Source organism: Salvelinus fontinalis, chromosome 18 (genome assembly GCF_029448725.1).
Source record: "Salvelinus fontinalis isolate EN_2023a chromosome 18, ASM2944872v1, whole genome shotgun sequence".
NCBI classification, from domain to species: Eukaryota; Metazoa; Chordata; class Actinopteri; order Salmoniformes; family Salmonidae; genus Salvelinus; species Salvelinus fontinalis.
Genome location: NC_074682.1, coordinates 16,880,271 through 17,024,449, shown reverse-complemented (window position 1 = coordinate 17,024,449; position 144,179 = coordinate 16,880,271). Strand labels below are relative to the sequence as shown.

At 43.3% G+C, this 144,179-nt stretch overlaps 7 protein-coding genes and 2 non-coding genes across 23 annotated transcripts; 2 read left to right on the top strand and 7 right to left on the bottom strand.

Annotated features, from left to right (window-relative positions):
* The first annotated feature begins 12,706 nt into the window (after nt 1–12,706).
* Nucleotides 12,707–18,983, top strand: LOC129815078 (netrin-4-like). 2 transcript variants are annotated; one of them, XM_055868429.1, is made up of 10 exons: nt 12,707–13,374; nt 15,339–15,808; nt 15,909–16,244; nt 16,362–16,488; nt 16,787–16,975; nt 17,240–17,456; nt 17,559–17,686; nt 17,807–17,875; nt 18,117–18,287; nt 18,455–18,983. In XM_055868429.1, exons 1-10 carry the CDS (start codon nt 13,323–13,325, stop codon nt 18,589–18,591), a joined length of 1,896 nt encoding a protein of 631 aa, XP_055724404.1. In that variant the 5' UTR covers nt 12,707–13,322; the 3' UTR covers nt 18,592–18,983. The 2 variants fall into 2 exon arrangements, with proteins under 2 accessions (XP_055724404.1, XP_055724403.1); XM_055868428.1 differs by having other exon boundaries at nt 17,556–17,686.
* Nucleotides 18,984–21,041: 2,058 nt separating this feature from the next.
* On the bottom strand, nt 21,042–30,892 carry LOC129815080 (mitochondrial intermembrane space import and assembly protein 40-like). Its single transcript, XM_055868431.1, has 3 exons — nt 30,624–30,892; nt 27,373–27,471; nt 21,042–23,859 (listed from the first exon to the last, which is right to left on the bottom strand). The coding sequence occupies exons 1-3, from the start codon at nt 30,643–30,645 to the stop codon at nt 23,441–23,443; spliced, it is 540 nt and encodes a 179-aa protein (XP_055724406.1). The 5' UTR covers nt 30,646–30,892; the 3' UTR covers nt 21,042–23,440.
* Nucleotides 30,893–31,081: 189 nt separating this feature from the next.
* On the bottom strand, nt 31,082–46,267 carry LOC129815079 (protein transport protein Sec61 subunit alpha-like). The gene is made up of 12 exons (XM_055868430.1): nt 45,922–46,267; nt 43,316–43,383; nt 43,170–43,235; nt 42,885–42,963; nt 39,827–39,958; nt 39,461–39,570; nt 38,925–39,078; nt 37,509–37,669; nt 37,067–37,264; nt 32,439–32,630; nt 32,264–32,340; nt 31,082–32,167 (listed from the first exon to the last, which is right to left on the bottom strand). Exons 1-12 carry the CDS (start codon nt 45,926–45,928, stop codon nt 31,981–31,983), a joined length of 1,431 nt encoding a protein of 476 aa, XP_055724405.1. The 5' UTR covers nt 45,929–46,267; the 3' UTR covers nt 31,082–31,980.
* Nucleotides 46,268–58,739: 12,472 nt separating this feature from the next.
* On the top strand, nt 58,740–59,807 carry LOC129815869 (uncharacterized protein in mobD 3'region-like). Its single transcript, XM_055870023.1, has one exon. The coding sequence runs from the start codon at nt 58,740–58,742 to the stop codon at nt 59,805–59,807; it is 1,068 nt and encodes a 355-aa protein (XP_055725998.1).
* Nucleotides 59,808–63,077: 3,270 nt separating this feature from the next.
* On the bottom strand, nt 63,078–100,340 carry LOC129815076 (inositol hexakisphosphate kinase 2-like). Of its 13 annotated transcripts, none has more exons than XM_055868417.1 (8): nt 100,081–100,340; nt 96,313–96,876; nt 95,503–96,182; nt 95,271–95,357; nt 67,441–67,645; nt 66,763–66,917; nt 66,204–66,379; nt 63,078–66,053 (listed from the first exon to the last, which is right to left on the bottom strand). In XM_055868417.1, exons 3-8 carry the CDS (start codon nt 95,597–95,599, stop codon nt 65,490–65,492), a joined length of 1,284 nt encoding a protein of 427 aa, XP_055724392.1. In that variant the 5' UTR covers nt 95,600–96,182; nt 96,313–96,876; nt 100,081–100,340; the 3' UTR covers nt 63,078–65,489. The 13 variants fall into 13 exon arrangements, with proteins under 13 accessions (XP_055724392.1, XP_055724396.1, XP_055724398.1 ...); XM_055868421.1 differs by having other exon boundaries at nt 96,824–96,876; XM_055868423.1 differs by having other exon boundaries at nt 95,503–96,169; nt 96,824–96,876.
* On the bottom strand, nt 98,190–98,262 carry trnaf-gaa (transfer RNA phenylalanine (anticodon GAA)). The gene has a single exon. It is a non-coding gene; the product is annotated as a tRNA-Phe (tRNA).
* On the bottom strand, nt 98,554–98,626 carry trnaf-gaa (transfer RNA phenylalanine (anticodon GAA)). The gene has a single exon. It is a non-coding gene; the product is annotated as a tRNA-Phe (tRNA).
* Nucleotides 100,341–101,241: 901 nt separating the features above from the next.
* On the bottom strand, nt 101,242–126,462 carry LOC129815074 (G-protein coupled receptor 22-like). The gene is made up of 2 exons (XM_055868411.1): nt 125,699–126,462; nt 101,242–108,295 (listed from the first exon to the last, which is right to left on the bottom strand). The coding sequence occupies exon 2, from the start codon at nt 108,211–108,213 to the stop codon at nt 106,726–106,728; it is 1,488 nt and encodes a 495-aa protein (XP_055724386.1). The 5' UTR covers nt 108,214–108,295; nt 125,699–126,462; the 3' UTR covers nt 101,242–106,725.
* A 1,227-nt stretch (nt 126,463–127,689) lies between these two features.
* Nucleotides 127,690–137,493, bottom strand: cidec (cell death inducing DFFA like effector c). Of its 2 annotated transcripts, none has more exons than XM_055868412.1 (6): nt 137,414–137,493; nt 134,259–134,336; nt 133,908–134,058; nt 132,705–132,854; nt 131,643–131,830; nt 127,690–128,441 (listed from the first exon to the last, which is right to left on the bottom strand). In XM_055868412.1, exons 1-6 carry the CDS (start codon nt 137,479–137,481, stop codon nt 128,240–128,242), a joined length of 837 nt encoding a protein of 278 aa, XP_055724387.1. In that variant the 5' UTR covers nt 137,482–137,493; the 3' UTR covers nt 127,690–128,239. The 2 variants fall into 2 exon arrangements, with proteins under 2 accessions (XP_055724387.1, XP_055724388.1); XM_055868413.1 differs by lacking the exon at nt 137,414–137,493 and adding an exon at nt 134,837–134,980.
* Nucleotides 137,494–144,179: the final 6,686 nt, after the last annotated feature.

The following is a 144,179-nucleotide window of genomic DNA, read 5'->3' as shown; positions in this document are numbered from 1 at the left end:
TGTTGTGTGACAAAACTGCACATTTTAGAGTGGACTTTTATTGCCCCCAGCACAAGGTGCACCTGTGTAATGATCATGCTGTTGAATCAACTTGTTGATATGCCACACCTGCCAGGTGGATGGAGTATCTTGGCAAAGGAGAAATGCACACTAACAGGGACGTAAACAAATTTGTGCACAAAATTTGAGAGAAATACATTTCTTGTGCATATGGAACATTTATGGGATCTTGTATTTCAGCTCATGAAACCAACACTTTACATGTTTCGTTTATATTTTTGTTCAGTATATGTTTGTTAACGTGGCTGGGAAGATCAGCAGTGCGTCAGCTGCATTTGTAAAATAAGTCTGCCAATCAACACAAACCTCTTCAATCAAAACCGCTCTTTTTAAATTACCGTCATTCTTTCTTCTTATGAATTCACACACACACACACACACACACACACACACACACACACACACACACACACACACACACACACACACACACACACACACACACACACACACACACACACACAGAGTGCAGTATTACTTTGGTAGTATGCCTAAGTGTTCCACAGTGGCCCTAGTCTGTCATCCTGCCTCATCTGGCCTCAATCAGTCACTGGCCTGACAGCTTAATCTGTGTCATTGATTCTCTCAGATCAAAGAACCTCACTGCAATTTCCATCCATTACACCCACGAGGAAAGACAAACATACATGTAGAGTACACACACAGGTAGATACAAACAGACACACACAAATGTGGACATAGGTAAGCGAGCAAACACTGAATTCAGATATGTGATGCAGGCATCCCCAGGGAAAAGCATTTCATTCACGGAACAGAGGAAGCACTTGCAAGAGGAGACAATTGACCACTATAAAACAAACCTGACCCACTGGGCACACACTGGTCGAGTCAATGTTGTTTCCACGCCATTTCAATAAAATTACATTCAACCAATGTGGAATAGACATTGAACTGACATCTGTGCCCAATGGGTAAGAATGACAATTCCCTCTTTTATTGGACCTGAACTAGAACTTTGGAAATGAAACCAAACTTAACAAATCTACTTCAAACCAGGCCCGACTGACACTATGTTAGGGTTAGATATGCAGAGAAACCCTATCTCTAGTTGTTGGTAAAGCCCACCTCAGTGAACTACCTCCCTGCCTGCCCTGACGTACACTGTTTCAGGGTTTCACTATAGTGCAGTGTTTAAAGTATCATAAACTAGATGATAATGAATGCACAAGAACCTTTGTGACCTACCTAGGCTCTTAGTGACACCCCAGATAGAACTGTATTGACACCCCAAGAAAATATGACTCTAAGACCAAAGACAATATAGTATGAAGATATGCCAAAACTGCTTCTCCAATAGAAATCCCTGATCACACTTGTAGTTGTAGGTGATGCCATGGAAACGTTAGCTAGCATAGCTCATGCGCAGAAACAGTAATGTACAGGCCATCAAATGAAACCCAGCTAACAACAAATGCTGCCACTTTATATAATGTTTACATACCCTACACTACTCATCTCATATGTATATACTGTACTCTATACCATTGGATCTTGCCTATGCCGTTCGGCCATCGCTCATCCATATATTTTTTTTTTTACATATTCTTATTCATTCCTTTACACTTGTGTGTATAAGGTAGTTGTTGTGAAATTGTTAGATTACTTGTTAGATATTACTGCATGGTCGGAACTAGAAGCACAAGCATTTCGCTACACTCGCATTAACATCTGCTAACCATGTGTATGTGACAAATAAAATTTGATTTGAAATGTTGCCACAACCTTCGAGACAGTTCCCTTAAGAGTATCATTAGGCCATTAACTAACGTTTTCATAGGAATGTTCCCATGTTGTGCAAGGAATGTTTCCAAGAGACAATTCCTTAATATAAAATAGAACATGGTTTGCATGTTCTCAGAATATAAGATATTAATGTTCTAGACACGTCTCATGATAATGTTGCAATAACATTCCTGTGTCCAGTTTTATGAAAGCTAGGAGAATATTCCATCAATGTCCCACCAAACATACACAGAACATGGTTTCCATGTACTTAGAACATAAGATAATGTTCTAGACACATTTCATGTGAAAATTGCAAGAACATTTACTCATACACAGTGCTTTAAACATTGTGTTTTCAATTGACATACTTGACACATGATTACATTGTGCATGTTAACTTACTGAGTAATTATTATGTCCTCTTCTGGGATTTGAACTCACAACTGCTTGGTTCAAGATACTCTGATTCTCCAGCTATGCCACCATGTCTGTGTTCGGTATCAGTTACTCTGACTATTCTCTCATCATTGATTTGATTTACTTATCATTGATTTTATTTCAGCAATTGAAGGTCTTTCTGTATAGTTGTGTAAAGTTGGTGGGACATACAGTGCCTTGAGAAAGTACTTACCCACCTTGGCGTTTTACCTATTTTGTTGTATTACAACCTGTAATTTAAATTGATTTTTATTTGGATTTCATGTAATGAACAAAATAGTCCAAATTGGTGAAGTGAAATGAAAAAAACTGAAAAGTGGTGGGTTCTCATATGTATTCACCTCCTTTGCTATGAAGCCCTTAAATAAGATCTGATGCAACCAATTACCTTCAGAAGTCACATAATTAGTTAAATAAAGTCCACCTGTGTGCAATCTAAGTGTCACATGATCTCAGTATATATACACCTGTTCTGAAAGGCCCCAGAGTCTGCAACACCACTAAGCAAGCGGAACTATGAAGACCAAGGAGCTCTCCAAATAGGTCAGGGACAAAGTTGTGGAGAAGTACAGATCAGGGTTGGATTACAAAAAAATATCAGAAACTTTGAACATCCCACGGAGCACCATTAAATCCATTATTAAAAAATTGAAAGAATATGGCACCACAACAAAACTGCCAAGAGAGGGCCACCCACCAAAACTCACGGACCAGGCAAGGAGGGCATTAATCAGAGAGGCAACAAAGAGACCAAAGATAACCCTGAAGGAGCTGCAAAGCTCCACAGCGGAGATTGGAGTATTTGTCCATAGGACCACTTTAAGCGATACAGAGCTGGGCTTTATGGAAGAGTGGCCAGAAAAAAGCAATTTCTTAAAGAAAAAAATAAGCAAACGCGTTTGGTGTTTGCCAAAAGGCATGTGGGAGACTCCCCAAACATTTGGAAGAAGGTACTTTGGTAAAATGAGACTAAAAAAATTAGCTTTATGGCTATCAAGGAAAACACTATGTCTGGCACAAACCCAACACCTCTCATCACCCCGAGAACACCATCCATTTTTCATCGGCAGGGACTGGGAAACTGGTCAGATTTGAAGGAATGATGGATGGTGCTAAATATAGGGAAATTCTTGAGGGAAACCTGTTTCAGTCTTCCAGAGATTTGAGACTGGGACGGAGGTTCACCTTCCAGCAGGACAATGACCCTAAGCATACTGCTAAAAAAACACTTGAGTGGTTTAAGGGGAAAGTTTTAAAAGTCTTGGAATGGCCTAGTCAAAGCCCAGACCTCAATCCAATTGAGAATATGTGGTATGACTTAAAGATTGCTGTATACCAGCGGAACCCATCCAACTTGGAGAAACTGGAGCAGTTTTGCCTTGAAGAATGGGCAAAAATCCCAGTGGCTAGCTGTGCCATGCTTATAGAGACATACCCCAAGAGACTTGCAGCTGTAATTGCTGCAAAAGGTGGCTCTACAAAGTATTGACTTGGGGGGGGGGTGAATAGTTATGTACGCTCAAGTTTTCTGTTTCTTTTTTGTCTTATTTCTTCTTCAAAGTGGTAGGCATGTTGTGTAAATCAAATGATACAAACCCTCCAAAAAATCTATTTTAATTCCAGGTTGTAAGGCAACAAAATAGGAAAAATGCCAAAGGGGTGAATACTTTCGCAAGCCACTGTATTAACCTGCTGTAATGGTATTCCTGAATCACTGTGATCAATTAATTATTTTCTTAGAACATACTTTTAACAGAGCTGAGATGTACTTATTTAAGTTCATTCACCCTATTGCTTACACCTATCAAGTTGTTTCAGATTTACACAAGTGCCTAGGGAGGGGGGGTTATGGTTGCTTCTAGACAGGGCCTAACTATACTCGCCCAGTAAGCATATGCCCCCAGAGACACCCCTTATTGGGAACGTGTTTAGAGACTTTGTCATTGGTGCTGGTGACCTGGGTTTGTGACCTGCCAGGGGAGTCACCCTACTGTCACATTCTTAGCAGTTAATGTCATTATTGCTGTTTTTAATTGCATTTATCAGACATTTCAAAGGTTTATATGGAAATGTCGTGAGAACACTTGGAAATATTATTTATGAATCTTCAGTTACTTAAGACATTCACTGGAATCTTGGTTTTGCCTTTAGAATTTGAGAAAATTAACAACTAAGGATGAATTTTTTACTTTTCCCATTGACTTGCTCAACCCCCAAATCCGGTCTGGTAACACAGGAGTCTGCTTCGCAGCACGTTGCTGGTTTGAAAACTCTGTGTTATGACCCTCTGCAGCACATATCTACTATGTTTCGAAGGTTACCCATACCCACACAGAACTAAAACATTTCAACAGGATGATTGAACTCTGACCTCAGTGCTCACCCGAGCACAGCCCACAAAAACCATGGTCTTCACATGTCTCCGTTAGGCCAGGAGACATTATGTGGCCACCCACCCAGTCAGCTCAAGCCTATAGGCCTTACCACATTTTACTCTATGGATAGTCAACAGTAAAAATAATAATAAATAAGATGTTTTTGTAGCGTACACCAGATAGGTGCAGTGAGATGTGTTGTACAGTAGAGATGAAAAAATGGGCACAGAGTGAACAGACAGAGCCATTTCCCCTCTTATCTTTATACTGAATATAGTATAGGGAAATGCAGTAACAAAGACCGACTGTTGAGTAATAGATGAATGAATGTACAAACAAGGGGGACAGACAAAAAAAATAAAGTCTTTGATAGTGCCACTGACAGGACAGGTAAAGAAAACAGCAGAGAAATTGATCCTTAGAAAGAGACAAATGAGGAGACAGAAAGCGAGATGGAGACTGACACCCACTCCCCCGACACATGAATGTATGACCTGCCTGCACAAACATTGATGATTATAGGGGCAGGGAGATCTCTGATTCTCTGACCCTGCGTTGGTGACCCCAGTCTCCAAATAAGAGAATGAGCTGCAATTAGAGGTAGGGGCATTGGTCAGGTAGCTGACCTCTGGGACCCAGCGGTATTTGACTCCTCATAGCTGGGGGATGTGATGAACTGAGAGACATAGGACAAAATGTATCCCAGGAACAAAAGGGACAAAAGAGCATCTACTCCATGTACCTTTTCCCCGTTGACTGCTGTCAGAATGCTGTGTTTGCCGGTGAATTTTCTTTTTTGCTTTCTCTATCTTTTCACATTGTAAACAACAGTTTTATTGCCTGTGGGCTGGCACCACACTAGTCTCCTTTTTCATAGTAAATTACTGACAAGTCAATTAACATTTCAATGTGTTCTGCATTTCAAGCTTAAATGAGCAGCCAAATATAGATGGCTATACGTGCAGCTTTAAACATAGTTTATAGCTCTCCCTCCCATCCAGTTAAACTCTTTCAGCTGTCACCTCTGTGAGCTGAAATGAACGTAAATACAACACCATTCTGAGATCCAAACCATCATTGGATTTACAACAAAACTAGCAGAATTCTGAAGTAATTACTAAACCATCCACATTTGCCATGCAAAACACATCCCAAAATATGACTGGTGTCAAAATGTTTGTTAACATTGCAGTAACATCATCGCAACACCATCAATTCCATTTGCAATGCATCCACTCTCCGTTCTCATTCAATTACTTGATCTGAATCTTGGTTCTGTTAAAGAATTGCCACCAAACTTACTCAGTACGTAAGAAAATATAAATATGGAAATGATTAGAGGATATGTGAACATAACACAAATCATCAAATTTGCGCACAAAAAAACTATTAAAGATAACACACACAATCTTACACTCTGTGAGAGAATCTGAATCTCTTTTTATTTCATTTTTTTACAACATAAGCCATTCTAATAGTCTGTCAAAAAGATGACAGTCATCCCGATTCTACATCTGTATGTCACAAACATTACCAGCTAACAGCTAATTCCTCATAAACAGGATTAACACAATCTCTCATAAAGACATTTTTGACACACTGCAGCTTTGGAGAGGGAACAAAGGAGAAACAATGAGATGTTGAGGATGGAGAGAAATACGCTTTTTGCTGCCTGGCGGGCTGCCAGACTCTATAGTGGGTATTAGAGTGGAGGAGGATGAGAATGAAGTGAGATATTACAAGTTGGGTAGATGAAGAGAACACAAACTGAAAACAAATATTTGAAATGGGGAGATATAGTTAGATGGTAACCACTGAGAAATGTATTGGATGGGTACTTGGAATAAATAAGTTGGGGGAAATGAGCTGCGTTTGAAAACTCAAACTCATAATGAACCCACTGCACAACCACTTTGTCCACAGCTGCCACATAAAGACTTGCTTCCCATTTTATTACTTGATTGCTCTCCAATTATGTCTGAATTACATAACTCAATGATATGTCAGATATTGAAAATCTTAGAGGCCTTCATGCACAGCCATTCTGTTTAATATAAATGTCCTTATTATGCCATGTTGGTTCCCATTTGTGGTCACTGCCTGGAAATGCCATCAGTCTGGTCTGTACATAGTTTGGATGGTATTAAAGGCATTTAGAGGAATCAATTCCAATTTTGTGGGTCTATTCAACATCTACAATGAGCCATACACCTGGAGACATTATGTTTGTTTGATTTACAGTACTGAGCGTGTGTGCCACAGTGCCAGGAGCTAGGAATGTATCAATAAGTTCAGCAGTGGACTGTTCATTTCCTCACATGCATGTGGTTTAAAGGGAATTGTGTATACTTAACAAAAATATAAAATGCAACATGCAACAATTTTTATGATTTTACTGAGTTAGAGTTCATATAAGAAAATCAGTCAATTGAAATAAATTCATTAGGCCCTATGTATGGACGTACTGCCAAATTCTCTCAAACGACATTGAGGCGACTTATGTTATGGTAGAGAAATTAACATTGCATTTTCTGGCAACAGCTCTGGTGGACATTCCTGCCGCCAGCATGCCAATTGCACGCTCCCTCAAAACTTAAGACATCTGTGTGCATTGTGTTCTGCACATTTAAGAGTGGCCTTTTATTGTCCCCCAGCACAAGGTGCACTTGCTAGCTAATTTGTCCTATTTAGCTAGCTTGCTGTTGCTAGCTAATTTGTCCTGGGATATAAACATTGAGTTGTAATTTTTATTTTTATTTTTATTTTTATTTTTTTTAAATTTTTTTATCCCCTTTTCTCCCCAATTTTCGTGGTATCCAATCGCTAGTAATTACTATCTTGTCTCATCGCTACAACTCCCGTACGGGCTCGGGAGAGACGAAGGTCGAAAGTCATGCGTCCTCCGAAGCACAACCCAACCAAGCCGCACTGCTTCTTTAACACAGCGCGCCTCCAACCCGGAAGCCAGCCGCACCAATGTGTCGGAGGAAACACCGTGCACCTGGCCCCCTTGGTTAGCACGCACTGCGCCCAGCCCGCCACAGGAGTCGCTGGAGCGCGATGAGACAAGGAAATCCCTACCGGCCAAACCCTCCCTTACCCGGACGACGCTAGCCCAATTGTGCGTCGCCCCACGGACCTCCCGGTCGCGGCCGGCTGCGACAGAGCCTGGGGGCGAACCCAGAGACTCTGGTGGCGCAGTTAGCACTGCGATGCAGTGCTCTAGACCACTGCGCCACCCGGGAGGCCTGAGTTGTAATTTTAACTGAAATGCACAAGGTCCTCTACTCCGACAATTAATCCACACATAAAACGGTCAACCGAATCGCTTCTAGTCATCTCTCCTCCCAGGCTTTTTCATCTTTGAACTTACATGGTGATTGGCATCTAAACTTTCATAGTATTACCACGACAACCGGCAAAACAGTTTGTCTTTCAATCACCCACGTGGGTATAACCAATGAGGAGATGGCACGTGGGTACCTGCTTCTATAAACCAATGAGGAGATGGGCGAGGCAGGACTTGCAGCGCAATCTGCATCAGAAATAGGAATGACTTCTATTTTAGCCCTTGGCAACGCAGACGCTTGTTAGCGCGCGGGAGCAGTGTGGGTGCAATAATTGAATAACATATATTCCTACATTTATTTTACAACGCGATGCGAGCGGTGTAGTCAGGGTATTAGGCTAATACAAAGTCAGAGAAGCATGTGGTAGAGTGGATAGAGGGTATATTCAACCATGCATAAAGTCCTGATAAGTTATTGTAGTAGGCTATCAAGCCCATCCCTCAAACTTGTCTGGTTCATAGTTATACGTTTTATTAGTCGTATGTACAGGACACATACTGTACACACCGTCTAATGAAATGCTTAAGAAATAATTAAATATTGAATACGAACATAAAGTTAATGGCTCAGTGGAATAGAATAAACATTTAAGCATAAGTATAATACAGAAAGGGACAACTTATAGTCCAATATTTACACATGTTTTGGGGAAGGGGTGTTTAAATTGTGCAGTATTTAGCAATAATAATAAGTCTGGTAGCAACAGTTGTGATGTGTGTAGCATGAATGTATGTTGTGTGTGTGTGTGTGTGTGTGTGTGTGTGTGTGTGTGTGTGTGTGTGTGTGTGTGTGTGTGTGTGTGTGTGTGTGTGTGTGTGTGTGTGTGTGTGTGTGTGTGTGTGTGTGCGTGCGTGCGTGTGCGTGTGCGAGTGCGAGTGTGTGTGTGTGTGTGGACGAGTGAATGTCTGTGTGGGTGCATGTGAGTGAGTGCATGTGTGCTAAGGAGAAGAGACTCAGAGCAGGTGGTCAGTCCAGTTCAAGTCTGAAGCAGTCTAATGGCTTGTACATAAAAACTGTTCCTGAGCCTGTTGGTATCCGACCTCATGCTCCGATACGGTCTGTCCGACGGTAAGGGAGTGAACGGCTCGTGGCTGGGGTGCGTGGGGTCCTTGATGCTGCGGGCCTTCCTCAGGCACTGTTTTGAGTACATTTCCTGGATGGGTGGGAGTGTGAATAGCGATGGAAATGGTATCTTCCGTGGATATGTTGGAGCGGTAGGAAAATTTGAGAAGATCCTGTGTGCCTGGCATACTGGCCTTGATGTGTGCCACCACCAGCCTCTCGAAGCACTTCATGATGTCTGTGGTGAGCGCGACGGGGCAATAGTCATTTGGGCATGTCACCTGGTTTTTCTTGGGCACTTTGACGATGGTGGTCTCCTTGAAACAAGTGGGGACAAACCCTTGGACAGGGACAGATTGAAGATATCTGAGAAGACGCCCACCAGCTGGTCAGCATATGCTCTAATGACACGGACAGGGATGCCATCTGGGATGGCGCCTTTGTGAGTATTCACTCTTTTGAGGGTTTTCCTCATGTCAGCCTCGGAGAGCGAAAGCACCTGGTCGTCCGGAGCAGCGAGAAGCTTCTGAGATGGCTCTGTATTGTCTTCCTCGGAGCAAGCATAGAATATGTTAAGCTCATCTGGGAGGGAGGTTTCAGTGGCCATCACAGAGCTGGATGTGCCTTTGTTGTCTGTGATAGTCTGAAGTCCTTCCCACATGTGTTGCGAGTCTGAGTTGTCAAACGCTAATGTTTTGCGGAGTATGTACCTGCTTGCCTTGTACGCGTCGCATGCCACTGAGTAATCGGGGTTTGTTCTGCTCACATAGAATGGTGCAGCATATCATAGTGTGACAATGAGCTATCAAGCCATAAGAATTGAGTGCCCTTGGGTTATTTTCGCCAGTGGTTCAGGTTTCTTCAAACTGGGCATCAAAGAGAACTGTAATAAGGAATTACTGTGGCTGAAAAAAACAGGAGGAAAAAGTAGATAAACTAATTTCCTTCCCTGCCATTAAGGAGGCCCTGGTTTGTGTGCTGTAAGGCTGCTAGCTGGTATGCGCTCTGCGGCTGGTTCACATTAACCATGTTCATGAGCCCTTGCAAATAAGCCAACCTCACACACTCTACTCACGCTCATTTACGGAATCCTCGTGGATGAGTCTGGAATTCAGTCTGTGTGCCGCCAGACAAAAAAAAAAGCCTATCCCATGCAGGGCAATTTTGGTCGATTTTAAATGTTATTGCACAGCCTGGTCTCACAGACTAGACGTAACATTGTAAACATACATTTGAGACACTAATTAGTATTATATGGTACGTTTGGTATAGTTACATGAGACAGAAGGTTACTTAAGGCAAAAGCAAATGTAGGGTGGATGGTCAAGGTGGATGGGTGGGCGTATAACGCAAACGTCTAGGAATCCAAAGGTTGCTTGTTCGAATCTCATCACAGACAACTTTAGCATTTTTGCAACTACTTGCAACTTTTTAGCTACTTTGCAATGACTTAGCATGTTAGCTAACCTTTCCCTAATTAACCCTGATCTTAACACTAACTAAACCCTAACCTTAACCCCTAGCCTAGATAACGTTAGCCACCTAGCTAACATTAGCCACAACAAATGGGAATTCGTAACATATCATAAGCTTTGCAAATTCATAACATATCGTACGAATTGCAATTCGTAACGTATTGTACAAATTGCAATTCATAACATATCATGCGAAAGGAAGATGGACATCCACAAATTAATACAATATGAAACGTAACATAGCATACTAAATGGAGGGCAATAGATTTACATTTACTGTGTTACATCAAACTCTGAATCCAGGTTGTCATGTTCTGTTAGATGAAGAGAACAGGGTCACTACATGTGTGTAAAAGGGGTTGGGTAAATTACGATTATTCTGCCAGCAGCACAAATTATGATGTCATATTCGTATGGTAATGAGGAAACCTTCAAAATAAATGCCCGCATTTCAAAACATTGCAATCTGGATAACTCATTCAAAATCATTTTAATCAATGACCACTTTAATTGTGCCAACAATAAAAAGCAATACGTTTTTTTATGAACACAAATAAAAAACATGCTTAAAAAACTCAAATTAAGACCAATAATAGAATGCCATGTTTACACTGGTATGCTGAGAATATTGGGCTGTAGAGAGAAACTTTTCTACCCGTCTCAGCTAAGGTGGGGCGGGAAATATTCAGTAGGGTCTATACTAACCAAACATGTTTTGTTTTGGAGGGGGACTATGTAATGCATATTCAGCAGCACTTTGTTCTCCACTCCCCCCCTAGCCCCAATGCAATAAACTGTAATAGATTGTACATGGGATATATATTGACTTTTAGAGAGAACTGTTCTACATGTCTCAATTAAAGTGGGGTGGAAAATACGCATTAGAGTCTTTACTAACCACATATGGTTCGTTTTGGAGGAGGACTGTGTCGCAAGGCCTGCGGAAGGCTTTTTACTCTGCCTCTTCCATATCTCCCAATACAATGCACTGTAATAGACTGAACATGGGATACATATTATCTTGTAGAGAGAACTTTGCTACCTGTCTGAAATATGACTTGGTACAACTATTCATTTTTGTACCCCCGGCTATACATTTCTTCCTTGCACTGACTGCAATTTGGAGAGCATAAACATTGAATGTGGAGGAGATCATTGGCAAAAAAAATGTGCAGGTAGCATTTCATTGACAAAGATTCTATAATTTCACACATATTGCTGTTTTGAACCAATGGTTTGTGTAGTCTGTCCTGTTTTCACTGCCTTTCTTTACATATGGAAAAGTGATGATTCTTAGAAAGAATTGCACAATATGGATTTGATTCCTTTACTTTTGCTGCAAATAAGCCCTTCCAGCTATATGCTTGAAGATTCCTGACACCTCCTTGTGAATGGACCTGACCCATTCATAAAGGGTCAGTGTAAACACTGACTTGGAGTTTCTCGCCTAAATTCATCAATAGCTGCTTAAGCTGACAAAAACACACGGGAGTGTGTCCTTGCTTATTTGGATCATTGGCTGTTTATCTACTTCATCCTCAGAATCATTTGACTCAAGTGTTTCCTTGCTTATCAGTGGTTCTACATCTGTATTTTGGAGTCATCTTCACAATAATTTAGTGTGTACATGTTCCTTATCGGTTAAACTACTAACTGACAAGTGCTGCTGGATGTGTACTACACAGTCCCACTCAAAAACGAACCATATTTGGTTAGTAGAGAACCTACTGAGTATGATCCACCCCACTTTAGCCGAGACAGCTAAAAACATTCTCTCTGCAAGCCAATATGTATCCCATGTACAGTGTATTGCATTGCAGTGAACGGAGTGTGTGGAGTAAGGGGTCACTAGCACTTTGTATTAAAAGCATTACTAAGCACAAGAGACCAATTTAAGTTTTGCAGACTCTATTGAGTAATTCCAATAACATATATTTTGTATTTGACGTACACAATAGCTTTCAACATTTCAGTATTTGTGTAAACTTTCAATATAAATTGTACGAAAAATACAATATTAAAAATAAAATGTCAAATTATCCATTTATTTTTTTAAGTTGTTAGCATGCCGTGAAAAACAATTGTACTGCACTAATGTTAAAAAAATATTCACAAAGTTTAGCATGTCTTTGCAGGGGACTCTTACTATGAAAAAATACAAATAAATCCTCGATCGTGCTGCCAGCATAATATCCGGCTGCTATGAGAACGGTCATGGGTAAATGCTTACCAATCTCAGGGCGTGTGTGAGCCCATTTAAACTCTCACTCAAGACAACACTTGACCGTAGGTGGCTTCGGCATAGGCTACACACACAGGGTCCTGCATAGAGTGTAGAGGTGTAGCAATAACATGACATTGTCTTGTGCGAGGAAACATGAGCTGGTATCGTTGTTGACATGAGGGCATGCCTGACTTGTCCCTAGGTGAGATCTGTGCGACAAGGACCAACCGCGCACGGAACACTTCGTCATTGATTAATGATAATTGTTAATTCTCTGAATGCGAATACAATCATTTCCCCCATCATTATTAATGACAAGATGTAAAACAAAACATTCGGATGACTCGAACTGCGCCTCGATAGGATTTCAAATAACAGGGTATTGGGCAGGTATGCGCTATTTTGATGTTCTCATTGGAATGCGCTCATTTTTCGTATAAACAAAAACATGTGATGCTGAAGCGCATCTGCACTACCGGCGAGAATAATTCGACTATTTGACTGTGCAGTTTTGTTGTCATTGGATTGGTGATAACTCATCCAGCGGGATTCTGAGCCTGTGAAACCACTTACAGGTCGTCTTCGATTTGAGATGCTGGCGATTAACTGCGCTTTAATTTTAGCGCTCATGCAAAGCGGGACAGGTGAGTGGCCATCATCTTGATATGAATTTGATATAACGGGATGCAGCAATAGGCTATCAGCCAACTAGCCATTTTATAGGCTATATCTGGAATTCAAGATCACCATACATAGGCCATTTTGACTCTTATGAATAATATCATAATAGGCCTATGGTATTTCCCCATTTTAGATTCGTTTTTCCCCATAATATAGGCCTAATGCTTATGTTGGCTACACCTATATTCGGCGCTATTATGGTGACGACGCAGTGGATAGGAATGTATCATAATACATTCCATTGTCGGATGAATTGGGCACACAGTGCTGTGCCACCAGCTGAAGGTTCCGTAATCTGCCGTGTTCTCTTTACAGTTATGAATGGCACATTTTATCGATAACTGGAAGCCTATCACCCTGCCCCGATCCTTGCTGATATGCTGCCATAGGCGAAGCGCCCAAAAATACCAGAACAGTTTTCCCTCACGCAGAAAAACAGCTGTCTGTCTAGAACTCACGTGCACTGGAAACTGAGGCCCCGGAATAGGCTACAATGTTGCAAGTTTGCTATAGCTACAGCTTCCGGCCTGACCCAGTTGATTGATTTGGTACAAGGTTGCAATTCACTAGATAGTTAAAGTCAAGACAAATAGAAAGGAAGGCAGAGGGGCGAAGTAGAGGGATAAATACAATTGCAAGAACCTGCATTTTCATCAGGATATTTTCTGTTTTTATTTGTCGGCTTTATATATTTTTACTTAGTTGACAATGGCTTACTTATAGGTTATAGGCTTACTGAATTGGCCTACGCTATCTCTGAGTTCCATGCGCTCATTTCTTTAGCCACCAATGGCCCACAGTGTATCAGTCCATATGGCAGAGAGCACTGCATCAGTGCGTCTATATGGCCGAGGCTGGTGCTCTTGCATTCGTTTAATTTCAACTTGATAGATTTATCATTTTAATTCAGATTTGTATCAATAACCACGTGACAAGGATTTTGAGAAACTAAACTTTATTATTGAAATGCGCATATGAACATTCTAACTGGCACGCAGATCGATATAAATGGTAGGATCAAATGTAAGCTTCCTCAAACATGAAACTCAGTATGTTAGCTACCCAGGTTTTCAGGCATGGCATTATCTTGTAAAATGCTGTTCATATTTTATTCTTAGCAATCAACAGCTCATAAAATGACGAATAGGCCTAAATTTGAAATTGCTAATTCTCATGACAATTTAACCCACTGCGCAAACTCTATGATAGTAGTCTTGAGTAGCATAATTACATTAAATTGGCTATTGTCCATTTTACTTTTACCTGTCATGTTTTTAGAATATGGTGTGTCTGTTAACATGTTAATTCATATTCACATCGAAGCGTATTTTTATTTAATGGTGCGCCATTTAGGCTATTTGATCGAAAACACGCATTATGTAAAAAGTGTCTGTTTCATGACATTGTCATAAATCTTGTCGCCCTGTAGTCTACAGAAAGCCCAAAGAGACCATATACTCTTTCTATTGTATAGGCTATATGATTTATGTTCGATGACGTTGACAAAGCATTGGTGGAGCGCCACAGTGCTGCGTCTCTCCAGCAGCACCATGGAGAGGCACGCTGAGCAAAGACGAGCTATATATTGTGCGCACCAGAGTTTGGCAAAGTGGGCCGATTATCATGGGGCGGCATCTGCGCTCACCTTAATAGCCCATATGCCACTGGGTGAGAGAAGTTTTCATTGTTTTGGGGCAAAGTATGTGAGGTGTTATGTGTTGTTGTGGGTGTTGTTGAGAAAATGCCGCACTCATCAATCTGCTGTCACCTGATTTACTCTGATATTATTGGGTTACCGTGGATGACGCAACCTGAGATGCACCTCTTGCACATTGCCTCCTTTCCTGCTGGACTCTGAGTGCATTGACACAGATCTCTTATTTTAAATTTCTTCTGCATTAACTCTCTCCATCCACCCCATCTTCAGCCTCCAGGTGTGTAGACCATGCCTGCAGTCCTCCCGTGGGCAACCTGGCCAGTGGCAGGACCCTCACATCCCTCTCAGGCTGCTGTGGGAATGGGTCCCAACACTCCCCATGCCCCACTCCCCTCCACCCCTGTCCAGTTGACCTTCACCCGCCTGCCAACATGGTGGATGATCCCTTCCAGCACCCAGCCACCTGGTGGGCCTCGGGCATGGGCACTGACCAGGAGGAGGAGGTCCGTCTGGACCTGGAGACTCGTTTCTGTCTGACCCACGTGGTGCTGCTGTTCCACTCACCCAGGCCCGCTGCCATGGCCATGGAGCGCTCGCAGGACTTTGGTCGGACGTGGGAGACGCTCAAGCTGTTTGCACAGAACTGCAGTCTTGCGTTTGGTCTTCCTGATGACACCGGTCAGCCTGGCTCGCTGTGTACGTCCCGGTACTCCAGTGCCAAGCCGTGCAGCAGGGGAGAGGTAAGGCGACAGAATGTCTAATTTCCTTTGTGGTGTAAGACACAATTTTAGATGCACAGTAGACAAACAGTATACAGTAGACCCTTATCTTTCTCAAAAGGTAATATTCCGGATTCTGGGCCCTGGTGGATTAGTTGACCCCTACAGTCCAGAGGGCCTTTCCCAGCTGACCCTCACCAACCTCCGCCTCAGACTTCTCAAGGCCCAGACCTGCCCATTATCTGTCGCACCTTCCACCTCTTCTTCCTCCATTGGACTCTCCTACCCTCCTACGGACCTGAATCTCCCCATCCTCCCTTCCCCCCAGCCCAGCTCAGAGCCCCCTGCCTCAGCTCCCTTTGCCATTTACACTCTCCTGGCTCGAGGGACCTGTCTCTGTCATGGCCATTCAGAACACTGTTTACACAGTGGTGAACAGGACAAACTGAAGGACATGGTGAGTGTGGCCTGCTCAGCCTGTGTGTGTGTGTGTGTGTGTGTGTGTGTGTGTCTGTTAAAAATGCTCCATTATCTAAGCTTGTCCTTTGTGTTAAATAGCCCTGTTTTGTTTCAGGTGCCTGGCAGGTGTGTGTGCACTCACCACACAGCAGGAGAACACTGTGAGAGGTGTGCTCCTCTATACAATGACCGTCCCTGGAGGGCAGCCAACGGCAGCAGTGGGGAGCCACACCCGTGCCACAGTGAGTGCCCTACTAAGATGGGTCAATGGCCAGGCAGTGTTGGGTTGCCAACTCAAATCAAGCTCATGTTGAGAGATCATAGAAATACTTCAACACTGTTTATATGTCAGTTATTACGTTTCATTCAAACATGAATAAAATCTCCTGGAAAAGTTTTGCTTGCAGGGAGGTCAAGACTCCAAGCCAAACCGGGAGTGTTGGCAAACCTACCATTGGGTGTCATCTCATAATCTATCCTTCCAGTTGACTAACCCCTCCGTCCTCTCTCCCATCCCATCGTTGTCTCCCTGTGCTCCAGAGTGTGAGTGTTACGGCCACGCGACGAGCTGTCACTTCTCCCAGAGGGTGTGGCTGTCCTCAGGCGCCACCAGTGGGGGCGTCTGTGACGAATGCCGACACAACACAGCAGGGCGCAGGTGCCAGCGCTGTCGCCACGGTTACCACCGCCACCCGGCCATGCCCCTTGGCTCCTCCCACATCTGCACACGTAAGTCGGTACAACCTATGGACAAGTGAAAGAAATTTAGAATAACGTGTGAATGCTACATTTCATCTGTTGTACATTAATTGTTGTCCCACATGTCGGTGAATTCCAGTTATACATCATGTATAACAGTACTTGAAATTGCAGGCATGGGTGTATATTACAACATCTGTCTCACTCTAATGGTGTGGATTTGTCACAGTAGAGCGAGACGAGGGAGAAATATGTGTGTGTGTGTGGTCTTAAGTATTTTTCTCTCTTTCACAGGTTGTTGGTGTGACCCACTGGGCTCATTACCAGCCAGCTCTGGGGAGGAGGGCCCATGGTGCCACCCAAGGAGTGGACAGTGCCACTGCAGACCTGGTGTGGGGGGAACAGGCTGTAGCCACTGTCTCCCTGGATACTGGGGCTTTGGGGAAGAGGGGTGCAAACCCTGTGCTTGTCCCCAAAACTGTGACCCCCACACTGGGCTTTGCCTTGACAGGTAAGACATTTTTTTCTCTACTAAATCCAACATTTCTTATGTGGCTTTCTTTCCTATTACCAGTTTCATCTGACCTCCGTATTCTCGCTGTCACATCAGCAGCTATGCAAATAACCAGGTTTTCAATGTCCCAATGGGGGGCAAGATTCCTGACATGGACCATGCCTTGACCAGTGAGGGTGAGGCAGTGTGGTCAAAGGAACTGGCAGTCTCTGCCATGCACTACACAGGTGAATGATGATGCACACTAGCATTAGAGTTATGCACCTCACTACTTAAAGCTTGCTGTCATGGGTTTGAGTAAACATATTCATGTACTGCTGACACTGTCTGTCTATGGCTCCTTCCAGGGAAATGCAGCTGTAAGGAGAGAAAGTTGAGGAGTGTCTCGGATCTCTGTAAGACCAAACATGCCTATGGTAAAATATTTTCCAAGGCTCTCACATACTGTACATCTTACAGTATTTTCATTTTTCGCCTCACTCTGTAATGGCCTCTTGACCATTGGTCTAGTCAAGTGATATAAGCAGTGCATATAGTACATGGCATTTAAATTGCGGTGAGGATTTTTGCTGCATTAGGCATACATTCCACAATTCTTTGATTTAGCTGGGTGTAACTGTTTTCAGTGATGAATGTCTCCATGTGTGTCTGTGGCAGTGATCAAAGCCAGTGTGTTGTCTGCTCATGACAAGGGGAGCCACGCAGAGGTACAGGTCAAAGTTCGCAAGGTCCTGCGGTCAGGACAGGTGCCTCTCTCCCATGGCACACACAGTCTCTACCCCATATCCTGGACTATCCGGGGTTGCACCTGCCCCATCCTTAATCCAGGTAGCCCAACATATACATCACCAAACAGAACAGAGTAGTGTGCTACTATATTCAGTATGTTCTAAATATTGTCCTTATTTTTCCACAAGATTGGGAGCTACTCTGTTCACTCTGATATAAGTTCTAATTAACAGGATTGAGGCTGAACCCTCTCCCTCTTCTTCCAGGGGTGGAGTACATGCTGGCGGGTCCAGAGGAGGCAGGGACGGGACGGCTGCTGGTCACCATGCAGAGTGTGGTGGTTCCCTGGACCACCCAACTGGGGGCCCACATATCAGAGGGCCTAAGGCAGGGCTGCCCCTGAACACCCTCTCCAAACCCATAACAGAGCACCCTGAATGGAAATGGACCAGGGGAAATCACTGGTTCACTAGATCATTCAGGAAAGGTACAAACTCAGTGGATAAGGCTTGACCAAGTGTCTTGACCAATAATTGCTGTGGAAAATTGTGCCCATATAAGACTACAACCCTGCCATATGATGCAAAGAGGATGGACTGGATACTGGAATCTTTAGAGCCATTCTTATGAAGATGATTTAACTTGAGCCATCCCACATACAGACAAACATCCCCCTGGAATCTACTAGACACAACAAACCCTAGTATACCAGCTTTTCAGACTGTGTATATCCAAAGCCATGCCTTTAAATGCCTACCAGGTTCTCAGTACATTACAGGGCTGCTTTTGACTGCTTTCAGTGTACTGTATTTTTTTCAGTGTCCAGTTCCAATCATTTATTTTTCATGTGAAGTGTGCTAATGAAAAATGCAACAAATACTTATTTAAATATTGAGGCACATAAGGCATCCACAGGAGAGTGCATTGCTTCCAGTCTGCAGCCTTCTTGGTGAGGGTTCCCCCCAGGTCAAAACACACTCCATCTTATTTTCTATTGTTCTTCTCCATGTCTCTTTTGGGCGTCCTGTCTTTCTCTTCAGCGTAGTGCAATCGCAGGGTGCACGTCTGAAGGTAGTCTACACACGTCCCAGCCATCGCCATCTTTTCTGCAACAAATAGGGCCTACAGAGTACATAAAAAGATACACCTGGGAAATGTAAGTGTTAGGAACATGTAGCTAATATCTTAATCTGAAAAGATACAAGATACAAGGTTCAATGTATGTGGTGCAGTTTTACCGAAGAATGAACAAGATCCCAGAGGAAGAATCACTTTTAAAGCATCATGGTCCAGTCGTATGTATGAAGCTCTAGTTTCATTTGTGTTTGAACAGTATTTAAACATATGGTTTGAAAGAAGTAATAAGACATTGTTCAGTAATAACTTTAATCAGGACAGGTAAAAGAGAGTACCAGTGCATTAAGGCTTGAAATTACATGTTTCAAAAGCAGGTGAAGGAAGCACCTTCACTGTGCTATGACTAGAGGCCGCTCTATGTACTCAGTCTTTCTTCATAAGAACATGAGTTATGGATAATAGCGGCCAGCACCAAACATATTTGGCCTTCCAGGACCTGTGGCACCTAACCAGAAGAGTCATATCTCAAAGGCTCAAATCCTGAGATTTAAACACACTGTATCTCACATTTTCACATGAATCCTGTATTGATGTCACTGCATTACAAACACGCTAGGGCTGTCCCTGACTAAAACAGAATATTGGTCAAAATGTTAAAAGGTGTCTTTTTTTGACACCTTGTTTCAAGTTCCTTGCAGACAGGCCACGTATGGCCAATGTGATTTATAGGATATTTATTTGTATCAAAATACGTTCTAACTGCAGGCTGCAATGTTTTTATTTGTCGGCTTTATGTATGTTATTTTTAGTCTACATAGTTGGCAATGGCAATATAAGTTACTTTTAGAATTTTGATTAACCATATGATAAATGATTTTGAGATACGAAGACTTTATTATAAATGAAACGAAACTGTTCCACGACAACTGAGACTTCTGAAAATAATAACTGGCAGGCAGATCGGTAGAAATGGTAAGATAAATTGACACTCCAAATTGAAAAGGTTGCTGACCCGTGGTGTAGACTCTTACAGGCAACTTTATGAGCGACGGTCATCAGCAAGGGGAGGAGGGTTGGGAACAGGTTTTTTAAGACAATCACAAATACTATCAGGTCCTCATATGGGCACATTTATAGGTCTACATTTGTGCGCAAGCCAGGTAGCCTAGGCCTACTTCTATGCATAATCAGGCGCGCATCATTAATGAACACTGACAGGAGCGCTACAAACAAAAGACAATCCAAACATTGATAACTCCGTAAATTGAATAAAATAAACCAAAACACGTTCCTCACAAGTGTAGCTTATGTTGTGCGGTCCGCAAATAACGTATCCACTCCGACAATGAGAACTGTAAAATACCTCAATATATTGAATGCATTAACAGAAATTACCTTAACCAAACAAATATTGTAGATTAAAATGGTAAATGTACTATTGGTGAGCCCTCCCCGTGGCCTTCGCAATGGATTAGTCCACTAAGGCCAGCGTGAATCAGACGGGTTTCTCGTGTGCCATAACAAAATGTATATTTGCGACTGCTCGACCAACAGCCTCTCGACCAGTTGACTAAATGGGGTCAGCCCTAAAACACACATCTCAAGTTAGGATTTAGCCCCAATGTTCCAAAGCTCCCCCTCTGAGTATTATTGTCACTGTCAATGACCAATACATTTCCAACAGCTCCCTCTTTCATGAGACTATTATGCAACCCATAACCAAATCCCAGTTGGCACGCAGTGTTAAATTCTCTCCTTCGAGGAAATTATTGCATAGATAATGGACTTCCACTTTATTCAGGTATATGGGTTAAGAAGGGTGGTCATTGGATGGAAAAATCTATTAAGTAATAGTGAGGTAAAAATCAAAACACAGGTTGGTGGAAAAACCTCATGCCAACAGCAACATTCAGGACTTTTGACAAAACTTAAAATTGAAAAACAGACATGTCACATGATCTTTGGGAAGCAATTTAGTACACAAGAGTAATCAAGCTTTAATCCTATCTCTGTCTCTTACCATGATCTGTCAAACACAAACATGTAGGGTTGGGAGGTATCCAGATCTTCATATCATACCATCCTTCTCTCATACCGGGATAGGTTTCGTACACAAGGAGGCACAAAAACAAAGCAAAAAATTTAAAAACATGGGAATCTAACAAAATTAGCACACGTAATAGCGAATTTCAAATGGGGGCTGCTGACAAAATCTGCTAACGGGCGCCAACGAAAATAAAGGAATTGAAAAGACAGGCAATTCAGCTCATAAAGTTATACATATATAGGTAGGAGCTACCAAATGTTATTTTTTGTGAGTTTTGACATTTACAAGTGAATGTGAGGCACAGTGCAAGTTAACAAAGTTTTGATGCATGCTTGTCTGAAGGAAGAACAGTACTGTCTCTGAAGCAGCATGTGTAGACTGCACATTGTGTGTGTGGAATCTGGAGTCGCTAGGGCAACTGGCCTGCCTGCTCTGAGAAGAGGGGAGAACACGGCAGAAAGCTAACACAATATGATGCCCCATCACTTTATTAATTCAGCCACTTACTTAGATTAACTAGCAAGCTAAATTTAGGGGTCACTTTAATTTTTTTACCTTTATTTAACTAGGCACGTCAGTTTAAGAACAAATTCTTATTTAAGGCCTACCCCGGCCAAACCCGGACGACGCTGGGCCAATTATGCGCTGCCCTATGGTACACCCAATCACGGCCGGATGTGATGCAGCCTGGATTCGAACCAAGGACTCCAATAATGCCTCTTGCACTGAGATGCCGTGCTTAAACCGCTGCACCGCTCGGGAGCCAATTTAATGCAGAATTTAAATTTTAAAAAGAAATATCTTGCAGCATTTTGTAAACGCAGACGTAAAATGCTACTTAATGTAATTTCTGCTCGGCATCAGACTCATTTTGTGCTTCAATTGCACTTCTCCACTCGGATGATAATTCACGAATGGGCATTATATCAGCAGACAGTGCTCTGACTGATGTGTAGCTACTTTTCTCAGTGTAGCCAGCCTACTTTTCTTCGGTAAAAGATTAACTACAATATTAACTTTAAGCAAAACATTAGGAAATGTAGCTGGCTACATTCTTTCTATGATAAACAGGCACATGATGGCTATGCATAATTTTTGCAAAAAATACCTTGCTTTTTCATTGCAAGCTCATTTACTTGTGTGGCTGCCAGCCAAATAGCGTTGCACTACTTTTATCATCTGATTACAATGAAGCTTTTATTCTGCCTAATGTGTTGCACTAATGTATTTTTTCTGAAGGAAAACTATAGTTGCACTTCCCTGATCACTCTATTGAAGCAAAAAAACACGACTTTCAATATAAAACGCGGCCCGTCAATACACAGCTGGACTCACCTACTCCCGGTTTCTCCAGTTGTGCTATTTACAAACAAACAACCACGTGATTGGCTCAACTGTTCTGGGGAACTATGGTAAGCTTCATAATGTGACCGGTGAAATGAAGAACGTAATCTGATTTATCTCCAAATGTATTGCACAAGTTGACTGTGGGTATTTACTTACAAAGGTAGCAACAAATATTAAAATGTATTGAAAATCGTCAAATAAATAGTTTAAATGTTCAATGCTATTTAACAGTATTGAATAAAACATCAAGACTATTTCCAAATACCCTGGTATATGGTATACCGCCCAAGCCTAACATTAAGTCAAGTGATCACAAACTAGTCTGACCAGTAACATTGATAGTAGGTTACACACCTCCAGTGTAGAATTAACATAGAATGGCACAAATTATCTGATTTGAAGCTTGATAATAAGCAGCTAAATTGTTTTGGATGAGAATCCTTTAACTAAAGTCCCCTTCAGCGAACAAGTCCTCCTCTACAAACTCAGCACTGTAGGAACCTCAGGAGCTCAACAACCACTGGATAAAAAAGCATAATAAAAAGATGTGTATTTCTTTTGTATTGTCGTCCTCCTCTCACAGCATATTCCCTGTAGGAGACTTAACTCCTCTGCAGTTCTAGGCTAGGCCCCCTTTAAAAGTAATTCTCCCTCGTGATGAATGTTGAACCAAGAGAACAGGTCTGAGGCATCAGTTGACAGAGCTGATCTCCCCAGAGAGTGGTCTGTGCACGGCAGTGGTTTCAGGGAGAGACTGGGGGATGGTGGAGGGTGGGTGATTTTAGCTGGCAGCCTGGCTGTCTGTGGGTGGTGTATTGTCGAATGACGGGGCAGACTCAGGTGTTGGGGAGGACAGGGTAGAGTCACTAGACGCCACTGGTGCTGGGGACGAGTCCTCTGCGGGCTCAGGTGCAGTAGAATCAACGGGGGCAGAGTCCTCAGCAGGCGCAGGGGCTGTAGCATCAGCCCCTCCCGCGGCGACTCCCTCGTTCTCGTCCTCCTGTGGGTAGAGCTCGGGGTACTTCTGCATACACTCCTGCATAGCGCGGAAGTTGTCGATACACTCTGAACCTTTCACCTCCTCATTGCTGTAGTGGAAGCAGGAGAAGGCCTCCTTGAACTGTGTGCCACAGGGCCCGCTAGCCATCCCTCCCAGGCATGGACAGTTCCAGTTGATCTCCCCACTAGGCAGAATCAGGCCTAGAGGAATTGGGATATAAGAGGAAAGGGCAGGGGGATACCTAGTCAGTTGCACAACTGAATGCATTCAAACAAAATGTGTCTTCCGCATTTAACCCAACCCCTCTGAATCAGAGAGGTGCAGGGGGCTGCCTTAATCGACGTCATCGGCGCCCGGAAAGCAATTGCTGTTGAGGGTTAATTGCCTTACTCAATGGCAGAACGGCAGGTTTTTTCCCCTTGCTGGCATGTACAGTGCATTTGAAAAGTATTCAGACCCCTTGACTTTTTCCACATTTTGCTAAGTTACAGTTTAATTCTAAAATTGATTAAATAGATTTTTCCCCCTCATCAATCTACACACAATACCCCATAATGATTAAACAAAAACAGGTTTTTAGACATGTTTGCAAACTTATACAATTTTAAATAAATAAATATTACATTTACATAAGCATTCAGACCCTTTACTCAGTACTTTGTTGAAGCACCCTTTGGCAGCAATTACAGCCTCGAGTCTTCTTGGGTATGACGCTACAACTTGGCACAGCTGTATTTGGGGAGTTTCTCCCATTCTTCTCTGCAGATCCTCTCAAGCTCTGTCAGATTGGATGAGGAGCATCGCTACACAGCTATTTTCAGGTCTCTACAGAGATGTTTGATCGGGTTCAAGTTGGGGCTCTGGCTGGGCCACTCAAGGATATTCAGCATTTCTCTACGGCTGGCCATGCTTTCCTCCTGGCTACCCCAACCCCGGCCAACAGCTCCGCACCCACCGCAGCTACTTGCCCAAGCCTCCCCAGCTTTTCCTTCACCCAAATCCAGATAGCAGATGTTCTGAAAGAGCTGCAAAACCTGGACCCGTACAAATCAGCTGGGCTAGACAATCCGGACCCTCTCTTTCTAAAATTATCTGCAGCCATTGTTTCAACCCCTATTACCAGTCTGTTCAACCTCTCTTTCGTACCGTCCGAGATCCCTAAAGATTGGAAAGCTGCCGCGGTCATCCCGCACCGGCCCGCCCGACTGGCATCACTACTCTGGACGGTTCTGACCTAGAATATGTGGACAACTACAAATATCTAGGTGTCTGGCTAGACTGTAAACTCTCCTTCCAGACTCATATTAAACATCTCCATTCCAAAATTAAATCCAAAATCAGCTTCCTATTTTGCAACAGAGTCTCCTTCACTCACGCCGCCAAACATACCCTAGTAAAACTGACTATCCTACCGATCCTCGACGATGTCATTTACAAAATAGCCTCCAACACTCTACTCAGCAAACTGGATGCAGTCTATCACAGTGCCATCCGTTTTGTCACCAAAGCCCCATATACCACCCACCACTGCGACCTGTATGCTCTAATCGGCTGGCCCTCGCTACATATTCGTCGCCAGACCAACTGGCTCCAGGTTATCTATAAGTCTTTGCTAGGTAAAGCTCCACCTTATCTCAGCTCACTGGTCACGATAACAACACCCACCCGTAGCACGCGCTCCAGCAGGTATATCTCACTGGTCATCCCCAAAGCCAATGATGATGCCTCAGACCTGTTCTCTTGGTTCAACATTGGCCGCTTTTCCTTCCAGTTCTCTGCTGCCAATGACTGGAACGAATTGAAAAAACTTGCGGAAGCTGGAGACTTATATTTCCCTCACTAACTTTAAACATCAGCTATCCGAGCAGCTAACCGATCGCTGCAGCTGTACATAGCCTATCTGTATATAGCCCATCCAATCTACCTACCTCATCCCCATATTGTTTTTATTTACTTTCTGCTCTTTTGCACACCAGTATTTCTACTTGCACATCATCATCTGCACATCTATCACTCCAGTGTTAATTTGCTAAATTGTAATTACTTGCTACTATGGCCTATTTATTGCCTTACCTCCTCACGCCATTTGCACACACTGCATATAGACTTTTTTCTCTATTGTGTTATTGACTGTACGCTTGTTTATTCCATGTGTAACTGTGTTGTTGTTTGTCGCACTGGTTTGCCTTATCTTGGCCAGGTCGCAGTTGTAAATGAGAACTTGTTCTCAACTAGCCTACCTGGTTAAATAAAGGTGAAATTAAAAAATAAAATTCAGACTTGTCCCAAAGATACTTCTGCGTTGTCTTGGCTGTATGCTTAGGGTCGTTGTCCTGTTGGAAGGTGAACCTTCGCCCCAGTCTGAGGTCTTGAGTGCTTTGGAGTAGGTTTTCATCAAGGATCTCTCTGTACTTTGCTCCGTTCATCTGTCTCTCAATCCTGAGACTCACAGTCCCTGCCGCTGAAAAACATCCCCACAGCATTATGCTACCACCACAACGCCTCTCCCCTATTTGACCTAGATAGTTTGTCTGCATTGATATGTAGGCTACGTGTGCCTTTTTAAAAATGTATATAGTTCTGTCCTTGAGCTGTTGTTGTCGAATGATGTTCTGTATTATGCCATTCTGTATTATGTTTTATGTTTTGTGTGGACCCCAGGAAGAGTAGCTGCTGCTTTTGCAACAGCTAATGGGGATCCTAATAAAATACCAAAATACCACCAGGCTTCACTTTAGGGATGGTTTTGGCCAGCTGATGAGCGGAGCCTGGTTTCCTCCAGATGTGACGCTTGGCATTCAGGCCAAAGAGTTCAATCTTGGTTCCATCAGACCAGAGTATCTTCTTTCTCATGGTCTGAGAGTCTGGCCACTCTACCATAAAGGCCTGATTGGTGGAGTGATGCAGAGATGGTTGTCCTTCTGGAAGGTTCTCCCATCTCGACAGACGAACTCTGGAGCTCTGTCAGAGTGACCATCGGGTTCTTGGTCACCTCCCTGACCAAGGCCCTTCTCCCCCGATTGCTCAGTTTGGCCAGGCGGCCAGCTTTAGGAAGAGTCTAGGTGGTTCTAAACTTCATCATTTAAGAATGATGGAGGCCACTGTGTTCTTGGGGACCTTCAACGCTGTAGACATTTTTTGGTACCCTTCCCCAGATCTGTGCCTAGATACAATCCTTTCTCGGAACTCTAAGGACAATTAGAGAGTCTGACTTCAACCTCATGGATTGGCTTTAGCTCTGACATGCACTGTCAACTGTGGGACCTTATATAGACAAACGTGTGCCTTTCCAAATCATGTGCAATCAACTGAATTTACCACAGGTGGACTCCAATCAAGTTGTAGAAACATCTCAAGGAGGATCAATGGAAACAGGATACCCCTGAGCTCAATTTCAGGGTGTGAATACTTATGTAAATAAGGTATTTCTGTTTAAATGTGTAATATCTCTCTCTCTATACACACACACACACACAGTGCCTTCGGAAAGTATTCAGACCCCTTGACTTTTTCCACATTTCCATATTAGATTAAGGCTGTAACGTAACAAAATATGGAAAAAGTGAAGGGGGTCTGAATACTTTCCGAATGCACTGAATTAACATGGTTGTAAATTCAGAATTCACCTCTTTAGTATCTTTGTAATGACTACACTACTGTTGAGTGTTTTATAATCCTTCTACATCCCTGACATGAATTCACAGCCCACTTACCCTGGTCTTCGTAGGGGTCATTGGGGTCATCTGCAATGAGCTCAGCGTTGCTAGGCGCTTCATGGTCTTCCTTGGTAACGAAGATGATGCAATCTTTACCTGGCAAGGCAAAAACACAGGTGAGAGGATGGCATGAAAAGATGCCATCTCTAAGGAAACAACGGGCACTGAGCTATGACCATGACATACTAATTGCATTTCCCCTTCCTTGTCTCCAGGCTGGCTTTATTAAAGCAAAGTGGGAGACCAATTATACAAATTCATGCTTATTATGGTCTGACTGACCCAATAAACACACAAATGCATTCATCTATTGGATCAAGGCAAGTGGTTGGCTATTAATATGTTGGCCATAATAGCTGCTAAGTTAACAATTCGACAACAGCTGTTTTTCACCAGAGTTCTGTAAACAGAATGCTGAATCAATGCCCACTAACTATGTTTAACCAGCAGGGTCCAGATATAAACAAACTGAACTGTCACCTGACATGACATGCGCTTCGATTGCCAGAAGATACCGACCCTACTGTTATGCTTGTTTACACTGAGCTGCACTGAGGTCGGAACGCAAATCATGGTTACATTAGGACACCGTAGGGCCGGCGCAAGACGTGGGTCGGAAAACGTACCTCAATGCAGGGATGGGATATGCCACTGTACTCAAATTTGACCTTTATCCACACTGCTCTATCGAGAAGATTTAAATACTGCTATTTTCTCTGAAAACCCTTCTCATCCTCATGCTAGCTAGCAGTAGCTACAGCTGCCATTATGTAATGGCATGTTGCGTTAAACAACAAAGGAGATGATTGGCTGACAAAGCCATTCCACAATGGCTGCGGTGGCTACAGCTAGCGAGCATGAGAATGAAAAGGGCAGTTTTTAGAAAAAAACGAGCAGTATTTCAATCTTCTTGACGGAGCAGTGTGGATTTGGATAAAGGTACAAATTGGAGTACAGTGACATATCCCATCCCTGCATTGAGGTACATTTAACTATCTAGCATGCTCTGCACATCTGTCTGTAAGTGTAACTCGGGAAGTGTAGTTTTGTTGAATGGAAGGACCCATAGCGGAATGGATATGTGAAACTGCTATAAAGGCCTTTTCACACTGCATTGTTCTTAGCCCCGGGCTATCATAGCCACAGGCTAGACTGGCCCTGGGCTAGCTTAGCCTGTGTTCACACAAGCATTTGTTAACCCTAGGCTAACCAATGTTATAAGCAATACGGCATTTATTAACACATTATTTCATCTTGCGTCTAGCCTAGCATTTGATTTCCAACAGTGATGGTTTGTATAAACTTCGCCATCTGCCTGTCTGACCTCAGAAACTATGTTTCACTTTTGAAATTCAATCTCACCCTTGTACAGAGACTGGTGTGCATGAACGAGGCATCAACTTTTTTGATCTAGGCTGAATCATTCAACAATATTATCATCATGGATATAGCCATTTAAAAGTAAATGGAAAATCTATGAAAACAGACAAATGAAGCATTTGCTGCCTTTCCATTTGTAGTGTTTGTAGCTTTAGTTTGATAAGTGAGAAAACATTAGCCAGCCAGCCATAATAACCATGTTAGTTAGGCATAGCAACCAATGTTTTTGCATGGATTTGTTTTTTGTCCTCAGATAGGGTTAAATTGTATGAATTGACTTGTCAAAATAACAGTGCAGCTTTTTTGATTGGACTGGGCATTCTAGTAGTTGTTCCTGACACTGATTCACACTGGAAAATCCCAAAAAGTCCTCCGGAGCAGGGACAGCTAGTCCTGGGCTAAGGTTGGTGCCCACTTTAGAATGTGCAAGTGTGAAAACCCGCTTAGCCCCAGGCTAACATCGTCCTTAGTCCAGGGCTAAGGAGGCTCTTGGCCCTAGCCTAAGGTGCAGCAGTGTGAACACTAAGGTGCAGTGGTGCAGTGCAGACCAGACCGTCCGCGTGCATGTTGATTTTCTCCACCCACACCAGACGCGATCAGGACACACAAGTTGAAATATCAAAATGAACTCTGAACCAACTATATTAATTTGGGGACAGGTTGAAAAGCATTCAACATTAATGTCAATTCAGCTAGCTAGCTGTTGCAACTAATTTATCCTGGGATATTAACATTTTCCTCTACTCCGACAATTAATCCACAGATAAAAGGGTGAAAGTTAGTTTCTAGTAATCTCTCCTCCTTCAGGCTTCTTCTGACTTTATATGATGGTCGCAACCAACTAAGGTGCATTACCACTACCACCCACGTGGGTATATGCTCCTAAAAATCAATGTATGAATAATTGTAATTATTCGATTTATTGCCTACCTCATGCCTTTTGCACACATTGTATATAGATTCTCTTTTTTCTACCATGTTATTGACTTGTTTATTGTTTACTCCATGTGTAACTCTGTGTTGTTGTCTGTTCACACTGCTATGCTTTATCTTGGCCAGGTCGCAGTTGCAAATGAGAACTTGTTCTCAACTAGCCTACCTGGTTAAATAAAGGTGAAATAAAAATAAAATGAGGAGATGGGAGAGGCGGGACTTTCAGCGCATCACAAATAGAACTAAGTTCTATAAATGCCTGGTTACGCAGAATATCATGAGCAGTGTGGGTGCAATGATTGAATAACATGTATGTGTACATTTATTTTGCGCACACAACGCGAGCAGTGTGGTCAGCATGTAAGTGTATCTTTAATATGAAGGATTGGTTCTTGCTGATGAAAGGTAAAGGGCCATATGTTTCGAAAGCCATATTGCAAGCAATGATTGACATTTATAAATGTTAAAACAGTGTCGGGGATGTAGTTCACACACAGGGTAGTCGTGGGCAAAGCGAATGGCTGATTGCCACCTAGTCAGAACTAAATGGAACCATGATTGCGTTCTGACCTTAGTGTAAACAAGCGTAACGGTAGGGTCGGTATCTTCTGGTAAGCGCTTTGACAGCTCTGCCTGAAGTCATCTACTAGCCTAGCAATTTAGTTATCTGGCTAGCATGGACGTTAATGTGTTCGTCTCGCCTTCCTTTACAAATCAGATTAATCCTGAGAATCTGATTGCCCCATTTATAGACCTCTTCAAACCATATAACTGACTGCAACTAAGCTACATTAAATTACTGCACCAATGAAGCTGGAACAAGCACCGCTGACCTGCTTCGCAAGCTAACTAGATACATAACGTTACCATGCTAGCCCCTTCAATGACATTCATTGGACAAGCGAAATGAATGAAAATCTAAGGTGTGCTATTACCCTCTTGCTCACAGTACGACATGACAGACGGTGGTGATATCCGTTGGTCCTCTACTTATATCAGAAGCAACGACGGTTTTTGTACAACAATTAGCTGCAGTGCACATAGCCATGTAATAACCGCCCGGCTTCCGTTTCCTTTGACCCCTCTTTGCTTCGATTTCTGGACGCAGTCTCATGACGTCATCTGGGCAGCCACTGGTGATTTGTGCAACAGATCGAGGTAGATGTAGGATCAGATTACACAACCCCATAATGAGGATAAAAACAATGAGACTGGACCAGTGGTGCGGGAAACTCCTACCCACAGTACCAGATGACTTTGGCAGTACTCTACCAAAGAGAAGTGAAACCTATACGGCACTCATCTGGCAGTATGTACCACAATAATATTGGTATATACCCTGTTTGATGCATATTGTAGTGTGACTTATGCCATGTGAAGGTTCAACACAGAATGTTGTTTTCTAGCTTTTATTGAAAAATATTGGTAGTGTTTTATTTGGGGGTCACTGATGGTTTTCAGTGGGGGATGAGGATCTATAAAATCAAATCCTAGTCAAATTTCATAATTATGTCCAATACAGAAAGTAAAAAACACTGAATGAAACCCCATTCCATTCCTACCAAACCCATCGTCATCCAATGACATCGGCAGTTTCTACAGCGATTGTCTGGGAATGAAAGACCACAACACAAACACTTTCCTTTAGGACCCAGAGACAAAGTACTAACATATGCTATTGATAAGACCAGCATGAATACAAATATATTCCATGATTAAACATTTTTTTAAAGTAAATGAAAATTAACAAAGCTCGTTGGAGATTCCCAGAGCCATTTAAAGAATGTACAAGTATATCTATACTTTCTTTACCCCAATGTGGCTCTTCAAACCCCATGCACAGCTTACAATGACCTGAAATGAACATGACATGACTTTCTTTCCACTCTCCAAAAATGTCCAGGTGTAGTGCTTGTTGGTTTAAGAACAGACTCCTTTAAAATGGTGTCAGTCTTCAATTTCCTTGAGCAAGCTTCTATAGAAGATAAGACCATCAGCAGAGTAGCCTGGCTGGTCAGATGAAGAGAGGGTAAATGGTATTGAAAAACAAAACAACGGGACAGAACAGACGCAATTCCATCCTGAACACTGGGTCAAGTACCATCTTTCTTTCCCAGTGAGATCCAGTCTGCATGACCCCTCAAGAGCTTCTGGGAACACAAAGAAGCTGAGAAAGAGGTCGCAGAGGCAGAATGTACTGATTTGTGCGCATTAGATACAATGCAAAATAAAAAGTAAGTAATTTATAAAGGGTGGAGGCTGTGTGTCTGTGGTGCCTGTTGGAGGGTGTTTCTAGAATAGCAGCGCTCCCATGCTGCCCATTTCACTCTGCTCCTTGACAAAGATCTCAAAGTACTGGTAGATGATGGTCACGGCCAATAGAATTCCAGTACCCGAACCGATGGCGCCCAGAAAGTCCGCCATGACGGACAGCCCACCTATGCATAGGCCACCGAAAGCTGCAGCTGTGGGGATGTACCTTCACAAAGAACACAAGATTTTTTGAAATGTGTAGAAAAACACACAGCAATTAACACTTGGGCCAGAGTGCAACCAAAGGTGTGTATGTTTTTACCGGTTGAGCTCGTGCACCATGGAGGTCTCTCGGTGTCCCCTCATCACCATCTGCTGTTCCTTCAGCTGCTTAGCCACCTGTCAGACATGCAGAGTTAGCAACTACCACACATACTTCAGTGTACCTACAGTAAGTGCATCTGTAACAGATGAAGCAAATACATCAAGTGACTCACATCTTTGGCAGAGGATCCTGAAACCTCGATCCATGTCTTGGAGAAGAAGGCACAGGAGCCCAGCATGAAGACTATGTAGATTGCAGCATGGATGGGGTCATCCAAAACAGAACCAAAGGACTCCGGGGGAGAGAGGAAGTAGCAGAGACCTCCAACTGGGTAGGCACGAGCTGGTCCTCCAGTGGAAGTATCCTATACAAAACATACAATCAATTAAGTATAGATTCTCCATGTAAGCATAGCCCAATCAGGGCTGTTATGAGTAAAACAGGGTTCAAGACTGCGACCATTGAGTCACATTTTGCAGCCATTTAGCTGTGCGAGTTACATGTTTTCTACATTGCAACCTCACTCAAAACATCTCTTTTGGATAAAAGAAAACATCAACATTATGCAACCCCAAATTCATGACAATCACTGGAATAGGTTGCACATCAAAATCTTAAATTATGCATTCCTGCTTGGTAGTGCTGAGCGATTAGTGCTTTTTGAAGTCTGTTCGGTTTGATTATTAAAATCTGTTTTCAATTTTGATAGTTTTTTAAAACATTAAATGCACTATGCATTATGTGGGTTGAATACAATTCCCATGATAGTAGTTACTTCTCATCACTTACTAACCATAATTTATTCACATCATTTTAATAAAATATTTCAGTTGTGTATATTACATTTGTTTTAGTTGATGACTTTATTTCACCCCAAGTTATCTCTTTAGAGCTACTGCCTATGCAGTCTGAAAAAATCACTATCTAAGTCGTTCTTCAAAGTAAATCAATAAGGCATACTTTTATGACTGTTGAATACCAACTATCAATCACTTAGATCAGGGGTGTCAAAGTCAAATGGACGGAGGGCCAAATAAAAAATTTAGCTACAAGCCGAGGGCCGGACTGTTCGAATGTTCATTGAAAAAATTTTAAATGACGCATATAGTCTAGTGAACCTAATTGAACCTACTGAAAACCTAACAAATATATTCCAATATGATCAGATAAATAAAGCAATATTTTCTTATGGCTCTGTCAGTAATCTTTAATTTTCAACAGACACAAAAGACAAATTTCCTTTATATAAAAATCCCCATAACATGAACATTAAATGAAAGAAACCGGTATTCAAGGCACCATCAGTAGCCTATATTTTCTATTTTAGCAAAAGTGGGCTAAATTTACTTCAAAGAAAAAAACAATAATAGCAATTTTCTATCATCCACTCAACTGAAATATTTTTAAAATATAATTGGATTGAAATACAATAAAATAAAGTGCAAAAATCTATTAATCAAAAACAACACTTTGTTTAAGGAGAAGTAACATGCAGTGAAAACAAATATTAAACTTTAACTTTTAAACTTGAACTGAGTAAAAACTCTAAATATGTGATTGCACAGTAATGTTCACTTGTTTGAGGTTGAGGGTGATACTTGGTGGTGTCCCATCTTTTCCACAAGTTCATCAATGTTCGGGGTAAGGCTCTGAGCTGAGGAAATCCTCAGAATTGAGTGGAGGTGTTCAGCAGTAAGTCGACTTCTGTGTGATGTTTTGTTCAGGTTCATCAAAGAAAACAGTTGTTCACACAGGTATGTGCTGCCAAACATAGACAACGTTTGAGCAGCCTGGATGCGCAGCTGGGGCATTGTGTCGGGGAGGAAACGGGCGAACTCCGCAGCACCCACTGCCGCATATTTTGCCCTCAGTGCATCATTGCATTGGAGGTCAATCAACTCCATTTGGAGGTTTGGTGGTGAGCTTTCCACGTCAACAGCAAATGGGTTACCGAGCAGTTCCAACCTGCTTTTTTGTGCTTCAAAGTCAGCAAATCGGCGTCGAAAGTCAGCGGCAAGCATACCTATTTTATCAGCCAACTGTGCGCTCGGGAACGCACTGGTAGAGAGCTTCTCTTTCATGGTCTGGCAGCTGGGAAAGTGGCTCAAATTTTCTTTCCGCATCTGCGTCTCCCACAGAGTCAGTTTGGTTTTAAATGCCTTCACTGTACTGTACATATCAGAGATGACATGATCCCGACCCTGCAGCTGCAAGTTCATTGCATTCAGATGACTCGTAATGTCACACAGAAAAGCCATTTCACACAGAAACATTTCGTCTCGGAGTTGTGTTGTGTCTTTCCCTTTGCTGTCCAAGAACAGACAAATCTCCTCACGAAGCTCGAAACATCTTTGAAGCACCTTTCCCTGGCTTAGCCATCGCACCTCTGTGTGATAAGGCAAATCACCATGCTCCGTTTCTAACTCCGTCAGAAATGCCTTGAACTGGCGGTGATTCAAACCTTTGGCTCTGATAAAGTTAACTGTGCGCGTGATGATGCTCATTACATGCTCCATTTTCAAGGCTTTACCGCACAACGCTTCCTGGTGTATGATACAATGATAAGCTGTCAGCTCACCTGTCGCGTTTTCCTCTTGCATCTTTTCCCGTATCTTCGCCACCAGTCCGCTCCTGTGTCCACACATCGCAGGTGCTCCGTCGGTTGTCAAACCCACGAGTTTTTCCCAAGGCAGCTCCATCTCATTTACACATCTTGACACCTCTTCATACAAATCATGCCCCGTAGTTGTGCCATGCATAGGACGTAAAGCCAAAAACTCCTCTGTCACGCTTAGGCTGGAGTCCACTCCGCGGATGAAAATTGACAACTGGGCAATGTCAGAAATGTCGGTGCTCTCATCCACAGCCAAGGAATATGCAATGAAATCTTTTCCCTTTTTCACAAGCTGCTCTTTTAGATTGATGGACAACTGGTCTACTCTCTCGGCAATGGTGTTTCTGCTCAGACTCACATTTAAAAAGAGTTGCCTTTTTTCTGGGCAAACTTCGTCACAAACTTTAATCATGCAGTTTTTGATGAAATCCCCCTCCGTAAATGGCCGGGCTGATTTAGCGATCTCTTCTGCCAAAATAAAACTGGCCTTGACAGCAGCCTGGCCTCGTTTTAATTCCTCTGCCTTTTGTAGCCTTTGTTCCATGTCCATATTCTTGTTTTTGTCCGCGTGTTTCGTTTCATAATGTCGTCTCAGATTATACTCTTTCAGTACCGCCACACTTTCTCCACACAGAAGACACACAGGTTTTCCAGCTACCTCCGTGAACATATACTCCGACTCCCACCTTGTTTGAAACCCCCGGTTCTCAGTGTCCACCTTCCGTTTTGCCATTTTTGATGGGTATCTGAAAGTTAATTTTACTGTGATGCTGACGACTGCTGTGCCAATAAATATTGAAATGAAGCAGCCTACTGCTCGGTGCGTCACCGTTGCATTGTGGGAAATGTAGTATTGGTGCGTGTAAAAGATCTGCGGGCTGCCGGCTTGCTGCGGTCTGCGGGCCGGTTCTAATAATAAATCAAGATCATCCCAGGGGCCGTAAAAAACCTTCTCGCGGGCCGGATGTGGCCCGCGGGCCTTGACTCTGACATATGTGACTTAGATCATGTATTTTTCAGGTCAAGATAGAGCAGTTGCTTAGCGCGCTGTCACTCTCGATTATGACTTCCTGTCACTTTTACATAGCAGGCGTAAAAGAAACAGACCGGACAAATGCAGAATGGACTACTGTATGTTCATTGTAGGTAATTACCAAGTTTTTTTGCACTAAAGTATGTAGAATATTGGCCTGTTGGAAACCACGTCATACAGTTCAGGCTTGATCTGATTTATCTCTACAGAAACTGGCCACAGAAAGAAAACCGCGCCCACTAATCATAACTCCTTTCTATGTGTATCAAAATGATGATACTTTCCTTGAATTTCATTGTGAAAGCCTAACACTGAAATATCATGTGTGATGCACATCTCACCCATATTGCGATTTATAATGGACTGTTTTTGGATTGCGTAAACAGTAAATTGTGTGATGGTGGGAATGCAGGGTTGTGCTTGCTGTAGTTCCTCACCAGCACAGCTAGGAGAGCTCAAAAGCACCTTACTAGTTGAAGATTCTTGAGTCATAAAAGGGCATTGAAATTACTTAGGAACTGTGCACAATTTGGAGAGGTGTGGCCACTTAGAGATTTTTTGGTCTTACATTCTACCCTACATTTTCCAGGAATATTCTTATGTTACTGAATGTATCAGGAGTATTTTCAGATTAAAATGCACATAAAATCAATTTTCCAATAATCGCCAAACTATTCCCTTTCAATTGCTACCATGGTTATGCATTACCCATTTTTTATGGGCGTGCGACCAAATCTTGGGCTGGTGCCACCAACTGAAAAACAGAGGCTTGAGTGCGACCAGGGGAAATGTTAGTCTGGAGCCCTCTTAAAACCTTCCGAAGGCTAGCTCTCTTACACAGGATTGCTGAAAGAAATGTCTAATCTGTCAACACTACCAGTGTGCTGTCATAGTAGTCCAAAACATGTGATCATAACCACCACTATGGCATCAAACAGACTTCATTGTTTACAGTCACACACTACTAGACAACACACAGAAGTATTCAGTACCGTTTTAACACCATGAAGGTTAAAAGTGATGAGAAAAAATAACTAAGTGGATGTACATTTTTAAATAGTACTGGTATAATGAACATGGGTGAGGCAAGTCTCCACCTCTGTGTAATGAACACAGAAGCGACACTCAAAGGTCATTGTGGACAGGTACTTACAGACCAGGTGCCTAGCAGGTTAACCAGAAAGTTGCCACTGAATCGCGTGGAGAGCATCTGAGAGATGACGTACAGGTTGGACACAAGGGCAGACTGGAGGATGATGGGAATGTTGGAGGTGTAGAAGAGCTTGATGGGATAGGTGTTGTACTGGCCACGGTAACGGGCAGACTTGATGGGCAGGTCCACCCTGAAGCCCTGGAAGGAGGAGGCGAGAAGTGTTCAAGACCTTTCAAAAACAACCACGGAAATCCAATGGGATTCAACGTTTGTCTTCAATTATTCTATGCATGCAGCTTTTTGGTCTGAACATCTATGTTCACATTGTCAGATCCAATGGTCATAAAGGTCACTTAAGCAATGAATTGAAAGCCATTTGTAAAACCAATCAAATGACAGCCAAGACGATATAGGCATTAAAGCAGGTTGTCTGTCCACTGACCTGGAAGTATATGACTACAGCAAAGACGAAGACTGTGGCGATGAGGTTCAAGAGGTTAGGCAGGTTCTGGCGGTAGAAGGCCTCTCTCAGGGCGCGCACCTTGTCTGTGCGGGTTGCCAACAGGTGGAACAGGGCAATGACAGCACCTTCAAACTCCGTTCCTGAGACACAAGAGACAAGGTTACCTAACTAACAGCACAGCAGGGGGAACAACCCTGACTGAACAAGAGCACATTGTAAATACACATACACTAGTTACACAAAAGTATGTGGACACCCCTTGAAATTAGTGGTGTCGGCTATTTCAGCCACACCCATTGCTGACAGGTGTATAAAATCGAGCACACAGCCATGCAATCTCCAAAGACAAACATTGGCAGTAGATTGACCTGTACTTAAGCGCTTATTGACTTTCAACATGGCACCGTCATAGGATGCCACCTTTTCAACAAGTCAGTTCGTCAAATTTCTGCCCTGCTAGAGCTGCCCAGGTCAACTGTAAGTGCTGTTATTGTGAAGTAAACATTTCTAAGAGCAACAATGGCACCACCGCGAAGTGGTAGGCCACACAAGCTCAAAGAACAGGACCGCCGAATGCCGAAGCGCATAAAAATCATCTGTTCTCAGTTGCAACACTCACTACTAAGTTCCAAACTGCCTTTGGAAGCCACGTCAGCACAAGAACTGTTCATCGGGAGCTTAATGAAATTAGTTTCCATAGCTGAGCAGCCACACACACAAGCCTAAGATCACCATGCACAATGCCAAGCATCAGCTGGAGTGGTGTAAAGCTCACCGCCATTGGAGTCTGGAGCAGTGGAAATTCGTTCCCTGGTGAATCATGCTTCACCATCTGGCAGTCCGACGGATGAATCTGGGTTTGGCGGATGCCAGGAGAGCGCTACCTGCCCCAATGCATAGTGCCAACTAAAGTTTGGTGGAGGAAGAAAAAATGGTCTGGGGCTGTTTTTCATGGGTCAGGCTTGGCCCCTTATTTCCCTTCACTGGAACTCAATGCTACAGCATACAATGACATTCTAGATGATTTTGTGCTTCCAACTTTGTGGCAACAGTTTGGGGAAGGCCCTTTCCTGTTTCAGCATGACAATGACCCCGTTCACAAAGTGTCGTCCATACAGAAATGGTTTGTTGAGATCGGTGAGGAAGAACTTGACTGGCCTGCACAGAGCCCTGACCTCAACCCCATAGGGCCTTCCCTTGGGGATGAATTGGAACACCAACTGCGAGCCAGGCCTAATCGCCCAACCTCACTACTGCTCTTGTGGCTAAGTGGAGGCTGTTATAGCAGCAAAGGGGGGGACCAACTCCATACTAATGCCCATGACTTTGGAATGAGACGTTCGACGAGCACGTGTCCACCTACTTTTGGTCATATGTAGCCTTAGTGCTACCTACCTCGCCCAGTGTTGACAGTAGTGGGACTGAAGGCCTTCCAGACGATGGTCTCACAGATGTTGGTGGCAATGAACAGGGAGATACCAGAGCCTAGACCATAGCCCTTCTGCAGCAGCTCATCCAGCAGCAGCACAATCAGACCTGCCACAAACAGCTGGGGAAGAAGGAGAGAGCTTAAAATAGGGCAGGGAAAGGGTATACCGAGTCAGCACAACTGAATGCATTCAACTGAAATGGGAGAGGTACGGCGCCCGGGTAGCAGTTGTGGGTTAACTGCCTTGCAGAACGGCAGATTATGCCACCTTTCCGGCACAGAGATTCGAACCAGCGACCTTTCAGTTACTGTCCCAACACTCTTAACCACTAGACTACCTGACCAGGCAGATGAAAGCAGAACAGACTGTTGAGCATGGCTGATTAACAGATTAAATAAATGGCTGCCAAAGGGTTTTAATAGTGAAAGTTAGGTCTCTGTACCTAAAGGGTACAATTCATGAACTGGTTATATGAACTGGGGGGGGGGGGATCTAACTAACCTGAATGATGATGAGCAGGCAGATCCCAGCACCCATCTCTGAGGGGTCTCCGTACATGCCAGTCATCACGTAAACAATGGCCTGCCCAATGGTGATGATCATGCCAAACACTGCCGAGAAAAAGGAAGACGGTTGCATTCAATATGCTTGGACTGTTGTGAGTGGAAAAACACCTTGCAATGGGATACTGAATACACCCCAGCCTTATGACAGGCTAGAGACCCTTATTCTAATACCCGTCATATACAAGCCCACAAATCAGAACAATTGCCAGGTGGCTATATAACCATAATTCAACGTATTATGATTAATCCCATTCCTTAGTAAAAACTGCTTCTGTGCAAGATGATTAGAGGGTGGACCTACATTTCTGTGCTCCATTGAAGAGTGCTCTGTCCTTGGGTGTGTCTCCAACCTCAATGATCTTGGCTCCAGCCAGCAGCTGCATGATGAGACCAGAGGTAACAATGGGTGAGATACCCAGCTCCATCAGAGTACCTGTAGAATCGTGGAGGATCACAGTACAGTCCAGTCAACCATTATTATGAACCAACACTGTTGTAATGGAAAAGGGGATTCTAACAAAGGCAAAGCTCTGAATACAGTGATATCAGCTAAAGAATGTCAGCTTTTGCAAAGACTGCTTGTCAAAAAGAGATAAGACCTGATAACATCACAGGGAATAATTATTTCTCCATGTAAGAGGTGGGAACCAAACAGTGAAGGTGTAATAGATGCTTCTAACAAGATCAGTAGCCAAGATTGAGAGACGTTAATACATGGAGGGAGACAGGTGTCAATATTTGTTTATTTAACTAGGCAAGTCAGTTCAGAACAAATTCTTATTTACAATGACGGCCTACCCGGCGGATGCCGGGCCAATTGTGTGCCGCCCTATGGGACTCCCAAGAACGGCCGGTTGTGATACAGACTGGATTCGAAACGGGGTGTCTGTAGTGATGCCTCAAGCACTGAGATCCAGTGTCTTAGACCGCTGGGTCAATGAAGTGAGCCCATTGTTTAGCTTAGCAACAACCAGGAAGGGTAAAGCTTTAGAACACTGTGTTTTGTTTGAAGTTAAATGCTATATTTCTTGGTTAAGATCATATTCATGCCATCTTAACTGGCAGTACAATAGATTCTTTAGTAAGTACAGCACTTGTAATATCCAAATTGGACTTGAAGAATGTATTTTCTGTACTATAAATCTTTAGTAGTGCTGAGCGATTTACCGTCATTTCCTTTTTTTGGTTATTCAACAACTAATTGACCGACAGCTGTTCAATTACTTGAATTCCATTTAGTTGAGCCCAACGCACCATTTCTCTACAGAGAAAAACAAATCATGAGAAATCTAGTCAAGAAAGATGTGGCGCACTGGGCTGAAGGAAGTTGTAGTTTCCATAAAGCAAATATTCAACCTAGTTCAGCGCAAGAACGCATACACTTTTAACTATGTTCAGTTACTTTCACACAGACCTCATGAGGAATGTACACAGCAACAGAGGGATGGAGATATACTTACAGGAACTCTCATTTACTTTGAAGAACTAGTAAAAGGATTTTCAGACAGCTCTGCAGCATGCTTGAGCAGGCTAGCCTAGCAAAATAGGATGACTAAAGACAGTACAGTATTTGGGGAGCACAGAGCTGTTTGACTCCTACTGCCTGAGCAGAGATGAGATGATGACTTTAAGGAATTAAAAATAAAGTCAAATAAAAACAAAGTAATATACACATCTGAAATATTTTATAGTAATTTCCTATTGATCTCTATCCAATCTGGACCTGACAGAGACAATCAAATATTTTAAATGTTTTGGCAATTGAATGTTAATTATTTTCTGATTAGAAATTTAACATGAAGAAAAAACATTTGAATGTCATTTCATAATGCATTGTGATTTTTTTTTAAATACCGAAATTCGTTATTATTTTTTGTTTAAATCAAACCGAAATGACAAAGCACTAATCACTCAGCACTATTAGCTAGCTGCCTATTACTAGCTGGTTGGATGGGCAGCTAGTCAGGTTGGTACTGCATTGTTAGGTAGCATTAAAGATCGACAAACAAGGCAGAACATTTCATACTCCTTGCTGTCCCCAGTCCACCTGGTCGTGCTGCTGCTCCAGTTTCAACTGTTTTCTGCCTGCGGCTATGGAACCCTGACCTGTTCACCGGACGTGCTACCTGTCCCAGACCTGCTGTTTTCAACTCTCTAGAGACTGCAGGAGCGGTAGAGATACTCTTAATGATCGGCTATGAAAAGCCAACTGACATTTACTCCTGAGGTGCTGACTTGCTGCACTCTTGACAACTACTGTGATTATTACTATTTGACCATGCTGGTCATTTATGAACATCTTGGTCATGTTCTGTTATAATCTCCAGCCGGCACAGCCAGAAGAGGACTGGCCACCCCTCATAGCCTGGTTCCTCTCTAGGTTTCTTCCTAGGTTTTGGCTTTTCTAGGGAGTTTTTAGCCAGCGTGCTTCTACACCTGCATTGCTTGCTGTTTGGGGTTTTAGGCTGGGTTTCTGTATAGCCCTTTGAGATATCAGCTGATGTAAGAAGGGCTAAATAAATACATTTGATTTGATTATTTGATATGCAGGCCAGATAAAGCTAGCTTGCAAACTTCGCTAGATCGGGTTATGAAACTAATGCCTAATTCGAAAATAGTTACCCAAATAGATAGCTTACCATCTTTGGGTTGCTTGAAAGTTGTCATGTTCAAAACGCCCACACACACTTTCTGCAGTGAAGAGTGACAACGCTTCTGCCTAGCCTCAAGCTATATAGCTAGCTAGGCATACATAACATGCAGTCATGACACTTGACAAACATTCGTTTCAGTATTTTCTTCTATTAGCTAGCTACTAGTAGTAACTGTAGCTACTTAGCAGACAATATCATGACTGGCTGGCTATCCAACTAGCTAATCTGCACGATATATTTCCAGTCCAAGCCTCCAGAAATACACTGCAGTGGAGAAGAAGCAAAGCAAAAACGATGATAATGTTCCCACTCACTACAGACCCAGCAAATGTGTCTGTTTTTACAATGGCACGGGACACCAGCATGCATGCAGTTATTGCATTGAATTAGCATTTTACCACCTTGGCATTGTAGCTTGAAATAATTAGACTTGCTGGCTTTACACATCATATATCAGGCATCAACTCGGTTATAGATAGAACACTTGGTTATTTAAAATATATATATATATATTTAAGCCATTTAACGCAGCACTAAAATTAATGCATTTCAATGAGAGAACCCTTTTTTAAAAACCCTTTGTGGGCGGGGCCGAATCTGTTATTAGGGACGCACAGTTCAAACTTGTCTTCCTCCATATGGACTGATGATTACAGACACAGGCAAGCATTCAAACTAAGTAGAACCAGATTGTTTGTTTCTCACCTCTGTTGGAGGCCAGGATTACTCTCATCCAGTAGAAGGGATCTGCAGAGTCCGAGGACATGATGCCAAAGAGGGGAATCTAGGAGGACAGGAGACAAAGAGAAAAAATGAACCCAATACACTGTACCCACAAGAGTTATAACTACACTCATTGAGTCGTCATTACCTGTGGCCTTAACCATATTATCAGCTAGTGATAATAAGACCAAAGACAGGCAGGGCTTCTCTGCAAGAACCATACAATATATAGAATTACACAGAGACAGATGCTCAGCAGATACTAACCTGGCAGCACACCAGGAAGATGAAGAGAGTGATGGCAGTCCATAGTACTTTTTCTCTGAACTGAATCTGTAGAGGTAAGAGGGCAGTTTTAGAAACATCACTAGAGCTAAGATTGTGAGGAGAGGAGAGATTGCGGTATACTATACCTTTCTCTCTGGTTTCTGAATCTCGGGTAAGACCGCACAAAACGGCTTTATGACTTCCAAAAATTTGACTGTAAAAAAAAAAAACACGAGGTTGGTTAGTTTCTTTGGGGGGGAAAACTACATACAACATACACAGTAAAATAAGTTGTCCTAACCAGTGCAAGATAGTTACACTTTATCAGGATGAAACGTCATCACTCCCATGCATTCAAAAATTAGGCTCCACTCACATTTACAGACATAGTCAATAAGCTACTAACTAGCTAGTTCGCTAACTAGCTATATTGTATGTGGGAACAAACTAGTGGGCCTATAGCTAGGCTGATTATGAGAGCAGATTAACAGAGGCAATAGAAATACATTATATCTGCTAGAGGTCGACCGATTAAAAATCGGCATAGCCGTTTAAATTTGGGACGATTTCAAATTTTCATAATCGGTAATCGGCATTTTTGGACACCGATTATATTGCACTCCACGAGGAGACTGCGTGGCAAGCTGACCACCTGTTACGCGAGTGCAGCAAGGAGCCATGGTAAAATCAATCAATCTTAACATAAATCACTAGTTAACTACACATGGTTGATGATATTACTAGTTTAACTAGCTTGTCCTGCGTTGCAAATAATCAATGCGGTGCCTGTTAATTTATCATTGAATCATAGCCTACTTCGCCAAACAGGTGACGATTTAACAAGCGCATTTGCGAAAAAAGCACGGTCGTTGCACCAATGATAATGATAATGATAATAACCATAAACATCAATGCCTTTCTTAAAATCAATACACAAGTATGTTTTTTTAAACCTGCATATTTAGTTAAGAAATTAATGTTAGCAGGCAATATTAACTAGGGAAATTGTGTCACTTATCTTGCGTTCTGTGTAAGCAGAGTCAGGGTATATGCAGTAGTTTGGGCCGCCTGGCTCGTTGTGAACTGTGTGAAGACCATTTATTTCTAACTAACACCGTAATTAATTTGCCAGAATTTTACATAATTATGACATAACATTGAAGGTTGTGCAATGTAACAACAATATTTAGACTTATGGATGCCACCTGTTCTGTAAAATATAGAACGGTTCCGTATTTCACTGAAAGAATAAATGTTTTCGAAATGATAGTTTCCGGATAGTTTCTGGATTTGACCATATTAATGACCTAAGGCTCGTATTTGTGTGTTCATTATATTATAATTAAGTCTATAATTTCATAGAGCAGTGGTAGGTAGCAGCAGGCTCGTAAAAATTCATTCAAACAGCACTTTCCTGCGTTTGCCAGCAGCTCTTCGCAATGCTTGAAGCACAGCGCTGTTTATGACTTCAAGCCTATCAACTTCTGAGATTAGGCTGGCAATACTATAGTACCTATAAGAACATCCAATAGTCAAAGGTATATAAAATACAAATGGTATAGAGAGAAATAGTCCTATAATAACTACAACCTAAAACTTCTTAACTGGGAATATTGAAGACTCATTAAAAGGAACCACCAGCTTTCATATGTTCTGAACAAGGAACTTAAACATTAGCTTTTTTACATGGCACATATTGCACTTTTACTTTCTTCTCCAACACTTTGTTTTTGCATTATTTAAACCAAATTGAACATGTTTCATTATTTGAGACTAAATTGATTTTATTTATGTATTATATTAAGATAAAATAAGTGTTCATTCAGTATTGTTGTAATTGTCATTATTACACACATATTTTTTAGATTCTCCAATAATCGGTATTGGCGTTGAAAAATCATAATCAGTCGACCTCTAATATCTACTGTAGCTGGATAGCTAACCTTAGTTATTCAAAGAAGTTGACATTCATTGGGAATGCCAGTGGTTTATTCAAAAAAATGTAAGCAAGCTAGAAGCAAACTAGTCATAATTAAGCAATAAGGCCCAAGGGGGTGTGGTTTAGGGCCAATATACCACGGCTAAGGGCTGTTCTTAAACACGACGCAATGAAGAGTGCTAGGACAGACACAGCCCTTTGCCGTGGTATATTGGCCATATATCACAAACGCCTGAGGTGCATTATCACTATTTTAAACTGGTTACCAACGTAATTAGAGCAGTAAAAATAAATGTTATCATACGGTCTGATATGCCACGGCTTCAACCAATCAGCATTCAGGGCTCGAACCACCTAGTTTGTCTGATGTCACTCATTGCAAAGACTTGAACCAGGCAGTATCTCTGCGCACAGGTACTGACACTGTTACAGCAGACTATGCTAGCTAGTAACATTTCCTAGAATGACACAAAGACTGTAGAGGGTAACTAGTTAGCGAATGTTGAAGGTGCACACAGCAATCTAAAATGTCCCAACTAAGTGCCAAGGGTCAACAATTTGTGGGCACTTCATGAGAAGCGTTAGGTAAAGTCAGCAGCGATTGTACGTTAGTTGCCTCCTGCCGTTAGCTTCCCATTCCGTTAACTAACGTTATAATATTCTTCATTTTACGTTTGCATTGCCATTGGCTAGCTAGTAGCAAGCTACAATACATGTCCATTCACAGCCAATCTAACTAGCTAAACGTTCAAAATATACATTTAACATGCAATTCACAGATACATCGACAGACGTTAGAAAAAAATAACTCACTGCCCATGGTGTCCTTTATCCGATTCCTGTTGTGTTAAACTGGTGCCACTTGAAGGATCAGCACAGTTTGCGTGGCACCATTGAACCGTTTTGCGCAGAAAAGATTGCACTGTAAAGACACGTCATCAATGAAGCTCCTACTACACGTCAGATCTTGGTGATTCTTATGCCGCGTTCAAGAATGTCTGAATTTGAAACTTGTGGTGCTTTCAATTCAACTGGGGAAAAAACGAGGTCAAATCATGATGTCACTGATTTTCAGGTCGGAATGACGGAGCTTTAGAAATATGTCCGATATTCCGACTTCTAATTCCGAGTTGGATGACCGTTCAAAACGATTTTTCCCAGTCGTAGCACGTTTTTTTTCAAGTTCCCAGTTGTCTTGAACGGACGGAAGTCGGCGATTTCAGAGTTCCCAGTAGTTTTGAACACGGCATAATTCTCATAACCTGCTAATTAATTATCCTAACCTGCTGCCTAAATTCTCCTAACCTGCTGCCAAAAGTCAAATCTGACAAAAATGTATCCCATCTAGTCAAAACAGATAAATCTCAAATATGCGTTTGATTATGATAAAATAAATATTACACATGCAGTAAATGCAAAACTTCAGAATAAATACTGCTAGGTCATTACAATTTATAAATGATCACATGAGACTGCTCATTCAGAAGTTTACTTTACCTTCACTGAAATTAAAATGCATGATCATGAACAAATTAAAATACTGTTTATTTGACTTCAATGATTTGGGAATGCAGAAAATGCTTTAGTTAACACTTACTGCCATCAGGGGTCAGCATTTTACAGTTTTTATCACTGCATGTTATTTTTGTACAGCTTTCAGTTGGCCCTAGAATGACACTGTATCATGCAAGCGCAGAAAAGTGAGCAACTGGTAAAGTGACTAAGTAAAGCAATTATGTGCAAAAAAAAAATGTGGACAATGATTAAGTGTTTCTCTATTAGACCTAGAGTAGATTGAGGCACCCGTGAATAGCTCCCTGTGTGTTTATGCTATTGATGTATCTATTGTAGTGGCTGCAGCTTAAATCACCGCTTTCTGCCGATATAAAGTTTGCCCCTTTTCCAAAACATGGGGCTTGTGATATCAGCTTTTTTCTACACATGACACACCCGGACAAGAAAATCACGAAATCGTGTGTAAAACCCAAACCAAGCAACAAACTCACCACCTATCGAAAGATGAGACTCTCAGAGAAGGGGGTAGCTGCATCCCAATATGGCGACCGAAGTATGGGCAAGTGGGTGTGTCGACAGGAAAGTAGTGGGTGTGTCAAAAACGAAGGTTACGTATGTAACAACGGTTATGTGAGCTATATGGACCACTCCAATATATTGGTATCACTCCGCAGCAGAGGGATACATCCGAGGTGAGGATTTATAGATTCACTCGTACACCTGTGTCACGGCTGGGGTACGCCCCTATATATAGACCCCATGGCTGCGACACACATTCTCTACATAATTTCTGAGGCGCCTCTAGCACCGTAGAGGATTGGAGTGATCCATATAGCTCACATAACCTTGGTTACATATGTAACCTTCGTTATGTTTCACTATATTGGATCACTCCAAACGGGTATACCCGTACCAGATTTATTCGGTGCTAGAGGGACCTGGCCAGCCAGCGGCGAATTCCCAGCGCGGGACCGAGACGCAGGGGCCATCAATGTGGAAGAGGGGTCCTGGCACAGTCCCCGGAAGGGGAGGCGATGCCCAGGACCGCTGAACCAACCTCAGAGGGAGGTGCCACATTTACCCGATAGTACCTAGCAAAGGTACAAGAGGAAGCCCAGCTGGCCTCAGCACAGATATCAGCGAGGGGCACTCCTCTCAGTAGAGCCCAGGATGCAGTCACACCTCGTGTTGAATGTGCCACCACAGATCGCAGCACTTGCTTGCCAGCCAAGCGGTATGCTGTCGTAATCGTGACCACAATCCAGTGAGAGAGCCTCTGCTTTGATAACCCAGCCCCCAGGACTTTCTCATCATAGCGGACTAAAAGCTGGTCTGTTGTTCTCACTGACCATGTCCACTCCACATAGGCAGCCAGTGTCCGCACAGGGCACAGCATGCCGGAGGGAGGCCCAGAGTCCCCTGCCACTCCCGGGGGGTCGTAAGCAGACAGGATAAAAGGGATGTTCACATGCCTGTCTGACAGAACCTTCGGGAGGAATGAAGGGTTGGAGAGGAGAGATATACTCCTCCCCCAGGGTCCATCCGGTAGCACTCAGAACTTACCAAAAGAGCATGGAGCTCACCCACCCTCTTCATGGAAGTAATCGCTACCAAGAAAGCCACCTTCATAGAGAGGTGTTTCAGGGAGGCAGACTCCAACTGTTCGAAAGGCGGCTTTGCCAAAGCTGCCAAGACCACATCCAGATCCCAGCTTGCCATTGAGCGGGTGCTAGCTGGACACAGGCAATGAAAACCCTTCATAAACCTGGAGACCAAGGGATGGCACCCCACTGGCCTGTCCATCCACCCCACATGGCAGGCAGATATAGCGGTCAAATACCCTCTCAGTGTAGAGGCTGCCAAGCCCTCATCCAAGTGAGACTGCAGGTATTGGTAGACATACTGCACCCTGCATGACTCGGGCACAACCTCAATACCAGTGCACCAAGAGCAGAACAACCGCCAACGCAACTGGTATGCCGCGGTAGTAGCCGGTGCCCTCGCCCTCTGCAAGGTGTACATTACGCCCTCCAGTAGTCCTAACATGGACCATTGGTGCCGTTCAGCGGCCAAGCCCACAGACTGAGGCGGTGCGGTCTCGGATGCCACAGAGTTCTCCCGGCCTGAGACAGCAGGTCGGGTCTCAGGGGCAGTTGCCTAGGTGCCCCAGACAACAGGGACAGGAGAAGGCTGAACCAGGGTCGTCTGGGCCAGTATGGGGCCACCAGCAGCAGACGATGATCCACCATCCTGGTCCTGTCCAGCACAGCCTGGATCAGGGGAAAAGTGGGGAATACGTAAAGCTCCAGCCCTGGCCAATCGTGAGCCAGAGCATCTAAGCCCAGAGGCCCTGTTTGCTCTGACATGGAGTACCACAGGGACAGTGTGCATTGTCCAGGGAGACAAACAGGTCCACCTGCGCCCTCCCGAACTGGGGATGTAGGCTCCAGTCCCAAGGTGGCGGGCCCTCCCTTGAGAGCATATCCGCTGCACATTCAGGATGCCAGGTATGTGCACTGCGCGTAGAGACGCTAGATGTCCCTGAGCCTAGAGAAGGAGCTCCCATGCCATAAGATTGAGGCGGTGGGACCTCAGTCCACCCCGATGGTTGATGTAAGCCACCACTGTGGTGTTGTCCGTTCTTACCAGGACATGTCTTCCCTTCAGATGTGGAAGGAAAGGCCGCAAGGCCAGTAGTACAGCTTGGAGCTCTAGTGTATTGATGTGCCTGCCGCTCCAAGGGGGTAGCCAACAGCCGCTGGCTGACCTGCCCTTGGTCACCCCCCCCCCCCCCCCCCCCCAGCCGTTCTGGGAGGCATCCGTGCTGACCAGCTCCCGGCTGCCCAACCTCAGCATCTCCACCCCACCTAAGAGAAAGGGCCACCTCAACAATGCCCTGAGGCACTGTGCGGTCACCCGCAGCTGGCGGTGACGGTGGCGCTTCGGGTGCAGCCAGTGTGAGTTGAACTGCCGTTGAAGAGGTTGGAGATGGAGCAGGCCCAGGGGAATCAGCAACGAGGCAGCCGTCAGCAAGCCCAACAGGGGTTGTGCTTCGGAGGACGCATGGCTTTCGACCTTCGTCTCTCCCGAGCCCGTACGGGAGTTGTAGCGATGAGACAAGGTAGTAATTACTAGCGATTGGATACCACGAAAATTGGGGAGAAAATGGGTAAAAAAAAAAAAAAAAAATAAGCCCAACAGGCATTGGCAGGTCAGGGCGGATTCCACCCACTCCTGTCAAAAAGGTTGGCCACCGTGGTGACACGAAGGCCCCTGAAGGAAGGGGGCTGGCACCGGAAGTGGAGTCAGAACCCCTCGAGCATTGTGGACAACACCCAGGGGGACTCCACACCCTCCTCCCAATTTGCCCTTTGAGACAGGGAGAGCGGCCGAGGGCTGCCGGGGCCCGCCTCTCTAGCGCCCCGAGCGCCTGGGTCCCCCAGGCACGTCCCTATGGAGGTGACATTTGACAGGTCGTTGCACCACCGCACGCTGTGACACTCCCTGCTGTCGTCCACCAGCAAGCGATGGGGCAGGAGAGGGACACCCCCCCCCCCCCCCCCCCCCCCCCCCCGTTGTTCAGGTGCAGGTGGGTGGCGGCAGTCCGTCTGCCTTGGACCTGGGACCTGAGGAGGTGGCATGAACCGTCTGAGGGTCTCCTTGTCCCTACAAACTTTATCGGTCTGCTCCAGAATGTCATCAACCCCTGGGCCAAACGTCAGCCCTGGGGTGATGGGGAGAGTGGCAAATGTGCTCTGGAGAGCAGCTGGTAGACGGGATTTGGCCAGCCAGAGATGGCGCCGGGAGGTAACCACCTGCGCCATGGCCCGTCCACATCCCTCTGGAGCAGGGAGCGCAGGCAAGACACCTCCATCACTTCCTGGAGGAGCTCCTCTGTGTCCTCCTGCAGACGGGGCAACAGAGTCTGCAGGTAGGCCTGCAGTACCATAGTCACATTGGTAAGGCGGCTTTCAAGTTCACATCAAAAACCCTGGGGGGGTCCTGGCTTCAGTCGCGGGTTCCACCCTATAATCTCCCGGTCCGGGAGGACGATGGCAGCTGTCATCATGGTGTCCATGGTCGGGTACTCCCGGAGGCCGAGTGACTCTGCGCCCGCTACATAACGCCATAGTCCAGTCTCTGCTGTGAATCGGAAGCATCCCCTGGCAGAGGCCCAGCTCTCCTGCAAGGCCTCTCGGAACTCAGCAGAGATGGGGACAGATGGAGAGTCATAACTGTCCACCAGTTTGATGTCCAGTGCAGTTGCTACCCGAGTGAGTAGGCTCCTCATAGCCTCTCGAACCGGTGGGGGCGATGAAGCCCCGCTGCCGGCTTCTGATGGCCTGGTAGCCCCGCTGATGGTGGTGAACAGTGCCAGCATCGTCCCCCAGGAACAGCCTATCACTGGCCAAAAGGGAACAGCTGTCATCTCCATTGAAGCTATCAACCTCCTGTCGCAGGGCATGCGCCCTCCGTTCATGGTGGCCCCGACTCCTGCCCCCGTCCAGGCCTGGCAGGAGATGGGCTCTGCCAGCGGTGGCTCTGGCCATGCTTCCTGGGAGAGGTACTGGGCCCAGTAGAGGGACTTACAGCTCACTGGCGCATCACTCCTGAGGGATGGAGCTCGTCCCCAGCCTTAGCCTAGCCGACCCACTTGCGCATGGCCTCCAGTCGCGCCAGGCGCAGGCGTTCTGCGAACACAACACAAAACAGGCATCCAGTCGGGCGCTCCACCGCCCTCTCCGGAAGCCACAATCACACCTGTCACAAAGGGAAGCCATAAGCTCAGCCAAGCCAACAAGGCCACGGAGTAGGGGTCCGATACCCTGGGAGAGCTTATGTCATGACCCGTTTGGAGGAATAGGAACCCGGTGAGGGATAAATTATCCAGTACCTCTAGAAAAAACAGGGAAGACCCGTGTGGGAAAAAACGGGCATACAAAAAAACAGCAACCAGGTAATGGATTTGATTTATTCATTTTTTTGTTTTACGCCAAGTGCAATATTGCCTAGCCGGTTTAATCCAAGCAGTAAAAACAGCCATATGATGGAGTAACTCCGTTAAGGAACTCCAGTTAATGTCTCAAAGTAGTGGAAAACCCACCATGATACTCTTACACTCTGCATGGGAAAGAACAAGAAAAAAACCCAGCAGAGTAATTAGCAGAGAACCCACGCCTATTGCGCAGGGAACAGCATGTTAAAGCAATTCACAGCACACACATAGAACAAGCCAGCCGACAAGTTGTGTAAGGTAAATTACAGTTTGTGGCAGCAAGAGCCACCATACTAATAGATGCACATGTAACAGTATAACTTTAAACCGTCCCCTCGACACGGGCGTGAACCAGGGACCCTCTGCACACATCAACAACGGTCGCCCACGAAGCATCGTTACCCATCGCTCCACAAAGGCCACGGCCCTTGCAGAGCAAGGGGCAACACTACTTGTAGGTTTCAGAGCAAGTGACGTAACTGATTGAAACGCTAGTAGCGCGTACCCGCTAACTAGCTAGCCATTTCACATCTGTTACACACACGGAGTCGTAGTGTAACACTAACGAAACACAAGTACGACAAACCATGGGCAGAAGATACAGATCAACTGCACACAGCGAGTGGAGCACTCAAGAGTAGGGGCTGGCCATGCGGCCAGCTGCTCCAGGCTGAAAACAGCTAGTGAGTATACTTTCACGCAATATATTACACTTACCAGTGACACCAAGCGAACTTCAGAAAGTTTGTACCTCAAACCATACGAATGTCTGCCGAGAAAATGAAAGAGAAAGTGTATCACGGCCATGGGGTCTACATATAGGGGTGGACCCCAGTCGTGACACAGGTGTACATGGGAGTGAATCTGTAAATCCTCACCTCGGATCTATCCTTCCGCCGCGGATTGATACCAATATATTGGAATTATACAATATAGTGAAACATAACACTCTGTTTTGGTTAGATGGTTTTGGAACAGAACATCAACAAGGAGGCATCAGGCGACGTGTATTCAGAACTAGTGAGGAAAGAGGGCGGAAGCGGATGATAAAGTCGATTCTGAATAAAATGGAAGTAGAATCAAGGAGAATAGACCTGTGTTCTAATACTCATACTAACAATACTATTTGTGATGTGAATTGAGTATATAGCATGCTTATTGGTCAAAGTATGGATATAGTTAGTATGCCAAAAGTTCCCAGATGTCGTACTAAATTAACCAAAATACGAAGTTTACACGCAGAGGACACTATTTCCATACTTTTAAGGCCCATAATGCAATTCTTCAGAAAATGGCAGTGGCTTCACAATGTTTTCAGATTTGAAGAAAATGGCGGAAAATATGCAGCCGAAGTCCGAAGTGAGCGAATACAAATTCATTGAACTAACTAATGACTCCTGAGTGGCGCAGTGGTCTAAGGCACTGCATCTTAGTCCAAGAGGCGTCAAATGATGACTTAAATGACCTAAATGACTTAAATGCGTCACTACAGACCCTGGTTTGATTCCAGGCTGTACCATAACCGGCCGTGATTGGGAGTACCATATGGCGGTGCAAAATTGGCCCAGCATTGTCTGGGTTAGGGTTTGGCCGGGGTAGACCTATATCCATCCTGCCCTGCCTCTCTAAAGTCTTTGAAAACCAAGTTAATAAACAGATCACTGACCATTTCGAATCCCACCGTACCTTCTCCGCTGAGCAATCCGGTTTCCGAGCTGGTCACGGGTGCACCTCAGCCACACTCAAGGTACTAAACGATATCATAACCACCATCGATAAAATACAGTACTGTGCAGCCGTCTACATCGACCTGGCCAAGGCTTTCGAACTCTTGTCAATCACCGTATTCTTATCGGTAGAATCAATAGCATTGGTTTCTCAAATGACTGCCTCGCCTGGTTCACCAACTACTTCGCGGACCAACTCTTTTTTCTGTATATATCAATGATGTCTCTCTTGCTGCGGGTAATTCCCTGATCCACCTCTACGCAGACGACCACATTCTGTATACATCTGGCCCTTCTTCTGACACTGTGTTAACTAACCTCCAAACGAGCTTCGATGCCATACAACACTCCTTCCGTGGCCTCCAACTGCTCTTAAATGCTAGTAAAACCAAATGCATGCTTTTCAACCGTTTGCTGCCCGCACTCGCCCGTCCGACTAGTATCACTACTCTGGACGGTTCTGACCTATAATATGTGGACAACTACAAATGCCTAGGTGTCTGGCTAGACTGTAAACTCTCCTTCCAGACTCATATTAAACATCTCCAATCCAAAATCAAATCTAGAATCGGCTTTCTATTTAGCAACAAAGCCTCCTTCACTCACGCCGCCAAACATACCCTAGTAAAACTGACTATCCTACCGATCCTCGACTTCGGTGATGTCATCTACAAAATAGCTTCCAATACTCAGTAAACTGGATGCAATCTATCACAGTGCCATCCGCTTTGTTACCAAAGCCCCAAATACTACTCACCACTGCGACTTGTATGCTCTCGTTGGCTGGTCCTCGCTACATATTCGTCGCCAGACCCACTGGCTCCAGTCATCTATAAGTCTATGCTAGGTAAAGCTCTTATCTCAGCTCACTGGTCGCGATAACAACACCCACCCGTAGCACGCGCTCCAGCAGGTATATCTCACTGGTCATCCCCAAAGCCAACATCTCCTTTGGCCGCCTTCCTTCCAGTTCTCTGCTGCCAGTGACTGGAACGAATTGCAAAAATCGCTGAGGCTGGAGACTTATATTTCCCTCACTAACCTTAAACATCAGCTATCTGAGCTGCTAACCGATCGCTGCAGCTGTACATAGTCCATCTGTAAATAGCCCACCCAATCTACCTACCTCATCCCCAAATAGTTTTTATTTACTTTTCTGCTCTTTTGCACACCAGTATCTCTACTTGCACATCATCATCTGCTCATTTATCACTCCAGTGTTAATCTGCTAAATTGTAATTACTTTGCTACTGTAACAGTATAACTTTACGGCCGTCCCCCGCCCCGACCCGGGCGCGAACCAGGGACCCTCTGCACACATCAACAACAGTCACCCACGAAGCATCGTTACCCATCGCTCCACAAAAGCCGCGGCCCTTGCAGAGCAAGGGGAACCACTACTTCAATTCAAGGTCTCAAAGCGAGTGACTTAACCGATTGAAAGGGTATTAGCGCGCACCACCGCTAACTAGCTAGCCATTTCACATCCGTTACACTACTATGGCCTATTTATTGCCTACCTCCTCACGCCATTTGCACACACTGTATATAGACTTTATTTTTTTCTATTGTGTTATTGACTGTACGCTTGTTTATTCCATGTGTAACTCTGTGTTGTTGTTTGTGTCGCACTGCTTTGCTTTATCTTGGCCAGGTCGCAGTTGTAAATGAGAAGTTGTTCTCAACTAGCTTACCTGGTTAAATTAAGGTGAAATAAATAACAAATCATCATAAAATAGTCCGTCATTGTAAATAAGAATTTGTTCTTAACTGACTTGCCTAGTTAAAAAATAAAATAAAATGTTGAGCAATGTAATAAAGTAATGACTTTTGAAATAAGTTACGTTACACGTTATGTTGGTTGACAATTTGTTAGCTACGCTATCCTTACGAACCGCATAGCATTACAGCAGTATGTACTGGTATGTTAGCTAGTTACCTAACGTTAGTTGGATACTAATACATCGAACTTGGCAGGCAGTATATTTACTATCCAACATTTATTGACTTGATTATTCACATCATTCTTAGCAAAGTGGTATAGTCGTTGTGCGTTTCAATGGACATTGTTAATTCTGGCTATCTACTCCGATTTTAGAGCACTCTCGCGCACTGTTGAATATGTCCATTGTCACTTTTTGTCCAAAATACCAAGTGTTATGTTTGGGGCAAATCCAATACAACACATTACTGAGAACCACTTTCCATATTTTCAAGCATACTGGCGGCTGCATTATGTTATGGGTATGGTATGCACGTAATCGAAGGACTGGGGAGTTTTTTTAGAATAAAAAAGAAACAGAATTGCGATAAAGCACAGGCAGAATCCTAGAGAAAAACCCGGTTCAGTCTGTTTTCTAACAGACACTGGGTGATACATTCACCTTTCAGCAGGACAATGTTTTAACCTAAAACACAAGGCCAAATCTACACTGGAGCTTACCAAGAAGACAGTGAATGTTCCTGAGTGTCCGAGTTATAATTTTGACTTAAATCTGCTTGAAAGTCTATAGCAAGACTTGAAAATGGTTGTCTAGCAATGATCAACAACCAATTTGACAGAGCTTGAATCATTTTTTAAAGAATAATGGGCAAATATTGTACAATCCAGGTGTGCAAAGCTCTTAGTGACGCATCCAGAAAGACTCAGCTGTAATCACTGCCAAAGGGGAATCTAACATGTAGTGACTCAGGGGTGTGGATGCTTATGTAAATGAGATATTTCTGTATTCCTTTTTTAATACATTTGCAAAACTGTCTAAATACATGGTCCCTAAGAACACAGTGGCATCCCTCATTCTTAAATGGAAGCAGTTTGGAACCACCAAGACTCTTCCTAGAGCTGGCCGCCCGGCCAAACTGAACAATCGGGGGAGAAGGGCCTTGGTCAGTGAGGTGACCAAGAACCTTATGGTCACTCTGACACAGCTCTAGAGTTCCTCTGTGGAGATGGGAGAACCTTCCAGAAGGACAACCATCTCTGCAGCACTCCACCAATCAGGCCTTTATGGTAGTGGCCAGACGGAAGCCATTCCTTAGTAAAAGGCACATGACATCCCGCTTGAAGTTTGCCAAAAGGCACTCTCAGACCATGAGAAACAAGATTCTCTGGTCTGATGAAACCAAGATTGAACTATTTGGCATGAATGACAAGCACCACGTCTGGAGGAAACCTGGCACCATCCCTATGGTGAAGCATGGTGGTGGCAGCAGCATGCTGTGGGGATGTTTTTCAGTGGCAGGGACTGGGAGACTAGTCAGGATCAAGGCAACAATGAACTGAGCAAAGTACAGAGACATTCCTTGATGAAAACTTGCTCACGAGCGCTCAGGACCTCAGACTTGGGCGAAGGTTCACCATCCAACAAGACAACGACCTTAAGCACACAGCCAAGACAATGCAGGATTGGCTTCGGGACAAGTCTCTGAATGTCCTTGAGTAGCCTAGCCAGAGCCCGGACATGAACCCAATCAAACATCTCTGGAAAGACCTGAAAATAGCTGTGCAGCAACGCTCCCTATCCAACCTGACAGAACTTGAGAGGATCTGCAGAGAATGAGAGAAACTCCCCAAATAAAGATGTGCCAAGTTGTTTAAAAATATAAAAGATTCTTAAGACAATATGTGTGGGCATAGGCAGACGTTGCAATCGGAGTATGCATTTTATGCATATTCTAATGAGATTAAATAGGCTTCATCTGTCGGTGCTGCCCAAAAAGTTTTCATGTTGGCTACACTGTTGTGCGAATGTCCCGCAAAATCATCCTTTTGTCCCGCATTTGGGTATTTTAAATGGTCACCCTAAACCCAATACTTACTTGTATTTTTGTTATAGGGTCTGTGAAAATGCTGGAATCAGGTCTTTAGGTGGCTTTTAACCATGTTTTTTTTACCCTTTACCCCTTTCAGATATATGGAAAAGCTGGTGTAAAAAAGCTTATGGTAAATTTGTGGGATTTTGGTTTGTGTATGAAATGGATAAGAGACAGTACTGGTGCATCAAAGCCAGGACCGAAAGACTGAGAAACATCTCCAGGCAGTCAGACTGTTGAACAGCCATTGTGCCATCTCCTGTAATACGACACAAAGATGGACTCACTCACATAAAACACACACACACAAGCTCACACAAGCTCACACACACCTCATACACACGCAGACTCCTGTACTCACATACACTGTAAGACTTTTCTGTCATTTTCAACAGTAAACACTGTATAATGCACAGTAAAATACTGTGCATGTGTTTTACAGCAATAATGCTGCATTATGGTTAAAATGCTGAAAAATACCATTATTATCTGTAATTGGAAGCCTACTGTAAAAATGTCACCAACATACTGTATTTCTTTACAGTAATAGCTTATGCCTGCTGTAGATACAAATTCTTTGTTTCAGGCGCCAACCTCATGCTGTCAGGTGAGACACATGAAGCTCAGACTATTTGAGTAAATATCTTCTTGAAGCGGCTATGAAGTGGAAGAATATTTTGAGAAGCTGCTGGGTAGGTACCTTGACTTGTTTCCGAGTATCTTTATTGCTAGCCAACGTTGAATTAATGCATCTTTTCTTATTTAACCTAGCTAGCTGGCTATCTGGCTAATATTTACTAGCTAGCTAGTTCAAGTTGAAACAAGCCATTCCGGTCTGCTATTACTTGCTCAAAAATATCTTGCTGTGCGACCTAGAAAAAAAATCACCCAGATAATTATTGATGTGATAATAGGCTTCGCTGTACCGCAGCCTCTGAGTGCCATTGAGAGTAAACTGAGCGCAGATTTGTGACCGTTATGTTTTCACCATTACTACAGAGGAAGTGGCTTGTTTCTAGCAGTTGTAAATATATGACCCAATGAGACACATCTGGCAACATAGACAGAGAAGGAACGGATATGAGGTAACCCACTGGGCACACACTGGTTGGATAAACGTTGTTTCCAAATCATTTCAATGAAATTCCATGGAACCAACGTGGAATAGACATTGAATTAACGTCTGTGCCCAATGGGAACCCATTCCATGATTATCATTAGCAATGGACAATGCAATAACAAATGAATAACATTGCAAATGCATTTTGCATAACATATTGCCTTTACAACCCTCAAAGATGTCCCTTGTTCTGTCAGCTATCCCCTCTCCAATCTAACCCAATCTGAATGTTAAGTGATCTGATGGCCTCATCCATCTTGATCAGCTACTGCTGTCACTGTATCTGCCTCCATCCTCTCTAATTGATTAATCAGGGAAAACACATATATTTTTGGAACTTCCATCAGTACAATTCTTACCTGCTTCTCCATGAGCTGATTGATTGAACATTGCGATTATACATAAAATACACGTATATTTATGGCGCATATTGTTTCAAAAATGCATTACTGACAGCAACATGACAGTCAGCAACATGGCAGTCAGCAACATGACAGACAGCAACATGACAGTCAGCAACATGACAGTCAGCAACATAACAGTCAGCAACATAACAGTCAGCAACATGACAGACAGCAACATGGCAGACAGCAACATGGCAGTCAGCAACATAACAGTCAGCAACATGAGAGTCAGCAACATGACAGACAGCAACATGACAGACAGCAACATGACAGTCAGCAACATAACAGTCAGCAACATGAGAGTCAGCAACATGACAGACAGCAACATGGCAGACAGCAACATGACAGTCAGCAACATGACAGACAGCAACATGGCAGTCAGCAACATGACAGTCAGCAACATGAGAGTCAGCAACATGACAGACAGCAACATAACAGTCAGCAACATGGCAGTCAGCAACATGACAGTCAGCAACATGACAGACAGCAACATAACAGTCAGCAACATAACAGTCAGCAACATGACAGACAGCAACATGACAGACAGCAACATGACAGTCAGCAACATGAGAGTCAGCAACATGACAGACAGCAACATGACAGACAGCAACATGACAGTCAGCAACATGACAGTCAGCAACATGACAGACAGCAACATGACAGTCAGCAACATGACAGACAGCAACATGACAGTCAGCAACATGACAGACAGCAACATGACAGACAGCAACATGACAGTCAGCAACATGACAGTCAGCAACATGACAGTCAGCAACATGACAGTCAGCAACATGACAGTCAGCAACATGACAGACAGCAACATAACAGACAGCAACATGACAGTCAGCAACATGACAGACAGCAACATGGCAGTCAGCAACATGACAGACAGCAACATGACAGTCAGCAACATGACAGACAGCAACATGGCAGTCAGCAACATGACAGACAGCAACATGGCAGTCAGCAACATGACAGACAGCAACATGACAGACAGCAACACGACAGTCAGAAACACGACAGACAGCAACACGACAGTCAGCAACACGACAGTCAGCAACATGACAGTCAGCAACATGACAGTCAGCAACATGACAGTCAGCAACATGACAGACCAATATTGACACTAAGACTGATGTTGTTGTTATTTTTCTGTTGTATCTGTTTGTCCTTGTGAGGCTGGCCCCAGAGGGGACACGCTTCCCTCAGTCAATGGACAGAGATGTCTGAGTGGTTCACTCAGTGTTGTCTATGATCTTATGAGTAGCTGACACTCACATACTGGACAAGTAGGCTACCATACAAGAAATACATTTAGCTCTGCCAAACAATCATACAGGCCCCGAAGAAAAATCTGCATGAACTCTTAACAACAGAGAAACACACGTCCACACAGAGAAATGTGCAGACGCGCAGTAGAGACTTGTGGGAACACACAGTGACGGGAGTGGACAGTTAATTTGCAACTGCTCCAGATTAAACTGTTCTTTTCCTTCTTATTTTTAGAGGCAGTTAATGCATGTCAATCCCTGTTCTCTCAGTGTCGTTATTCATGTATTGGATCTATAGAACATCATGTATTGTATCGTTTTCCATGTGATGGAATTGAATATAATATAATTCCTTCAAAAATCAACGTTGCCTTTGGCTTCCTACAGATGACACAACGAAACACATCCTTTATCACAGAGAAGTTTTTTTGTGTACTCTCTATGAGCAAGAGAGAGGAGAGTTGGAAAAGAGCATCTCCTCTTCTGTCACAGCCTCGTTCTGTTTATGTAACCGACTGTCCCCCCCTCAGGCACTGACTCGGGTTGAATTAACCTCTGTCAAAACTTGCCAAACATAACCACACGCATGCACACACACAATCCATTTTGAGAGGCGAAAGCGGCAGAGCCACAATAAATGTATGTAAGCCGTTGCAAGCCTTCGCATGTCAGACGAATTAGGGATTCTGTGGCTGTCTGTTTGAGAGGAGACAGATGGACTGAGTGGGAGATGGGACTTATAGGGAATCGGTGTGCTTGTGTCTGCCTGCGTCCATCAACCTATATACTCAGTCCAAAAAAGATGAGCTGTACAAACCTGTTTGTGTTTATTTCCCTTGATGCCATTTGACATTTGCATGCTTTTTGTTGTGCCTAGCTTGGTCTTCTCAGAACTCTTAAACACTCTTAATCTGTGTATGCGTTTGTGAGTTCTGGCAGGCTGTTGAAGTGTGTTTGTTTGTGTATGAGATGGGTGTTTGTGTGGGACTCAATTGGAGGGCAAGCAGAATTAAGCTTAAATTTTGCAGCGTTCTGGCTCCTTTCGATTTCACCAAACAGAAACCTAAGTTAGCTGGGGTGAGTATTTTAAGAATGGCCTTAGGCCTAGATTCTGAATTTGAGCGCATGCTTTCAGAGGAGACAGAATGAGGTTGGGAGAAAAATAGGAGAGCTAAAACTCTGATTCCAAATATAGGTGAGTCACATGGTAGTCACTGGAGAATGACACATAAACAAATAAGAAATAAATACTTTTGTTTGAAATGGAGCTGAGTGTTTGAAGGGGATTGTATTTGATCATTTGGGGTATGATGATCACAAACATCTGAGATTCTTGAACACCATTTTATCCTCAGCTTCAGAGAAAACCTAAAAATACTATGCTGCTGTTGCCATAGTGATTTTGTACCACTGTTAAGCAACTGGACCACTTGCAATGGCAGCCTGAGCAGAGTTAAAAGAAGGGCAAGGGTATGAACAACACACAGTCTAGAAGATAGAACAGTCCACTCAGTGGCTTCACTGTTACATTAACATCAACTACAGTCCCTTTTCAGGAGACTGGAGATATGACAGTTTATACTATCTCTATCAAATCACTCAATCTCTCTATCTGCAATCTCACACAGGAATGGGACTAGATAAAACACATCAAAATATCTTTAGTATGGGGAGAAATGGAGAGAGTGATTTCAAGCAGTGAATGTGCTTGTGTTTGTGCGTGTCTGTGTGCATTTGTGTGTACGTTTACTGCCTGTGTGCCCCCTGCCCTGATCCACCCAGCTGTTTACCCTGAGATTGGAGCTGTGTCCTCTGGGTCACATCAGCTCCACATACAGTGCAGAGGTTTAACATGGGACTCCTACCCCACATAAAGAGGTTTATTAGCAGGACACTGCCCCTTTAAATTAGTCAGACTAAGTAGAGAAACAAGAGACCTGTAGACAGAAGACGGATGAACTGACCGACACAATGGCTTGTGAGTATTGCAGAAAGCATCTCTGGTTGTCAATGTCCACCATATGTTATTTATTGAAGCACAGCACATAGACAGAGTTAAAGGGGAAGTTGAGCTGCTAGGCAGATAATGGTCTATCACCGCTGCGTACACAGGAGAGAGAGAAGAGCTTTGAGTGCTCAGTGAGTGGATCACATGTCTCCAGAAGTCTGTGACTCATAGCATTCCTCCCGAGACTGGCTGATTGACTCTCCTCTCCTCAGTCTCGTTTCCTCTCGTTCTGCCTCAGACTGGTTAGGACCTGATGGTGGGCTGCCCGAGACACCATCCCCCCCAGCTCTGGATGACATCACTTGACCTCTTACCTCACACCATCACACACACAGTCTCTGTATTCCTTTCTGGATCATATAGCTGTCATGTGGCGTTTTGTATCATTTATTTAGGTTAGCTCCAGAGAACCCATGTTTCTCAGCAACCCAATGTGATCATGATAAATATTCATCTGACATTTTAATAAACTGAAAGTGATACTCTGTTATTTAGATGGGATTCTAGCCTCCATTCTTAGATGTGATCTAACAGAGCAGTCTGAGCCCTGTGATCAGGTCTTTCCCCCTGACCCAGCAGGTGGTAGTGGGACTGCATCATGGCTGACATTATGGAGCTGCAGTTCTCATACTTTCCAAGCGAATCATGGATTAAATTGTTTTATAAATACGCTGGCTCTTTGAGAGGCATTCCCCGTCATCATTCACATTAACTTTCCTTCCATCAAATGTGTATAATCTAAGAGCTTTGCCAGCTGTCTATTATAGTCAGGGTTCATTCTAGTTTGCAGGGTAAAAACACGAAGACCCAATACAACCAATTGGACTCGGTGTGCCAGAAGGGGACTTGATTTTGTTGGTGCCAAAAAAGATCCAAGTGACATTTTCAATAAAATATACACGTTTTTCCATCCATTACATGTCAACATTGTAATAGGTGAAAGCTAGTTTTAGAAAACATGTGGGGCAAGAAGCAGTTTTAGAAGCAGTAAAAACTTGCAATACAAGTTTTGTTTTTGTACTCTTGTACAATGTTGAACATGTCTGATTGTAGTGAGAATGATCGTAACTATATAATACAGTATTAGCACACAAAGAGAACAGAGCAGAACAGAGTACATTTTACCACAACCAAAACAGTTTTTATTTCCCCTCCAACAAACTGTGGACAATCCAGAAGTCCGAAGTGTACATACACCTTAGCCAAATACATTTAAACTCAGTTTTTCACAATTCCTGACATTTAATCAGAGTAAAGATTCCCCTGTCTTAGGTCAGTTAGGATCACCACTTTATTTTAAGAATGTGAAATGTCAGAATAACAGTAGAGAGTATAATTTATTTCACCACATTCCCAGTGGGTCAGAAGTTTACATACACTCAATTAGTATTTGGTAGCATTGCCTTTAAATTGTTTAACTTGGGTCAAACGTTTTGGGTAGCCTTCCACAAGCTTCCCACAATAAGTTGGGTGAATTTTGGCCCATTCCTCCTGACAGAGCTGGTGGAAATGAGTCAGGTTTGTAGGCCTCCTTGCTCGCACACACTTTTTCAGTTCTGCCAACAAATGTTCTATCGGATTGAGGTCAGGGCTTCGTGATGGCCACTCCAATACCTTAACTTTGTTGTCCTTAAGCCATTTTGCCACAGCTTTGTATGCTTGGGGTCATTGTCCATTTGGAAGACCCATTTGCGACCAAGCTTTAACTTCCTGACTGATGACTTGAGATGTTGTTTCCATATATCCACATCATTTTCCTGCCTCATGATGCCATCTATTTTGTGAAGTGCACCAGTCCCTCCTGCAGCAAAGCACCCCCACAACATGATGCTGCCACCCCCGTGCTTCACGGTTGGGATGGTGTTCTTCGGCTTGCAAGCCTCTCCCTTTTTCCTCCAAACATAACGATGGGCATTATGGCCAAACAGTTCTTATTTCTGTTTCATCAGACCAGAGGACATTTCTCCAAAAAGTATGATCTTTGTCCCCATGTGCAGTTGCAAACCGTAATCTGGATTTTTTATGGCGGTTTTGGAGCAGTGGCTTCTTCCTTGCTGAGCGGCCTTTCAGGTTATGTCAATATAGGACTCGTTTTACTGTGGATATAGATACTTTTGTACCTGTTTCCTCCAGCATCTTCACAGAGTCCTTTGCTGTTGTTCTGGGATTGATTTTCACTTTTCGCACCAAAGTACGTTCATCTCTAGGTGACATCTCTCTTCCAGAGCGGGGTGATGGCTGCGTGGTCCCATGGTGTTAATACTTGCATACTATTGTTTGTATAGATGAACGTGGTGCCTTCAGGCGTTTGGAAATTGCTCCCAAGGATGATCCAGACTTGTTTAGGTCTTCCATTTTTTCTGAGGTCTTGGCTGATTTCTTTTGATTTTCCCATGATGTCAAGCAAAGAGGTACTGAGTTTGAACGTAGGCCTTGAAAAACATCCACAGGTACACCTCCAATTGACTCAAATTATGTCAATTAGCCTATCAGAAGCTCCTAAAGCCATGACATAATTTTCTGGAATTTTCCAAGCTGTTTAAAGGCACAGCAAACTTAGTCTATGCAAACTTCTGACCCACTGGAATTGTGATACGTGAATTATAAGGGAAATAATCTGTCTGTAAACAATTGTTGGAAAAATTACTTGTGTCACGCACAAAGTAGATGTCCTAACCGACTTGCCAAAACCATAGTTTGTTAACAAGAAATTTGTGGAGTGGTTGAAAAACAAGTTTTAATGACTCCAACCTAAGTGTATGTAAACTTCCGACTTCAACTGTACCTGAACATGTCAAATAATAATATTAATTAATATTATTCTAACAAAATGAATAATATACAATAACATACAATTATTTAAATTAAAATTTTTATTTAAGAAACATGTCAAATAAATAAAGACATAGTATGTAATCTAATTGCTATCTGAATATACCATAGTATATTCTATGAATGCAAAAGGAGAAGAATAGAGGGTGGCAAAATAAACTGGTTTAGAAGAAAAATGGAAGATGAGATGTTTTCTCTTTCCTCTCATCAACTTTAATATTTCACACACATACAGCAGTTTCTCTGTTTGCTTTTTCAAATACATCTGCCCGATCAGTAGCACACATCAAAATAAGTGCATGTGTGTGTGTGTGCTTGCATAAGGCAGGCACCTTTACACAGTTGGAATCCATGCTTGCAGTCTTGGACTTAATCTCAAACTTCCTTGTGTGCCTTTTTCCCAAAATAAATAACTGGGTAAAATAACCAACTTCGTAATAGGTAACAGAGTAAGCAGATAATGGCGACAACTCACTGAGTCAACTAAAGAAGATTGCAAATGTCTCTTCAAATGTAGCCTTCATGGCCCTTTGTATCCCTTATGGATACAAACAAAAACACCCAAATGAAGGACTCCTGTGGAAAAACTGGCTACAGCAATGTTCAGTGTTCCCCTATGGCCAGCCCCTGTAGTCCAGTGTGCTGCTTCTTCTATGAGTCCAAAAGAGAGAAGAGAAAATGTGTGTGTGTGTGTTTTAGTCTGTGCAGTGGTCCTCCAGCTGGGATATGATGGTGATGAGGTTCTGCAGACCGAAGATGTAGCCACTGTCCTGGCCCTCGTGCACCACACTGTCCTCCACATAGTCAGGGCACGTGGTGTGGGCAAAGTCAATCATCCTCACGTCCACCGCCGGGCCAGGGCCTGTATCAGATCGGGCTGCCAGACATCCACCACCAGTGCTACCACTGCTACTGCTGCGGGGAAACACAAACGCACTTGCCTCTTCATCTTTCTTCACTTCCTCCTCTTCTTCCTCCTCAGACAGACCGTCCTCGGGGCCTCTGCGTGCGTGTGTGCGGGGTGGCTCACCGTCGTAGATGATGAGCAGGGAGGAGGAATAGAAGCGGTAGGACTCACAGCCCTCCAGAGCTGCCTGCGTCTCCCTGAGCCTCCGCAGCACCGGGGAGAGCAGCTCGCGTCGCAGACGCCGCCCGTCATGGAAGAACTGGAACAGAGCCTCCTTGAAGCCCGACAGGGTTAGTTTACGCCCAATGTACTTATCCATGAACATGAGCTGACCCGAATCTGACTGGTATACCTGAGAGAGGTAGGAGATGGAGGGGTTCAGAAACACATTTCTTCCCTTTCATTCTGAACTAGAACTAAGCTATGCCTCCCCAATATATCATTTCAGACTCTTCAATTCTGCCCCATCCCCATCAATAACACAAGTTAACATTGTGCCCACCTGCATGCCACAGAGGCGTACTCCGATGGAGGCTGAGGTGCTTTGCTGGCACTTGCGGATTTGCATGACCTTCTTCTCCTCGGACACGTTGTCACCGTGCTGCCGCGTGCCCATCTTCAGGTCCAGCACGCACGGAACCGCGTGACGCCAAGTCAGGTTCTCCAGCAGGATGAATTCTGGGAAGGGGTCCTGAGTCAAGGAGCCTCTGGTTACAGGAGAATCACATCATATTCCGAATGCACCTGGTTGGAGACTTAACTCTCCGCTAATGTAGTAGGAAGACCTGAATCCCTATCAGCAGACACTAATTCATCAGATGGACCGGACACCAATCCATCTTCAGCCTTTCCTCACATCAATCCACTTCACTTACAAATACACAGATGTCACAAGTGGATTATCTGTGAGATTGTAAGGCTACTTTGGGCACAAGATTCTGCAGAGTGAAGAAATAGGCAGTACTACACAGTAATACGTTTAGGTACAGTTCATGAACAAACTTTGCAGGCAGGTGCAGGTGCCTGATGTTCACAGTGGTTGTTCCACGCTGAAAGGATACTGTACTGGTTGCGGTGCTTGGCGTTCTCCTTCATCCTCTGCAGGTGTTTTTGTTGGAGTTTGAGTCTCCAGGGGTTGTGTTGGATGGCGTTTCTGCTTCCCAGAGGCACCTCCTCCTGCTGCAGCCACTCCAACACCTCCCCCTCGGGCTTATGACTGGGGGAAATAGGAAGAGAGGGGAGTCAGGAGGGGTGGAGAGCATCAGGCTTACATTCTAGAACCTACAATGTGTCTCAACATACAGGTAACAGGTAACTTCCAAAATAAAGGAAAATATTAAGCAATTAACTTCCCCATCATGGGCGGCTGGTAGCCTAGTGGTTAGAACGTTGGACTAGTAACCGAAAGGTTGCAAGATCGAATCCCAAAGCTGACAAGGTGAAAATCTGTCGTTCTGCCCCTGAACAAGGCAGTTAACCCACTGTTTGTTCGTTAACTGACTTGCCTAGTTAAATAAGGGTAAAATAAACCTGTTTATGGTCATGTATAAAAATGCCCAGTTGCTCAGTATTTTGACTAGAAGAGATCTCAGTGACTTTAAAAGAGGGGTCTTAAATGACCATTGGGGTTTTAAAGTGTGTGTATTTGTCTCAGTCACCAGTTACCCTGTATGTCTCTTTATTGGTGTATCTCTGTAACAGTGTTTCAGGTGCATCCGTCTCTCTCTCTCGTCTCTCACCTCTTGTCCTTGTCTTTGCGTGAGTCCAGCAGACTCTGGGCAGACAGCTGCTTGATGCCCCACTGGAGCATCTTGCTGTTGGGCTCACCATTGACCGATGGGTCTATATTCTCCAGGTCCCCCACCCCAGAGTCACTTTGCAGGGGATACGCTATGAGACACAGGTTGCCCTCCTCATCCTCCTCAAAATTCACAGATACCACACCTGAGGGACAGAGAGAGACAAAAAGGAAGAAGAAAAACTGGTAAGACATCAAACTCGTAGAAATAGCAAAGCAATGGTTATTTTGACTCTCTCTCTCTGTAATACTGTATTTGAATTCCCAAGCAGGAAATAGAATAAACTGGGAAGTATTTTTCTGGGCAATTCCACGGTAACAGAATTTCGCTGAGACTAAGATTTTTCACTTAAAATATATGCCAAACAAAAACCATTGACTTCAAAGTTAAACAAACCATACAACTCACAAGGACTACTTTTAACACTTTACACTGAAGACTTTACAAAAACACGTTTACTGGAAAAACTGTGCAGATTCAACATTTGGTCACAGAATTACAGGTAAATCTCCCTAAGTTTTTTATGTGACCACGTTTTCCAAAAACTCTGAATGTCATTCTCTTCATGCTGATGTTTCCTAAATAGGTACACAAAGGTATAAATATGCGTAATCCTCCTTTGCATATTTGGGTATTATTCTACACACTATTTGGGTATAGCTCTGCCCCCAAACTAGAACAAATTTGTTTCGGCCGGACCAAATCATAAACCAGGTTTCCATCCAACCTTTTTATGCAAACAAAGTACATGTCGGATAAAAAATGTCACGACAGGCCTGATGGAAACAGCAAATTTGTGGGTGGGATCTTTTTGTGTCGGTAAAATGAATGATGCGAGAAATGATGGTGGAAATATTATATTGATATAATAACCATAATATCAAAGTAAACGTGGAGTCACACGATATTGTGTGGTCCTCCCACTACGACTTTGGGAAAGCATGCAGTTTATTAGGCTACAGATTAAATAAGATACGTGTTGAAAGTGCACAGTGACGAGCTTGACGCTCCTTTCCAATAAATATCGAGGGTCTTATTCTGATGATCGACGCGTGGCTGCCGTTTGACAAATATAAATCATCTCGTACTCATCATGTAGTTAGCCTGCCCGCACTGTATCTGTGAGCTGTTGTCTAGAGCACACTGCCAAGACCAGAGATTCGCTATATAAACACAACATTTCTTCTGACAAAACCATCAGTGGAGTTTAAATTCAATGGAAACCCATTGTATTTTTTATTCGGTACATGTGAATGTAACCGCAAAAGTTATTTATATGTGCACTACGTCATCACATAACGACTGTTATCTGCAACAAGTCAATTTGATTGAAACATCTCTGGTGGGAAAATGTGCATATTGTTTTTGTGGATTTTAGAATATCAAAATCAGTCACCAATTGGATGGAAACCTTGCTAGTAGAGTCTATGTTTCACAAGTTTGGACATCAAAGTACAGCACAGTAGAGCTCAGTAGATTATCCAGTACACTATAGTTCTGTACCGTAGAGTACAATACATTGTACTGTCCTCTACTCGTGTGTTCTACTGAACTCTACAATACTGTACTGAACTCTAATTTTCTTTACTGTACTCTAATGTGCTGTACTGTCCAAACTTGTGAACCCAATTGTGGTTCATAACTATTATGATTTCCCATTGTAGCCAATTCAATTGCAGAGATTCCGTTACCGATTTTTTCAAAAATTTGTAGTTATCACTTAATAATTCATTAACAAAATTGATATCAGTAAAATCACAATAACTAGTGGATAGGTCTACCTTTACTTGTTACTTCCGTGAACTTTCATTATCCTCCCTCATGAGAGAGACCAAATTAGATATGTGGGTTTACTTATTTACTTATTCCAATTTTTTGGGATGGAAAATAGCATTTATTTTTTTATATATATGTCTTAATCTAAAAAAGGATATAGTCTTAGCTTTCATTTGGCATGACACTTTGAACTTCACATATTGGTGCTCAATGATCCTTTTACATGCAAATGACTGTCTCTTACCCCCAACTCTTCTTACTCTCCTGCCTTTCTAAAGTTCCAGAACTGTCTGCCCTGATGTCTCTCAACCTGATAGAGATCAAAGGACCTGGACAACTCCATAACATACACACACACAGATCTCCCAACTCGGATCTTGAGCAAGCGAGAGAGAAAGAGCAATGGAGATATGGGACTTGGGGAAATCAAATTGAGGCTGTGTCTATCTGTAAATCTTGTTTATATTTGTGTACAGTATGCTGTTGTGTAAACACACACACACTCCCAATATTATACTATCAATCATGCAGAAAAGGAAAGTCACTCCGAACACAAACCACCAAAGCTCGAGCAGATGCAATCAAAAATGCTATTGATTTGAATTGATTTAAACTGGTTTCTCAAACAATTATAGCAGTAATATTAAACAGTAGACGACAGAGCAACATTTTAAAAAACATCTTAAAAACACCCTAGAGTACCAACAAACACAAATCATGTAAACCTATGCATATTGCCTTACAACAACTTGTGCAATAAGAGAACAGAACAGCAGCATGCAGTTTGCAGTCTCTGTAGATGGACCAGATGGATGAAGTGAAAGCTTATTTCAGCCACTCAATCTCTCACGCCATTCTACCCATCCCGCAAGTGCATCATTCTAACCCCCCTCTCTCATGAGTCATGCCCCACCCTACCCTATCCAGAATCATCCCACCTCTCTCACCCAGCCACCCCAACTCTCTGTGGGGATGCATAGGACACAACAGCTGCAAATATTAACATGGAAAGGTACTGTAGCTCAAAGGGAAGATTGAAGTTAGAAAAGGGAGATACAGACTGGGATGAATTGGATCTCCTCTTCCTTGTGTACACACACAGGTTCACCTTTCACTTGTCTGTCAGGGACTAAAGACAAACAGCTGCAGTGAACCATAACACAGTGTTAGATAACCCACTGTTAAAGGGAAACAGTGGAGGGGAGACGCAGCACTTGTGGTCGAAGGGGAGAGTTAACCAGATTCGGAGGACTTTAGGACCCTGCAGGTCCACACTGCCTTCTGAATCTCAAGCCTTAGATACTGATGTCATGGTATGACAGATTCACCCCTCTCCTGTTGGAATGCATATTTGTGTGTGTGTGCAACTAAACCTGTCTTCAGTTAATGCATACTATACTACATTCTACCTGCTCTGTATGCTCTCTGGGCAGAGAAACACAGCTCCAACCTGTTTCTGTGTGACTGCACAAAGGGGCAGGGCAGGACACCCTGGTGGTGCTCCAATGCTAGAGCGCCCTCATGGGGCCAGGTCCAATAGCACCTGCTACCACACAGCATCCTGGCTGGCCTGCAAAGTTCTACCCTGGGCCTTGGAGAATTTACAAAACCCACCTGATCCTTCTGTGGAGGGGCACAGTCAGACTTCCTGAAAACACCCTAAAACCGTGGGCTTACATGGACTGTGAATAATGAAAATTGCATAGAAAAAAATGCATGCACCTGCAATAACCTACCCTCTTTTCCAACCGCCTTCCATACCAATCAAGAGATAGTGAGAGAGAGGATGGAGTATGGAAAAAGAGAGAGAGAGAACACAGCAGCACAACATTAGCCCAGTCACACAGTAGATGGATGCGGTGGAGGTTGGGGTTAGGAAAGGGAAAGGGGGATGCATTCAACTGAAATGTGTCTTCCGGAGTAGTCTCTTACCTCTGTACTGGGGGGTGAACTTCCTCATGGCGCTGGGTAGGCTCTTGTAGAACTGGTGCTCTCGGGGGATGAGGGGCTTGCAGATAGTCTGCTCCCCGAAACGCAGCACGCAGCAGTGGCCCCCCACCTGGTGCATGAAGGGCTCAAGCGGGACCCCTTTCTCCAGATAGTGTTGTAGCTGCTGCTGCGTCTGCTGCTGCTTGGCCTGCATGGTCTGAGCCTCCATGACCGGACTCATCCTCCACTGACCCTGAGTACTGCGACGCCACATGCATTAGTCTCCCTCCTCAGGGGGACAGGGCAGCAGGGCCGCAACGGGACAGTCGGACAACCACACGCAGGCCGCTGGGTATGATGATGTTGTTGTCATTTATTTTGATCCCTCCTTTTCTTTGGTTCCCTCAGAGGAGGCTGTGATTATCTCTCCTCTGTGCAGGAGGGATTTTGCAAGACAAAAACAAAGAGGGAAGTAGGAAGAGAGAGAAATATCATCTCGGCGTTTGTTGATCTTAAATCCCTTTTTTCCTCCTGGCTTTAGAAAGTAGGTGGCAGAGAGGTGTAGGAACAGACAGTCCTTTGTGTCCTGGGGGTGAAAGGAAGGTTTGCACAGCTGCTTCTGCTTTCCAAAGTCTGGTCTGCCTGACTCCACTGAAACCCTCCTGACACTGAAAGCCTGCACTTGCTCTGACTGGTAACTCTCACAAGCACAAACACAGACCCGCCCACTCAGCCCACTTCCACCAATCACAAGCAGGAGCAGGTTGTTGGGTGGTAACCCTTCGAGGGAAGAGAGCGTGCAAACAAAGAGGGATGGAGGGGGCTTGGGGAGGGGAGAGAGAATAAAGGAAAGAAGCAGAAAAACAGAGTCTGAGGAGGGATGAGCTGAACTGAACTCAGCTATTTCTCTCTGTGTAACAGACGTGTTTTAACCTTAACAACCTCACACAACAAACTGCATTTCCTCATTCAGACCAACAACTGAGAGGGTGAGACTGGTGATAAAATAATGCAGAACCAGTGCCCACATATTGGCTACTGCCACTTGACACTCGCAAAGACAGAATGCCACAAACACACTCGTAAACACAGTAACAATGAGTTTTCAATCAGAGAAATAACCTTGAGAGCAACAGAATGTTGATTATGGAACAAACAGCAGTCTGGTATGATGTAAATAACGGTATCCGTTAAGGTGAAGGTAGTCTTGAGGGCAAAATAGAACATGGAATAAAACAGTGTTGTTCTCGTCCAGTTTACTCTGCAGATAAACTGTCAACATTGCCTCAGCTACTAGCTAGGCATAACATGCTAACTGGGGGCCCTGTACAGCAGAAAGAGTCCGTGGATAGAAAGAGAGCGACAGAAAGAGAGGAGATGGGGTTCTTGTGTTTCCTGAGCTGCAAGATGCGGACTGTAATCCTTCCCTTCTTGAAACAGATTAGCGTAGGCTACCACAAAGGGAGAACATACCAACTCCTCATTCACAGAATGGCCAGTCACTACAGGACAGGTAGGGTGTGTGTGTGTGTGTGTGTGTGTCTGGCCCAGTGGCAGAGGAGAAGATTTACACTGGCTTGTTCTCCTGAGACCACAGGCAGCAGCAGCAATCCCCAAAGTAATCTCTCTAACCCAGCCTCCTGGAACACTCCAGGGAGGAAATGGGCCACAGGAAGAAAGAAAAGGAACTAAAACACAAAGACAAACAGAGGCTGACGCCACAGGGCACAAAGGGACTATCAGGTAGGCATTAACTCCTTGCCACCCTCATTGGCACCACACACCCACTGCCTCAGACACATGCATTACCCAACACTGATATAGCAATACGTCTGACACTCTGGCCATGTCTTGACCATTCATCTCTGACCTGAACATTGGTCAATATCCATGCCAATGGTAGCCTATTGCCAGAAGACATGCTGACTTTGGCCTAAACTTTGCAGACACTTGCAAGACTTTAGGGAGGTGCACAAGAATGTCAGAGAGGAAGAGAGAGGTGCCTGTAACCTTGCTATAGAGCAGTAAAGCAAGGTCGTTGGCCGTTAGTGAGGTGGGTAGAGCATTAAACAGCGTGTTCCTGAAGTATGTGCCAGAGACACACAGAGACACAGAGATCCACTGACAGACCAGGCCATAGGCTGAGAACCAATAAGAGCAGCGGGGCAGTCCTTTTCACCTCCACACATCTCCATAAAACGCACACACAGAGATGTCAGACACAGTCCCAAATGACACGTCTTGCCAATAATGTCTGACTTCCTGGCAAATAACATTCTCACACTAATAGTTATTGCCAGCACTGCAGAGAAGTGCACTTTGGCCTGAACTTGAGAGACTTGCAAGACTTTAGGCAGTGCTACAACAATGGACCCATTTTTGAGGGAAATATCCCCAGGAGTGGTGGGGCAGTATAGCATGCGGTGGGTGAAAGGTGGGTAAGGTTTGTTTCATGCCCACGTCACGCCAGGGCAAGGTCAGTTTCAGGCTTTAGATACATAAGCGACCTCAGTCTGGGTCTCAACTTACTGTTGAGAGTAAGAAGAGTAGAATACACCAGCTACAATTTCGAAATTTGGTTGTGCATCAGCAGTTTTCCTCTTGTTATGTCAGTCACTCAATTAGCCATGACAGCTAACAAGTTTTTGATTGGTCAATTAGTCTAGTAGCTAGCCAGCTAAACGTGTACTAATCATGGCTGAATACCGACAAGGCACGCAGGGCACGTGTACAGGGACCTTGACCTCCAGGGGGCCCCCGTTTTGCTGGTGGCACATAGCTTCTCATTTCTCCTAAGTGGAGATTTTCTCTTTTCTCCCTCAATCACCTGTCCATCTCCTCATTTGAATTCCATAGTCACAAGCTTAACATTGTTGCCATCTATCGCCCACCAGGTGTCTTTAGAGAGTTCCTCAATGAGCTTGACACCTTTATAAGCTCATTTCCTGATGATGGCCCACTGCTCATCGTACTGGCCGACTTCAACCTCCCGACGTCTGCCTTCGATTCATTTCTTTCCACCTCTTGCTTTCCCCTCCTTGCCCCTTTTGACTTCCCCCTTTCCCAGTCCCCTCCCACTCACAAGGCAGGCTAAAGGCTTGACCTCATCTTTACAAGAGGCTGTTCACCTACTAATCTCGCTGCAACCCCCCTCCAGGTCTACTACTTTGTTTCCTTTTCTCTCACTCTCCTCCAACCCTACCCACTCAGACCCTACACAATGGTCATGCGTCATCTCAGTCTTCGTTGTCTTCGCTCTCTCTCTCCCACTACTCTCTTCTATTATCTCTCCTGCCAAATCCTTCTCCCTTCTGTCTCCTGATTCTGCCTCCTCGACCCTACTCTCCTCCCTTTCCGCATCCCATGACTCGCACTGTCCCCTTTCCTCCCGGAAGGCTCTGCCCTCCCCTCCCCTCCTGCTCCGCGGCTGAGTGACTCATTGTGAGCTTACAGAACAGGGCTGCGGGCAGCTGAAAATGGAGGAAAACTACATTTATGGAGGACCTATCATCCTTTCACTCCCTCCTCTCTACCTTCTCTTTCTCTATATCCGCTGCTAAAGCCACTTTCTATCACTCTAAATGTCAAGATTCTGCCTCTACTCGCTCCTAAGAAAGTTGACAACATCCACCCACACAACTCCCCTACCCATTGACCTCTTTCTCCCCTCTCTATCCAGATAAAATCCTGCGACTAGTGAGGTCCGTCCGCCCAACAACCTGCCCACTCGACCCCATTCCTTCCTCCCTTCTTCAGACCATCTCTGGAGACCCTCTCCCATTCTTCACTTCCCTCATCAACTCATTCTGACCACCGGCTGCGTTCCCTCTGAGTTCAAAACTGCCAGAGTCGCTCCCCTCCTTAAGAAACCAACAATCAACCCTTCTGACATCAAAAACTACAGTATCTCTTCTTTCTTTTCTTTCCAAAATACTTGAGTGTGCTGTCTCTGACCAACTCTCTCGCTATCCCTTTCAGAATGATCTTCTTGACCCTAACCAGTCATGCTTCAATACGGGTCACTGAACCAAGACGGCTCTCCTCTGTGTCATGGAGGCTCTGCCAAAGCTGACTCTCTCTCCTCTGACCTCATCCTCAAAGACATTGTGAACCATCAGATCCTCTTCTCCAGCCTCTCAGAGCTGGTCGTCGCAGGCTCTGCTCACTATTGGATTGTGTCTTACCTGGCAGGCAGTTCCTACCAGGTGCCTTGGAGAGGATCTGTGTCTGCATCAAGTACTCTCACGAAAGGCTGTCCCTCAGGACTCGGTTCTAGGCCCTCTCCTCTTCTCTCTATACACCAAGTCCCCTCGGCTCCATCATATGATTTCTCCTAATTGCTACTACTTTGCTCCTTCCCCCCTTCTGACACCCAGGTGGTGACACGGATCTCTGCGTGCCTGGAAGATATTTCAGCTCGGATGTCGGCCCACCACCTCAAAAAAACATTCAAAAAACGTTAAAGAAATGTTTTTTAAACGACCATACCAAAACTGCCCGCTCCAAGACCTTGGCATCAGGGTTGACAACTCCACAGTGTCACCCTACCAGAGTGCAAAGAACCTTGGCGTGACCCTGGACAACACCCTGACGTTCGCTGAAAATATCCAAGCAGTGGCTCACTCCTGCAGGTTCATGCTCTACAACAGTGCTCACCAACCATTTCAGAGTCAAGATCACTTTGAGTCAAAATGCAAGCCGAGATCTACCTCTTATATTTTTTATTTCTATATGACGTAAACTTAAGCAACATGAATCTACTAAAAATAGTTCTGTAGCAATGAATTGCCTGGCCAATGTTGTTCTTCTCAGACTATTTTGAAATTATATTTTAAAATGTAAGGTACATAATCACACTGGTAATAGATAATTTGTTGTGATACTTGTGAGGCACAGCTGAATGAGCATAATAATTAGCTTTTTATTATTTTACTACACTGGGGGGAGGGAGATACTGTAGCAGCGGTAAGACTGTCACTGTCCCGCCACTCTCCCTCCCTCCTCTGAGAGAAGGGGACACAGACTTCCAGTTGCATTACTTCTGCCTCATGCACCATTTCATGTCGAGATAAAGTTAAATATTACTCAATATAAAAAAAGAGACAAGCCGCTAATAATAACAACAACGCAAGTTGATCAAAATTCATTGCAGCTGCAGTGCTTGCAGTAGCGTGAGTGGAAGTAGGGAGAATGCACATTTTATGGCTTATAAAAGTGTTGAACAAAGTGTTGAAAGTGCTGAATAACAACTTACCAATGAACTTACTCATAAAAACAGCAGCGCCTTGCTGTATTTTTTGAGTCTCTCTCTAGTCATGGTTTTGAATGTTTTTAAATCTCACAGTATCAACTTTGCTGTGCGCCCAAGGCTTCTTTTTACAGTCTATGGCTCGAGGAAACTGTGCCGACGTGGTGATCTGAGCTATCTGATTGGCCGGCGGTAGGCCCGTAGGTGCACTTGTTTTCTCTCTGGGCCTGCCGGGTAGGCGGAGTTCTACCTTAAGACAAAATGGTTCAAAATGGGAACGCATTGCCTTCCCGGTGCTACGGCTGCTGAATCACGTGCACCTACCACCCCCTTTCTTGTTGTTTTTTTACAGAACTGTTTGGTTGGTGACCACTGCTCTACAACATCCGCAGAGTACGACCCTACCTCACACAGGAAACGGTACAGGTCCTAATCCAGGCACGTCATAGCCCTTCTGGACTGCTGCAACTTGCTGTTGGCTGGGCTCCCCGCTTGTGCCGCAGCCCGCCTTATGTTCAACCTTCCAAGTTCTCCCGTGTCACCCCACTACTCTGCACACTCCACTGGCTAGCTCACATCCACTACACTACCAATGGTACTTCCCTACAGAGCGGCAAGAGGACTGTCCCGCCCTACCTTCAGGCTATGCTCAAACCCTACACTCCCAACCTGAATACTCCATTCTGCCACCACTGGTGTCTTGGCCCTCCCACCCCTATGGGGGGGGCAGCTCCCGCTCAGCCTAGTCAAAGCTCTTTTCTGTCCTGGCACCCCAGTGGCGGAATCAGCTTACCCCTGAAGCTAGGACAGCAGAGTCCTACATCTGAAATCTAAAATAACCCCCCCTTCCAAAATATCAAATTGGCTTTCGTGAATTAACACTCACTTGACCCCCCCCCCATGTCCTAATTGTAAGTCACTCTGGATAAGAGCGTCTGCTAAATGACTAAAATGTGAATGTAAAATGTTAATCATTCTCACTCAGATATCATATTAACATGGCATAAGTCATGGTAAAATGTGTAGAAGAAAACTTGCTTTGAAACTGCAAGAATGTCTTTACACCCCATGGGAAATGTGTAGAATTTAAAAAGTAAATTTTTCTCTCCGACATAAAGAGAGGAGACGCTAAAATGTTTTGCCTGCGAGGTGGGAGGCCCTCCAACCAAATCTCTCATAGGGCCCCCAAAAGGTTAGGGCTGGCCCTGGGCCAGGGGCACAGGCAAATTGGGCAGAGCAGAGCAGAGGAGGAACTGGAGGGGAGCTAATATGCAGGTGCTGAGTAACTTCAGACAGGAGAGGAGCTACTGTAGTGAACCTAGAGAGCAGCCTAGGGCTAAGAAGGACAGATTAACAAAGGCTGTAGCTCACATACAAGCAAGTTAACACTGTAGGCTAAATGCACCCATCAATCATAGTCACACACATCCCTCTGCAAAGGAAGGCAGGACTGAGCTTGACTCCACAACAACATCCTAGGCTATTTGCATATCTCTAGGAATTTGTGTTAGGCCTATCTTTTAAGTGCTTTAGAAGATATTTAGAATGGAATCGATAGACTACAGGTTTAGTAGGTGTCTATGGCTCCCTAATATCACAATAACCCAGACTGACTGTACACAAGGACACACACACACACACACACACACACACACACAACAAACACACACAGAACACCTCTGCTGGCCTGTCTTTTCCCCTCTCTCTGGGCTGGTGCATGGAGAAAGGCTCAGCTTGCTCACTTCAGTTTCAGCCTATTCCCCAGACAGACAGATTAGTTCAGATCCGAAACATGCACACTATTTACACACTAACCAGGTTTCCACCATTTCATGCGGATGAATTACCTGACGCATGAAAAAAGTCACGACCGGGCTGATGGAAACAGGAAATGCCGGTACAATTTTAACAATGTTTGACATGGTGAGATCTTTCTGTGTCGGTAAAATGTATTATGCAAGGAATGGCGATGGAAAGTCCTTTATGCACAAATACTGATATTAATAACCATCATATCAAAGTAAACGTGAAGTCACGCGATGACATGTTGTGTGGTCCTCTCACTACAACTTGGAAAAGAATGCAGGACAACCATATATCTCAGTCAAAGTTTATTTTTCTTCAATAAAGTAGCTATCAGCAAAGTCAGTGCTAGTAGGGGGGGGGGGGTCAAGTGAGTGTTAATTCACGAAAGCCAATGCTGAACTTCACAGGGTGGTGAAAGTGCAAGGTGATGAGCTTGATGCTCCTTTACAATAAATATCCAGGGTCTTATTCTGGTGACATGATGATTGATAATTAGCTGCCATTTGTCTAATCAAAATAATCTCACTGTTATCAATAATAATTTCATCATGTAGGCAGCCTACATGCACTGTCTCTGCCAGCTGTTGGCTAGAGCACACGTGAAAGGACCAGAGTGGGCTCATTTGCTATATAACACAACAGTTTTTGTGATAAAACCATCAGTAGAGTTGAAAATGCGATGGAAACCCATTTCACTTAAAAAATATATTTGGTACATGGGAATGTATGTACAAAAGTTATTTTTATGTGCACTACGTCATCACGGACAGGATTTTAGCTGCAATGAGTTTATTTGATGGAAACTCATTTCTGGTGGATTTTTTTGTGCATATTTTATAATATTTACATAGAAACACAGAAAATCTAGCAAATGACACTAAGTAGGGTCAGAATGCTTTATCTTTTGAATGTACAGTACCAACATTCTCTGTGCACGCTAGAAACAGGAATGGGCTACACACACTCACAGACGCTAAAGTTAACGTGAGAGGTAAAAGGTCCATAAACCAGAGTGCAACAGGTGTGACATTAGATCACTTCAGCCTACCTGACACAGCTGCATCACCTTGGCTACAGTCCACACACACTCATTCAAAAACACCACACACAGATGCATCCATCCTCTAAAAACTGTCCACGGCATGGATGAAATATTATCTTACTCACTCTGGAGATGGCAAGTTGCCAAAAGTGATGGCAACCTATTTGACTCACTTCTGAGGGCATCATGCCAAGGCGGGAGGCAAGCAGGAACTTAAAATCCCTCCCTAAATTGACTGAATCTAAATGGAATTCACCCCAACCCTGGATTTCTACAACACATCCGAAACCTTATCTCAACCAGTGTCCCAGCCTCCCTGGGGCCCATCCAAAGCCCCTGTTTATGTATTTTAATCTGAGCCACTGCAGTAGGTGAGTAACTCAGCTCTCTGACACAGATTGATTAGGAAGTGCCAAACACAGTGCAACCAGGACAATAAAGCAGAGGGGGAGATATGCAGGTTGTGACATTGTTAAGTAACATTAGTGACACTGTGACAGAGTGTCAGTGATGAGGTCACTGAGGAGGAGTCCCACCCATCCTGGACCAGCCCATCTGGTTCCAGTCCAACAGCCTTTTCCTGTTCCTACCCTGACGTCATATACTGCAGGTAACCAGGAGAGCAGCATTACTGGCTTCAGCTAAGGCTATCTGGAATAGAGGACATACACCTCACTGTTCTTTGGAAGCAGTCCTAGGACCAAAATGTACTGAAAATCAGTGCCCTTCTCACAAGTTTGTTGATGACATTTTCTGAAAGTTTGGACATTTCTCACTCAAGAAGAGCACCTGAACACACTGATCAATGGTGTGTGTGAGACAGAGCCTTTTGTCACTAGGGGTGAATGGGTGTTGGCTCAACACCCCACTACCTGGGTCCAGTCAGTGTCCAGGAACCCAGAGAGCAGAATCTGTTCATAACAAGGCCAAGATCACAGGGATCTAGCCTAGCTGTCAAATGGGAGGATGATTTGTTTGTGTTTGAATGTTGAATCATGCTATTTCCATACAGTGGCCAGGGATGTTCAGCCTCAGAGCGTCTTTGGAAATGAAGGCCTTATCCACAGCATAGCCTGAGCCAGCAGGTCAATAGGATCGTCTTCTGTGGAGAGGCACAATGTGTGTGGACTGGAAGTGGGTGTGTAAGAGAACGTTGAGAATGTCAAGGAGTCCATTAGGATTAAACCAGGTGTCTCTTTCCTGAGACCAGGGCATAGCTATTCAAAGGTTTCGTCAAGTTGGTGTACGTGTAGGCCTATGTTTGTCTGTGTGTCTGTCTGTGTACGAGCCTTCCTGAGAATTTCTCACCCAGAGCAGAGTGACGATCTGGTCTGACCAGACGTGCACATGCCTTTTGGTCTTGGCTCATCAACAATAAATAAACCCTCTCAATCATACACCTCTCACCTTAAATATCAGCAGTCACGCAGCTAAACACATGCTATTACAAAGTCTGAGAGGCCTGAGCGCTGACACAAACAAAGAAATGCCATCAACACTGACCAAAACATCCCATCTATTCACATAGCCCAGGATTGGCTCTCCTTAAGGCCCATGCACAATAAATACATGCACTTCACATTATCCTGCATGCATGTTGGGTCCTTAGTGCATGACCAGAAAAGGAGAGGCAGCAGTACAAGTAGCCTATCGACCCACCTACCTGAACCGGACTGCTCTGTATGAGACAGATAGTGACAGGACTAGTCTCAGGTAAACCAAAGGAAACCAACATGGAGAAGTGAAAGGTTTAAAAAGGGAAAAAGGGCGATTAGTCTACTTCTCTGGAGAGAGGGAGAGGGAGAGAGAGAGGGCGTTTCACGTGGACAACTTGTCTGGACAGCCTACTTGAGAGAAACTCAAGATTGGCTTTTAAAGTTTCACTTCGAAATATGATCATTATTAAAATAGGATATTTGATCTTTACAGGGTGACTGAGGGCTGGAATCTGCTGTCTCACCCTGGAAACGTAATACTTACTGTAAATTAAGATCCTACACGCACAGACACGCACACACACGCACACACAACGACACAACTAAAAGTAGCCAGACTTCTGACAGTTGAATAGAATATTGAGAAGCAGCAGTTGTCATTGGTGGTCTGATGTAGGGGGCGGGGCCTATTAGGTTCCTGCAAGTTCATGTTGATAATAATCAGTGAGAAGTGCATAATAAGTGTAGTGTGTGTGTGTGTGTGTGTGTGTGTGTGTGTGTGTGTGTGTGTGTGTGTGTGTGTTTAAAACAAGTATGATGCAGGCAGTGTATAGAAGTTATTTGGGCAGTAGCACAGTGTATTTTGGTGTCATGACCAACAATTTGTCCCATGGCTCTGCAGTGCTTGTGTGCACGTGAGGGAGAATGTGACGCGTGTCTGCAGATTACAGAGGAACTCCTACCTGTCCTCTAATGTACCCCCCGGCCAAAACTATTTCCATCTGCATGCTGAATCACTATCACCCTCTCTCTGTTCCTATCCTCTCCACTCATGCTACCCCACATAATAAAATACTACAGTTTACTATAGAATACTACAGTACTTACAACAGAATTCTGTAGTAAACTGTAGCATAGTGTAGAATACTATACACTGTAGTATCCCTCGATCGTGTGTATGCAGTGCTTAGTATAGAATTGTGAGGTATACTGTAGAATACTATAGCAAATACTACAGTATTATGCACACAAAAAAACACGTCAGTAAATAATACAGTATGTCCCCAAAAATACTACAGTAAATACTACAGACAGCAAAGACACTACTACAGTATTCACTGTCAGTCTGCAAAAACACTATAGTGAATACTATAGTATTTCAAACATAGTATACCCTATAATATTTTTTCATGTGAGACTGCTTGGGCATTCTGTGTAGAGTGCTGTAGAAAGGAAGAGCAGTGTCTGTGATGGATTGAAAGAATACAGACAGGGTGTCTGTCTGGCTGGCTGCTGAGGTGAGCTAGCCTGAAAGTGGATTGGGTGACTGGTCCGATGATGACCCCTGAGTGGGTGCTGATGGGGAACCTGGTCCTGGTCCAATGAATAGGCTACACCTGAGACCCACAGCGGAGATAGTGACAAAGCAGAGCACAATGGAAAAGTACTGCAGCCTGAGCCACACAACACCGTGATCTGACACACACATTCGGTACACACACACACAGAAACAACCTGCTTACAGGCAGCTCAACAACTACAGATAAATACATAGAGAAGACACACAGAATGTGAAAATATGTGCAAAGCAAACAACATACTACAAGTAGACTAGGCAACAGATTCAGATCAGAACAGCTAAGAGATGTGCATTTTGCACAGACAGTTCCACATCGAAAACTAATCGAGAAAATAAGGTCTATGCCAATGAGTGGGGAGCTGGAATAAGGTCAGCATGGGAGTGTGTCAGACTGATGATGAGAGCGTGAAGAGTAGACCCAGTAATGTCTAGCCTTTTCTCTCTACCATTATCACGCTCCCACTCAATCCAACCCCTCTGTCCCCATTTAACCCCTTTACAATCCTCCATCACTACTTGTACTTCCCTGCTTGAGCAATCTGAGATAAACTCCCCTTGATGCCCCAAATCCCTTCATGCTCTTCAACAGGCCACTCCCAAACAAAACTGCCTTCTATTTATATTCACCAAAAGAAGGAAAACTCCAAACCACACCTAATGCCTGCTCAGCTGTATAGAGAGAGAGAGAGAACTCCTAACCCTATGCCCTCACAGTGTCTATGTCTCTGCCTGAAGCAGCCTGGGTTGCTTTCCTCCAGAGTCCTCCTGACCCCTGACCCCTGACAGCACATGCTGCCCGTCCCAGATGTCAACTTAGACAACACTTGCTCAGTGTGCCCAGTGGCAACAGGAACAGTGTGTTCCACACACACACACACACACACGCACGCACACACGCACGCACGCACGCACACATATACACACCATCAGCAAAAAAAACAAATCACATCCAAAGTAACGATGGGAACTAATTCTCTGGGTGCTCTGCTCCACGCGATCCCCAGCTGGAGAGAACAGGAGGGATCAGCCTGGCCCTGCCATAGCAAAATGGAAGAAGTGGAGCGAGAGAGAGAAAGACACACTAACCCAGCCACTGTGCTAGCCCAATGTATGTTATAAACACCCATTGAAAATGAGATCCCAGGTTCAATATAATAGTTCAACAAAAGTGTGTCAGATTTGAATTAGAGTATTAGGGCACCAGAGGGAGAAAAGGTAGAGTAGGGTACGGTAGGGTGGGGTGGGGTAGAGGGACAAATGTAGTTGGCACCATCATAACCATTTTTTTTTGTGTGTGTGTGTAACGAACAGCTGACTAAAGATGTGACGGCCGGGCATTCGTGCGGTTGAGTCCATTTCTGACATGGACTCTTAACAACATTATGAAACTTTGTTGCTCAAACAAACAAGTCTTCAGTTGCCTTGGTAACAGCCCCAAAATGCAGCAGCAGCAGCACACAGAAATAAAATGTATTATTATATTTCAATGGTAGCACATGCAGTCAGAAGCACAAGATAATGTGCGTAAAAGTTATTACTCTAACAGTTACTACGGTGACCACGGTCATTTGGCTGGCCGTCATTGAAAATTCCATGACCTTCACAGCCCTACACTCTACCTTTCAACGAAGGCTGCAACGACTCGGCTGTTACTGTGAAACGGAGCCATTCTCTGTGCCCTCTCAAGGACAAATACCAGGGCCTACCTCCCACCCTCCCTCTCTCTCCCATTCACTCAATCTAACCGACTTCCCTGGCACAACAGTCTCTTCATGGTTGTGCCACTTACTGTAGCAAACCATGCTTCTCAACAACTAGGCTAAGAGCTGCAGGCCAGGAAAACAAAAGAGCAAAAGTTAGACTATATATATGAGTCATGCACTTGACAAGACACCAACACACACTTTCCATGACAGTGACCAAATGACTGACTGTGTGTGACCAACGAAGGGCATGATGGCACTTCATAGGTCACACACAGGCAGTTGGACTGGGGGAGGTATTACTTTTCCTGGCAGTGTCACTCCTCGTCTTAGGTTTGATGGTGCACAAATAAAGCCATGGTGTCCCTCCAGAAGGGCTTTTAGTCTCCCCAGTCCCCTCTCTCCTCTCACTCTCAGGGGGAAGGGAAACCCCCTCTCCTGTGCTGGCAGAAGAGTGAATATGTGTACTTTAGAGAATATTCAATATGGCTCCGTTGTAAGTTCAGATTTAGTATGATCCACACAGTCCTAAAATAGGCCTATCTAGCCTAAAGAGAATCCCTTCACTCTATTACAGCTTTTGTCTCATCAAACAATCTGTCCATCACTAGTAGTCAGTGCACAAGAGTGTACAAGACTTGAGTTTTGGTAGTATATTAATTTGGATTATGTTGACTCTACCTAACATAGAAATAGGGAGAGATCTCCATCTCTAAACATCGGATTCAATCTTATCTATTAAAGGAGAGTAGTTGATTTTATAGGCCTATATTCGGATGATTATTCCCTATTGGAATTTGGCCTCCAGGTACCCTCTCTAAGGCCAGAGGTCACCATAAAGCAGGTCTTAGTAACTGATATCTAGGCCCTTGAGCCATAAAATCAGCCATGTGTGTCCTTAAGCAATTAAGATGTTTCAAATGTATAGTCTATTCATTCCCTAGGTCTCAGCCTTGATTTAATGTTTTGACCCAGGGAAGGATGAGACAACAAACAGATAAGAGGAGTATTTAGGTCTGCAATCCCCGCTAGAAGGGGAGAGATTTGCTGCGAACCGCTTAGAGGAACGTGTCCGTCTTCCCATTTGCATATACCTTTCTATGTTTGTCTATGTCTATTAAACCTTGAAATATAGAAGTTGTTCGCCTTATATTTTGCGTCGAGCATTTCTCCACACCTTGACCAGTTTTCAATTCCTAACAGTATCAACACACCCAGGTATTTCATATGCGTCTTTGTCCATTTCCACTGAAATCTACTTTCCAAGCTTGAAAAGTCATAATTAGTCATTCACTTTGAATCCTGATACAGCACCATGTGTCCAACAGTTGAAAAATAAATGATAGAGAATGTTCTGGTTTAGATGAGGTGAAATGTCATCTGCATACAATGATATCATGTGTGTTTCTCCACCAATCTCAATTCCAAAGATTGAGCAATGGAAAGCTTTTTAAGGATATCTGATCATGTCCACATAACAGCTTGGCTACATATACATGAGTGTGTGAGCAGGGCCATCTAAGGACAAATGAGTGTGTGTATGTGTGTGTGTGTGTGTGTAAATTCATCCTGACAATGTCTCTTCAACCTGTTACTACGGGTCTAACCCTTGCTCTGCCCACCTCCAAGTCAGTTCCCAACACACTCAACCCCAGTAATACAGTGCCAGCGGGACAGGAGTGTGTAAGTAATCAGAGCCCAAACTTCAGAGGGATCTCATATTAACACGAGAAGAGTGACTCACAGTGTGACGCTGCGAGTCTGGTAGAGTGGAGTTAAGGGGAGGACCAGGGGGTTGCCAAGGGGTAGAGAAGGAATTAAGGATATATAACCTACCAGCCAACTCTGCAACGTCCCTATCGACATTCGAAAGTGCTGCTGTGTGTTTCGTTCCCTCTCATGTCACAGAGTAGAATAAATTCACACAGTTGAGAAGTCCAGGAGCAGTGGTGCCTCTAGACAACCCCTGCAGTAATAAAATAACAAAACAACATGCCTTTGGTTGAGAGGAGCAAAACCAATCATTACTTTATTTAGGACCCACATGGCAAGATTAGCCCCAGTGTGTGTGTGTTCCATCATCAGAGACAAAGTAACAAATTAATGACTATTAAAAAACTGCCATGAAAGATGTGAGGCAGCAATTCCAATGCCATCAACACAACTAATCAGAACATAGCCTAAGGGGAATGTCACGGTAAGGGAAATACGCTGATTGTATTTGTCACATGCACTGAATACAACAGGTGTAGGTAGACCTTACCGTGAAATGCTTACTTACAAGCGCTTAAATCAACAATACAGTTCAAGAAATAGAGTTAAGAAAATAAGTAAAAAAATAAAATAACATCAAAAAGTAACACAAGAAAATTACATAACAATAAAAAGGCTATATACAGGGGGTAAAGTTTGGGGGGGTTGTCAATGTAAATAGTCCGGGTGGCCATTTGATTAATTGTTCAGCAGTCTTATGGCTTGGGGGTAGACGCTGTTAAGGAGCCTTATGGTCGTAGACTTGGCTGTTTAATCAGCTTCTTGATATGCCACACCTGTCAGGTAGATGGATTATCTTGGCAAAGTTGAAATGCTCACTAACACATTTCTGCATAACATTTTTTGTGCATCTGGAAAATTTCTGGGATCTTTTATTTCAGCTCATGAAACATGGAACCAACACTCTACATGCATTTATATTTCTGTTCAGTATAGTAGCCTAATTTGTCCTCTGTTTGATGCCTGTGGCTGTCCATTGTGCTGTCCATGGAGCTGAAAGGACAGAAAATGTTGCATTGTAGGTATGTGTGTACTTTCTCACAGATTATATAACTTGTGTTGTTGCTCTGGTGGTCAATTAAATTGAAATTAGGGCTGTTGCAGTGACCGTATTACCGGCAGTCATGAGTCATAACCACAAATTCCACATGACCATTGAGTCACGGTAATCTCCTCCTATGCACTCGGTACATGAACGACGCTGACACATCAGAAATGCACCTTGGTACATAATTGGTCTAGCCTAATCTCCTAAATTAAACAAACTCTATTAATCGTCTATAAGTGGGGACTGTATTATTATGCATACTGGATGGACTGGTTACCTTATGCTACACTCCAAACTTTCTATCCATGAGTCTGGTATAGAACGTAGGCCTATAGGCCTAGGCGATGCTGTTAGTTCATTGACTGTGCAGGGCAGCTTGCAGAGTATAGTTATAACCTACAATTATAGTGAATTTGTATTTGATTTTGAATAGCCTAGTAATGGGGCATTCTTTATATTTTCATAATGAATGGGCTGACATTACCTTTAGCTACAGAATATCTCACCACCTTGCGTTTCCATCTCCTCCTCCTTCATTCCTTTCTCCAGTTTGCAGAGAGAAGGGCTGTCCACAGTTTAATTCATGAAATATATTTTGTTGTGAAAACATGTTACTATCGATGTTCCCAAACAGATTTCACTTGTTTTCCCAAATTAAGCATTGGGTAGCTTTCGGAACAGGGTTGGAGAGCCCGTGGCATACAGAGTTTGGGCAGAATATCAACTGTCGTGTAGCGAGAGACTGCTCCTCAAACAGTGGTTAATGCATGGAGTGGAATACATGTTCTTATAAGCACAGACATTTCTATACGCAATCCCGTGTGAAAGCAGTTTTAATGGTTCCACTAAAAAGAGGAGGATCCCAGCTGCTACTATATTTATTTCTCAGCTGCTAATATTAAGCACATTCGTCAAAACCGGAGTAGCCTACCCAGCATGATTGAAAAATGACAGTGTCAAATGTTGCAGACATGTCCAAGATGATGAGGATGGCAATGTTTCCAGCATCAGCAGCACAGAGGTCGTTCACTACCTTTACCAAGGCAGTTTCAGTGCTATGCATAGCCCGGAAACCCGTCTGGAGCGATTTGAAAAGTTCATGAGAGGTGATGTGTTGTTGGATTTGTGATGCTACCACTTTAGTGAGAAAGGGAGGGGGTTGAGTTTGGTCTGTAGTTGGTGAGGAGCTCAGGGTCCAGGCCCTGTTTCTTCAGAATAGGAGATAGCCGCTGTTTTCCATGGAGTAGGAACAGGGTCAGATGTGAGGGATGCATTTACAATCGTGACCACCAGGGGGCAGAGAACAGGGAGGCATGCCTTAACTATGGCAGTGGGCATGGGGTCAACGGAGCAGGTTGTGGTTTTGAATTTAGAAAATAGTTTAGTGATGGTGGTTTCCTTGACAAGGGAGAAGGCATTAAGTCTGTTCTCAGGTGGTGAGTCAGGCAGTCCTGGGGGGCAGGGCCGGCCCTGGGCTTAAGCAATATAAGGGGTCGCTTAGGGCCCCCGGCCGCTAGGGGGTCCTCAACCCCCCAATTTGCTTTAAAACCACAACATTTTCCCTATGCCTCAAGGTAAAATGGAAAGAATTGCAGGAAATGTACAAAAAAATATATATTCTCTCTGCCGTCAAGGGGTCCACCAAATCGGACATAGGGTCCCCAAAAAGCTAGGGCTGGCTGTGCTGGGGGGAGAGGGGGTCAGATGAAGGGTCAGACTGTTGCACCTGTTGGTAGATAGCCTGCTGGCCAGAAAACTGTCACAGAGGTCAGTGTCTGTCTGAGTCTTTCACCAATTTACCTATTGCAGCTTTATCACCAACTTTTTTGCCTTGAATGCAATGTATTGATTTATGCAATCCTGATGCAATCCTATCAGTCAATATCCTTGACACTTATTGCATTCAATGCAATGTATTGACTTCTATATGTCAATATCCAGTCTGTGGAGGTGGGAGAGGAGAGACAGAGAGGACAGAGAGAGATCAAAGGAAGGGGAAGGGGTGGAAAGGAGGGAGAGAGAGAAGGGGAGAGTGAGGGGAGAGGGGGGAGATTGACGGAGGGAGGGGAGAAGAGAGGAGAGAGAGAGAAAGCGACAGGGGGATAGGGAAAAAGAGGAGAGGAAAATAGGAGAGAGGGGGGAGAGTGGAGGGGGTAAAAGAAGGGGGATGGAGATAGAAGTGAAGGGGGGATAAAGAGGAGGTAGAAAGACAGAGGTAGGCAAAGAAAGTGAGAGAATGGAGAGGGAGAGAGAGACAGAGAGAGAAAGAGAGAGTGGGTGAAGGAAGGTTGACACTTCTTTTCCCATTTACTACAATGTATTGACATAAACATCATCTGTTGTTTTCTTTTCGCAAAAACTTCACACAATGACGTTTTCCTATGATACCATGTTGCGGCCAGCCCAGTTTAGGTTCAGATCAGAACAAATTAGGCTATTATTTGCCAGGTTTGTCATTAGCCTAGTGAGTGCTTCCTATATCAAATCGTGGTCACCTAAGCAAGCTGAGGCGGTTCTGCATTATAGATGTTTGTTCTGGAGAGAGACAAGGTCAGTCTTTGAAACCAGACACATGCTGTTACCTCTGTGACTCAAAGCCTACAACACCAACAGAGACAAGAGAACTCTCTTATTACACACACACGCGCACACAGTGCTTTGAAGGTTAAATGGAAAAACTACAGACCTAACGTTGAACTTAACCGAAGGAACACATTTGCACACAAGCTACACAAACTCTTGAGTGTTGAAAAATGTCAAACATGTCAAACACAATGTCAAACATTGTATGTACCTAAGTGTATGTAAACTTCCGACTTCAACTGTATCTACCAGTAAAAGCTAACTAAGGCAACAATGGGCATGCAACCTAAGAATTGAAAAGCTTTAGTCCGAAGTGTTGGTTAATAGGTGATTTGTGAAATGTTGGTTAGTAGGCTATCTGTGATGAGCAATTGTCATCATGCCCTGTTTGCATCAGGGGCGTAGACATGGATGGACCTGAGTGGACAGAGGCCCACCCACTGGGGAGCCAGGCCCTGACAGTCCCACCCAATCAGATTGATGTGGTTTAAGCATTGTTGTAATCTGAAAGCATCACATTTTTTTTCTATTTAAAAAAAAGTGTGATTTTGAGAGTTAAAATATTAAAAATCTACAGGAAATCTAGTATTTTTTTTTTACACAGGGAGCCTTTCCTTCGCTGGGCGGGCTGTTTGGGAACTTTTTGACAACATTATAGTATACCCACTTCTCCAGGCACCACTACACCACTGCATAGGGATGATGGAAACACAGCAGTCACACACAGCATGATGTTAACCTTTTCACGTGCGAGTTCCAAATATCTCTAACGGTCGCCCCAGCGGGAGTTGTTTTATGCATGGGATGTCAAAATGCCCTCACTGTTCCAAAATATGTTTGTTACGCAACAAGGCAGTTAACACGCGCTGCCTGCTAATTATCTATAGGCTGTGTTTCAACTTGTCAATTTCAAAATTATTTTCTAACAAGTTTTATTTTCCAACAGTTTGAATTGAGGTGTGTTATACCTTCTCATTAATACACATAAGGAGTAACCCATTTCACTGTTGCGGACAACTTATGTTTGAGGCTTTGCTGAGTTGGACAACCTTCTCTGTTCAATGAGATCCCAAGAACTTCCCTGGTGTTTCCCCAGATCAAGTATGAAGACATTGCAAATCTCTAGTCAGAACAGGCCTGCACAAACTTTTCCCCTGGCACATTTTATAGCTGACGCCTGCATTGCCTTCATTATTGTTTTCCAAATCATGCATTCCGATTCAGGATTGTAATGGACACAAACTCAGCAAAAAAAGAAACGTCCTCTCACTGTCAACTGCATTTATTTTCAGCAAACTTAACATACGTAAATATTTGTATGAACATAACAAGATTCAACAACTGAGACATAAACTGAACAAGTTCCACAGACATGTGACTAACAGAAATGGAATAATGTGTCCCTGAACAAAGGGGAGGTCAAAATCAAAAGTAACAGTCAGTATCTGGTGTGGCCACCAGCTGCATTAAGTACCGCAGTGCATCTCCTCCTCATGGACTGCACCAGATTTGCCAGTTCTTGCTGTGAGATGTTACCCCACTCTTCCACCAAGGCACCTGTTCACAGACATTTGAGGGGAATGGCCCTGGCCCTCACCCTCCGATCCAACAGGTCCCAGACGTAAGCTGTAGTGTCTTAACGACCGTTCCACAGGTGCATGTTAATTCATTGTTTATGGTTCACTGAACAAGCAAGGGAAACCGTATTTAAACCCTTTACAATGAAGATCTGTGAAGTTATGATTTTTATGAATTATCTTTGAAAAGACAGGGTCCTGAAAAAGGGGCGCTTCTTTTTTTGCTGAGTTTATATAGAGGCTGCTGCCCTAAAGGTGCATGGTAGAGTAACCGAGTGGTAGTGACAGTGACTAAAGTTCAGGGCAGGGTAATGGGCGTGGGGCGGCTAGTAATGACTATTTAACAGTCTGATGGCCTTGAGATAGAAGCTGTTGTTCAATCTCTTGGTCCCAGCTTTGATGCCCCTGTAGTGACCTAGCCTTCTGGATGGCTAAGGTCTTTGATGAACTTCTTCGCCTTCCTGTGACACCGGGTGCTGTAGATGTCCTGGAGGGCAGGTAATGTGCCCCTGGTGATGCGTTGGGCAGACCACACCACCCTCTGGGAGAGCCCTGCGGTTGCGGACAGTGCAGTTGCCGTACCAGGCGGTGATACAGCCTGACAGCATGCTTTTAATGGTGCATCTGTAAAAGTTTGTCAGGGTCTTAAGGGCCAAGACTAATTTCTTCAGCCTCCTGAGATTGAAGAGGCACTGTTGCGCCTTCTTCACCACAGTGTCTGTGTGGGTGGACCATTTCAGATTGTTAGTGATGTGTACACTGAAGAACTTGAAGCTTTTCACCTTCTCCACTGAGGCCCTGTTGATGTGGTTGAGGGCATGCTCACTCTGCTGTCTCCTGAAGCCGACGATCAGGGGCCGCATCCTTGCAAGGTTTAACAATCTTCGCGCCGGCCACGGAGAACGAGAGCTCACAGTCCATGGAGCGGCCTGCATCGGCGGCACGGTGTTTCCCTCAAAGTGGGTGAAGGTGTTTAGCTTATCCTGGAAGGCAGGCAGGCAAGATGTCCGTGTCCACAACGTGGATGGTTTTCCCCTTATAATCCATGATTGACTGGAGTCCCTGCCACATACGTCTCGTTACAGCCTGAATTCAAAATTGACTAAATGTATATATGTTTTATCTCGCCCATCTATACACAATAAACCATAACGTCAAAGTGAAAACATGTTTTTAGAAATGTTTGCAAATGTATTGAAAGTGAAATACAGAAATATTCCACTAGATGTCAGTCTGTAGAACTTTGTCTGATGCCTCTACTGTGAAGGGGGGCCGAATGAGAGGGGAATTAGTCAGGTCTGCCATAACCTGACCATTCTTTGACCATGAACGTTCACATGAGAGGGAGCTCTGTTCCATCGCTCATCTGAAGTCAATGTAATTCTCCGGTTTGAACGTTATTCAAGATTTATGTTAACAACATTCTAAAGATTGATTCAATACATCGTTTGACATGTTTCTACTGACTGTTACTGAACTTTTGGACATTTTGTCAGCTTTTAGGGAACACGCTTCGTGACTTTGGAATTGTTACCAAACGCGCTAACAAAAGTAGCTAATTGGACATAAACAACAGACATTATCGAACAAATCAAGCATTTATTGTGGACCTGGGATTCCTGGGAGTGCATTCTGATGAAGATCATCAAAGGGAATATTTATCATGTAATTTCTGGTTTCTGTTGACTCCAACATGGCGGCTAATTTGGCTATTGTTCTGAGCGCAGTCTCAGATTATTGCATGGTTTGCTTTTTCCGTAAAGTCTTTATGAAATCTGACACAGCGGTTGCATTAAGGAGAGGTATATCTATAATTCCATGTGTATAACTTGTATTATCATCTACATTTATGATGAGTATTTCTGTTGAAACGATGTGGCTATGCAAAATCACTGGATGTTTTTGGAACAAGTGAACCTAACACGCCAATGTAAACTCAGATTTATTTTATAAAAATATGAACTTAAATCGAACAAGACATATGTATTGTGTAACATGAAGTCCTATGAGTGTCATCTGATGAAGATCATCAAAGGTTAGTGATTCATTTTATCTCTATTTGTGCTTTTTGTGACTCCTCTCTTTGGCAGGAAAAATGGCTGAATTTTTCTGTGAGTTGGTGGTGACCTAACATAATCGTTTGTGGTGCTTTCACTGAAAAGCCTATTTGAAATCAGACACTTTGGTGGGATTAATAACAAGATTACCTTTAAAATGGTATTAGACACATGTATGTTTGAGGAGTTTTAATTATGAGATTTCTGTTGTTTGAATTTGGCGCCCTGCACTTTCACTGGCTGTTGTCATATCAATCGCAGTACCGGGATTGCAGCCATAAGAAGTTAATGAACTTCTGCCTGTCCTCGACCTGCCTATTGCCTGCCCCTTGTATTTCAATAAATAAATCAGAGACTCTAATCATCTGCCTCCTGTGTCTGCATCTGGGTCTCGCTCTGTGTCGTTATAGTATTGTCATTTTGGAGTCACTTACTGTAAATAAGAATAGAATGTTTCGAAACACTTCTACATTAATCTGGATACTACCAGGATTACGGATAGTCCTGATGAATTGTGAATAATGAGTGAGAAAGTTACATAAGGGCTATGTTGAAAGGTAGCTTGCAAGTAAGCATTTCATTACAGTTTACACCCCGCTGTATCCTGTTTACACGACGAATAAAGATATATTTGATAGTAAGGATGCTTGCCATTTCAGGAGACAGTTCTAAAAGAGTGCACCAGGGCTACATCTCCGGATAAAAATTGGGCCAGGAGGGCTGTACTGCTCCGAGGTGACAACCCAGCAACAAGGCACACTTGTTGGGTGAACACAAGATACAGTTCAGCCTTTACATGAACCAGACCTTCAAGTGGGTAGTTAAAAATGCTCTGTGGTGTGCTGGGTATTTGGTGGCATCAATTAAGAGTGATGCAAAAAAAACATGCTGCCAATCAGATGACTTTCAAGGAGTACCTGGAGGTCCCACCCCACCATCCAGTCCACACTTCTACCCGCATCAGTTCTCCGCTCCTGTATAGGCTACTCCACCACCAGCTGGGCCTCCGTACGCGCCCCCGACCCCCGGGCACAGGTGTCTCCTAACACCTATATGAGCCTCTGTCTGTGCCCTCGACATCAAATTAAAGCTGACAGTCTGCACTTTGTATCATTTCAAATCCAAATTGCTGGAGTACAGAGCCAAAACATTTCACTATCCCAATACTTTTGGAGCTCACTGTATATTTAGTTTGAATTCCAACCATTTGCTTCTCCTGAGATAGCCGTTGATCATGACTCAGTTTCATTAGATTACACATAAGAATCATTGGACAAAGGAGTCTTCTGTGCGGGGGAGTTTTGCTTAGAGCCCTGACGCTCTAAACAAAAGGTTAAAATTATACATAGCTTTATAGGATTAGTGTTACCTTACCACACGGCCATATCTCCATGTTACAGCGTGTGTTTTCTGAGTCAACTACCTGTGCTAAAAAGCTATCTGCATCTCCTAACACATATATGTAAAACGGAAGATGGACGCCACAAACATGTTGTCAATTTAAAAATAAAGTTGGCTGCAACTGTGTTATGTTTCTAGAACCGTACCGGAATTGAGAATCAATTCACGTTTAGATTGAGTATTTGGCTGTTTTGACTGTCAGAGCCAATTCACACTTTAAAAACAACATTTTTGGTCCATGGACTAAGGAGTAATGTTAGCCCGTACAGGAATATAGGACTGGGGACTGACTGATGCAGCTGTGGACTAGATGCTGGTAGAGGGGGTGGGAGTAGGACGAAAGGTGCCAACAAGAGGCAGGGCTGTCTCCAGCACTGGAACTGTTCCACAAGCTCGACAAAGCCCTCATCATACTCCCCTTGGACATCAGGATCGCTGCAGCTGTACACAGCCCATCTGTAAATAGCCCATCCAATCTACCTACCTCATCCCATATTGTTTTTATTGACTTTTTTGCACACTAGTATCTCTACTTGCACATCTATCACTCCAGTGTTAATTTTTTAAAATTGTAATTACTTCGCTACTATGGCCTATTTATTGCCTTACCTCCTTACTCCATTTGCACACACTGTATATAGACTTTTTATATTGTGTTATTGACTATGTTTGTTTATTCCATGTGTAACTCTGTGTTGTTGTTTGTGTCACACTGCTTTGCTTTATCTTGGCCAGGTCGCAGGTGTAAATGAGAACTTGTTCTCAACTGGCCTACCTGGTTAAATAAAGGTGAAATAAATAAAAAGGATCACCTGTCTCCAGTTTCTCAATGGCAGCCTTGCAATCCTGCAGCACCAAACCAGTCTGATCGAAGAGGTACTCCAAATCCATCAGCTTCCCTAAAAAAATAAAAAATAAAAATGTTTTATATGAGAATACACCGGACTGAGTATGGAATAATTCTATAACAACATTTTACAAAGAGAAATGTGTTGCAGCTTTTATATTTAAACAGCATTAGATTATTAAATATATAATCATTACCAGTGTATTTGCGTGGAACAATGTAAGAAACCAGTGACGACCTTCCTACTGCACATGGGACATTAAAGGTATTCTGCTGCCACATAGTAGGATCCATCCACAACCTGCCTGATCTTCTGGTGGAGTCCTGAAGTGGTCAGCTCCCCCCTCTCACAGTCAGAATTTGGGCATAGCTTCACATGCCAGAGCTTCCTAGGCATCCATCGCAGCAGAGAACGGGCGGTGAGGGGTGGTGGAGGGTCCCACCACATTTTGTCAACCCTGGCAAAGTCCATTTCTGGAATCCCATTCCCCGACCACCTGAACAATGCCTTGGACACCCACTTACGGTCCACATCTGGCAAAATGTGTTGCCATGCATCTCTCCATGAAAAGAAAAGACAACATCCCCACACGAGAAATAATGTAAGGATAATACATTCCCCAAATAACAGGTTATCATATCACATGAGACATACTGTGTATGCCTAGTACATCATTTGAAATGTAAGTCATCACTATAAATACGCCACACATAGAATAAGACTCAGAGGCTGAGCAGTGAGTACTATATGTAATAAACTTGATACTCGTTACACCATTGGTCGTGGCACGTCTGACTCCTGTGACTCACGCTGCTCTGCTGCCATAAGGAGCTCACCATCATCAGGCTCAGAGGATGGAAGGGCTGAAAAGTAGAACTATAAAATAAATTAATCAATTGATTAAACACCATCAAAAGATGATCCTTTGTTTTACTTATCTATTATCTCCATAAACTAAAGCATCATCATTATGATATAATTTATATTAACATAACATAGAGCTTACTAGGCTGAACCTTCCGAGGAGACATAAGCTTCCTTATTGTCCTGTTGAGATTCTGGGAGGGTCAAAGTTTTCCAACCAGCAATGACCCGAGTGAGGATGTTGAGGACCTCTGGGAACCAGTGGTCATCTGGTCTTTGCATGGCTGGGTGGTGGTAAATGGCAGACTTAATCCTGATAGCCTCCCAGCCCTCATGGAAGAGCTCCAAGTATTCCTTGAAAGCCATCTTATTAGCAGCATGGTTTTTGAAATCACTTCTTGCTGGCTGAGGCAGATTCTTTCTGCATTGATGCTACCAAATACCCAGCCCAGCACATTTTCAACCACCCACTTGAAGGTCTGCTCCTTATAAAGCCCAAATCTCATGCTGATCCAGCAAATGTGCCCTGCTTGCTGGGTTGCCACCTCTGAGCAGTATGGCCCTCCTGGTTGAACCCACCACTTTGTCTGGAGACACAGCCCTGCTCCATGCTCATTTAGTAGTTTTTGTCCCATAAATCCTGGAATCCTTACCGTTAAGACAAGGCTTCCATTTGGCAGTTTTCTGAAGCTGGGCTCCATGTCCGCTGTGAAAATAAAGGGGAACGTTTGTCTTTAATAAGCATAAATTATTTACATTTTAAATCACAGTGAGCCGACTGGATTAATAGATGGAACAATAAAATGAAGTGTATAAACTCTAGCTACCTATGTTGTCATCTCTAGTTACTTGCTAAAGCACCTTTCTACCACAGACAGACACACCAGTATAAGCAAGTGCATAGGATATCACTCATGGCTTTTAATTCATAATTAACATGATGACTAGCCTATTTGATATCAAGACAGTGTTTGCCCTATAGTTATGTCTACTAATTAGCTAAATTAATTAAAAGAGTAAAGGAGAGGTTTGCTGAGTTGAGTGACAAAACACAACTAACTTCACAAGCTATAAAAAAAATCCCACTTTGTTTAGATAGCCATCTATGGTAATAAGAAAATAACTCCACATTAGTATGGAAATAGTGGGTTTAACAAACTATTTTAATGGTCAGAGTCATCGGGCGTTAAGCTAGCTACGTTACTTCGATAAACTGTGTCAGTGTCAAAACGCCAGTTTACTAACGCGTTAGATAGCGTTACTATAGCTACACTGTAAATCTTGTTAACTGTGCTAACATATTACATGCTGACCAAACCGTATGTGCGCGATGTGGTCAGCATGTTACTGTAGCCTACACTTTACCTGATAGATATTCCGATCGATGATGATGAATGAAAACAGCAGACAACAAAAAATTGTAACTAACGTTACTTCAGAAAAGAAAGATGACCCGCGAAAATTAACTGAGGAAATAGATTTTTACATTGTCCTCTTCCAGCGTTTAACGGTCCCGCCATAGCTCATAGCTAACGTTACTTCAGAAAAGAAAGATAACACGCTAACAGAATTACCTGAGAGGAAATATATTTTCCATGGCACTCTTTCTGCGTTTAAAGATCCCGCCATTGCTCTATCGGTATTGGTCAATATTGGTTACCTATTGGTTGCACTGGTGTCTCGGATTGGTCGTGGAGTGCAATTCTTGGTTACTTCTTGGTGGCAGACGGCGATATGATTGGTTGTCGCAACCAGACATTTCCTTGACTCACCGTTGTCAGGGGAGGATATCGAGCATTCGATGTTTCAGAAGAGTACGATTAGCTAGGTTATCAGGCATTATTAATCAAATAAGTAATCAGAAATGTACATTACTTGGAGGAAGAACAAGTAATTGGCTACTAATCAAACCGATGTATAGCTGAATCCCAATTGTCGTTTTTACCTAGCTTGCTATGTATTTTCAAACAATATAACGTGTCCTTTTATTTGTTAAATTGTAAAAAGACTGTACATCTCTGCCGAAACCCGGGATCGAACCAGGGACCTTTAGATCTTCAGTCTAACGCTCTCCCAACTGAGCTATTTCGGCTCGCGTGGAGTTTTAACTGTCGTTGTTAGCTAGCTTACTATGTATTTTTAAATAGTATAACGTGTACATTTTATTTGTGAAATTGTAAAAAAAAAAAGCTTTACAGTCTCATCTCTGCCGAAACCCGGGATCGAACCTTTAGAACTTCAGTCTAACGCTCTCCCAACTGAGCTATTTCGGCTTGCGTGGCGTATGAAATGTCGTTGTTAGCTAGCTTGCTATGTATTTTTAAACAGTATAACGTGTCCATTTTCTTTATGAAATTGTAAAAGGACTTCACAGTCTCATCTCTGCCGAAACCCGGGATCGAACCAGGGACATTTAGATCTTCAGTCTAACGCTCTCCCAACTGAGCTATTTCGGCTGACGTAGGGGTTAAGAAAAGAAGAGACAATTTGAACATCTCCAAGGCATTATGGGCTAGGGTATTTATTTGCATGTAGTTTGACAGATATACCTGCAGGGGTCGATATAACGCTAAAGATTGTAATGCAAAGCATAACTAAACTACTGCACCCCATTACATAGCTACTGAAACGTTTTGTATAATTGTATTAAAATACTGTCTAAACAAAATACTATTGACCAAAAAGCTATGAAATACAATCTGGATGATACTAGATGTTTATGACAGGCATTACCCACTAAGCATTTACCAACGGCACATCTTTTAGATGTATAATTGATTCCGCTTTGGTCTGGTTCGGACTCACCTTGAATTGGTCCAAACAGCTTCTATGATTAATTCAGTTTGAACAACACAGCAGAGTACAGTACATTACAGTATCATCCTAGTTCAGAACAGTAGAATATAGCACAGTAGAGTATACAGCAGTACTGTATTGTACCTTATTTACTCTAATGTACTCTACTGTAATAAACTCTACTGAATTAAACTATACTGTACTTTACTGAAAAAAACTGTCCTGTACCATACCATGTCGTACTGTACTCGCATGTACTACACTCTACTGAATTAACTACTGTCCTGTACCATACCATACTGTACTAAACTGTGCCGTACTGTGCAGTGTTGCCAACTCCTCAGTAAGGACAGTAGCTATTGGCTGTCCTAAAAGTCGCTAGAAGTCGCTAAATGACGGCATCACCTAATTTGCATAATTGGCCATGTGCATGTAATTGTGATGGACGCTGTAGGAGAGAGGACTGACGTTGTGGGAGAGACAAAAAGTGAGCAAAAAACACCCTAAATATGTTTAGAACTACAAATGAGCAAGCTGCAGAGAGTGGCACATACAGCGAATAAAAACCAGATATTTGAGGCCATACTCCTCCTTCAGCACTTTATGGACCCCATTGTTAGTCCCCATCATAACAGAGGCATCGCCAGTCCCTATCCCTAGGAGTTTCTCTTTTTTAAGACAACACGTCTTGAGGAAAGCCACGGTGGCGGTGCTCACTAGCATAATACCCAGCATGATTTGCAAAATAATATACATTTACATTTTAGTCAAACCGACTTAAAGTCAGTGCATTCAACTAAGGTAGATAAACAACAACATATCAGTCATAGAAAGAAAAAAAACGTTACTGAGAATGTTAACTGTTCTGTTGGTTTGTACTGTAGGTTGGACTACTTTGAACATGATTGCTGCCAGTTTAAAGCTTTTGAAAACGCAAAGATAACTGCATGTGACAGATGGGAGTAATAAAACATATTCTGTTGGCTCCTGTATTAATAGGATTGAAAAAGTATTATTGTGATATTACTTTACTGAGAATGTATGTGCAGTTCAAATTTGGGTATAGAATCAATGACCAAAAAAGTTGCCTGTAAATTACATCTTTTCTACTTACATTCAGAACTGGAAATTAGCTTGATTTCAACGTCCGTAGAATAGGTATTTTCATCTTCCGAATAAGACATTTTCAACATCCATATAAGACGTATTTTATTGACGTCAGGAGAAGGCATCTTTTCACCTTTCATTCAGCACCTAAAATGCACCTGAATTCCACATCTGGAAAAGACATCTAATGTAATTTTTCTTGCTGGGTAGTGCCTGCAGCTCACTCTGTTGTTGGTTGTTGAACTGTTGCTCCTGTGCTTTGCATGCCCTGCAACAGCTTCAGCCCACACACACAACTTCCTTTGACATGCTGAAGAGGTATTTTTTCCCATCTCCCACACCACACTTCAGCCTGTACTCAAACTGTAGATCGGCCTATTGCTCATAGCAACAGAGAACCCATCATTTGTACACACACACACTCCCCTTATATGAATAATGCATGTCAGCTTTGTCTTTTATTATAGTATGGGAAAAGGCAGTCTCAGAGAGCCTACAGTACAAAAAGACCCAAAGGCATTATTGTAAGTCTATTTCAAAGATATACATGGGTGCATGATTACATTCTGCATGTGAGTGTGCCTACAGTATATGTCCGTTTGTGTAAGTGAGTGTAGGTGGCTGTGTATGTTCATCTGCCTCCAGCTTAAGGCCTCACAGCAGGCCTTCCCTTAGCCCATTTTTATAATGAAGGAAATACTTCCATTAAGCACTGTAGCTCCCCCGTCTTAAACTCCAAGCAATATTAAACCATGTAGTCTAAGGCCTACATTCAATCAGATCAAGTGTTAACCGGTGATAGCAGACACCCACATAGCGGATGTTTTGGCGGTGCCAGAGTTGGAACTGCATCAGAGCCTTCAAATTGGTGGGCAGATGCTCTCGCGGTCATTGTCACGAAGCCACAGCCGCATTAGAAGTTTAAAACGAGAAAGTATAGGCTATAGACATTTTTACGCTCAAATTGAAAAAGAATTAAAACAAAATAATGAGGATTTCTATCATGGTGTAGTTTATATCTCACTTTCCGGTGTTTGAACTTGTAAACAAGGCCGCATGGAATTTCTGTTAAAGCAACACCAGGCAGCCAATGGGAATGTCCGCTTTAGGTATAATGCCGTGAGTCACTTGTAGAGCCATAAAGTTTATTTATTCATATAGCAATGTGTGTGGTACCCATCTTTATTCAGGGATGAAATGTGCTTCCTATTAAAAAACCTATAGATGACAAGAACACAGGAGTAGAGAAGCCAGATAAAAAGGTGACTGACTGCAAACAAAAGCCCCAATACAATAGTCAAATTTATTGATATTGTCAGTGTCTTCTCTCTATATATATTCAGATACAAGAAAACACAATTAGAATTTATACAATGAATACATGCGTATATAAACCAGGTGTGAGCATTCAGTAGGCCTACCATAAACACATCAGATTTGTCTCAGGTTTTATGACAATATATCTAAGAGTCCCACAGGAGGATGAAGGTCCTACACCACAGAACAGTGTTGTGCAGAAATCGAACACAAGCCAAGTGTTGTTCAGTTTTGTTTTACCTGATCAACACATATAGCTTCTTTCAGTCCTATATTTTCATGTATTATTTTTTTTTTTGTAAACAACAAACAAACAAAAAAAGTAAATATACCAGAAGTGCAAAAACCTACCTTTGTTTCATACAGGACAATTATGGGGAAAACACTTTCCTGTTCAGTTACACCAGCTCTAGGGACCATTGTATCTGCAAAGGTGTTGAATTGGTTTGACACAGGGGCTGACAAGATCACTTACATGACCAAATGTTACATGACCAAATGATTTGGGGATCAATAGACAAGGTGGAAATCACATTGAATAAGTAATGACAATGTCTATTTAATTTACAGCACACCGCAATAAATAAATATCAATACATGATTACAAATTCAGTGCCAAAGAGTGGACACATTTATGAGCTTCATGGAAGTTTGTCAATATTAAAACATCTGTTTACTACAAACTATCCAAGGCAACACTGTCTATTACATACGCAAGTTCTTTACCCCCCCCTCTCTATTTACATATGAATAGTTGATAGTGTTCACAATATGTACATACAACCTTAGGGGGAAAAAGGTGCTATCAAGAACCTAAACGGCTTCTTCGGCTGTCCCCATAGGAGAACCCTTTGAAAACTATTTTACTCAGAGGGTTCTACATGGAACCCAAATAGTTATTCCTGGAACCCAAAAGGGTTATCCTATAGTGACAACCGAAGAACCCTTTTGAAACCTTTTTTCTAAGAGTGTACTTAAGTCTTATATTATATCAGGAAGGATATACACATGTACTAATATTCTCATTCAGAATCAATTGATCATTCTTAATAGAATTAAGGCATCGGTAACATTTAGCAGATCCTAAGGATCTGTATTTGTGTATCTATGAGTGTCAATGTTTGTGTGTTGGAAGCTGCCTTCAAATGCTTGAGTTGGTGGCATTCTGATCCTCTGCTGGCTAAATAGACTCATACTGTACAGAAGTTACATAAGCATCTAGGGAGTGTAATCAATGATAAACCGTATATATTTCCATTAGTAAACAGACACTTAAGTATATTAAAGATGACCAATGTTTGACCTGTCATTATCTTGTCTTTTATGCTTTGTTTGTTCTAACAAATAATGTATTAGTATTAGAGGCAGAGTAAGGTGGCTGAGGACACAGAGATGCAACAACATGGTTGGACTAGTGCTGCAAGAGGTGTTTCTGAAATCCAGCACTGATTTGCTGGTGGTTATATTGTAGTATGTCCCCGAGGTGGATGCTACAGTGTATAATTGACAATTCACTAAGCCCCACCTCAGATTTTTTGGCAACCAATTGCAGTGCTCCGTTGGATTGCAACTGTCTGACGTTGAGGTATACCTCAGAAATACTTTAAGAAATGAGATGGGAAAATCCATTCGATTCGTATTAACACCTATCGTGTACATTGCCCGTACGTTGTCAAGCGGCCGCGCGGTGCATTCTGGGCGATGTTGGGAGTCGGAGAAGGAGTGAATGGGAGTCAATTGGGTGCTAGCTAATAAAACACAACATTTATACATATTTTCCAAGATGGGAGATAATAACCATAAAGCTTTGAAATCGTAACATTTGGTACTTTCCAGGAAAATGGGCAGGTTTCTCGACTCATAACATTACTTTTAGAAGGGATGGCGTGGCGATTAGTTTAGCAACGGCATGCAGCTGCATGACAACGTGAACTCAACTGATCAAAAGTCTGCTGAGCGGGGCCTTTTACGATCCTCCATTCATTGGCCATTGAGATTCCCATCTCATTTCTAAAAGTATTTCTGGTATATATGGAGTGGAAACAGCGTCCAAATTGGACGACCGTGGTTTTCAACATAATCTACTCACCTTTGCAATCGCCGTTTTGTGGCTGTTGCGATCTTTCTACATCGGCATTTAGCAGAATGACTATGCCTGCGCACTAAGTGGACAAACAGCAGTGTCACAGATGAATACTTCACCGAATGTATAAATGTGAAGCATCCGCTTAGCGTTTCCACTCACTACCAAATCGTGATATTGGAAGCCCAGTGGCCGGCAGTGAGAGAAGATGGAACGAGAAGAATTTTGGCCGACAATACCAAATCGTGACACTGGAAGCCCAGTGGCCGGCAGTGGGAGAAGAGGGAACGAGAATGATTTTGGCTGAAATGTTCTCATCGATTAAACATTTGATCTCAATACAGTTCCCAAAACTAAAATCTGTTATGAACAGAGCGGACGAAGTGTTGTAGACTTTACCCTTTGCCAAAGTTGTAAGACATCGCATTGTTTGGAAGAACGTAAAGACGAATTGAGTTATTGCACATGCGCACTTCAGAGTAGGCGTTCCCTGACGGAAATATGCAAAGGTTTGCTAGAACGCGCCAATAGGATCTGCTCAACTCCTTGCTTGTTCTGCCCACTACGATTAATTTGTTCTCATTGTAAACGACAGGTTGTGGTCTATCTTAGGTCAGTTATAAAAAATCTTTGGCGGTATCAGGTAAACAAACCATCAGGCTCTTCCCCCTGGCCAGCTGGTTCATGATGTCAGAGCATGAATGCAGAATGTTAATATCTTCACCTGTGAGTGATAGAAAAATAAATCGGCCTCAGTGACAATAATAATAATAATTCAATGGATGTTTTTTTTTTAACAAAGTTGATGACTAAAGGAATTTTCAAATTTGACTTCTCTATGGGGCTGTCCATGGGAATTGTCTTGGCCAGACTTCAGTTAAACTGCAATAACTAAGCAGTCTACATGTACAGTAGTTAATAAATACAAATAAAGTTCTCTGGGAATAGATCGGAACCTATGGGCCTTGTGGTGCATTTAAGACTACTTGGAACTTGGAAAGTGACATTTACGACATGGAAACTTATAGAAAGATGAGAACCGAGTTTCCCACTTCGAAAGTATCAGAATTAGGGTTGCAAAGCTACTTGTAGATTACCAAAGTTACTGGAATCTTCAGTAATTAACAGAAAATCTATGGCAATCTATTGTAACTTTGGTAATGTATACTTGAATTTTTTTTTTATTGATATATATAGTATTCCTTTTTCATATTTGTGTCCATATTATTCATGAGTTTCTAGTAGATGGTCTATCTACTAGAAACTCATGGACAATATGGACACAGATATAAAAAAGGAATACTATATATGAATACATTTCATATATAAAGAAATGTCAAGACAAAATAGCCTAATTAATGGAAAAAAAAACATCTAATCAACAATGGCATTATTTTCAATTAACTCTGAAACTCTTCCAACTACTTATTTACCTTTTTCACATCTGCCACCAATTTGGTCCAAAAACATTGGAAAAAAATACATACTTTTATAGTTAAATAAGTGTACATTTCATACTGAAACTCTCATATTAAAACACCAATGGTATTCACTAAGTTGATGGTTTATATTAAGGATAATGTTTAACAGCTGTGTCAGTAATTTTTTAATTTAATCATCTTATTTCATGGTGCTCATGTGATAAGGCCACACAGAGGACCAGACATAAATTATAGACACCTTTACAAATCTAAAGTACCCAAAAGGGCCACTAGATGTCTTGTGATAGATTACATAAAATACTTGAAAGATATCAAAATTCTGGTAGTTTACTGGTAAACTTAGTTTCCAGTAATATACCCTCACTTTGCAACCCTAATCAGAATCAACCAATTGGAAGCTCTACACAAATAACTGAAGTTCATTTTAACTTGGGGGTTTCGAGTTTGACTTGTCATGAGTACACCATTGGTCTCTAACCAAGCTTGTGTCCAACATCCACGGACAAGCTTTCGTTTCAAACGCATGGAAGTTAATGAGGGCAGTGGAAAAAACAGATAGATTTGATCACAAAATTAATTGTTTAAATGGCTAAATAATTTAACAGTGCACTAGGGGTACTTGCTACTGTGAGTCCTAAAATGCAGAGCCTGTTGGAGTATTTTTCGAATCCAAAATTATACTTTTGCTGTATTGTTTACTAGCTCTCATCGCCACCATTAAAACACGTTGCTAACACTAGCTAGCTAGCCAGTTAATATAACTTGTTTTCTCCAAATGCATGTCAACTAGCTAAGTTATCTATAGGCCTATTATGAGTACAACTCTCATCTGCTGTCGACATCAGGATACGATCGGGAACACTAGTTAGCTCCACAATTGGTGTAAAGTCCTTAAGTAAAAATACTTTAAAATACTACTTATGTCGTTTTTGGGGGGGTATCTGTACTTTACTATTTATAGTTTGACAACTTTTACTTTTACTCCATTACATTCCTAAAGAAAATAATGTACTTTTTACTGCATACATTTTCCCTGACACCCAAAAGTACTCATTACATTTCAAATGCTTATCAGGACAGGAAAATGGTCCAATTCACACACTTATCAAGAGAACATCCCATATTGCCTCTGATCTGGTGGACTCACTAAACACACATGCTTAGTTTGTAAATTATGTCTGAGTGTTGGAGTGTGCCCCTGGTTATCCGTAAATAAATAAAAACAAGACAATTGTGCCGCCTGGTTTACTTAATAGAAAGGAATATGAAATGATTTATACTTTTACTTTTGATACTTAAGTATATTTAAGACCACATACTTTTAGACTTCTACTCAAGTAGGATTTTACTGGGTGACTTTCACTTTAGTAATTTTCTATGAAGCTATCTTTACTTTTACTCATGTACAACAATTGGGTACACTACTGTCCAAAAGTGGTAGCTGACTGCATGCTGAGTCATGGCAGTGGCTAGCCACACTAACAGCTTAATTTGATCAGGTTTCTGTAAAGCCATTGTGATGAGTCCACCACAACGTACCCGAGAGTCTCCTAATCAGCAAGGGGTAGTCTGTTTCATTTAATTGTGTATAAAAAAACACAGTTTGAGATCATCGTGAAGGGTTTTCTCCAGTGGTTTGAATGAGGAATTTGGCTTCCTGGGAAAATCTTGACCGAGGCAGGAACAATAACTAAGAGGGCGGGGCTTAGTGAAGAGTCAATTACCTTCACACAGACCTGTATAACGAGCAGGTGAATACACCCGTTGTCTGGCTGTTAGTAGTGTTATACACACTCAGTCTGTGCTGTTCTCACAGGGGCTCTGCCAGGCAACGGTCAGTGGCGTCGCTGCCCTCCAGCCGTAACTGACATCCCTTCCTTGGCTTCAGCCAGGAGTTGTGTATGACTGTCCCTCCTGGCGAGGGGTCCAACTGCAGCAGGGACACCACCCGCTTCTTTACCTTGGCCCTGAGGGCACGCCGCAGCTTCTGCCTCGTGAAGGCATAGAGCAGTGGGTGGGAGACGGTGGTGCCGTAGGCCAGGGCCAGGAACCACAGGCGCATGCTGACCAGGGTGTCGCTGGGGCCCAGGCCCAGGATCAGCACATTGGCCATGGACAGAGGAGCCCAGCAGCCCAGGAAGGTTGAGATGATGAGGAGGGACATCCTGAAGACGCGCCGTTGGCGCTCCCGCCGGTCCCGGTGACGCCTCACGGCCCGCCGCAGTGCGATGATGGCCGACACAGACGCCTGGACAGTGGGACCGGGGACAGGGGCAGCAGTGGCAGGGCCCTCTAAGCTGACAAGAGGGGCTGAGGACAGGGCTGGGGGGGAGGTGGCTGTGGAGATGGGGGGGATGCAGGGAGGGTGAGAGAGCTGCTTGCTTGTGTCTGTACACTGCTCTCCTCCCTCTATCACTCCCAGCCCTGCCTTCTGCTTCCGTCTCTTACGGCGCCCCCTACAGGGTGGGCGCCTGAAGCGCTGGCTGTTCTTAATATGGGAGCCGATGCGAATGTTTAAGGCCCGCAGGATCCGTGAGTATGTGAACAGCATGACTGCCACCGTGGTAAAGAAGATGGGCACCTGCAGCAGGAGGTGGTAGTACATGGCCAAGCCTGTGTGGTAGCCCTGACCGCCCACACACAGCAGCGTCCGGTTACGCCACACTGGCAAGTTGGTGGCGGCGGAGGAGGATGAGGTGGGGATGTGCTTCCCATTCTCCGACCCTCCGGTGAGAAACTCCACCTCCAGGAAAGGGATGAAGAAGACGGCCAGAGACGTGGCCCAGACAGCAGTCAGCAACAGCCCTGCCCTCCGCGGGGTGAGCAACCGGTTGGCGGGTCGGACGGATATGTCGTAGCGGTCCACACTGATGACCAGCACGTTAATGGCAGTAGAGATGGAGGCAAAGGTGACACAGGCCTCGTGGAAGCAGCAGAGCAGGGCCAGGTTTGGCCCTGGGGGTAGCAGCACCACCACCAGGGTCAGAGGCAGACACAGCACACACAACACCACATCCAGCACATGCAGGTTGACCGTGACCATATTGCTGACCGAGTCGACCAGGTTGGACTGAGAGCAGTAGAGCACCAGCACCGTTATGTTGCTGCTGAAGCCCAGCACCAGCTCCAGCATAAGGAAGGCAGTCAGGGACACCTGGAAGCCCAGGGAGTAGGGCATGTACCAGGCTGTGCTGGAGGAGACACTCCCCCCTGAGACCACCTCCAGGGACCCGACACTCACCACCATCCCAGCCCAGTCGCTAGGGACCGGGGTCGGGGTGTAGCTATCCGTCTCCATGTTGGTGACCTCTCAGCCGTGATGTGTTCTCATGCTGCAATTTGGCTCCCTGATGGTGATGGAGAACAGTTCAGTGACAGTCCTGCAAAGAAAGGGAGACAGGGGGGATGAAGTGTCTGGCGAGGGTCTGGAAATGCAATGGTTAATTTAAGCTATAAAATGCAAAGGTAAGTAATCAAACATAAATATCACAATCAGCAAACTGGTTATGATCTTTGGCCAGTTAGCTATAACTCAGACTGCCTGCTATATTTTTTTGCGCTTTCACTGTAAGTGCATAGATGTTATGTAATTTGTCAGAGTCGACTGCTCTTCAAATTAATTTCAGGACATCATATTCAATGTGAAATCATTTGAACCATGAATTCAGAGAAATGGCAGTCGGTGGTCTAGAAGCGTCTGTATAATCCACTGGAGGTGAAACTACATCATGGCACTCTGACAGAACCGGCCTCTCCTCAAGGAGATTGACTACATCATGACAATGTTTTTTTTACGCAAACTGAACCATTTTAATGTTGACCGCCATATCTTACAAATGTTCTATAAATCTGTCCTGCAGAGTGTGCTGTCCTTTGGTTTGATATGCGTGTTCGGAAACATGTGAATGCGAGACCAAGTCAAGCTTCAGCGCTTAATTAAGACGGCGGGAAGGATAATTGGTATAGATCAAGAATCAGCCACCAGCCACCAACCTGAACACAAAACTCATCCTCCTAAAACGTGAAAGCATTTTACAGGACAGTACTCATACCCTTCACTCAAAATACAGTCACAGCAGCAGCCGGACAAGGGGAAAGGGAAAACAGACAGATATGGGGACTCTTTTATTCCAACAGCCATTAGGCTGTACAATAAATTGTATGTTGGTCCCTTGAGTATATAATATATTGCACTTTCACTTTAAAATGTGTGGCTATAGCACTTGAATGAATTATTTTGTGTAGTTTCTGTGTTATGTTTAATGTACCTTCTTAAGCACATGAGCACATGAACAAATGAATTTCCCCCTGGTGGGATAATAAAGTTGATCTGAATCAATGTCAGCATCAGTCATGGTGGCTTTGGTTTAGAATGCACAGAGCATTTACGGTGCTACATAAGGACATGCATCGAAACAGACAAAACATGCATGAACCTCACATGACACATGAGCATGTTTCATAATAAGATATCATTAGGTATTTAGGGTCACAATTTCCTGACATTGAAACTGTGACGTGAAACTGATAAATGAACATTTGTGTGTGTAAGAGGTGGTAGTACGAGGTCTTAATTGCTCGCTCTAAAATGGAGCCGACGCACCAATCTACTGCATAGTTTGGCATGGCCATGATGAATCACCGCTATGCTGCAAAGCTACATTCCAAAATACCCTATGTATAATACACAATCAAAAACAAAGTACTGTGCTAAACCTTGTGTGTCAGTGGAATAAAGACTTCAGAGATCAAATGTATAATCTGTTTACTAACCTGAGCTGCTCTGGGGTAATCAGATTAGTGTCTACAGGCCAGACTATAACCTACTGCTGTATTGACAACATACCAGTGGTGATGTCCTATGACACAATTCCTGAACAGTGATTAGAGTCCAGCTGCTGAGGGCAATCAATTGATTCATCAAAATCACAATGTGTGCTTTAAATCAGGAAATTGGACCAATCAGTAAATTGCGCCTATGCCCGACACCTTCTGCGCTACTTTAGAAATCACACATTTGGTTGAAAGATGGACCAAATTTCATGTGTTGTCGTAGCCATAGCAACTAGTCTGCGAGGGTCTAGAATGGTTAATGAGGGCACACAGATGCTGTAGTACTACTCAGCTACTGTGTGACACCATGTTGGTGGCAGTGAAAGTGCTAACCGACCCACAATAGCTTCCTTGTTGGGGTTTTAGAAAACAAGCAACACTTGTAGAGTTTATTCCAGAACTGGAAAATGGATGAGAACATTAAAACATTTCATGGATGATGAGACAAATGAATGCAGAGGCAGATACATTTTCCAGTATATTCTAAAAGAGACGGAAAACATGAGGTGAGAAATGAGGTGAGAATTAAAGGGCTAGGACAAGAGAGGGAGGGAGGTGTACAGAGCACTGCAGTCCTACACTCCACTTATCTTAGAGATTTTCAGCTGGCTGGTTTCATGAGCAGACTGCCTGATCACCACTACACTACGAGACGATAAAGAGATAAGAGGAGAGGGACAGAGTCCCTGAACACAGAGTTGGTGGTAGATATTGAATGAGACCTTCTTCAAACATTGGACCTATTGCAGGCATCTCTGATCTCTGATGTTTTTGTCTTCCTGCATCACTTTCTGATGGGAAAGGAAGGAAGGAGAAAGGAAGGGAAGTAGGGAGGGAAAATTGCAATCATGCTGCAAGCGTAAACAAGGGTAAACAAGCCCAAGGGAGAGAGGATGGGGTTGTTTTTGTTCCACTCCAATATCTCCCACCAGCCTAACCCTGTTCCTGCCTGGTCTCCTGCTCCCTCTGCTCTGTTTTCCTCAAAGGGCTTACACACACATCATCCACCTTACACACACACACACACACATCATCCACCTTACACACACACACACACACACATCATCCACCTTACACACACACACACACACATCATCCACCTTACACACACACACACACACATCATCCACCTTACTCACACACACACACACATACACACACATCATCCACCTTACTCACACACACACATCATCCACCTTACTCACACACACACACACACATCATCCACCTTACTCACACACACACACACATCATCCACCTTACTCACACACACACATCATCCACCTTACTCACACACACACACACACATCATCCACCTTACTCACACACATCCACCTTACTCACACATCATCCACCTTACTCACACATCATCCACCTTACTCACACATCATCCACCTTACTCACACATCATCCACCTTACTCACACATCATCCACCTTACTCACACATCATCCACCTTACTCACACATCATCCACCTTACTCACACATCATCCACCTTACTCACACATCATCCACCTTACTCACACACACACACACCATCCACCTTACTCACACACACACATCATCCACCTTACTCACACACACACACACACACATCATCCACCTTACTCACACACACACCATCCACCTTACTCACACACACATCATCCACCTTACTCACACACATCATCCACCTTACTCACACATCATCCACCTTACTCACACACACACACCATCCACCTTACTCACACACACACACACACACACACACCATCCACCTTACACACACACACACACCATCCACCTTACTCACACACACACACACATCATCCACCTTACACACACATCATCCACCTTACACACACATCATCCACCTTACTCACACACACACACACATCATCCACCTTACTCACACACACACATCATCCACCTTACTCACACACACACCATCCACACACACACACATCATCCACCTTACTCACACACACACATCATCCACCTTACTCACACACACACATCATCCACCTTACTCACACACACACACATCATCCACCTTACTCACACACACACATCATCCACCTTACTCACACACACACATCATCCACCTTACTCACACACACACCATCCACCTTACACACACACACACCATCCACCTTACTCACACACACACCATCCACCTTACTCACACACACACATCATCCACCTTACTCACACACACACATCATCCACCTTACTCACACACACACACATCATCCACCTTACTCACACACACACACATCATCCACCTTACTCACACACACACACACACATCATCCACCTTACTCACACACACACACACACATCATCCACCTTACTCACACACACACACATCATCCACCTTACTCACACACACACACATCATCCACCTTACTCACACACACACACACACATCATCCACCTTACTCACACACACACACACACATCATCCACCTTACTCACACACACACACACACATCATCCACCTTACTCACACACACACACACCATCCACCTTACTCACACACACACATCATCCACCTTACTCACACACACACATCATCCACCTTACTCACACACACACACACACCATCCACCTTACACACACACACACATCATCCACCTTACTCACACACACACACACATCATCCACCTTACTCACACACACACACATCATCCACCTTACTCACACACACACACATCATCCACCTTACTCACACACACACACATCATCCACCTTACTCACACACACACACATCATCCACCTTACTCACACACACACACATCATCCACCTTACTCACACACACACACACACATCATCCACCTTACTCACACACACACACACACATCATCCACCTTACTCACACACACACACACACACCATCCACCTTACTCACACACACACATCATCCACCTTACTCACACACACACATCATCCACCTTACTCACACACACACACACACCATCCACCTTACTCACACACACACACACACCATCCACCTCACACACACACACACATCATCCACCTTACTCACACACACACATCATCCACCTTACTCACACACACACACATCATCCACCTTACTCACACACACACACATCATCCACCTTACTCACACACACACACATCATCCACCTTACTCACACACACACACATCATCCACCTTACTCACACACACACACATCATCCACCTTACTCACACACACACACATCATCCACCTTACTCACACACACACACACACATCATCCACCTTACTCACACACACACACACACACCATCCACCTTACTCACACACACACATCATCCACCTTACTCACACACACACATCATCCACCTTACTCACACACACACACACACCATCCACCTTACTCACACACACACACACACCATCCACCTCACACACACACACACATCATCCACCTTACTCACACACACACATCATCCACCTTACTCACACACACACACATCATCCACCTTACTCACACACACACACATCATCCACCTTACTCACACACACACACATCATCCACCTTACTCACACACACACACATCATCCACCTTACTCACACACACACACATCATCCACCTTACTCACACACACACACATCATCCACCTTACTCACACACACACACATCATCCACCTTACTCACACACACACACACATCATCCACCTTACTCACACACACACACACATCATCCACCTTACTCACACACACACACACATCATCCACCTTACTCACACACACACACACATCATCCACCTTACTCACACACACACACATCATCCACCTTACTCACACACACACACATCATCCACCTTACTCACACACACACACATCATCCACCTTACTCACACACACACACATCATCCACCTTACTCACACACACACACATCATCCACCTTACTCACACACACACACATCATCCACCTTACTCACACACACACACATCATCCACCTTACTCACACACACACACATCATCCACCTTACTCACACACACACACATCATCCACCTTACTCACACACACACACATCATCCACCTTACTCACACACACACACACATCATCCACCTTACTCACACACACACACACATCATCCACCTTACTCACACACACACACACATCATCCACCTTACTCACACACACACACACATCATCCACCTTACTCACACACACACACACATCATCCACCTTACTCACACACACACACACATCATCCACCTTACTCACACACACACACATCATCCACCTTACTCACACACACACACATCATCCACCTTACTCACACACACACACATCATCCACCTTACTCACACACACACACATCATCCACCTTACTCACACACACACACACACATCATCCACCTTACTCACACACACACACACACATCATCCACCTTACTCACACACACACACACCATCCACCTTACTCACACACACACATCATCCACCTTACTCACACACACACATCATCCACCTTACTCACACACACACACACACCATCCACCTTACTCACACACACACACACACCATCCACCTCACACACACACACACATCATCCACCTCACTCACACACACACATCATCCACCTTACTCACACACACACACATCATCCACCTTACTCACACACACACACATCATCCACCTTACTCACACACACACACATCATCCACCTTACTCACACACACACACATCATCCACCTTACTCACACACACACACACATCATCCACCTTACTCACACACACACACACATCATCCACCTTACTCACACACACACACACATCATCCACCTTACTCACACACACACACACATCATCCACCTTACTCACACACACACACACATCATCCACCTTACTCACACACACACACATCATCCACCTTACTCACACACACACACATCATCCACCTTACTCACACACACACACATCATCCACCTTACTCACACACACACACATCATCCACCTTACTCACACACACACACATCATCCACCTTACTCACACACACACACATCATCCACCTTACTCACACACACACACATCATCCACCTTACTCACACACACACACATCATCCACCTTACTCACACACACACACATCATCCACCTTACTCACACACACACACATCATCCACCTTACTCACACACACACACATCATCCACCTTACTCACACACACACACATCATCCACCTTACTCACACACACACACATCATCCACCTTACTCACACACACACACACATCATCCACCTTACTCACACACACACACACATCATCCACCTTACTCACACACACACACACATCATCCACCTTACTCACACACACACACACATCATCCACCTTACTCACACACACACACACATCATCCACCTTACTCACACACACACACACATCATCCACCTTACTCACACACACACACACATCATCCACCTTACTCACACACACACACACATCATCCACCTTACTCACACACACACACACATCATCCACCTTACTCACACACACACATCATCCACCTTACTCACACACACACATCATCCACCTTACTCACACACACACATCATCCACCTTACTCACACACACACATCATCCACCTTACTCACACACACACATCATCCACCTTACTCACACACACACATCATCCACCTTACTCACACACACACATCATCCACCTTACTCACACACACACATCATCCACCTTACTCACACACACACATCATCCACCTTACTCACACACACACATCATCCACCTTACTCACACACATCATCCACCTTACTCACACACATCATCCACCTTACTCACACACATCATCCACCTTACTCACACACACATCCACCTTACACACACACACATCCACCTTACACACACACACATCCACCTTACACACACATCCACCTTACACACACATCCACCTTACACACACATCCACCTTACACACACATCCACCTTACACACACATCCACCTTACTCACACACACATCCACACATCATCCACTTTACACACACACACATCATCCACCATGTGCGGAGAACTGTATGATATCTACAGGTGCGACACTTACAGTCTCTCTTGATAGGGGGAGACAACTTCATTCCTACCTGGGGACTGCACTCTCTGTGATGATGCTGTTGTGCTGGTGGATCGATGTAGAGAGGAATCCTGTTATACTCTATTAATCCTGGTCTCTAGCTTGTTGCCCCCCCCCCCCCCCCCAATGTTGCTCAACAGACACTTGAATAAAACTAGGTTATGTCCCCCTAGGCTCTCCTTGTAAATAATAGGTTCAGGACCAGAACCAATGAGGCTGGAGACACTCAAGAATGTGTTTGGATTTCTTAGGCTGCATTTAGACAGGCAGCCCAATTCAGAGGTGTGTTCAGTTGCTTGAACGTTTGCTACCTTGTACTGAACACGTTTCCCCAAAACGTTCTTGAACAGACTGAGGTACGTTTGCTCCCATTTGGTGGGTGTGGCTTGAAGCAATGAGTGACGTATTTAAAGGGCAGTGGCCACAACCCACCTCTCCCCGTTTTTCAACTGGTTGTTCAGTACAGCACAGTTCACGTTCAATTGAACGTTCCAGAAGGTAAAAACGTACTGAATGCAGCCCTGATATTTTCCACTAAATTGGTCTTTTGACCAATCACATCAGATCTTTTCACAGTGAAAGAACATTCTGAATTGGGCTGCCTATCTAAACACAGCCGATACAATCCAATATGATTGTTTTGACCACGGACACAGGGTTTTTGCTGAATGGTATGCTTGGGATGACCCAACTCTGACTTCACCCCATCTGAATATGTGAGCGGAGCGAAGCTTGACCAATTTGCCTGGAGCGAGATTCCCAAAGGCTGGAGCGTCGGCCTTCTCGCCTACTCCAAATCGCTCAGTTCATGAGCTCAGGCCATGCCTGGCCCAGCATGCATTTGTAGTCTACTTGTGTGCTGCTATTGCCCCTTGCTTTAGCTACTGTCATGTAGTTCGCAAAATAGTTTTTTACAAAAAACTGATAAAACATACAGGTGCTGAATCAAGGTGACTTAAAAAGATGAGGACCAAGAGCAAGAGAGGGAGTGCGGTGATGTGGATTCTGAAATGACACCTGAAAGCATGGTGTACTTTACTACATGCACATGATAAAAGAAAGGAACGGGGGTGGGTAGATAAGTGCGTCATTGTAGCAAAGTATTTAGAAACAAAAAAATCAGATCTCTTAATTAATTTTGTTCAATTGTCTATACAATAGGCCATAATTGATATTGACCCAATAGGCCTGGCATATTCCCACGTTCAAGGAGCTTTCCGTATTGATTGGGTTTTTTATTGATTTATTTTTGTGAATTTTACCCCCTTTTTCCCCCCAATTTCGTGGTATCCAATTGTTAGTAGTTACTATCTTGTCTAATCGCTACAACTCCCTTACGGGCTCGGGAGAGACGAAGGTCGAAAGCCATGCGTCCTCCGAAACACAACCCAACCAAGCCGCACTGCTTCTTTAACAGAGTGCGCATCCAACCCGGAAGCCAGCCGCACCAATGTGTCGGAGGAAACACCGTGCACCTGGCGACCTTGGTTAGCGCGCACTGCGCCCGGCCCACCACAGTAGTCGCTGGTGCGATGAGACAAGGATATCCCTACCGGCCAAACCCTCCCTAACCCGGACGATGCAACAGAGCCTGGGCGCAAACCCAGAGTCTCTGGTGGCACAGCTAGCGCTGCGATGCGGTGCCCTAGACCACTGCGCCACCCGGGAGGCCCCGGAGGCCCCGGGTGGCGCAGTTTATGCAGTTTAATATGACATGTAGCCTATTTGAAATTATGAGTGCTTCTTACATTCACACTTTCATGTTTATTCAAATACTTTTCATTCAAATCCACATGGTTTGGTTTAAATACTTCAAAAACATTTTTAGGTCCAGGTAATCACAAAAATAGATGGTTAAATTGTGATTTTAATGAATAGAGCGAAGGACGTTTTTTTTTCTTCCTGTGAGTGCGGAGCGGTTTTTAGCAGAGTGGTTGGAAAGGACAGAGAGCTGGAGCGATGCGCTCCATGATCGGGATTTCCAACTACTCAACCGCTCACATGCTCTGCACCCCATTGAAGTCGAAATTTAAAACAGTTATGGTAAAGGTTAAGGTTAGGTAAGGGTTATGGTTACGGATAAAAGGAGAAGCTCATTTTTTGTTAGCTTTACCCCAACTAGCGATAGTTTTCTTCATGCTCGTTCCGCAGTGGGGTAAGCTTCTCAAAACCAAGTGAAATCACACAAAAAAAACAGTCTGGATGGACTCTCATAACATGGTAAAAGAAAAGGTTAGGGTTTTGGGTAGAGTCGTCCCAAGTATCCGGAGAAAGGGCCACGGTACATGCTATCCGGAATCCTTGGGACATCCCAACTGATGTTACCCCATTGAAGTTGAAATTTAAAATGGTTAAGGTAAAGGTTAAGGTTAGAGTAAAGCTTACGGTTAGGGTAGGGATATCCCAAGGATCCCAGATAGCGCTAACCCAGGGTCATATGGCCTTACAGCCGCATGTCTGATCACAAAACACAGCGAAGCCTCACCTGCCTGTGGAAGACCTTGGTTACCATAGTGTCAAAGTGTTTTTCCCATCACAAGGGGGAGAGCTCAGGTCTGGCAGAGCAGAAGCGTGTTAACATAGTTCCCCTTGTTAGTTCAGTATCTAGACAATCAGTGATGAAAGCACTGCAGTGAGAACAACAAGGGCTCTACCAGTTAATTTTCAACTCAGCACCAGTCCAGCTATGAGCCGTCCATCCTGATCACTCAACAGTTAATCATCAGCATGCTCTGCAGAGTCTGCACCCTCTGGATAGTGTGAAACCCAGGTGCAGCAGCTCTAAAGCGAACTGTAATTAAGTCTTCTGCTGCTTGCTAGAGGAGGCCCACAGGGGAGCTCTGGGGCTCCAGGTAATTGTGTTTTCCACTTCCGACCAGCAGAAAGAGTAATGACTTCAATCCACAAAGAACAATTGAATTCATATGTAGCATCAGAGGAAGAGGTGAAGAGAGAGGGTCCACTCCCGTCAAAATCTGTCCACGTGGGAATACAGTGATTCTACTTAATAAGCAGACCGCCTGACTTCCCGCCTTTGGGACAATGACTCCCATTGTTAGGGGGAGACAAGACCACCTCATCATTATATACAGTATCTCTGGTACCATTCACATTTCCAGGTATGGCAGGATATAATCAACACTCAACAGGGCAACTGTTGAGTCACCAGCCCGGAAACAATAACTACTCAATACACTCTGCAGAGTTTATAATGAAGACTGGCGTACTACTTACTGAGAGTTTAAGCGAGAGAGGGGGGATGGAAAAGAAAGTGTATGATATGGCCAGGGATGGAAAATTCCCAACCTAAGGGACAGAGGGAGATGGTGTTTGAATCATAAGGGCTGCGGTAGTCATGAAAGTGGGGTCAGTTTGGAGGAGAAAGCGGATTCTGCTCCATTGTTGTTTGATGGAATGTATGTGTCCTTTACATATCTTTGTTAACATGTACATACAACAGCTTTATATACTGTAGACCCATTTACCTGATTGCAATGCTGTGAGCTCATTATCTTGACACCCATGTAAAATTATTTGATATCCATTGAATTTGCAGCATAATAGAAACTGTCTTCACAGAGTACACTTGAGAGAGTGGCACTAAAAGCCCTCACAACAAACACTGCAGATGATCAGGTAAAGTGCAAGCAGCTCAGTCTTGGAACCGTGTCTGGGCCAAGTAATGTACCCCTGTCATTGCAGTAGGAAGTATGAACAGTCATGCATCATTTTCTGCTTATTCTACTGTTCCCCCTACAGCACCTCAGCCTGGTCCTCTCCCACATCTATCTGCTGCCAGGTGGCAGATCCATCATCCTGATGTGACGCTGGCCTTTAGTGAGTTAAAGAGAAGGCTGGGCCAGCTCCCTGAGACAGACATGGAGAGAGAAAGGAGGAAGGACACACAAGAGAATAGATATTTCCTATAGGGTTCTTAGTGATATACTTTATCCTCTTATCATGCCAAAAACCAGTCTCTAAATATTGATGTAAACAATCTCATTCATCATTCTATTGTACTACTATTATACTAGAGGTCGACCAATTATGATTTTTCAACGCCGATACCGATTATTGGAGGACTAAAAAAAGCCAATACCGATTACATCGGACGAGTTTTATATACTGTACATATCTGTAATAATGACAATTACAACAGTACTGAATGAACACTTATATTTTAAGTTAATATAATACATAAATAAAATACATTTTGTCTCAATAAATAATGAAACATGTTAAATTTGGTTTAAATAATGCAAAAAAAAAGTGTTGGAGAAGAAAGTAAAAGTGCAATATGTGCCATGTAAGAAAGATAACGTTTAAGTTCCTTGCTCAGAACATGAGAACATATGAAAGCTGGTGGTTCCTTTTAACATGAGTCTTCAATATTCCCAGGTAAGAAGTTTTAGGTTGTAGTTATTATAGGACTATTTCTCTCTATACCATTTGTATTTCATATACCTTTGACTATTAGATGTTCTAATAGGTACTTTAGTATTGCCAGCCTAATCTCGGGAGTTGATAGGCTTGAAGTCATAAACAGCGCAATGTTTGTAGCATTGCGAAGAGCTGCTGGCAAACGCAGGAAAGTGCTGTTTGAATGAATGCTTACGAGCCTGCTGCTGCCTACCACCGCTCAGTCAGACTGCTCTATAAAATCATAGACTTAATTATAATATCACACAGAAATACGAGCCTTAGGTCATTAATATGGTCAAATCCGGAAACTAGCATTTAGAAAACAACGTTTATTCTTTCAGTGAAATATGGAACCGTTACGTATTTTATCTAACGGGTGGCATCCATAAGTCTAAATATTGCTGTTACATTGCACAACTTTCAATGTTGTGTCATAATTATGCAAAATTCTGGCAAATTAGTTCGCAACGAGCCAGGCGGCCCAAACTGTTGCATATACCCCGACTCTGCGTGCAATGAACACAAGAGAAGTGACAATTTGCCTCGTTTAATATTGCCTGCTAACATGAATTTCTTTTAACAAAATATGCAGGTTTAAAAAAAATGTACTTCTGTGTATTGATTTTAAGAAAAGGCATTGATGTTTATGGTAAGGTACATTCGTGCAACGATTGTGCTTTTTTCGCAAATGCGCTTTTGTTAAATCATCCACCGTTTGGCGAAGTTGGCTGTCTTTGTTAGGAAGAAATGGTCTTCACACAGTTCGCAACGAGCCAGGCGGCCCAAACTGCTGCATATACCCATATACTCTGTTGCACAGAACGCAAGAGAAGTGACACAATTTCCCTAGTTAAAGAAATTCATGTTAGCAGGAAATATTAACTAAATATGCAGGTTTAAAAATATATACTTGTGTTTTGATTTTAAGAAAGGCGTTGATGTTTATGGTTAGGTACACATAGGTGCAACAACAGCACTTTTTTCACGAATGCGCTTGTTAAAAATCACCCGTTTGGCGAAGTAGGCTATGATTCAATGATGAATTAACAGGCACCGCATCGATTATATGCAACGCAGGACAAGCTAGTTAAACTAGTAATATCATCAACCAAGTGTAGTTAACTAGTGATTATGTTAAGATTGATTGTTTTTTATAAGTTTAATGCTAGCTACCTTGGCTCCTTGCTGCACTCGCATAACAGGTAGTCAGCGTGCCACGCAGTCTCCTCGTGGAGTGCAATGTAATCGGCCATAATCGGCGTCCAAAAATACCGATTACCGATTGTTATGAAAACTTGAAATTGGCCCTAATTAAATCGGCCAGTCTGATTAATCGGTCGACCTCTATATTATACTACTGTATATTTTCACACATACATTTGTGCCTTGCTGCACAAGTGGGTTAAGACAGAGTTAAATATGAATTGCAGTGAAGCATAATTATCATATTCCTTTGAGACTGCCTGATCTAACAGGTTGTTCAAATTAAAACCATGAGTGGAGGGAGGGAAACAGAGAGAGTGCATTGTGATGGTGTTAATTTACACCTGCACTGCTTTATGTATAGTACAATATCTCTAATGTTCCACTTAATCATAGTAATAACACTGCATCTTTCGTGTGGTTTATTGTTTTGTTTTTCTGCAAACACTGTCAACGTTCTCTTTGCCACAATCCACAGAGTTTGAATGTACTGAATACATGAATAATAGAGGAGGAGATAGAATGTGAAAACAAATGGAAGGAGAGACGATGGTCTGGGTTGGAAGAGAAGCACTAACAACCGCTGGCCCTGTCCCTCCATCCATCCATCCATCCATCCCTCCATCCATCCATCCCTCCATCCATCCATCCATCCCTCCCTCCATCCATCCCTCCATCCCACATGTCAATTGCTTTCTCAATCATATGTCATAAACAAACCAACCAATTACAATGTCACAGTAAAACACAGGACAACCCTCTATCTACTGTATCACTCACACCAAGACAATAGGCTTACTAACAACGCAGCGAAACACAAAAAGACTGCTTTATGATCAAATACAATGACAACTTTCCAATGTGAAGCCTCACAACATGACGAGGCGAATAACAACCCAACTGAATGGTTCTTTACTGCATGCAGTCCAGCCTCACAGAACTAAGTATGGACAGCATGGGTTCAGAACAGCATGGGTTCAGATGGTGGGAGTGACTAGCTGGCTAAATCCTCATTTGTGTGAGCACCCCACTTAGAAAGCAGATCCCAATTTGAGTTCTCACGCTGTATTCATCACCACATCCTGATTTGGGTGGGTTAGATATCACGTTTACGAAAGCAAAACACAGGCCCCATCTTCAGCACAGTTCTTTGGGAATGGAATACAAACACAGTATCAGTACCACACACACACAGTAAGCAGCCCAGCAGGGCAACAGCCAAGGGTAAGTGGTCTTGTTGGTAAACGTGGAGAGGGAAATAGATTTATCCCCAGTAGTGTTCCATTGGGGGAGATGTCAGAGAGAGATTGTTTGTTTCCAGAATGTATACATGCAGTTAATGTACACAGTGTGTTATATAAAGTGACATATAGCTCATTGCACTTGTTTCAGCTTTCTTGGTCCCTACCAGTGCTTCCTTTTATTACAAAATATTTCCATCCTGCAAACAGAAGGATGTGGCTGAATATACAATATATAGTGAGCCTAATTATAAAGAGCATATTCAACTCATTATTCCCACGACTTGAAATGAGAATGATCTGTCCAACCCAGTGCTCTGACCTTCATCAATAGCATAACACAACAGAGCCAGTCGAGGGCCACAGGCCTGTTCAACTGTGATTGGATTACTGACCATGTGTCTAGAATTTTAACAGCCACTCATTCTGTGTTACGGCCTCATCCTTTCTTTTCATGCAGAAATCCAATTACCCTTTCTTTCCAGGTCCTAAATATTTTTGCTAATTTCTTAACTGTGCTAAAGAGCAGTGAGAGATGCAGCTATTCTGGTTGAGAGTGTGGTTGCATGAAATATGAAGAGAACACGGGGAGAGTGAGATGCAAGAGGATGAAAGCAGGAAAAGGGGAAGATGGTGGACTGGTGGTGTGACAGAGATGTGGAAGATAAGGCTTTCTGTATGTCTAATTTAATATAGCTAGCTCCAAACAATCCATTACAAGTTGCTGGATTTACAGGCCTTCAGGGGGCCTTATGTGAGTGCTATTTAAGGACGGAGTAGGTGAGTAGAATTATATTGAAAATATATTTTTGATATATGCTTTATCAGATTCCTTTAGTTAGGTTAATATTGTGAAGCTCCTTTATTTTGCGGGATAACTGGCCAAACAGCATGTTGGTCAGATGGACTGTTTGACCTTGAGAGGCAGAGACACAGCTGTGGGGCTTTATATTGTCCTATTACATTACAGAAATTTGGACCTGAAATAGCCAGACAGAAAACTTGGGCAAGAAAGAGACAGAGAAAGAAGAGAGCGGGAGAAAGAAGAGAGCGGGATAAAGGAGCGAGAGAAAGAAGAGAGCGGGATAAAGGAGCGAGAGAAAGAAGAGAGCGGGATAAAGGAGCGAGAGAAAGAAGAGAGAGGGATAAAGGAGCGAGAGAAAGAAGAGAGAGGGATAAAGGAGCGAGAGAAAGAAGAGAGAGGGATAAAGGAGCGAGAGAAAGAAGAGAGAGGGATAAAGGAGCGAGAGAAAGAAGAGAGAGGGATAAAGGAGCGAGAGAAAGAAGAGAGAGGGATAAAGGAGCGAGAGAAAGAAGAGAGAGGGATAAAGGAGCGAGAGAAAGAAGAGAGAGGGATAAAGGAGCGAGAGAAAGAAGAGAGAGGGATAAAGGAGCGAGAGAAAGAAGAGAGAGGGATAAAGGAGCGAGAGAAAGAAGAGAGAGGGATAAAGGAGCGAGAGAAAGAAGAGAGAGGGATAAAGAAGAGAGAAGGGAGAGAGAAAGAAGAGAGAGAGAAAGAGGAAATGCGGAGGGGGAAGAGCCTTTTGATAGTGTGTGCATGCACATGTGTCCTTGTGTGTGTAACTTTTGTGTGTAAATGTGTGTGTGTGTGTGTGTGTGTGTGTGTGTGTGTGTGTGTGTGTGTGTGTGTGTGTGTGTGTGTGTGTGTGTGTGTGTGTGTGTGTGTGTGTGTGTGTGTGTGTGTGTGTGTGTGTGTGTTTGACTGTGACTGTGTTGAGGGGAGGAGAAGGGCAGAGGATCAGGGATGCAGGACACAAAGCCGCTTTGCTAAAAGTACGAGGTTACTTATCTACAGAAGGAGGCAATTAAAAGACAATCCAATTCTCCTCCTGGTTGCAGGGAGACAGAGAGAAGAGTGACTTCATAATGAATGTGTCTCTATGTCTGTCAAAAGGTTGCCCTCTCTTCCTCAAGTATTTCACAGGAGCACACACACACGGCAGGAGGTAGAGGAGAGTTCCAAATAATTACATCGAGATCATACCCCTCTCTAATTACCTCCTTCCTCCCACATTTCCCTGTCTCCATCTCCACCACTCCCCCCATAGACACTATCTCCATTTCTCCTTTCTCAATTTTGATTTCATCCGCTGGAGCGGTCTGCTTTTAGTAGCACTTTCACTCCATGTCAATAGTATGACTCTCTCTCTCTCTCTCTCTCTCTCTCTCTTAGTACCTTTATTTATCATGTAGTTACTTACATTTGACTGCATAGATGTTTATTCTATTTATTCTGCCAGTTTGAATTAATCTGATGTTAATTAATGAAGACAACTTTCTGGCTAACCTTCTTTCCTCTCTCTTGGCTAATGGCTAACACCACAAACAGACAGACAGACACACACAGTATGTAGAGAGATGTTTTCCTAGACAGATCTCTGAAGACTGCAGTGGAGGTGTTCCCAGAGGAGTGTGGGAGAAACACAGTCTCAAAGCATGTATAGTGTCAAGCAGTTTCTCCCACAATAAAGCCTGGGGGGTTGAAAAAAGCCAATATGCATAAAAGTCCATCAATACTATTTTTCATACAGATGTGTCACCAAAACCCCCCAAAAGCAAAACGAACGCAGTTTCTTGCCATTTAAAATTATCTAAAAATAACGAATCAATATTCATTTTTTTAATGAAAAACAAACGTTTACCTATTTGATAAAATGCCCACACTAGGACTCAGTACAGTAAGGGACACCGTGCTTTACACAATAGGCTAATACACGCAAATATATAACAAAATGTAGCTAATAAATGTGAAACAATGAATTTGTATTTTTTTTATTACAATATTATCATAGGGCAGTTGTAAATTGTAAAGTAAAATGTGTTATTGGACTACAAGTAGCCTGCCCTATAGGCTGTTAAACTGAAATGTTTGTTACACTTACACATGTAGGCCGCATACTTTGTACACTTTATTAAATTCATGCACGGTGTGTTTGCATTTTAGATACCATATGAAGTTAAAATAGGGAAACAGGACTTACCTTGCCTCGTGTCAGTCCCGGAGATTCCCAGCTACATTCTTTTGCAGGTCCGTTTGTCGCGCTCTGTCTTCTGTTTCTTTGACAAATAATCAGAATATTGCAAAGTATTTCATTTCATGTTTTATGGCTATGTAATATGACTCTAATGATGCTGTTGTAGCCTACATCTCTGCATGTAAAAGCTGTGCTATTGCCTCTGTCTGAGATGATCATCCACCAGTTTTAGGTAGCCGACCGTAAAGAATCCCTACTCATCTCTCACGGTCATGTTGATAATGTCTTCCGAGACCACATGCTCAGCGGAGAGTAGACTACTGTACCTCTGGTCAAGTCAGAGGGAGAGCTGCGTTCCCTCCATCCAATACGGGGCGTGCTTTGCACGTGCTGCACGGTGGTGGTGTAAAATTCAGTAACGACTGTATTTCGCACCCCGAGTGACAGGAGGGAGGTGCTAAATTTGACAGGCAAGGTCATCAGCATGTGGATAAGCATATGGCAAATATAGGATAGACAAGATTTCTGTGATTTCCAATAGGCTATAACGAACGAAAAAAATCACCACCTACAACGAATGCAGTCTCGTTGAAAGAGAAAAAGCCGGCTAAACTAGATGCTAAAACAGGCATGGCTGGGTGTGGGATTTTTGCGCTCTCCAATATCAAGAAAGCATCATACACAGAGGGCATGGTTCTGTTGCAGGATAGGTTATTCCGTTGACTACTGCCGAATACACAGAGAAAACATACTGTAGGTGCTCCTGGTTTTTCATATAGTGTGAAAACAGGTGCACCTTACCCCTTCATGCGCCAAACACAACAGGTGTAGGTAGACCTTACAGTGAAATGCTTACACTACACAGCTATGTAAGGGCATCAGGTCAACCTGCTTGAAATAGCTATCCAACAACCCACTCACTTTAAATGTTCTGCATATGAGCTGATAAATAGGTCTACAGAAACCATACACGGGTCCACATTATTGCATGGTTTATATTCAACACACTCAAATGTTTCCATTAACCAAATCACATTAAGGCATGCCAGCTGGATGGAGTGAGGGGGAGAGGCGCTCTACATATTGTTAACTGCAACCCTCTCTCACACCACAGACCAACGCAAACAAACAGCCTTGCACTGCTCTCCTGCAGTAACTTAGAGGGAAGTAGCTAGACAGTGTAGTATCAGGCCAGGGTTACAGCTAAATCACAATTGCTTTTGAAAATCCGGTAAAAACTGAATGATTCTGAACACTCCCTATTCCCAATTTCGGCAGATAAGTTTCAAATTCTCACTGAAGTTTCTAACCACAAGCATAAACTGTTGTAGCTAGTTGGTAAGGGCTGAGGAAGACTGACTGAACGAACTGAACCAAATCCATTCATCCCCATTCAACTCTCGCTGCATGAAATACGTCATCAATGTTGAGCACCAGGCATGTCTGTATACCCTTTCCCTTATTGACCGCTCTTCAATATTGTACTCAGGACAGCTGGAACATCCCAACATTTGTTGAGTAAATTACAAAAAAATCCGGACGCCATTTAACTTGAGATGAGAGGGAGAGTAGATTGATTGTTGATGCTGCTGCCAAAAGCGTCATCCTCTCTCTGGTCTGTCTGTGTAATGGCTCATTTCCTTGGCCCTCCACTTCAGCCCCTGCAGCTGTGTGCCATTCCCTGGCCCTGGCTTTCTCCCACCCCCTGGCAGGCCAAGGGAAGCTGGGCTCCAGCTGGCAGCACAGGACAGGGGGCAATTAGAGGAGTGTGGGAGAGACAACCAGACCTGCTGCCAATTACTGTGCCCATGAGCCAGACAGACGTCACCCATAATAACATCCAACACTGTGGAGCACAGCCCTGCCATGTGACAATGGTTGGACAACAAAGTTACACAGGTCTCTGCTTTCAGGTGTGACTTCAAGTATGTGTGTGTTTGCTTGTGCGTGTGCATGCGTGCATGTTTATGTTGAGGGGAAATAAAATCTCTCAAAGGTTAATATTCTTGTGATTTATTCATGCTTATTAATATGAAAAAAGCCAAGTGCCTTCTATCAGTTGAAGATACAGACCAGCAGCAGTCACTGCAATAGAAAAGTGCATTCGCTTGTGGAGTGTTGCAAGCCATATAGACAGACAAATGTAACAAAGTGCAAGTGATCATAGCCAAAATGTAGGACATCACAGCATTTCCTGTCCCAAAAGTCAACCGAGAGGAGTGACCTAACCAAAAGGTGTATACCTGCCACTGTAACCATGACATCAGAGTGATGCAGCACTGTGCCATGGTGTTGGTCCTGCAGTTTGCCAGTACCCATTACTTTTAGCAAACAGGCTCTTTTAGAGTGTCTCTCTGAGTAGAGCCCTGTTTGAATATCCTGACAATCCATTCTTCCTTTCCATGAAGTGATTACTTATCAGCCATGACTGGACAGGTGCAAGCTATGTAGTGTAGCATTCCCTTTCACCTGTAAAATCGATTTAGATGGGTGATTACTTCAAGGAAGGGAGAAGGGAAGGATGCATGTTCATAGTATTGGGATAGATCACACAACAGTTTTGCCCATCACAGCCGTCTTGCCCATCAGGATGCTCTGTAGTTGTTTGATCTTTCCATCCTGTGGCAGTGGTGGCAGGCTCAGGTCTGCCCGGTCATCCTCATCCAGGAGCTGCTCGATGTAGCAGGAGGAGCCCAGGAGGACGTGGCCTGTGGCCTGCATGGAGAACAGAGTCCATCTCAGAGCCTCCCTACAAGAACAGGGAAGAATGTGTCAGACGAGAGTTGAAAAGGGAGGTTATCTTACTGGAAACTTTTGGAGTTCACCAGTAAACTACCAGAGGAGGAATTTTATCAGAAGCCATTTAGTTGCCTTTTTGAGTACTTCAGATTATTACAGGTATCTGTAATTATCTCCGGCCCTCGGTGTGGCCTTATCACATGTAAAATATATAAAATAAGATTATTTAAAAATAAAAAATAGAATGGCCTGTAAAACATTATCATAAATCTAAACCATCAAAATAGTGAATAGCATTGGTGTTTAAACTGACTTGCCTAGTTAAATAAAGGTTAAATAAAATTAGGGTTTCAGCATGAAATATATATATAGATTCATTTTACAATGTCAATATGTATTTCTTGTAAATGTTTTGGTGCCAAACTGCTGGCAGTTGTGAAAGAAGCCAATAGTTGGAAGAGTTGCAGAGTTAATTGAAAATAATGCCATTGTTATTTTCTCTAGAACCATATTGTCTATCCACTAGAAAAACTCATCGACAATATGAACACAGATATACAAAAATATACAGTACCAGTCAAAAGTTGACAAACCCTTGAATTAGTAGGTTTCTTTATTTTTTTATATTTTCTACATTGTAGAATAATAGTGAAGACATCAAAACTATTAAATCATGTAGTAACCAAAAGTGTTACAGAAATCAAAATATATTTTTCAAAGTAGCCACCCTTTGCCTTAATGACAGCTTTGCACACTCTTGACATTCTCTCAACCACCTTCATGAGGTAGTCACCTGGAATGCATTTCAATTAACAGGCGTGCCTTGTTAAAAAGTTAATTTGTGGAATTTCTTTCCTTCTTAATGCGTTTGAGCCAAGCAGTTATATTGTGACAAGATAGGGGTAGTATACAGAAGATAGCCCTATTTGGTAAAAGACCAAGTCCATATTATGGCAATAACAGCTCAAATAACCAAAGAGAATTTACAGTCCATCATTATTTTATGACATGAAAGTCAGTCAATGCAGTTTTTTTTTGTTTTCAATATTATTCTACAATGTAGAAAAGGATTGGGTAGGTGTATCCGAAATTTAGACTGGTACTGTATATGAATACATTTTTCAAATACATATTACCAAAGATGATCTGCTAATCACCAAAATTACAGAAGATTCCGGTAACATTGGACAATTCCCGGCACCTTTGCAACCCTATGTCAGACAGATACCTGTACTGTAGATAGTGATCTGACAGATATAATATAAACATATAGTCAGGAAGATAGGGAAACGCTGACAGTGCAGGGCTGGAAACTGCATCTCCCTAATCTCTCTCTCCTAGTTGAGATACAAGTTTCATTCTCTCCAGGGACTTTTCAAAAGAGAAAAATATGAGCAGAAAATGAAATCTAGAAACCTGTTATTTGTTGATTCTGCACAATTTAATCCTAGTTGTCACAACCGCTCAGCTAAAGCCGAAAATCAGCAGCTCTCAGCACGTATGACATAACCTTCCTAAATGTATCTGAACATACAGTGCCTTCAGAAAGTATTCACACCCCTCAACTTTTTCCACATTTTGTTGTGTTACAGCCTAAATTTAAGATAGATTAAATTTAGATTTTGTGTCACTGATCTACACACAACATCCCATAATGTCAAAGTGGAATAGTTTTTTTAAAGAAATGTTTACAAAGTAATAAAAAAATGTAAAGCTAGAATGTCTTGAGTCAATAAGTATTCAACCCATTTGTTATGGGAAGCCTAAATAAATTCAGGAGTAAAAACATGCTTAACAAGTCACTTAAGTTGGATGGACTCACTGTGGGCAATAATAGTGTTCAACAGGATTTTTGGATGACTACCCCATCTCTGTATCCAACACATACAATTATCTGTAAGGTCCCTCAGTCAAACAGGGAATTCCTAGCACAGATTCAACCAAAGACCAGGGATGTTTTCAATTGTTTGCAAAGGGCAAATATTGGAAGATGGGTAAAAAAAATATATAAAAGGACTGAATATCCCTTTGAGAATGGTGAAGTTATTAATTAGACTTTGGATGTGTATCAATACACCCAGTCACTACAAAGATACAGGTGCCCTTTCTAACTCAGTTGCCAGAGAGGAAGGAAACCACTCAGGGATTTAACCATGAGGCCAATGGTGATTTTAAAACAGTTACAGAGTTTAATAGCTGTGACAGGAGAAAACTGAAGATGTAGTTACTCTACAATACTAAGAAGGAAGCCTGTGTAGAAGGAAGCCTGTACAGAATACAAATATTCCAAAACATGCATCCAATAAGGCACTAAAGCAAAACTGCAAAAAATATGGCAAAAAACTGAACTTTTTGTCCTGAATACAAAGCGTTATGTTTGGGGAAAATCCAATACAACAAATCACTGAGTATCACTCTTCATATTTTCAAACATGGTGGTGACTGCATCATGTTATGGGTATCCTTATCATCGGCAAGGACGAGGGAGTCTTTTAAGATAAAAATAAACTTAATAAAGTTAAGCACAGGCAAAATCCTAGAGCAAAACAGTCTGCTTTCCAACAGATCGGCATGAAAATCTATGGCAAGACTTGAAAATGGCTGTCTAGCAATGGTCAACAACCAACAGGACAGAGCTTGAAGAATTATTTAATGAATAATGGTCAAATATTGTATAATCCAGGTGTGCAAAGCGCTTAGAGACTTACCCAAAAAGACTCACAGCTGTATTCGCTGCCTAAGCTGGTACTAACATGCATTGACTCCACAGAAGGTTGGTGGCACCTTACCACGGGCTCGTGGCAATGACTGGAGCGGAATCAGTGGAATGGTATCAAATACATCAAACACATGGAAACCATGTGTTTGATGCCATTCCATTTGCTCTGTTCCAGCCATTATTATGAGCTGTTCTCCCCTCAGCAGCCTCCTGTCATTGACTTAGAGGGTTGAATACTTATCTAATCAAGCTATATTAGTTTTTTATTTTCCATCAAAAAAATGTAAAATGTAATCATTTTTCTTCTACTTTGAAATAAGAGTATTTTTTGTCGATAGTTGACAAAAAAATGACAATTAAATCCAACAAAATGTAGTAAAGGTCAAGGAGTGTGAATACTTTCTGAAGGCACTGTATCAACTCAACCTTCTCCTAAATCTTACAAACTCACCTTTAACTACCCACATCAACACATGGAGAGCGATTACTCACTTCAGCATCTTCTTGGCAGCGTAGCAGCGCACATCGTAGGACACAGAGTAGGTGCCATACAGCGTGGCCTTCACATTCAGACAGCCAATGAAATCCTGAGGGTTGTTCTTGTATAGGTCAAAGGTTATTCGAGCCACATCTTTCCTGCGCTGGTGTTTGAGCTCATTTTGCATTCGGGGATGAGTGTTCTGGGAGCCGAAAGGTGGAGAGAGAGGGAGGGATATGAGAGAGGAGAAACAAGAGCAAATCAATTTTAAACAGTTAACACAAATTAAGTTTAGTCTCCTACAGCTTATTTATGGGAAATTCAAATTGAGTGTGAATGAAAACTGCATATATAACCTCTGACACTTAGTGTCTGTCAAACTAAGATGGATGAACGCAATACTAGCTAGCCCGCCCTACACACTCCCCTTCCTCCCCTCCACCCAAGAGCGCCAGTCATCTGCAAAGGAAGGTAACAAGCATTGGAATACAGATTAATTCATTCTGAACAGTGGAAGGACAACAGGAGAGGAAATTGTATTATGTTAATGAGACACACTCAGCATGACAGGAGCCAAGTAAACACACAGGGTGATGCCATTCAGGTGGCAGAACATTATTTAATGAATATGGAAATGACCTGCTTTGGACAAACAAACACCCCTCAACTCTGACTCAAATGGTGCTTTAATTGTGGCCAAAAGTGTGAGGTAACTAAATGAGGGGGTTATGATTTGCCATATATGTCAGAGATGCTTTCACTCAACTCTTTGCCCATAATAAGAACGCTTTTGCATTTATCTGAATGGAATCATTTATTGAATATGCTTAATCTATATTCAATCCCAAAAGTTCAGTTCATTCATATACAATATGGGAGTAGATTTTCTTGTTCGTCCCATCTTATCTAAAAAGGCAGGCTATACAACTGCATCTTCATCTGAGAACACGTTGGCACTGATGATGATAATACACAGAAGTGAAGCCTGTTCACCATTCTACCAGAGTGATCCTGTGTAATGGCGCCACCCAGTGGACTCTGTGGTAAGAAGGTCATGCATATGTCACCCTACCAACCTGTGGAAGTGTCCACTTCTGCCCCTTCTCCAGGACCATGAGGACAGCGTTGTCTTGCAGGGTCAGGAAGAACTCCTCTGTATCTACCCCTGTCCCGTCTTCATCCAGCACCAGGGCACTGACGCATGACACGTGCAGAGAGTCCATGGCCTGAGGGAACAAACTACCCATTAGCCTGGAAGAGATAGAGTCCAGTAAGTAGGGACTACAGAATCATTCCCCCTCTCAGAAGTAGTTACTTAGCCACTCCCTTCTCTTGCGTGTCATAGATTTCTACAGTGAATAATACAAATGGCGAGTGTTAAAAAAAGATTGCATATCTCTGCAGAGTAGATAAGTTCCTGAAAAGTCTCAATATCATGTATTATCATTATGTCCGGATTAAGTTAAACTTTTCAAAGACATGCGTAAGACCGCAGTAGTGTCACAGTTGGAGAACCAGAACAACAGAGACAATTGTCAGTATGTGCATGAGAGCACATACTCCAGCATGCAAGCATTTAAGGAAAACCGTTAGTTCTTTCTGCTTCCCTTTGAAAGCCTCTGACTCACCAATCCTTTCATTCCTTTATCCATCTGAGTCACATTGTTCACTGGATTGAATTTATGATGCCATAAATGAGTAGAGTGTATGTAACCAGACTCTCTCTTCTCCCTCACTCATACACTACTCTTCTCTCATTCAAACTCACTGAAGTTAGAGACTTATATCTCCCTCACTAACTTTAAGCATCAGCTGTTAGAGCAGCTTACAGATCACTGCATCTGTAAATATTTAATCCAAACATCTACCTACCTCATCCCCATATTTGTTTTTGTTTTTCTGCACACCAGTATTTATGCTTGCACATCCTCATCTGCACATATATCACTCCAGTGTAAATTGCTAAATAGTAATTACTTCCCCACTATTGGCCTATTTACTGCCTTACCTCCTTACTTAATTTGCACAAACTGTATACAGATGTTTTTATTGTGTTATTGACTGTACATTTGTTTATCCCATGTGTAACTCTTGTTTTTGTCGCACTGCTTGCTTTATCTTGGCCAGGTCGCAGTTGTAAATGAGAACTTGTTCTCAACTGACCTACCTGGTTAAATAAAGGTGAAATAAAAATATATATATAAAAATAAACTTGTACTCCTCCCATAAGCACCCTCTTCCTTCTTCATCCCTCCCTCTTCCTCCACCATTCTCCTCACTTTGTTGACTAGGTCTCGTAGCCCATCAGCCATGATTCCCTTCTTAACGCTGCGATCAGCACTGGTGACCCGGAAGGGCTTAGGTCGAGGAGTCCCGACAAGGAGCTGCTGGGTCATGGAGGCACTGGCTGATACACTGGCTGTCACACACCTGGTGAAGATACAAACACATAGTCAAATTATGTCAAATCTATTGGTAAACGATGCTAACTTTGACTCTATGAGGTATGTCCTACGATGTAAAAAAAACAAAAACAAACATTAAACATTACTGAACGCAGTCTTATGATGACCAATAGTAGTGCTGTCAATAGGGCACATCCCCTTAGTGCTGCGGCATCAGGCTCTTACTTGGAGAGTGAGGCAGGGGACAGGAGACTGAGGGACTTCATGGCATAATCCATCCCTTGGATCATCGGCAAACAGCGCCTGAGGATTCACCAATGTAGTCTTTATTGCTGCAGTTACAACATATCACAAGCAGGTGAGGCTATCACCACACTGACTGAACACGGTACTGGTGGAAATATTTTTACCAAAAAGTATTTCGTATGATAGAAACATGACCGACATGAACACACAAGCAAGCCATGACTACAGCTCCAAACAGTAATATTGCTGGAGAGAAAAGGCAACCCTTGACAGCTCGCTAACAGACACAACATGTGTAGGCTACAACAGATACTCGAGATATCAGCTACCATAATGTAATTTACCACAGCTAGCACTTCATTATACTGTAATGGTTTCGTGACTATTATCCATCTGTCCTGAACGAAAACAGTTTTATAAAAAGTGTAAAATAATTCTACAAAATTAAAAAACTTTTTGCTAATGAAATCTTGAAACATTAATTCCTGAAAATGTCACAGAAAACAGAGCGGACAGTTGTGCCACTAAATCTCTGGTCTGTATTGAGTTTGGGTTACCTTCTTTGGCTTGCTCCCCCGTCTCTGTGAAACAAAGGTCCAATTTCTAAATCACTAAATCGGTGGATCCTTGATTTATCCCTGTCGTCTCTTTTTTACTCCCTCTCACTCTTGCATCACTTGTTCTTTCACCTTTGTTCTAATCTGTCGACTGTATGCAGTAATTTATATTGAGCAACTCTCTACACCCTCCCACTATCCCGCCCCTTGCCCCTGTACTGTAATACCCTGCAATCTGATGTGTGTCACTCCTATTCTCTATTCGGTCTTTCTACTTTATGCTTGAAACTTTGACGTGAATGAGTGAATTTCCATGCACTTAAACACAGGGCAGATATAGCTGGCCTTGCCAGTAAAAAGAGCAGAGGCCACTTCTTAAATCGACACAGTGTGAGTATGTCCTCTGATATAGCCCTAAAGCATTAAGTCTGATCAAACTTGATTACCACAGTCTAAGACACACAGTGAGTAAGTGAAGCTGTGGTCTAGGGTAACACTATAGTCACGCTATAAAGTTTCTAAAAATAGAAACATGACAAATATAGATGCCAATAGTAGTGGGCCAACTGATGAGTCCATCAGTAGGCCCACAACCTTGCTGTTATCTGACCAATGTATCACACACACGTCACTCATTGGTCTCGCGTCAGATGGTCACATGCACGGACTCCTGGCAACAGCCTTGTCACCTTAGAATGACGCCATCTGACAGAACACAATGACACATTATACATCTTAGGGAGTGCCCTGCACTTTCAACTTCATCACACCACCCACATTGCAAAACCCAGGTCAGATTTAGCTCTAGATGGTATTGTGTAGACTCTATGGGTTGTAATTCAAATGTGGTAAATCAAAAAGACGCAAAGTATGTAGACAGGATTCATCTGACTCAAACTGAGTTGTGAGAAAACAAAACCATCAATTCAATCACAGATCATCTTCCTCATTATTGAGTCTGATCAGATCTGAGCTAAAAATGGGTCATCTCCAACCGAGAAGAGCAGCGCACACTAGCAGTGGCGTTTTTGGGGCAGCCACTGATGTACACACTTGTCCTTTGACCTCATGTCTGGTGTGGTCCAATGAAACCTCAGGGTCACTGGGGATGGAGGGACCGCCTTGGCTTTCACGTGTTGAGGGACTGAAGATACATTTCACAGTGTCAAGACCTCCTGCGGTCCTTTAGTTTGGTGAGAAATTACTGGACTCTTTCACAATTTGCTCTCTCTTGCCAGTTATTTCACACACTGTCTGTGACCCTCTAGCTTTTACACACAGAAATTCCCCACAACAATACAGAGCATTCACAAGCACACTCAACCACAAGAACATTTAGAACAAACATACACACTGAAATGAAAACACAATTCAACTGCATCTCAAATCGAAAACACACATACACCTGGCTATGTATGCTCAGCCAAATAATACAAGTATGTAAATGGATTAGGGACAGAGAGGAGTGCAGGGGAGTCTGATAAAATGCTTAAGTTCATTGAGATGACAATGTCTTGCTGTTTATGCTGATGTGCTGTTACAACACACACCACATTACACAAGCCAGAGGCACATTATTAAACACAGTGGCAGGATCATCTTCACTATAAACCCTGACTCAGTTATACAGCTAGGGTAACTCGGATCACAACCTCACAGTACCAAGTTACCACTTACCACCTCAGCCTTCTTGCACTGGGTCAAAATAGGTCAAGTGCCAGGGTCAGGACTAGCCCTTGATCATGACTCTCAGTTCCATTACGTTACACCCAAGTGTCATTGGACGAAGGCATCTTCTGTACAAGGGAGTTTTGTTAAGAGCTCCAACGCTCGGTCTGAACATTAACACACATCGCTTGCGGTACAGTTTTGGAAGCAGAAGGACCTCATCTTTCATATCAGCAAGATATTATTTCCAAAAAATAAAACGTTCAATTATACACCTTTATAGGGTTAGTGTTCCCACACGGCCACATGTCACAGTGCAGAGGGACCAACTCTGCTAATTAACTATCAAGCATGCTCTGAACACCTGTGTGTAACGGAAGAAGGCCGCCAGAAATGTGTTATTACTGAAAAATACTGTCAGCTGCAACTGTGAAGAAGCCGGTTAAAACAGTGTACATACAGTAAGTGTTTATTCTGCATTTGTGAAATTATTTCGATGTGATGTGAAAGTAACGGGCTTTATGTTTCTAGAACCATAGAGATTCGATTCACGTTTAGATAGAGTACTTGGCTGCTAGAGCCAGTCTACCTCTGAAAATAACATAAGGTTCTTGGACCTTAAGGAGTAATGGTAACCTTGGGCTCCTTAAGAGTACATCTAGGTCAGGAATCATCAAAGCTCAACAACCTAGGCTACTGTACATTAGAATGTGTACAATGTGCATTATGGTTGTGTGCAGATTTAATCTGCACAATAACACACACTTCATAATATACAATGTCAGACTCAGGACCATGTCCATTCTATTCTACCAGTGCACACCAAGTCCCTGCTACATTAGGCCTACTATTGAGAAGTCTTCAATTAATTATTTGAATGTCAGGGGCAGATGTAAATCACAAACTTACTTTTTGGTATTTCTTTGAGTCAAAAAGCATCTCCTTACGGCTGTCTGCAGTGTCATCCACCTGGCCATTATTGGCAGCACCTGTTTTAATCACATGATAAAACTAAATTAGTACTACTGTGCTGAACATAGGCTATAAACACTGAAATACATTAAATGTGTTCTTAATAAGTTTCACAGGACCAGAGGGAGTATCCGTGAAAATTATTCTGGTATTTTAATGCATGGTTTATTAATTACTTCGTCCAACTTTGTGTGAATAACGACATCATGTGGACAAATGTCAAATTACCTTCCAACACCCGTGAGGCTGCTCTCGGTCGAAGCACTGAACGGGCATATCGTCTAATGATTCCCGAGGCCGTCGACAGTATCAGAAAGGTATTCAATCTCAAGTACGTTCACTACGGTTGTAACCGCTCTGATGCACCTCAGACCGCTTCGGGGTAGTAAACAATGGGCTACAATAAGTTGTCAACTACGGTCTCGGTTACGCAGGAAAGTGACCAAAAATTAGGCCCCGGGGTTCAGTGACTCATCTGTATTTTCTTTTCAAATATCCGTTTCTATTTCTAAAAATAGCTCTTAACTTGTTTTGTCAATGTTGGTAGTGTAGTAGACTACACATGACAACAGAAACCAAAAGGGGAGTGATAGCCTACATTTGGGCTAGGACAGTTGGCTCATTGTAGGCATTTATTTTATTCTTCAAAAATGTATGTAAATTAGATATCATACAGATTGTGCTTTTTAATCGATGATAAAATGCTGCTCATAATGAACAGCGTATATTGAAAGAAAACATTATACTATACGCTACTTCTGTATAGCCTATGGTAGGGTGTGTGTGTGTATATAGCAGACCTTTATTGAACAATTAAGGCATATGCTATATTTCCTTCATAAACATATGCTTTGATGAACATCATTGTTGTAATTGCACACCATAATCTCAGACATTTTGTAGTCTATACATTAGCTCCGTGATAATGTTAGCTAATGTTTCTTTGTAATCATTTGCTGATGTATCTGAGTTCAGTAATGGTGTCCGATGTAAAAAAAAAAAAAAAAAAATAGCTGTCAGAATTGCTGCTTAAAGAAGCAATCAGCAGTTGCTACATCTATTTTGGGATTTGAAAATTAATGACATGTACCCAGGGGTGTAATGCACCCCAAAAATCAGAGGGGGCACAAAGTATGTGAGGATGGCTGGGGAATGGTCCTGAGTTGGGGCTAGGCTCCCATCCATAAATTGGACAATTTTAGCATTTTTCAAACTCCTGAAACAACTTTTTGTCTGGCAATTTAGAGCCATAACCATTATGCTTAAATATATTTTAAAAATATGTATATTTTTCTGCATATCTCTTGAGCTTTTTAAGAAACTAAATGTTTCTTTCCATCTCTGCTAAATTCTGGGTAAAAGGTTGAAAGGAACATGAATTTTATTATGTAGGTCTACATTTAGAAATTGCTTGCTTTCTCAAGTCTACCAACCTTGCCAGCAGGCATGCCAGCTAAGATTGTTAGACAAGCTAGCTCGTCCAACTTAATTGATGACTTGAAATGGCTTCTTGATACCTAGTTATGAGGCTGGGAGATTGGGAACCTATCTGGGCTAGCTAAACCCATCTTCATAAAATTGCTAGTTGGCTAGTAGTATTACAGAGCAACAACTATATATACATTTACAGTATTTTAATAAAAAAATGTGTAAACAGGACAAATCTGAGGGGTGACTTGACCCTATGGGCATGACACCTCTGTATGTACCCAATGATTCTTGAATAATATAACTTGATGCCTCATTGTCATACCCCTTCAGAACCTTAAATATAAGCTTGTTTTACTCCTATATTTTTTAAACAAAGTAAACAAACACTATATAGCCTCAACATGGTTAAAACTATACTTTTGATATCATGTATGGTCAGTCCATACACTTTTTACCAAACGGGGAAGGGAGTCACTTTGTTATTGTTTCTACTGCTGATTGCCACTTTAATTATCCAACTCACTTGGGATCAGGGCCATAGCCAGGGTCTGAAAAAAAGTATTATAATATCCACAAAATTTTAAGCTCCTTTACTGCATTTCTATACAATTAAAAACCACTCAAATTCTATTTGGAGAACAACAAAAAGTAACCCAGCCGTTATCACATTGGATGCTTAAGTCGCCTCAGTCGATCTACAAACACATTGGCTATTAGCCATACAATTAGCCGCTACACATTAACTCACATTAACTCAGCACCGGGATTAAAGACTATAATTGAATACTTAGAGGGATCTTTTAGCAGAAAAAAAAATGTATTAACAAAATGTTAACAAATACATTTGCTTTACAGAACTTTTTTGTTGTTGTTGCTGTTTTCCTGCTAATTTCCTGCATTCTACACATTTTGCCATGACCTATGCCATGTTAATATATCGGAATGAGAATGACTAACAAATTCAATGGGAGGCTCCTGGAGGTCAGTGCCCCTGGGTACGTACCCTGAGTGCCCGGTCAGTTATTTGGTCATGATTACTACAAGTTCAGATAGCTGGCTAGACTAACTAAACCATTTTACCATCAATTTTTTTTTTTACTGAGATGGGTAATTGTGTGAGTGACATATAACACTGTTTCGCTACCGCACAGACATGTTTCGAAATTGTACCTTGTGTATTCTAATATTCTAACTCTGAACATGAAGTTCAAACTTTGACTAAAAATATATATATGTTTACATTTTTTTTAAATGACATATGTCCCGACCTCTGTGTTCTCATATGTAGCTACTGCCCTGACTGGGATCAAGTATAAATCAACTAGATGGATGATCTCTAAAACAGGGGCCTCTGTTTGTCTCTGAGGTCAATTTCCTCCCCGTACCATTGTCCTGTTGTCAAAGACCCGTTGGGAATGACGCAGGGTGATATTGCTTATTCCTTAGTGCTTTATTGGTTACTGATGCTTGAAATGAAGAAACACCTCTGACGTCAGTGCAGAATAAGCAAGCAGTACACAGAAATGAGGTTATATGATCAGATTTTATTTTGCAACCTTTCCTTACATTGTTACAAACACAATAAACAGAATTCAAATGGTTCCCGACCTATTACAATGTCATGAGACCATCTGCCTATATATTATTATTTATGCTCACTGTAGCGGAGACAAAAGACCAGCTTCATCTTATATTTGATCAGTGACATTTAACTGGCAAAATGTGTCATTCTTTTTACATAATGTTTTAGTCCAGGCAGTCAGTGGAACTTTTTGGCATAAAATGAGGTAAGAATTATGCAATGGAAATATAAAACAGATAAAGGGCAACACTTATTAACGACTTCAAGATGTCTTTTCTTCTAATAACAACACTTGTTTCATCCCCATGACCTATCCATTCCTCAACCTGCTTTTGTAAACCCACAACCCTGGTGAGGTGAGAATTGCCCGCCTAGCCTTTTCCAATGTGACCCCAGCCCTTATTTCCTTTTGCCGATGCGTGCCATCAGCTCTGCATTGGCAGCAGCTTTGGCTCTCATGTCGTGGTTCTTGGCCAGGTCTATGAGGACACTGAGGATGCTGGTGGGCACGTCTAGGGACAAGGCAAAGCGGGACCCTTGCTGGGCTCTCTTGGGGACCTGGGAGGACGGGCGTGGGGCTCTGGTCTCCCGGAGGGTTGGGTGAAACTCTAGAGGGAGCAGGGAGCCCAGAATGCCACTGCGGTTTACGATGTTGACAGCCAACAGGTCACTTTCTGTGTCTTCTTCTCCCAGCTTGGCACTGGCGGGGCCCATCCTTTGGCACAGGCTGCACAATGGCAGCAACAGAGCCAGGCTCAGACACAGACGCATGTCTCGCATGGTAAGCACAGTTGATCTGAAGTAGGAAAGGTGGAGAGGAAGACGATCAATAACTCAAAATCTCATACTTTAGAGTGAGAATTGTCCTACAATTGTGAGGCATTTGTTAATTTGTTCTAAATATACCATGGTCCTTGTAATGATGGTAAGGCACACCATTAATGTTTTCTCCATGCTATGTATCACAAATAATGGTTACCCACTGGGATGTATTTACATATCAGTGGTCCTAACGGACGCATAAACTTCCAAACATGGTTGAATTAGTGAAGAAATGTAGCTTTGGTCTTCAAACTCTATTTCTGGAGTACATCAGACCATTCAACACCTGTTCAATTCATAATTAAAGACATTCTGGTTCCTTAGAATTATTTTTACAATCACATTTTACTGTGTAAGTTGTGGTTCAGCCTTGGAAAGTATAAAACACAATGTAAGCATCATTAATAGGGACTTACCCAATGTCCTGGCTTAGAAGTAGTAAGGTCCCCAAAAGCCACCTCTTAGATGCAGGGTGGTGGCAAAGTATTGTTTTTTTTGTTTCCCTCTGTCCTCTTCTGGTTCTCACAGTATCTCTGTCAGTTTTGCCCAGCCAGTAGAGGAGCGACCACTGTAATGCAAGCACAGATTTTCAACTGGACTTCTCTCTTGTTACCCAAGACTCTATCTTTCTCCCTCTCTATCGTCCACGTGTCACTGCACCGTCACATCCAGCTTTCCCCCTACTCTCTGTTTATCTTGTACATCTCCGTCCATTGCCCTCCCATCTCATCCTGTCTCATTTCCTTTTCTGCCACGGTTTGATATCATTCTCTTAGTCTAACAATAACGTGATGGTAATTGCATTTTTTTGCTCGGTCTTGATTGGATATCACCCCCACCACCACTCTAAAAATACTGTATATTTATCTCTCACAAAGAGAAAATAAACACATGTGTTCTCATGCTTTAGACAGAGATGCTAGATTAGTAATAATTTGGTGGATGCTTATATTTGTGCAATTTCACACATGTATAATTATTATACGCATGTTAAAATACCATAATAATTTTTGTTCATTTTTAGGATTACACCATCTGGTCCTGTCTAAACTACTAAGATATGTGTTTTTTGCAAATCCAAACTCCCCCTGAGACACCCTTGGAGAGTTGGGTCAGCCATCAACGGTGACCCTGGAGCGATTAGTGTCTTGCTCAATGGCACATCGACAGATTTTTCACCTTGTCTGTTCAGGGATTCAAACTAGCAACCTTTCAGTTACTGGCCCAACGCTCTAACCACTAGACTCCCTGCCACCCACATATACACTGCTCAAAAAAATAAAGGGAACACTAAAATAACACATCCTAGATCTGAATGAATGAAATATTCTTATTAAATACTTTCTTCTTTAAATAGTTGAATGTGCTGACAACAAAATCACACAAATTATCAATGGAAATCCAATTTATCAACCCATGGAGGTCTGGATTTGGAGTCACACTCAAAATTAAAGTGGAAAACCCCACTACAGGCTGATCCAACTTTGATGTAATGTCCTTAAAACAAGTCAAAATGAGGCTCAGTAGTGTGTGTGGCCTCCACGTGCCTGTATGACCTCCCTACAATGCCTGGGCATGCTCCTGATGAGGTGGCGGATGGTCTCCTGAGGGATCTCCTCCCAGACCTGGAATAAAGCATCCGCCAACTCCTGGACAATCTGTGGTGCAACGTGGCATTGGTGGATGGAGCGAGACATGATGTCCCAGATGTGCTCAATTGGATTCAGGTCTGGGGAACGGGCGGGCCAGTCCATAGCATCAATGCCTTCCTCTTGCAGGAACTGCTGACACACTCCAGCCACATGAGGTCTAGCATTGTCTTGCATTAGGAGGAACCCAGGGCCAACCGCACCAGCATATGGTCTCACAAGGGGTCTGAGGATCTCATCTCGGTACCTAATGGCATTCAGGCTACCTCTGGCGAGCACATGGAGGGCTGTGCGGCCCCCTCAAAGAAATGCCAATCCACACCATGACAGACCCACCGCCAAACCGGTCATGCTGGAGGATGTTGCAGGCAGCAGAACATTCTCCACGGCGTCTTCAGACTCTGTCACGTCTGTCACATGTGCTCAGTGTGAACCTGCTTTCATCTGTGAAGAGCACAGGGCGCCAGTGGCGAATTTGCCAATCTTGGTGTTCTCTGGCAAATGCCAAACGTCCTGCACGGTGTTGGGCTGTAAGCACAACCCTCACCTGTGGACGTCGGGCCCTCATACCACCCTCATGGAATCTGTTTCTAACAGTTTGAGCAGACACATGCACATTTGTGGCCTGCTGGAGGTCATTTTGCAGGGCTCTGGCAGTGCTACTCCTGCTCCTCCTTGCACAAAGGCGGAGGTAGCGGTCCTGCTGCTGGGTTGTTGCCCTCCTACGGCCTCCTCCACGTCTCCTGATGTACTGGCCTGTCTCCTGGTATCGCCTCCATGCTCTGGACACTACGCTGACAGACACAGCAAACCTTCTTGCCACACCTCGCATTGATGTGCCATCCTGGATGAGCTGCACTACCTGAGCCACTTGTGTGGGTTGTAGACTCCGTCTCATGCTACCACTAGAGTGAAAGCACCGCCAGCATTCAAAAGTGACCAAAACATCAGCCAGGAAGCATAGGAACTGAGAAGTGGTCTGTGGTCACCACCTGCAGAACCACTCCTTTATTGGGGGTGTCTTGCTAATTGCCTATAATTTCCACCTTTTGTCTATTCCATTTGCACAACAGCATGTGAAATTTATTGTCAATCAGTGTTGCTTCCTAAGTGGACAGTTTGATTTCACAGAAGTGTGATTGACTTGGAGTTACATTGTGTTGTTTAAGTGTTCCCTTTATTTTTTTGAGCAGTGTATATATTTTTTTATCAGTATGAC

What these genes read in the sequence shown, in the direction of transcription:
- LOC129815080 (XM_055868431.1), bottom strand. Translation starts at nt 30,645, where the DNA reads ATGTCGTACTGTGAGCAAGAGG. An exon ending in GTCGTACTGTGAGCAAGAGG is followed by an intron (nt 27,472 to 30,623) that starts GTAATAGCACAC and finishes TTGCCTTGCCAG; the next exon opens with GTAAAGATTGCATCATCTTC. An exon ending in TGACCCCTACGAAGACCAGG is followed by an intron (nt 23,860 to 27,372) that starts GTAAGTGGGCTG and finishes CAATTCCTCTAG; the next exon opens with GCCTGATTCTGCCTAGTGGG.
- LOC129815079 (XM_055868430.1), bottom strand. An exon ending in TCTTCCTGGTGTGCTGCCAG is followed by an intron (nt 42,964 to 43,169) that starts GTTAGTATCTGC and finishes CTGTCCTCCTAG; the next exon opens with ATTCCCCTCTTTGGCATCAT. An exon ending in TACTGTCAACACTGGGCGAG is followed by an intron (nt 37,670 to 38,924) that starts GTAGGTAGCACT and finishes CTTGTGTCTCAG; the next exon opens with GAACGGAGTTTGAAGGTGCT.
- cidec (XM_055868412.1), bottom strand. Translation starts at nt 137,481, where the DNA reads ATGGCCAGGTGGATGACACTGCAGACAGCCGTAAGGAGATGCTTTTTG. An exon ending in TCCCCTGCCTCACTCTCCAA is followed by an intron (nt 134,059 to 134,258) that starts GTAAGAGCCTGA and finishes TATCTTCACCAG; the next exon opens with GTGTGTGACAGCCAGTGTAT. An exon ending in AGAAGTGGACACTTCCACAG is followed by an intron (nt 131,831 to 132,704) that starts GTTGGTAGGGTG and finishes TTCGGCTCCCAG; the next exon opens with AACACTCATCCCCGAATGCA.
- LOC129815076 (XM_055868414.1), bottom strand. Translation starts at nt 71,479, where the DNA reads ATGTGGCGTCGCAGTACTCAGGGTCAGTGGAGGATGAGTCCGGTCATG. An exon ending in GTTCACCCCCCAGTACAGAG is followed by an intron (nt 67,646 to 71,208) that starts GTAAGAGACTAC and finishes TCTGTCCCTCAG; the next exon opens with GTGTGGTATCTGTGAATTTT. An exon ending in CAAGCACCGCAACCAGTACA is followed by an intron (nt 66,380 to 66,762) that starts GTATCCTTTCAG and finishes ACCCCTTCCCAG; the next exon opens with AATTCATCCTGCTGGAGAAC.
- LOC129815869 (XM_055870023.1), top strand. Translation starts at nt 58,740, where the DNA reads ATGACAGTCAGCAACATGGCAGTCAGCAACATGACAGACAGCAACATG.
- LOC129815074 (XM_055868411.1), bottom strand. Translation starts at nt 108,213, where the DNA reads ATGGAGACGGATAGCTACACCCCGACCCCGGTCCCTAGCGACTGGGCT.
- LOC129815078 (XM_055868428.1), top strand. Translation starts at nt 13,323, where the DNA reads ATGCTGGCGATTAACTGCGCTTTAATTTTAGCGCTCATGCAAAGCGGG. An exon ending in GCTCATGCAAAGCGGGACAG is followed by an intron (nt 13,375 to 15,338) that starts GTGAGTGGCCAT and finishes CCCCATCTTCAG; the next exon opens with CCTCCAGGTGTGTAGACCAT. An exon ending in AGGACAAACTGAAGGACATG is followed by an intron (nt 16,245 to 16,361) that starts GTGAGTGTGGCC and finishes GTTTTGTTTCAG; the next exon opens with GTGCCTGGCAGGTGTGTGTG.